The sequence below is a fragment of the Triturus cristatus genome, chromosome 1_1 (genome assembly GCF_964204655.1).
Source record: "Triturus cristatus chromosome 1_1, aTriCri1.1, whole genome shotgun sequence".
Taxonomy (NCBI): domain Eukaryota; kingdom Metazoa; phylum Chordata; class Amphibia; order Caudata; family Salamandridae; genus Triturus; species Triturus cristatus.
The window spans coordinates 34,847,468-34,991,646 of NC_140579.1; the positions used below are offsets into that span (position 1 = coordinate 34,847,468).

A 144,179-nucleotide genomic window follows, 5' to 3' on the forward strand; every position below is an offset into this window, starting at 1 on the left:
GGCGCAGACGGGCTTGCCTTAGGCGCGCCTTCGGCGCACAAACGGCGCGCCCGCTGCGCCCGTCCGCAGCGCGTACGGAAGTGACACATGTTTTAAGTAGGAGTAGGGAGGGGCGTGGCCACCAAGGGGGCGTGGTTCAATCGCACGCCGGCAATGGCGCCGAGTTAGTTTTGCCTGAAATCCGCTGTCAGCGCTGAGGCGGCGCTGAGCCCGCAGAGCGGTGGAGATGGCGGTAAAAGTCCCTATACAGAGGTGAGAGTGCTCGTAAAATCAGCAATTTCAAATAGTGACACAGAATAGTTAAAACAGATTTAAAACAGGCTCCCGGCTTTTCGCCTCAGGAGTATCAAGGGTTCAGGCGGGTTGAGCTATGGTCTCAGCTTAAATACCCAGTTAGAGGGGGTGTGGCCACGAAGGGGGCGTGGTTCAATCGCACGCCGGCAATGGCGCCGAGTTAGTTTTGCCTGAAATCCGCTGTCAGCGCTGAGGCGGCGCTGAGCCCGCAGAGCGGTGGAGATGGCGGTAAAAGTCCCTATACAGAGGTGAGAGTGCTCGTAAAATCAGCAATTTAGCCCCCCCTTCCCCCGCAGCAGGACATCCACTCTATCTACCCTCCTCTGTTTAAAGGAGGACACTTAAAGGACTCTGCAGCAATTTTCAGTGGCCTGTACTTTCGACCAGTGGTCCCTAGCCCCTTTGCCTCTCCCACCTCAGACATCACCACTTAGCCAGTTAGCTGCTCAACAAATATCCAGAACGGAAGCTATCTTCACTTCCGGCTGCGGCCATTTACAGATGTAAAACATCATAGTTAGCACAGGTGCATTGGGGTGGGAATCAGGGAGGAGGGCCAGCCGGGTCAGTGATAAGCACACTGCAGCAGTCAGTAGTATGTCCAGTCCATCTTTGAGACTCATTCAGTACCTGGCTCAGAAGGTATTGCCTTCTGCGTGCACCTGAAGAGCCCTCCCACAGAACACACATGTCCATCAGAAAGGATGTGTCTGAGGTTACCTTCACCTTCCAGCATCCACCTGGCCTTGTATTGGCTACAGAGTCAGAGGTAAAGGTAAAGTGCTTAGGGTGTAAGGGATTTGTGTTCAGGATTTTCGTATAATGTTAGAAGATAGGCAACTGGGGTTAAGGGGACTGAGTTTATCCCTATGATTACATTTATTCAGCATCACAATTATGAATGTGTTTCCTTTAACATGCTGAGCATAATTGTGATTTTTAGCATACCTATGCAAGGAATCAATTCAAATAATTTCTCTTTCGCTGTAGCACTGCAATTAACTCATTTTGATGCAACACACTTCAATTTGTAACTGAAACAATAAAAAGTGGTGAAAAAAATGCTAGAAACCGTTAGTAACATCATAACCAGGTTATGCCTCTCTTTTAATCCTTAAGATGACGCCCTTTTCTATGTCCAAGGGGCCAGACTGGGCAACATGGTCACTTGACTTTAGCAAGACAGCATGACTCTCTGATCTCGGATTGGCCTGAAATGCATTGTCACAACATTCGGGCATGCATTTTTCTACACTTAAAAATGGGCATTCCATTTCCCTTGCTTCCTCTTGTGAAGGGCACCTGAAGTAAGCAGTATGTTACTAACCTTGCAAGCATCTATCCATAGCATGTAGTGCTGCAGATTCACATATTACGCACACCCCCAACATCCAGTGCCTATGGACGCTTAAAGAAACTAATGTTCAGCTGCTTGTAGTGCAAAATGTACTAAAAAATTCAACAAACAATGGCAACAACTCAAAGTTAAAAATAAAATCCAAGCAGGTCTGGCGTACACTGAAGGACTTGTAACCATGCCTCCATGGCAACCGCGGAAATATGGCTGCACCAAGGGGTAACTGGCCAGAGCAGACTGTGCATTTCCAGCATTGAAAACAACTCGAAAGAAGGCCGTGTGACACTTACGTTAAAGTCATCTTCTTTGAAGTTCCAGCATCAGCAATAGCACAATTCCCTGGAATTTCCTGAAACGTGGAAAATGCATCATTTTGTATTTATTTTTCGCCAAATGGCACTGCTTAGCAATATCCTTGTTTTAAAATACATTGGGTCGTACAATGACCCTATGAGACTTTTGAAAATGGACAGTGTAGTAGCGTGGTCCACGCTGTTAAGATGTTGATTAAGTGGGTTTATTGAAGTAGATCATAATGTAGAGTTGATTCAATACAGACCCCCACCAGGAGCAGCCTGCCTGCTGCACGGCCCATCCTCCAACTGTCACCACCCACACCAGTCACCCAAGCATCCCACTCATGGCCCACACACCCACATTCCACACAGAACCCTCACACTGGCTGAGCAGCGAGGAACAAGATAACAGAGAACATTATAACAACAAGAAGATACTACATTATCTCCTTCCTACAAAATAGAAGAAGAATGAAACCAAACTTTTAAAAACTATAGACAACAAAGTACAACAGAGGTAAATAATCCATAACCCAGGGATGAACAGTAGAAACCACATCATGAGAGGGAAAAGGACTACACAAGGAGGAAAGAAAAGAAATACCCATCATCCTCCTTTAATAAAGAAAAGAAAATGCTAAAACGATATGTATGCTCCCCAAGAAAGGAGAGAAGCCATGTAAAAATGGACTGGGAACCAAATTCCTGCCCCTAAATAAGGGACCAAAGGGTCTAAAACCCAATATGCAGGTGATGAGAAACACCCACTACAACGAAACTGAATGTGCAGCACATGGTGGCTTATGCAAACAAGGAACAAAAACCTTACAACAAGTGGAACTAAAAAAATCCATTCTGCGTGAAAAGTGAAACAAAACCCTAAAGTCATCCCCCATGTAGGGGTACCATGGCCCACAGTGTGGAAATGGGACAAAAACCCATTCCTGCCTGAAAGGGAAACAAACGTGAAAGGGAACCAAACCCCTTAAACCAAACCCCATGTAAGGGCATCATGGCTTACAGTGAGGAAATGGGACTAAAGTCCATTCCTGCGTGAAAGGGAAACAAAACCCTTTACCCAACCCTCTAGTAAGGGCACAGTGTCATAGAGTGTGGATATGGGACTAAAATCCATTCCAAGCGTGAAACCAACTATAAAGAAACAGACAACCACCCTCTTGTAAGAGTAAGTGCACCCAACAAAACGAAATAGGCTAACCCAAAACTTTTGCAGTAGAACCCAAAACAGTTGGCAAACAACTAAATCATGTCACTTTTCAAAACAACATACTATGCATAATATTTAAACATGCACCTAAAACATAGGATGATATTAGCTTTATAAATAATTCAATGGAGATAATGTCAATGGTGTGCCTGTCACCGTGATCTTGCGACACAGGCCAAATCTTTAACAGCTTTCACTCTTGACAATGAGAGCAGAACGTCAAACAAAATAAGTACCAATAAACTAGGCAGGACTTTGTTGGCAAAGTAATTGTAAAAACAGAACACAAAAAGAATGGGAACCTTCTCGTCGGGCCTCTTCATCGTTTGCTTACAGTTCCATGAATAATAGTGACAGTAGAGAGAGGTGGACATTCGTAAACAGCTGAGAATGTTGGATGAAATTAGACGGGCGACTCAACACTGCAGTAGATTCCTAGTGGCACTGTGGAAACCATAAGACATATACCTTGCAGGTATGGATGGAGTAAAACTCCGACCACAGTGCTCATGGGAAACATCCTTTACCACGATGGCGTTACAACGAGGAACATTTACTACGCAACACTTACCTCGTAGACGTCTTCACCACGCGTTCTTCTTCCACGATCGTCTTTACCACGCAAGTCTTCTTCCATCCTCATCGTCTTCTACGTTACTACGTCCTGCGTGAGCGTCATTAGTCTAGTCCTTTTTTACTGTCTAAGGTGAGTTTTCAGCTTGTTTCAGTGGTTGGTGGAAGTAAAGGCTGCTGGTGCAAGGAATGTAGGTTTCAGGTTAGTAAACTAAACTTTAATAATTCAAAAGTTAAACTTAAGCTAACTTAAAAATAAATAAATAAATGTATTTATAAATAAATGTAATTTGCTTAAAATTAATGTTTTTTTGCTATGCTATGTACATACTTTCTTAATTTGTAGTAAAACTCTTTACAGAAAATGAATTTCCGACACACCTATGTTTTAGAATTGAACGTTGAAGGTATGTTGATGGTTTTTACTAAATATGGTTAAGGCTATGTTTATTAGGTTGAAGTTATTTATAAGTTGGATGTTTCAATTAAAGAAGTCATCGTTTTTATTTAACAAGCATTAATAATTTTTAAAGAAAATAGTACGCTATCCTTTAGGTGCGTTATCTTTTAGGAGCAAGATGCTTGGGATACAGGGGTTTTTGGTGGGGTAGTGTTTTTAATACCCAGGTATTTTTTCCTTGTGGGGAAAAAAAAATCCCTGAGTATTAAATTTGATTAATGAGTCTCCAATTTTTATTTAGGAGAATAATTTGAAGAATTCTTACCATAAAATTACTACGCTAATTTTTGGAGCGGGATGCCTGGGATATAGGGGTATTGGGTGGGATAGTGTTTTTAATACCCAGGTATTTTTTTATAGCGGGGGGAAAAAATCCCTGAGTATTAAATTTAATTGTGAGTGTCCAATCCTTAATTATGAGAAATAGTTTGAAGAATACTTACCATAAAATAACTATGCTAACTTTTAGGAGCGGGATGCCTGAGAGACAGGGGTATTGGGTGGGGTAGTGTTTTTAGTACCAAAGTATTTTTTTCGAGTGGGGAAAAAAATTCCTGAGTATTAAATTGTACGTGTGAATTCCTTGTTTATGTGAAATACTTCGAAGAATACTTACCATGAAATTATTACGCTAACTTTAAGTGGCGGGATGCTCGGGATACAGGGGTATTGGGTTAGGGTAGTATTTTTAATACCCAGGTATCCCTGAGTATTACATTGTAAGTGTGTCTATTCCTTATTTTGGTTAAAAACTAGAAGAATACTTACCATGAAACTACTACGCTAACTTTTAGGAGGGGGATGCTTGGGATACAGGGGTATTTGGTGGGGTAGTGTTTTTAATACCCAGGTATTTTTTCCTAGTGGAGGAAAAAATCCCTGAGTATTAAACTTAAATGTATGTGTCTATTCCTTTTTTTTAAGTGAAAAAAATTCATTGAATACTTACCATAAAATGACTACGCTAATTTTTAGGAGCGGGATGCTTGGGATACAGGGATATTGGGTGGGGTAGTCTTTTAATACCCAGGTATTTTTTCCTAGTGGAGGAAAAAATCCCTGAGTATTTAACTTAAATGTAAGTGTCTATTCCTTTTTTAAGAGAAAAAAAATCAAGAATACTTACCATAAAATTACTACGCTAATTTTTAGGAGCGGGATGCCTGGGAAACAGGGGTAATGGGTGGGGTAGTGTTTTTAATACCCAGGTATTTTTTCCTAGTGGAGGAAAAAATCCCTGAGTATTAAACTTAAATGTATGTGTCTATTCCTTTTTTTTAAGTGAAAAAAATTCATTGAATACTTACCATAAAATGACTACGCTAATTTTTAGGAGCGGGATGCTTGGGATACAGGGGTATTGGGTGGGGTAGTTTTTTAATACCCAGGTATATTTTTCACAGAAGGGGAAAAAAGAAATCCCAGAGTATTAAATTTAATTCTAAGTGTCTATTCCTTATTTATGTAGAAAACTTTGAAGAATACTCAGCATAAAACTACATCGCTAATTTTCAGGAGCGGGATGTCTGGGATATAGGGGTATTGGGTGGGGTAGTGTTTTAATACCCAAGTATTTTTTTTATTTATAAAAAAAAATTCCTGAGTATTAAGTTGTACGTGTGTATTCTTTATTTAAGAGAAAAACTTCGAAGAATAAACTTCGAAGAATACTTAACATGAAATTACTGCACTGACTTTTTGGTTTTGGAGCAGGATGCTTGGGATACAGGGGTATTGGGTAGGGTAGTGTTTTTAATACCCAGGTATTTTTTTTCACATGGAGTTAAAAAATACAAGTGTTTTAAATTTTTGGGGGAAAAAAGTATAATCAATTAACGTTAAAAAAAAGATGAATGCAATTATTAATAACCTAATAGACAATTTATATCTTTTTACAACATATGTCACTATGAATCAAACAAATAATAAAAAAAGAAAATAAATTAAGCCATTTTTCAGTTAAAAGATTTATTTATTGAGTAAATAATTTTCAAGAAATTTTTTCAAACAAGTTATCAGTTAATTTTAAATGAAGCACAAATAAATTTGTAATCTCAAATTTAATAACATTGAAATTTTGTAGAAATTTTCAAGTCGCACATTGTTTTACATTTTTTTTGCAGTTGGTTGTGCCTCTCAAAATGCAATGGCATGACGACGGGGTGCGGTTAGGATTTGATCTTAATGTGGGAGCTACATTTACTGTAAGGAAAGATGTTTGAGATTAATTCAAATAGTGCGGTGAGTTAGATATTTAATTTCTATTTATTACACTTTGATCCCCATGCAAGTTGCCGTAACATGCACTCTTTTACACAAAACATTTCTGGCTAATAAACTGTTAATAAAAGCAATCTTAGACAAAATCAGACACATTTGTTAAGCTATACCTTGCCTAACTTTGTAAATAGTCAAAAATATGAAAATTTGATAAGTTTTGGGGAAAAAAAAGTATTAAACCACAACTGATGTACAGTCAGTTCTAAAAAAAGATTAGCAAGTTGGCAAGATAGTGAAAATCTTTTTTTTGGGAGGTAATTGGGTAAATTTTGAAAAATGCCAATTAAGGTGTCGATTCGGATCCGTTAAAAATATTTTCCGTACGAATCGTACAAATCCCGTACAAACTGGCAAGTACAATTCGTACGAATCGCATTGGGAAAATTCCCCGTCACGTCCTCGGGTCGGAAAAAGTATCCAACACGTCCCGGACAGTTTACGTACGAATCGGAAAACTGAAGTCCGAGCGCGCAAGTACGATCCGTCCCATCCGTCCGAATGTACAACCGTATGGAAAAAACACCGTACGGAGCGAACTTCAATAGCAACCTTGGAGACGTCCAACCATGTGCCCGCATACGCGCCAAACGCCCCCCGTATGTACGTGCCGTACCCCCAGCCTCCCCGTATGTATGCGCCATACCCCCAGCCCCACCCCCGTATGTACCCGCCGTACCCCCAGCCCCCCCATATGTACGTGCCGTACACCCAGCCCCCCCGTATGTACGGTGCATCCCCCCACCCCCATATGGACGGTGTGTACCCCCACCCCCGTATGGACGGTGCGTACCCCCACCCCCGTATGGACGGTGCGTACCCCCACCCCCTTATGGACGGTGCGTACCCCCACCCCATATGGACGGTGCGTACCCCCACCCCTGTATGGTGCTACACGCTGGGGGTCCGCACCGTCCATACGGGGGTGGGGGTACGCACTGTCCATACGGGGGTGGGGGTACGCACCGTCCATACGGGGATGGAGGGCGGGGGGATGCACCATACATACGGGGGGCTGGGGGTACGGCACGTATATACGGGGGGCTGGGGGTACGGCGCGTATATATGGGGGGGCTGGGGGTACGGCGCGAACATACGGGGGGTCTGGGGGTACGTCGCGGACATGTAGGGATGGGGGTACGGCGCGTACCGGGCCCCTTTTTCCTCACGGATCACGGCGTGCTTAGCTTTTCCGGCACATTTTGGGTCCCGTAAAAATATTGCCGTCCGAAGTGCTGTCGGTACGAATCGTACTTGCTGGTACGTAAAAAGCTGCCTAACTCCGTGCGAATGTCGTGTATGCGCTGTCCCGGATCACATTTGCATGTATTTTGCAGTCGGTCGGTGTTTTTTCCGATTCGTACGGAAATGGTGTTTCCGGACGAATCGTACTTGCATGTTTGTACGGTGTTTTTCCCGGGTACGAGTCGGACGGAGAAAACGCTCCGTCCGACGATTCGTACCCGGTTTTTCCAGGATCGGAATCGGCACCTAAATCTTTTGGAAGTTGAGTAAAACAGGCGATCAATTCACATGGATGAAAAGGTAGCTAGAAATGAAGAATATACGCAATACTTTCAAGGTAGTCAGACGTGCCCATTAAAGGAAATAGTTGCAATTTTGATTGGAGTCTTTCACTCATCTCTTTGCTACGTCTTGTCACTCATGGATTTAGAGTACCTGAAAGTGACTGAGCCATCCTCATTTCTTGGAAACTTTGTTCTTTTTTTAAAATTTCCAAGAAATGAAAAAAGTTTGGATGACTCCTACCAATTGATTTATTAAACGAGTTATGCCATCATTCGATGGAATTGTTTGTCTTTGCACCTTCCTCTAAGCAAGTTAAGTAGCAGTTCCACCACTCAATGGGGAACCTTGGCTTCCTCCGGCAACCTGACCTGCTAAGATTACCAGGTTCCCTCAAAATAATTTAAAATAGGTGCCAATTTCTCTTCATTTGCTATAAAATAATCTGATTGAACAATTGCAGTGTAGAAGTCATCTACAAAATCAGGAGGAATAAAACACAAAGCTTTAAGTTTTTTGAGTTCATATTGTAGTTTGCTGTCTGACACATAATCCTCTGCTAAGGATGTTTTCTGAATTTTTCTCCAATACGCCTGGGAAAAGTGCAAAAAACATCCTTGAGTTTGGGTTTCTGGATATAATTTAATAATAGTATTTATCATTTGTATCTCAAAATCAATAATTACTTTCCTAGGACTTTTGTTGAGAGTTTTGGTTTTTATAACTGATAAAAACTCAGTGTAAGTGGAAGATTGTCTGTCAGGCAGCAATCCAAATACTAAGAGGACAGTTGTGCTGTTAATATTGCCATGAATAGTATACATTTGGTTAAAAGGATGGGGTGTGGACTTAAAAGTGCCATCCATCATCCAAATTTCAGTATTTTCAAAGGTGGCCAAATTACGTGTTGTAGAGAAGATTAGAAGACGTTTTTGTGGATTATTATTATCATGTAAAAGAAAAGTTTCATTAGTAAAAGTCACATTCAGTTCCGGGGGGATGTTAATATCGGAGAAGGTTTGTGGTTTTATTGCGTGTGGATTGATGGCCTGTTTTGTTCTTTGGATCATGCGCCTTAAATTGGGGATTGAGGGCATATTACTGGCAACATGCATGGGGATGTTTTGTGCAACTTCCCGTAAAACTAAGCCACAGGGTTCATTGGAGGTGGCAGCCAAAAATATAATCTGCTGTAGATTTTCCCTTACTTCTATCTCCATTGCAGAGGCAGAGTGATTATGCTCTGTGGACCTCTCCACTATGTCTCACAGAGTAACCACTCTGCCTTTGCAATGTGATGAGAAATATTCTACGCACCTTCAATGACTCCTGGGCTCAGTTAAACGATCCTTACAGTGAATGTAGCCACCAAATTTCAATAATCTGTTACCCCACTTTGATTGTACGTAACTTGCTTGGCGACTTGAATTTTCAGTTGATGATCCTGTAAATAAAGGATGATAAATTAGTATACATTTTTTAAATATACAGGTGCTTTCTTTTACAGAAGATTTGTGGTACCTAAATTTATTTGCAAAAAAAAAGATTATTTCAAATTTTCAAATGGATGCAAGATAAAGTTAAAACAACTGATTTAAAACTGAAAACGGACACTAAAACATAACTGTTTTCACGCATATTCATTAACACACATGCATTTTAACGCGTGCGTTGTTACTACTAATAGTCTTCAACACGTATAAATTTACTAAGAGATACGTATCTTTTTAAAGAAAAAATTAAAAAAGGGGGGGTTGGGGGGGGGTCTCCCCCCACCCCCAAAAAAAAATAGATAAAAAAATAAAAATCTGTTTCAGTTGCGATGTGGAGGTAATTTGAAACGGAAAGACACTTCCACTTTATTACATGTGACGCAGGGAAGGGGTATTACATTAAAAAAAACGAGCTGGAGAGGGCAGGGCGAATGTATTTGGAAAATTGTCTTTGGGGACATAGCTCTGCCCCTGAAGTGTGGTGTTAACTGTTAAACTACTGAAAAAATGTCATATGTGGAAAACGGTTATGCAATGGTGTCTTATCCAAGCCTACATGGGCAGGCATCGGAGATTACCTTTATCAAAAATATGCCTTTATCAAGTATGACTTATCAACAAAAAAGCGATGTAAAGATATGCGAGGTAAAGGCATTTTCATGGTAAAGGTTATGCATGGAAATAGATTTCACGTTGCAACGAATGCGTGGTTAAGGTATAATAAAAAAAGGTGGGTTGGGGGGGTTTCCCCCCCAAAACCAAAAAAAAATCATGACCTTCCAAAAGGGTCATGAAGTTGTGAAGTAAAGGCATGCGTTGTGACGGAATGCATATTACAACACTGGAATGTTTGGAGCTCCATTGTAGACAATGGAGTGCTCCAGGCTTCTAAGGGCCGGTAAAGGCACGCAAAGCAGCATTCCAATTTCTTACAAAAGCATTTGTTTAATTTGTTAGAACATTCTGCCCTCTAGTGGCAGAATGTTCTAATAGCCCTATAGCCGTTCGTAGCAGGGCTATACTGCTATTAAAGTTCCGCTGCTTTTGTTAAAGTCCCTCACCTTCGACGATGCAGCGGGCCTTTAATAGCCGGTACAATATCTGAGATAAACAAGAGTTAATTATAGAATTTTTTTACAGGTTAATTAAAATGTTTAGTATTGTACCTGAGGATTGCATTTCTTTGTTCTTCTGTGGTGAAGTTTGATTCTCAAAGGTATTGATGGAATCGCTGCTTTACTTTGTAATCTCTTTTCAAATCTGATCGGATTTCTAGGTGTATGTTAAAGAGGTAGCTGCAATGACAAGTTAAAAAAAAAAAGGTTAGAATAGTTTATTTAAAATAGTAGGTAAGTACACAGCGGAGTAGCAATAAAAAAATCTGGCCCCCAGACACTGACTAACACCCTACCTGAGGTAAGTAGCCTGTGGAGTAAGACTAGTTAATCTCGCCCCCAGACACTGACAAACACCCTCCGTGAGGTAAGTACGCAGTGGAGTAGCAATAAAAAATCTGGCCCCCAGACACTGACCAACACCCTCCCTGAGATAAGTAGCTGTTGGAGTAACAATAAAAATAATCTGGCCCACAGACATTGTCCAAAACCTACTTTGAGAAAAGTACCCAGTGATGTAACAATAAAAAAAATAACTGGCCCTCAGACACTGACTAACACCTTCCCTGAGGTAAGTAGCCGGCACAGTAAGACTAATCTGGCCCCCAGACACTGACCAACACCCTACCTGAGGTAAGTACCCAGCGGATTAACAATAAAAAAAAAATGGCCCACAGACACTGACCAACACCTTCCATGAGGTGAGTGGCTGGCGTATTAAGAGCAGTTAATCAGGAATAGAAAAATGAGCTCACAGAAAAAAAGTTCGATTTTTCCATTACTAGTAGTTTTAACAAATATTTAAGGCAAATAAAAATGTTGATTCATTTGTACCTGAAGATTCAATGATTTGTTCATTCATGCAAATGAAGCTTTAAGCAGATCTTCCTTCTACCAGTTGATGGATAATGGTAAAGGTTCTCAATGAGATATCTGGTTAGTAAAACAAAAACATAACATATTTTAAATTTTTATTTAGATACATTTCATTTCTTTGATCTAACATATTTAGAAAAGTTAATCTATGTTGACCAACACCTTCCCTGAGGTAGAGTAAGACTATTTTATATGGCCCCCAGACACTGACCAATATCCTACCTGAGGTAAGAACCCGACGGAGTATCAATAAAAAAATAACTGGACCACAGACACTGACCAACAACTTCCCTGACGTAAGTACCCGGTGGAGTAACAATTAAAAAAAACTGGCCCACAGACACTGACCAACAACTTCCCTGATGTAAGTAGCCGGCAGAGTAACAAAAAAAAATTACTGGCCAACAGACACTGACCAACAACTTCCCTGATGTATACTCTTACTCAGCGAAAATATTTCAAGGAAACTGACATTTTAAAACATGCATACTTTTTCTTTCAAATTAATGACCAGATGAACTTGTCACTCTCCACAGATAATTTCTGAAAAGTATCATTAAAAAAATTAATTATTGTAAAACTTTAATGTTAATTTTATATGCTTGGATAGCAATGATTGTTTATTTAAACGTGTACTTACTTTAGACACTAGATGGCAGTGACGGTCAAAATTAGAGTCTGCTTTCTCGAGTCGCACACAACAGTCTGAACTCTCTAGATGGCTGCAGACTAATGAACTTAAAATGGTGGACGGCCCTTTATATATCTTTTTAGAGGGTCAACGATAATTTTAAATAAAATAAGTATTAGAAACCACTTTAAACATCATTTAAGTATATGACTAAAAGTGTAATTTAAAATTATTTTTCAAATTTAATAAGTGACCTTCTTTGAAAAGATTTAGCGCCATCTTGCTTGGGGACCAGTGGAGGGTCATTGAAAGTGACAAAAGACAGACACTTATAAAATAACCACATCATATTTTTTAGCCAATCAATGTCATTGTGATGTTTTGTTCATTTTACGTGCTGAAGCGATTTGCATATTGAATGCGTGGTAGATTACTTCGTAGAGGAAAGCTGCGTGGTGAAGACACCTGTGAAGTAAAATTTGCGTGGTAATGCCATGCTTGAATGCGAGGTAAGAACATATATTCGTGATGACCTGAGACCTGCGAAAGAAAGTAATCTTGAAGTGCATTGCCGCCAAACACAAAATGCCGGCACGCACTAACGACGCAGTACCGGATGGCTGTGGGCGGGTTGCTGCATCAGGCCTGGTTCTAGCGGGTGGGCCAGGTGGGCCAGGCCCACCCAAACAGGAGCTTTGGCCCTCGCAGTGAGGGCTTGAAGGCAGGCGCGCAATGCCATGGCGCTCAAAGGGCTTCAACCCCCTGTCGTGTGTGTGCGCCCGGGCCGAGACAGCTTCCCGGGCGCACACAGAGTTTTTGAGATTATCGCAGACCATTTACATGTTAACGAGGCTTTGTTTATTTTGTCACCCCTTCTTCTCCACATGGCGAAAGGCGACAAATCCTTTCTTTGACAGGGTAACCGTTGCCTACTGTCCTGCTGGGTGGCTATTTCGTTTCCTCTGCAGCGCAGGAGAAAATAAGTTTGTTTATTCCTACTCACCTCTTCTGACCCCTGCAGCAGTTTATCACATCAGGCTGTGACACAAAGTTTGACTAATGGAGTAGGTAAGAGAATGTGTTCCAATTTGTTTTTCTTTTCAAAATCTGCACAGGCCCAGCAGGGCACATACATCGTGTGTGCTTCATTTAAACAGTTTTTATCATTATCATGGCCGATGCAGGACAACAATAAGACAATAAAAGATGCCCAGATAACGCTGGTGATGAATGATCCTGCTGGAGAGCAATCATTTGTCTGTCAGTAGTTTTTAAATGCAGATGAACTGCATTTTATGTGGAAGCTCAGTGGGTTACTGCCTTTGTCACAGAGATCCTTTTGTTACTTGCAGTTCAGAAGTTACAATCCTAACATAGGACAGTGACCAATGAACTGGCACCAAAGAGCTGCAAACAAACATGAATGGTATAGTTAGAACTTGGCTTTTTTTGTTTTGTGATATAGGGGCAGATGTATCATTTTAGCAGTTTGCGAGACTTTAATAGTGATTTTTAGCGAATCGCTGTTAAGGACTCGCAAAATACTATGTAGATAGGAATTCCTTAATTGCAAATCGCAAATTGCGATTCGCAATTAAGGAATACCTTCCCATTCATTCCTATGGGCCTGGAGGCCGTTAGGAATGAATGGGAAGACATTCGCAATTTGCGAGTACACATTAGGTACTCGCAAATTGTGAATGCAATTTCAAGGGTGCAAGGGTCTCAAAAGGACACCCTGTAGCACCCCTGAAATATATATGCGTGCACATATGGTGCACATGCATGCCCTAAGGACATGTATGTGCGCCACATGGCACTTTGAAAAATGCATAAAAGTGCATTTTTCAAAGAAATCACAAATTGCCACCAACTTGAAGTTGGTGGTAATTTGTGATTTCTTACGGGTGCTTCCTGCATTGCGATTCCTTAAAGGCATTCGCAAAATAAGGAATCAGAAATTTTGCAATTCCCTATTTTGTGAGGGCCTTTTGGGATGATACATCCCAAAAGGCTTTTTCCCATTCGCAAACGGGCCGATTCTGAGAATCAGCCCGTTTGCGAACATGAAAAGGGCTTCATACATCTGGCCCATAGTTAGAACTTCCTCAGTCTTTCATTATTATAAGTATGTTTGGGCAGATATACATTTTTATCAGTAAAGCTGACCCCCAACCACTAGAGTACTCTTTAAATCCTGAGTTTGTGCTTCTCCAGACCAAACCACCAGTATGGATGACGTGATTCATACACCCTGTAATCCTCATTGGCTTATGTGACATTCCCCGTAGACTGATTTACACACTTGTATGATTCGTTGTCTCTGTATAATGTGTGCGTGGTGTAAAGTACTGACACACTACACTGATATGAGTAGCGCTATACAACAAATGAAATGCATATGAAAGAGGGGCTACATAAAGATGAGGGGCACTGTTGGAGGGTGGCAGTGAGGGAATCCGAGGAAGAGGTCATGGAGTGGAGGGGGGAGCTAGGGAGAGATGAGGAGCTCTGGTGGAGGGTGGTAGTGAGGGAGTCTGAGGAGGAGGTCATGAGGGGGAGGGGCTCCAGAGAGATGAGAGGCACTGGTGGAGGGTGGCAGTGAGGGAATCCGAGGAGGAGGTCAATAGGCGGGCCATGGAGGGATGAGGGGCACTGGTGGAAGGTGGTAGTAAAGGTATTTACGGAGAAAGAGGTTATTGGTGCGGCGCCAAAAAAGACTTTCGCATCAGCGCTAAAGCCGGCCCTGTCATGGCCTTTCTGTTTTTGTTTATTTAATTAGCAGTCAGGTCATAAGAGCTACTGTGGAACATACTTTAAAGTGCGTGCTAATTATATTTACTGCTATATTCAATGTTTTAAGTTTGAAGGTGATTTTACTAATGTTTTTACCGGGAAAAATGAAAGTGGAGCCCGATATGGGGCTGGAGCCTAAGGTCAGCTGTGAGATAAGGTGCACTGGAGAGGAGTAGTGGGTAATCAAGCCTGTAAGGGAGTGCGCTGCAGAGTCCGGGGTCAGGTGGAGGTAGCAATGAAGAGGGAGTCACTTGCCTGATACTCCCACCTCAGAAACCTCCTCTTCCCATCAAAGGAACATTACATGGAAAAAACACTTTTTGAGAGTGATAACTTTAGAAAGAGATTTGGAAAAGAGTGTGTTTTACTGGGCCTTGTAAGACTAAGAAACGATAAAGGAGGGCCCTGAAGCAGGCCTGCCTAGACATTTGTATTTGTATCGACATTTATAAAGTGCGCTGTAACCCCATGGGCTTCCTGGCGCTAAGATACTAGTAAGATGCTGGTGGGTAAGCAGTGTGGCAGAGCCAGTGATTATGCTCTAGGGAAGAGCCAGGTCTTGGCTTTCTTTCGAAATGACAGTAGGTCCTGCCTTTGCCTCAACTTCAAGGGGAGGCTGTCCCAAAGGCGGGCAGCTGCCACGCCAAACGCTCATCCCCCCATTGTAGATCTCTTTATCCTCGGGATTTGACCAGGTTGGCTGAGGATGATCATAAGCTGCGCGCCGGTGAGTACCACCTGAACATCCTCTGCTGAGGTTTAGGTCCAAGTCTATTTAGGGCTTCAAAGACAATGCACAAAGACTTGAACATTATCCTTTGGGTCACCGGAAGCCAATGCAGCTCCGCTAACGCCCGAGTTGTTGATGACCGGCGTGGTCTTGCCAATGCAAGCTTCGCTGCTGCCGCCTGAATTCTCTGGAGCCTCATAATCAAGTAACTCGGGGACTCCAGTAGCAAGGCGTTACAATAATCGAGGTGGCTCAGGATAACACTCCTCTCCACTGTAGCTCTGGCCTGGGAAGGTAGCAGTGGCAGCACCTTCCGGAGACCTCTGATAGGAGTGTAGCAGCTTCCAACCAGCCTATTGACATGGGATTCCAGATTCAGCTTATCATTGAAGCTAACTCCCAGATTGCGTACCGTACTCATGGGTACCAAGGGGGCATCTTTGGGGATAGGCCAGAAGTCATTCGATAAAACTGGCGGAACTCTGCCCACCCCACAGTGCAGAATCTCCGTTTTGTCGTTGTTAAACTGTAATGAGTTGTTTCTCAACCAACTCACCATTATGGAATGTTTGTTGGGAGTCATATATGCGACAAATCGAGCCCGCAGTGGCCCACCCAAATGCACCCTTGGCCCACCCAAATAAAATTTTCTGGAGCCGGGCCTGTGCTGCATACAGGCATCAAACAGCAGCTATGAGCAGCGAAGAAGGAAAGACGTAATAAAGGATTTCACTGCTCCACCGTGCGTCTCCAACAAAACGGTAAGATGCGCGAGCCAAATTTTAAAACAAAATGGAGCATGCGGGTAAACTGCCAATGTTGCTCCACTTGACCAGTCACAGTAATCATTACAAATATGATAAAATAAGGCATAGTGTTCGTTCGGCCCAAATTACACCAGAAGACTGTACAAATCCAATGAGCAGGCAACACGCTGTATAAAAAGGTATGTCTCAATAGATGAGCCAAATTCCAAAATAAACTTGAGCAAAACAGTTTTACCTGCCTTCGTGCAGGTGAGGCAAATGGGCAGACAGCTCTGTTAGATTAGCCCAGTGTGTAGCGATTTCCGCTCCATTGCAGACAACAAATAAGCTTGTAGACACCGAACCTGTAAATCCTTGAAGAGACACACAGTCAACAAAACTTCCTCTGAATAGCTTCCAGATGCAGGTTCCCAGAAGCATGAAAACTCATAGAACAGGTATCTCCCTTCTTGCTCACACATCCAGATGACAATGCAGGTTGACAGGCTTGCTGAGCTGTTGACATTCTTGCTGTGTATGTACAACAAATGGGTGCAGCATAACACTCAGATCAAATGTCCTTGAACATCTCAAGGTGTGCAGCGTTCGAATTAGAGATGACTTGTAAAATGTCAAAAATTATGATGCTTACTTCCCTTGAAGGTCCAGTTCTTGTAGATGTGTCCAGAAGAAACAGAGTATAGCACGCTTGGGCTGGCGCTGTCCGATGTAATGGACACTGGTGGGGCTGCAAGGCGAGCTGTTCCAGTTTCTTTTGTTTCCTTTGTGGCTCCTTAGTTTTCAAAACACCCTCTTGAATGACAACTTTCGCTGTATGTATGGTAACCCTGGGCGTAGTGGGCGTAGTGGGGCTACGTGGAGCATCGCGTAGTGTGGCCAAATCTATGCACACTCGCACACTCCGCGTAGCCCCACTATGCACCGCCCGCCCTCATTTTAAAATAACTTAAAGTATTTAAAAGTAAGAAAATATCTTATCTGAGGTGCGGCGTCCCGGGGCTCCCTCTTCCTCCTTCAGCGGCAACTTCTTCCTCACAAATGCGCATGCGCGGGCGCCCGCGCATGCGTATTTCTCTCAAGAAATGCACGGGCGTCCGCGCATGCGCATTTGTGAGAAAGAAGTTGCCACTGAAGGAGGAAGAGGGAGCCCCAGGACGCCGCACCTCAGGTAATACATTTTCTTACTTTTAAATACTTTAAGTTATTTTAAAGTGTGGGCGGGCGGGAGGCGGGTGGCGGGCAACTCTGCTCCACCGTGGCGTGTGCGTAGCGCTGCCTGCAGGCAGCACTACGCACACTCCGTGGGCGGAGCGGAGCACTACGCCCACCATTAATGTCTGGCCTCTTGTGACCCATTCTTTTTGCATTTTTTGTGTCTCTTGTCTGCGCATGTAGACTGTGAAGCTTCTTCCCAACATGTTGTAAATGTCATCTTCAGCTTCCTTCAGACCAACTGTAGAGCGTGAGCAAGTCTCCAACTCGTCGCCAAAAATAATGTAATAGCACAGTTCACGCTGGTAAGATGTTGATTAAGTGGGTTTATTGAAGTAGATCCTAATGTACAGTAGATCCAATACAGCAGCCCCACCAGGAGCAGCCTGCCTGCTGCTCAGCCCATCCACCAACTGTCACCACTCACACCATTCACCCAGGCATCCCACTCATGGCCCACACACCAACATTCCACACAGAACACTCACACTGGCTGAGCAGCGTGGAACATGATAACAGAGAACATTATAACAACATGAAGATACTACAGACAGTTTTAAATGTTCCTTCCTATCCACCGCCCCAATCCCAGAGGAAGTGAGGCTGTCATCAAATATCACCATGAAATGTCGCCATATTATTAAGTTAAACTTTGAGGTGAGTGAGCCACTTAAAGCTCGAGCCAGACTTGAGCCTGAAGTGTGGCTCTGGCTCTGCTCCAGGTCCCATTGGAACATCAAGCCCATAACGAGCCGAGCTTTAATGTGGCTTCTGCCTGCACCCTCGCTCTACCTTCATCCACAAAAGTTAGAAACAAAGCATTACCATTTGAGTTAAAAAGGAGAGATTAATCAATACCCATTTAGTAGGTGATCTGTTCAAAGTGGTACCAGAAAACCTGAATTAATCGTGGCTTCCTCGCTTAACCAAAGTGTGTGATCTAAGGCAAATATTTTATTTTACCCATCCCTTTTTTCACTGTCACATATATAAAAGCACCTTTAAATACTTAAGTCCAGAATACCAGCTGTAGAAAAGCCTATTGTGTTTGACTTAATAGGCTATTATCAATGATATTGGTTATACAATTTAGATGGCAAATGTTTTCCATACTCGGCTCTAAAGGCCAAGCCAAGCCCTTTGGCTCGGGCTTAGATTGCCCTGGTAATTTGTTGGCTCGTCCACCTTTACTTCAACTATGAGCTGTGGGCCGTTAATGGGGAGCAGCCATCTTCTATAGGGACCCTTCTTGCTGTACATTATCACCTCACTGCTCTTCCTCATCACAGTCCCTAACCTATGAGGATGAAACATGTCAAAGAAACAGATACCTGTGCCAGCTCTTCACACTGTAGGTGTGTTTTCTGTTTGCCTGGAGCAAAATCAGTATAGATTCTGCACTGAATAAATCTGTTTCTTTCTTTTTTGTTTTTTTTACTTCTTTGCTTTACTTGGAGTCAACTTTGGTAGGGGGATTTGCTTCTGTTCATTCACTTATGAACTTCAATATGATTTCTTTAATATTTGTTATTATTTGTTTATCTTCTGCAACATGCTTCATTTGTTAAGTAATTAGTGCCAGGGCCCAAGATAATACACAGATGGCCACTGCAGATTGTAGTACCCACAGTCCCTTCCAACACTGCCAAATTCCAAACCTAGCCACACCTGTCCTACATATGTGGCAATTTGGTCTACACTGACCCAAAGTTTTAAGACTGGTATTACTATTTCTGTAATGGTATATTGCAATGGTTCTTAACCTTTGCATTCTGTGGTCCCCCACTTCAACATTACTTAACACTGAATCATTATTGGAATCCAAAGATCCCCACTGGGTTATTACTGGATGCTGGGGATCTCAGCCTAAACAATTTAGATGATTTGAACCGCAAAATTATACACAAAAATTGATACAAGCATTCGCCAAACAAATACACAAATGATTAAATATTTTATATAATTCACAAATATATTTTAAAAAGGAACATTTTAATGGGAGGAAAGGGAACTTTTCTAAATTCAATGAGGCCACCCATTATCCATATTATATTCTGTCTGATGACCTGGAGTGCTCCCATGGACCAATGTGAGAATACCAATTTAATTTTAGCCTCGAATTTCAAATTCCATCACGTTCGCAGAACTATTTTAAATTTTAAATTTTGGTTCTTTATTTATAAACAATTTATCAATTTGTAAATTGCATTTAATTTTTCAAGCAGTTGTTAATCCCCTGTGCAGGCGTTGAAGACCTCCAGTGTCCCCTGTGTAGGATTTGCAGACCTCCAGGGTCCCCAGACCACAGGTTAAGAACCACTAGTATATTGAATTATTAAATACTTTGCTCTTATGTGGTGGACTGTCATAAATATGTGCCAATGTTATGAAATAAGTGCCGCTGCCGAGCCGCAGCAAACACTGGCACAAATTAAACAGTGATGCCCTTCAAGAGCCTGATTACAAGTTGGATGCAATAATTGTTCTCATGCTTTTAAAAAAAAATAGACTGACAGTGCCACCATGTGGTGGACTGTCATAACTATGTGCCAATGTTATGAAATAAGTGCTGCTGCTGAGCAGCAGCAAACACTGGCACAAATCAAGCAGTGATGCCCTTCAAGAGCCTGATTACAAGTTGGATGCAATAATTTGCCCGTGCTCTGAGTTTTTAGGGAATAACATGCAGATATTGGTGCTTACCACACTCAAGTCAGCACGGTAAAGTATAAAGTGTGCACTTTTCCTCTTTTAAATTCTAGCAGGATTGACCTATTGAAATCTAATGACTATTCGGGTCTAAATCCAAATCTATTAATTGCAGCAAATATCACACAAATTGGCATTCAGGGGTCCTTTCTTGAGATTATCCCTTTTTCTAGGGGATCATGTGGGGGGTGCAGATGAAGGGCCGCTTTAGGCCAACCCTTTTTTATGGTTTACAAGTCTCCACTTGTTTAATCCTCCTCATAGCCCCTCCTTCCTTTTTTGGTAACATCCCTTTTACAGGGGAAGCGGCGTTTACTTCGCATGCGTTACTACGCATGCCGTTACTACGCGGTCGTTAGTACGACCGCTTTGTTACTTAGCATACCTTTACTTCGCAATTCGGAAGTACGAATTGCAGTAAGGGGGGGAAGGTGTTGGATTTAAAATCCAACACCTTCCCTAGTGTCCGCATAGACTGGAGTTGGAATAGTAAATGATACTATTCCAACATCCAGCACCCCCTTACTGCACTTCGTACTTCCGAATTGCAAAGTAAAGGTATGCTAAGTAAAAACGCGGTCGTACTAACGACCGCGTAGTAACGGCATGCGAAGAAAACGCATGCGAAGTAAAGTTATTTATTCCTTTTACAGGGCTTGGAGGGGAAAGCTTCATTTTGTGTCGCAGAATACACACCCATCCCCGTCCCCGCCCCCCACTACCACCCCACCTTGGGTGTTGGAGTAGGCAGCAATTGTTTATATCATGACTTGATGAAGCTGCATGTTGCCCTCTCCACTTTTTGTTCAATACTCTTTGCAGTGGCCGAGCCAATCTGACACGCCCTGTCCGAGATGTGGTACCAGGAAATTAAATCTCATGGATGTGCAACGCAGCCCCGCAAAGTACCAAGCTGAAAACTTGGCAGCTATGGCAACGGGTTACATGGCTGTGACCCTCAGCACGCGCCATTGGGTCCTATAATGAGAGCTATTTCAGCTGTACTTGTGATAGTTATTCTTCAGCTTGGGTTCATCTTATGTGTCTTTCTTTTACCTTTATTATTTTAAAAGTTGTTCAGTTCTTCTACAACCTGTGAATATGTGCTGTGGCCTTTCAGGACTCTGAGCAAAAATGCTATAGAGCTTTGTTGTAGAGTTGAGTGACTAGAGTAGAGTGAGTGTGTCTGAGGCTACCTTGGCATGATAGTATTTGAGGATTGTCCTCTCATGACCTGAGGCCCTTGTGGCCTCATGGATAAGGTGTTTGATTGTTGATGAGAAGATTCTGGGTTCCAGTACCTTTCATGTCCTGTTTGTTTGTCAACTTCTAGCTCTGTGTATTGGACATGCTAGAATGCTCTGATTAATGTCCAATTTACTGAAAGGGTCATTTCAAGGTCTGTGACATTGCATTAAACCTCCCTGTGATATTTCTTGCTGGGTCACCTTCTTACTACTGTACCAGCTGTGGTACATTTCCCTTGTCATTAGGGGCCAGGAATGGCTTGGTACTCCTGGGGTATGTGCTTTTCTCTATTTACTTTTCCTGTCTCCCCATAATACTCTTTCTTTCGATAAATTGCACATTAGCCTTCAAGGTAGGAGCCAGCTGCTGAAATCTGTGTGGGACCACCCAATCACAGGCTACGTTCCCAGCTAGTTCTCTCTGTAACAAAACACAACTGGTTCAGAGAGGACCTGGCTTGGCTGTTTGGGCTGCACTGTATTCATTGAAACAGAATCAGGATTGACTAGTATATGTCTGGGTCTAATATGAGATGGTACAAAGGGCAACAAAAACGATGGACTGGGATGGTGCCCAAGTAATTACCAGTAGCTGTGATTAATTCAAGCATTCCAGCCATCACTTTTTTAATATTCTTCAATTTAAAGCCCTAAGGGACGCTAATGCCCAGACATGGGTCCCATGCTGACTCTGCACCTGAAGCTAAGCTACACCTTACTGAAGAAGCCAACATAGGCAGACACTTTTCCTGGCTTGCTTGCAATCTAAGAGAACCTGACTTGACACTTCAGGCTGGACTGTTCCTATTGGAGCAAGACCAAGGCTGATTTGCATATGACTGGTTCTATTCTAAGGTGGGATTGTACGCAAAAAAGCAATAGACTTGGATGCAGCCCAAGTAATTACCAGTGGCTGCAGTTAATTCAAACATTCCATCTATCACTTTTCTGTATTTTTCATTGTAATGCAGTGGTGCAGCTGGTAATCCAAGATGTGGGTCCCATGCAGACTTTGCTACTCGAACCAGTTACACCAGAGTGAAGATCCCCAGATAGGCCCTTGCCAATCTTAGGGTGCTCCTGTTCCATTTCAGAGAGGATCTGGTTTAGCAATTCCTGGAGCAGAACCAGGCCAGATGTGTGTATGGCTTGGTGTAATCATAGGTGGCATAGTGAACAAAAACAAAATTGAACTGGGATGCACCCCAAGTAATTACAGGTGGCTAAAATTAATTCAAGCATTCATTTCATCAATGTTTTGCATTCTTTGTAGTTACTCTCTGAGGTGAATAGATATGCCCTGCCATGGGTCCTGTGCTCACGGTGCCAATGGAACTGAGTTACACCCATCTGAAGAGGCCCAAATAGACTGAAACATGCTTTCCCCATCATCCTAAGCAGTTCATCAATTTTCGGCAATGGGTGTTGATCCGCCCAGATGCCAGTATTCATGTCACATAGTTCAACACAAAGTGTTATTCCCAGCCGACCTGATTTGTTGTCCAAAACAACAGGAGCAAGCCACTCTGAAGCCTCGGTAAGCGTTATTATCCCTTTCTCAATCAACGTATTCAATTCCTTCTTCAAGGAATTTCTCTTGAGTAGTAGTCTAGGGCAAACTTTAGGCACACGGCCTCTTGTTCTTCCCTGCCATCCACCACAAATGAATCAGAAAGGTTAGTGTAAAAGACCAGGATGGCTGATGACTGGCAATGTTTTACAGGTGCAGCAGTGCTAACAGACAGAGCTTGGTTCAGCAGAATCAGATTGGTGGTGTCAGGCTGCCGCAGCACAGCAGGCAAAAATAACTCTTATCAAGTGACATAAATAGATAAAACTTGGATAAAGTATGTGGAAAAACAAAACTTTTTGTATTTATTCCACATACAAAACACCACCTTACAGCCACTCAAAATGGGAAACTAACTCTCACAATTGATTTTGCTTAAGGCAAAACCACAACCTTCTGACTGGGAATAGTGCTGGAAGAAACTTTCCAGCGGGACAGGGAGAAGGAAGGTGAGAGACCAGAAGAAGGGAAAGTAAAATATACATGATGTAACATTGCAACAAGACTCTGTTGTAGTTACGTACTAATGTAATATACTGAAATCTTCTTCTAAGAAATGTGGAGGATATTCTGAAAAACTATTTTTTTACTGTGGCATTTGTTTGATTATTTTAAAATGAGAAAACTTAAAGTCTGCTTTGTTGTCTATTGATTGTCTTCTCTTTGATGTCTCAGCAATTTTGAGTTTCTGAAATGAAGCTGTTTTACATGGACTTTGACTGAGGCATTCCCTTTTGGTATCACAGGTCGAGTACTTAGCCATGGCCCTTCTGTGCCTGCTGTTTATTTAAATGTTGTATTCTTAGTTATTTATAGAGTATTGACCTAACCACAAAGGCAATGGATGCTTTACACAGAACCAAACAACAATTCATTCAACGTGTAGCAGATAAGAGACCATAAGAAGTATAAAGACAAACACATATAGGTGTCCAGAAAATGAAGGGCTCGATTCACAAAAGTAATCTGAGACAAAATCCTAACTTTACGACTTTCGGTATCACAGAAGGCATTTAGGAGTAGTAAAGTTAGGATTTTGTCTCAGTTTGTCTTAAGTTTAACTGAAGACCAAAACTTAAGTTTAACTGAGGCAAAATCCTAACTTTAGTACTCCTAAATTATTTCTGTGAATACTGAAAGTCGTAAAGTCAGGATTTTGTCTCAGATTACCTTTGTGAATCGGGCCCGAAGTGTTTTGGTTTTTGTCTTCGGCCATCAAACAATTTCTCACTGATTATCAAAGCCCTTAACCATCAAGACCAGTTGATACAGCCTTGCTGTTGCTTGGCACTTCCTGGTCAAGCTAGAGTTGGTGATGTTTCTCTGTTTGCCATATTAGGTGTATGAATGTCCCCTTTATAAGATGCTGGCCCCATGGTTTTGTAAACGAGCACTGACTATGAGTCCTATTACGAATAGCCTCTTTTGGATGCGATATTTACAACGCCCAATATAAATCTGAACTCGTGTTCGGAATTTATCAGTGTCAATATTTATCACCTATTCTGAATTTTTTGAGGAATAACGTGGATTTTGGTGTTTACTGCAGAGAAATGCACATATTCTGCTACATGCTGCACCTTTTTCCCCTGTAAAGGTCTGGCTGGTTTGAGTGCCAACATGTAGTGAACGGGCCAAGTTTTGCATGCCGTTGGCCAAGGATCACAATTTAATGTACCCCCTGCATTCAAAGTCTAAGAATTAAACTGGAATGCTTTTCATCTCAAAGCAATTAGACCCTACAACAGCACAAAGCTGACACAAGACATGTAGACATAGGGAATTGTGCTGGATGCTGTCTCTAATTCTCTCTGACCTGTTTGCATCTATATGTCTGTGCATGAGCATTCTTGCATTTGTATATGCTGTGGGGTCGGGAGTTTCTATTCGGCCTGAATCTCAGGTATTTGAGCATGTGGGGACCTCATACTTCTGCCATTGGATGTATCTGCTCAACTCTCATTTCAGAAGCTTTCCTTTGAGTCTTTTTTGCTGTTTATTGATCCTTTCTATGCTCAAATGATGCTTTTTTTCCAGTTCCAGCCCCTTCCTGTGGGCTTAGTGCCTAGAATGCTTACTCGCTGAGGGTCAATAAATGTGGAGTATTCTGTGGACGATGTCATGGGCCAGCCATGTGTCCTTCTTTTCCTGTGATTCTGTCACTAATGAGGCTTGGCATAGATGGGCAATTAAATATAGGGGTCATGTGACAGACTGGAGGCAGCGGGATCTGAAGAGGCTGAGAACTCTGGACCGCTGACTCGCTCTACCCTCACTTCCTGTCCATGGGTGTACACTTCCGGGGCATTATGGCTACAGTCGTATTTCATAACATCCTCGACACTCAGCCTTTGCCTGGCTCGATGGTGTGAGTTGTTTGTGAGTCTTTGCATCCATTATCTGAAACTCACGTTTATTATTTTCTTCCCTCTGGATTCACTTCGGTTAGAATTCGCTACTCACCTCTTGACCTCTCTCTGCCCTACATCCGGTTCAGTGAGCTCCAGTTCAGCCAACACTGAAGCAGTTTGTCCTGTCCATCCCTTTGCCTTTGACGAATTTATTTCAAAGAGTGACTTCCTCTGCAGTGTCCCTCTCTCTCACTGCCCTTGCTTGTCTCCCCCGATTCCTGCCACCTGTGGGCACAATATCCTTCTCACCTGAACAGGTGTTCAGGGATGGCATCTGAACATCCGAACGTGGCAGATTCTTGTTTTGACTGATGCATAGTCAAAAGACTGATGACTGATCTCACTCGAATAAGCAATGACAATGTACTCTCGTGGACAGTCTGGTTAATTCTGACTGAACACCCTAGGGCCCGACCACATACCTTTACAACAACGCACCCCCATACAGATTGACACTGTTATGCCCAGTTTGAGATTTTAACTGCAGTACTACAAGTTCTATTTTAATCTGGCAAATGTATTCAGGAAACAATATGTTTCTCCTGTTGTTTCATCCTCAAAGCCTGGGGCAGAGCTTGGCCCACCATGCCCTTTACCTCTGCTTCAACCAATGCATACCAGCTGAAGACAAATAACCAAATTGTTAAAACAATTTGGTAATCTGTACCCACAATCTTTCTACCTTGTGTGGGTGCAAATGGACATATTTTATTAATTCTCAAGGGTTTCAAAGACCACTCCTAAAATCAATGTAGATTCAGGTTGCGAAAGATCAAAGAGGCGTTTGGTGTTCTTACTACAGCCAAAACACAGGATGTGTGTAACCCTTCCTCTCACAAAGCAGCCACGCAAACCTGTGGCTAATCAAGTGACCTCATTAGCAGGTGTACAATCCCCTCTCAGTACCCCTCAGCCAACTCCCACAACACATTTCTGCTCTCCTCTTACAATGGTGAGCCTTCACCGTGCTGAAGGACGCACCAGCGCGATCATGACCTGTGCGCAGTACCCCAAGGGTTCGCACGCGCACTGCCCAGCATGGGGTCCTTCGAAGAAGCTTCTGTTTATGAAGGTCCTATCCTGCCTGCTTCTCTCTGGTGAGTATCATTTATTTATTTAGTTAGTAATTTATTGGTGACTTGTAAGGTGCCGCGTGATGGCTGCAGTCCGTTGCATGGTGAGTGGACTTTACAGCGACATTCTATCCGCCTTCTCTTACAACAAGATACTTTAATGGGGGCTTAAACGAGGTGTGCTTATTTGTGCTAGCAGGAACCATCAATAGTACTTTCCATTTTATTTCAGGAAGTCTGAAACTGAAGAATATCCCTTTTGAGCCCTGTGCTGACTGTAGTGAGTTTATCACTAATGTAACCTGAAGTAAAAATGCAAGGAAGCTGAAAAGTGACAATATGGACTTATCAGAAGTTCTGCTTCACCTGTCTGCTAATTTATACTACTTCAGAAGTGGGGACCCCCTCTCTACAGAAAGATTAGTTAAGGCGAGGGAGAAGAGGGGAGAAGCCAAACAATCAGTAAAAAGGCTCCCTCAAGGCTTATATTTCTTTTATTGTGAGACTTGGGATCAACAACCAGTTCAATCATTTCACTAAACTAACATAATTGATTTTTCATCATTATTTATCTAGTTTCTTTATATATTTCATTGCAGTTCATTTTCTTTCTTATTTCAGCTTAAAAACCTTTTTTTGGATATATATGTCAAAAAAAGTCGACAATGTTTCCACAAAGAATTTAACGGTGCATACAAAATGCTGTTGAATACAGAAACCCCAGAAAACAACTACATATGTTAAATACCAAAACAAAAGACAAAACTCATCCAAACACATACAAACTCATACCACATTCACACAGAACACATTTGAGGAAAGGGGAGACTACAGGGAACAAAGTCTCCACGACCAAGTATGATGCATATGTGCAACAGGAACTGAGCATTAGGTCGAAGCGCGTTTCGGTGGCTTGCGAAGAGTAGTACGACCACCTTCTTCAGGACCTTTCCAGATACCCACAAAATCAAACAACAACCAGGGGACCTAAGAAGCATAAATAACAAGTATTATGAGCCCATATTTACAGGTTTCCTAATCTATTGGACCAAGATTCACAAAAGTATTGAGTTATTTACACAGACCAGAAAGTAATACCTATTAATACCCACACCACAGAAGAGTGTGACTTCCCATACTTACCAGGGGGGTGTTGTAAGTACATGACGTGTTATTTTCAGGTAAAAAGTTATCAGAAAGGGGGAGAACGTAGAACACCCAGAAGGGCAAGAAGTTGTAGTCACCTAAGTTCCAGAGAGTAAAGCCTAAGATATTTTAGCCCAGAGAGAAGAAAAGAACATAGCAAGTGATAGTTTTCTATTTTGCCATACATGTGTGATGTTACTGTTTCAGAAGCGTGCCTGCTCGTACTTACAAGGGGACTAGTCAAAGGACTGCTGGCAGGATTAAGCAACCGCGTCTTATAAAGGTGAAAGATCTGTATGGAGAGGATGTAACAAAACCATTAAAGCTAGAAAGTAATATTAAGGGCTATAGTGTCAGCAAAATGTGTGTGGCTACTTACGCCTCACCTAAAGTATTGTCATAGAGTGTTCGACCGATAAGAGAAATCGGTTTCTTCAAAGACAACGTCCCAAAGTGGACTTTGATTTCTAAACAGAAAGATTTTTTTATTAATGTACGTGCTTTCGTCAGTCTCCCTAAGCGAAATAGATGCTAAGAAGCTGAGGATAGTATACAGATGACAAAGGTGTACGCACCTAATTTAGTAGAATGAAACGCATATAGGAATCCTCTTTTTTCCACAACTATGTAGTTACAAATGGTATAAGGTGCCACTGTTATCCACTGTAAGGTGGTATCCTCCTACCAAAGAATGTATGATATAAATCTATGGAATAAAAAGAACCTATAACTAAAAATTGTAACAAAATAGGTACAAAAAAAATTACAAAAAATAAATAAAATAGGTACACAAATAATATATTGCAGCATGACACAATACATGTCTGAAAAAAGTTTATTAAAATGCGCAGACATGACATGAGTTCGAAAATATCTAATTAGCTTAGGGTCACCAGAATTATGGCCGAAGAATCAAATGGCTGTCAACAATGGATATACTTGGGCAACGGGTCATATATACTTCTCCCTGTACAGATACATTTATGGGAAAGCTGGCTACTAAGGATCGTCTGTATTCGACAGTATTTTGTATGCACTGTTAAAATCTTTGTGGAAACATTGTCGACTTTTATTGACATATATATCCCCCAAAACTTTTAAGCCGAAATAAGAAAGAAAATTAACTGCAATGAAATATATAAAGAAACGAAATAAATAATGATGAAAGATCAATTGTTAGTTTACTGAAATTATTTAACTGATTGTTGAGCCCAAGTTGAACTTAGTCTCATAATAAAAGAAATATAGGCCTTGAGCGAGCATTTTCACTGATTGCTAATTTATCCTACTCCAGAGTTGGCTTTTGGAACCACTTTTGATCTAACGGGGAAGTGCTCAATTTCGCCAATTTTTTGACAAAGTTGTGTCTTTTATACTAAAGGCTCCAACAGCCAGGCTCCACTTATGCAGAAAACTCCCCCATAGCACAGCCCAGTCCACAAGGTGGCCAAGTCCTATCTTACGAATTAAGGGTACATATTGTGGCATCATTAGTGAATGCCGCAGGGTGTAGAAATGGTCTGGAATATTTAGCAGAACTTTGGCACTTGTTGTACTTTGTTAGTCTCTAAACCACTGATCCACCAAGACCTGTAAGCCCTTTAAAGACGCAATCAGCAAGGTACTTGCTATTACAGATGCTTCCGATTTGCCCTGATTTAAAAATGTCCCGATGTGTTTAAGTTATTGTTTTTTGTTTTGTGGCATTTTTGGCACAACTCTCTTCTTATGAACAAAGGTCTAGTGGACCAAATCAAGAGAGTCTTCTAGAATTACATTGACACTAAGGAACTGATTTACCACTTGGTGGACTGGATACTAGGTCACAAATGTGGCGGATATCCCATTTACTGTATTACATATGGGATAAAATACCCACTGCCATACATTATAAGGATATTGCAAGTAAGTGAGAAGCTCCATAACCACATAGAGGAATGAGGCTGAATACCAAGTTCCTTTATGAGGTAATGGAACTCCAAGGTGATTTGCAATATCCTTAACACGTACGCAAGGGGGTACTTTATCCCATATAATACATGGTCACACCACAACTTTCCCACAAACCCAGTAAAACCTTGGTACATAACTCTTTCATAAGAAAGAGCAAGCATATTTGCAAACATGAAGAATTAAAATGAAACCTCTAGTGCAAAATTAAACACATCAGACACCTGTTATATATTTGCTGCAAGCAGATATTAAAAACAGTTCAATACAAGTCAGTTTTAAAAAATAATTCTGAAGTAGCTTGGAATGTGCTGAAAGCAACAAGCAGAAAAGAATCAAGTTTTTCTCTATCTAAGAAGTGCAAACAATAAACATAATCTCTCTGCTTGTCATTGTAAGCTATTAAAATAGAGCAGAAGATGGAAATGCAGTGTTCTGTTTTCTTTGCTTTAAACGGCTGCTTCAATTATGCTCCATGTCCTGACCGGTCTTTCACCTCATGCTGCTGACAGGAGAGCTCTGCCATGGCTGGTTCCAAGCCCAGCTGCGAAAGGATGGCAATGTGGGGCTAGCTACCCCACCATGTAAAATATCCTAACTACCGAAACATTGGCCAAAAGACATCCTGGTCTTGGGGAGAGAGGAATCTCCTTCACGGAGAGCTATGACACCTTGTGGTGAAAGCCAGAGATACCTGGAAGCCACAAAGCCAATCCACCGGCATTCGACCAAGACCATCACCATCGGGACATGGAACGTAAGCACCATGTACGAGCCAGGCAAGACAGCCCAATTGGCTGTGCCCTGCTTGGCCAGACTAGATGACCACAGTCAGGACAGAAAAGACTGGCTCCAGGAGGAATGCTGCTGTATTGTGGAAACCAGGAAGAGAACACCCCACAAACTCAAAGAGTAACACTGATTCTTTAACAAGCAGCCAATAGAGATCTGATTGGATTGGAAGCCCACGGTCCCAGAATAATTAAAGCAACCATCTGCACAAAGAAAAAGAGGATCAACTTGAATGTCCTCCACTGCTATGCGCATACACATACCAGCAAAGAAAAGGATAAAGAACAGTTTTACAACAAACTCCAATCCATCCTGGAGGACAGTGGCGGCGTCTGCCTATCTAAAGTGTTGGAGTGGCCATGGGGGGAGGGCAAGGGGTTGGAGGGGGAAGAAATAATATAAAAGTAAAAAAAGAAAAGACTTACCTGCCGCTGCGCTCCAGCTGACGGCCACCTTGCTGCTCCTCTTGTTGGGCCGGAAGTGGATGGGCCCTCAGGGCACAGGCTCCACACCCAATCCAGACGCTGCTGAGCAGTGCCAGGATTGGTCTGAGTGGCCTCGTTTGCCGCTCAGACCAAATCAGTTGTATAACACAGCTGGGTTGGAGAAATATAAGTACGCATGTGTGTTTGGCCGGCCAAACACACACAGGCACTTATAAGTGTACACCACTCCTTCTCCCTCTCCCTGACAAGCTCGGCCCAGCCTCACCCTATACCTTTTGCGGGGCTCAGACAGACAGCATAAATAAAATGATAATAACATTGTGTTATTATCTTTCTATTTATCATCGCTGGCGCGGGCTGTGCGGCAATGCTCCTCCGCCATTATGGAGGAGCTGCCTATGCTGGAGGGATTCCTTGAGAGAGACATCACCATACTGTTATATTCTATGTAAAGGAACCTTTGAGATATTCTTGTATGTCACCTGCAGTCTCCTAGCAACGCAGCTCCACTGAGGATTCTAGATTGTGGTTTGCTCAGTGAGGCTTGGCTGTGGAGCTGAGGAGATGTACCTGGGGGTTTTATTCCATATGCTTCATTAAATCAACTATTCATTTACTTGGAAGCGTCCTGTGTTCTTTAAAAATGGCGACGAGGATGGGATGGTGCGATCATCCACTATAGAAGACACTGGACATATTTTTGGAGAAACCCCCAGCTCGTGTTTGATGAAACAGAAGAACCAAATGTCCAACTTGATCAATTATTGAAAAGTACCAAGGGATATCTACCTATCGGAAGAGAGAAGGACCACCACTTTTGCGAGTAAGTGTTACTTGTACTTGCATGAGAGAGAGATTGACGATTATCCTGCTCCGTGAAACTTTCCTGACTAGTAACGGCATGAGAGGTATTGCCAACTATCCAGCTCCGTGAAGTCTCCCACAAATGACCTGATCGTTTTGTCTTAATCGTGAAGGAAAAGGAGTTGTCATCGTGAACAGTGGTGTGTCTAACTGAATTGACTGAAAGGCACTCTTCCTCGCATCTCATGGAAACAGATACATAGGAATTTGAATCTGAAGGAGAGTGCGGGTGACGTTATTGCAATTGCACATGTGTATGGAATTATAACTTTGAAGAGATTATCGCAGATACGTACTTCAAATTGGAAATCTTACCGATTGATTTTTGAAACGTGCACAAAACTGCCAAGCAGCACGAGTGTGTGCATCCTTGTAATTGTTTGAACGAGCTCTTCACGAGCGGGCGCATCGCACGGCTGTGTGGATTCTTGTTCCATTGTTTCCGCTTGAAGAGATCTACGTACGACGCGTCCAACGTTAACAAGCAACGAGTTTGCTGATTGGTTCGCGCTGATGCGCGTTAGTTTCAAGGAACGAGTTCATCATTGCAGGAGGCATTATCATCATCACGTTGCTAGGAACCGGAACCTTTCACGAAGGAAGGAGACGATCGTGTTTGTCTTCAAAGACTGCCAAGCACTGGTGCGAACTGTAGCAACATCGGCATGAGACACAAGTATTGAATTTTTGATGATCTTAATGAGCAACTTTTGAAGTGAAGGAGAAAAATATATATTAATTTCATAACTTATTTTATTTAGTATCTAGGCTGTAGGATGTTTGTTAACAATTGAACAGCAGGTGAAATTTAAGTAATACAGTGTCTCACATTTCAAGCAACTGTACATTTATTCATATTTTTATTCACATCAAACAATGGCTACACAAAACATACCTCCACCTCCTACTTTCTTACAAGAACCTGGTCCAACTTGCATGGAGTGGGAAGACTGGAAGGAGGCATTTGTCACCTATCTTGAGGCAATAGGCGGAGATGTGTTTTTACCCAAAAGGAAGTTCGCTATTTTAAAATTGAGCTTAGGCATTGAAGGCAGGAAAGTTTTAAACACTTTGCCTAGTTTCTCTGAACATGTTGAAGATAACAATTCTGATTCTGATAGTGACCAATTTGATATATATGAATGCGCAATGTCAGCATTAACTGATAATTTTGGAAAAAGATTAAGTCTTGTCGTAGAGAGACATAAATTTTTCTCACGTGTCCAGAAACAAGGCGAAAAAATTGAACAGTATGTCGCGGCTTTGCGAAGGTTAGCTATCACTTGCAAATTCAAAGATCTAAGGGATGAAATAATCAGAGACCAATTAATCAATAGAACATGCAACCCCAAAATCCAAGAAAAACTATTAGATTTAAAAGATCCCACATTAGATAAATCTTTAGAAATTGCTAAGCGCATAGAGAATACTTCTCAATACGTCAAGGATTTAGCAGAGTGTAAATCTAAAGCTAGCTCTGATGTTGACAAAATATGCAGTGTACAGAAGTCTAAAAAAAATTTAAACTCTGGAGACTGTGGAAAAAGGGTACCATTTGTAAAGCAAGACAATGTTAGCAAAATGAAGTTATGCTATAGGTGCGGCAGTAATAAACATACTGCGGAAGCTAGTCATTGTCCAGCTTTAAAGACTCGTTGTTACAAATGTAAGAGAATTGGCCATTTTTCCAGGGTCTGTAAAGGGGAGAATTTCCATAATGTAAGGAAATCAGTAAATGTAGTGAATGAGGACACCTCAACTCACTCTGAGGTTGACTACACTAGTGACATTGATTACAAGATAGAAGTGATGGTAGTAAGCAACGATGAAACACTAAACAATAAACCATTAGATAGTAACAAAAATGATAAGTATGTACCTCCCAAGTGCATAATCAGCATAAACAACATGGATGTTGCCATGTGGGCTGATTCTTGTTCTCCGTTCACTCTAATAGATAAACAAAAATGGAAAGAAATGAACATGAAGGAATTGTGGACAACTGATGTAGAACCTCAGGGTTATTGTGGAACTAAATTACCAGTCATAGGTTATTTCAATGCTTCAATGTCTTTCAATGGTAGACAAACGGAAGCAAAAGTTTATGTTGTAGAAACAGGAAGGTGCCTGTTGGGATGGGTGGAACAGAAACATTTGGGAATTATTCTTGATCCTAATCATCCTCTACAAGTATTACTGACGGGATTTGAGGACAACAAGTGGACAAGAAAATTTCCAAATTTATTCAAAGAGAAATTGGGATGTCTCAAGAAATTCGAGCATCAAATAATATTAAAAAAAGAAGCCATACCCAAAGTACACAAGGTTCGAAAGATACCTCTTGCCCTGAGGGACAAGTTGAAACTGGAACTAAAAAGGTTGAGTGATGAAGGAGTAATAGAAGCAATAGAAGCTTCAGAGTGGTTAAGTCCCATTGTAATCGCACACAAACCCAATGGTAATATTCGTATGTGTGTGGACTTAAGAGACCTAAACGAATGCATATGGGTAGACAGACATCCACTACCCCACATCAACGAAATGCTGTCCACAATAGCTGGAGGAAAATGTTTTACCACATTAGATTTATCCAGCGCTTATCACCAAGTGCGTCTAAAGAAGGAATCAAGACATCTTACATCTTTCATAACACCTGAAGGCGCATATCAATTTGTAAGAATGCCCTTCGGATTAGCATCAGCATCAGCTGTTTTCCAGAGAGTAATGCAAACAATACTGAAGGACATTGACAAAGTTTTAGTTTTTCAAGATGACGTGTTGGTATGGGGGAACGACAATAGTCAACATGATGTTACTTTGTTAGAGGTTTTGTCTAAGTTGGAATCTGCTGGTTTAACCATTAGTCTGCAGAAATGTAAATTTGCTCAACCTACTGTTGAATATTTGGGGCATACAGTGTCTAGTGAAGGAATTAAACCGAAGTTGAATTTAGTAAATGATTTAGAAAAAGCTCCATCTCCTCAAAATAAGGAACAATTGAGGTCATTCCTTGGTTTGGCCGAATATTATTCCAAATTTGTGTATCATTTCACCGACCTGGTACACCCATTACGGGCTTTGATGAAAAGGGGTGTATCTTTTACTTGGTCCTCAGAATGCCAATCCGCTTTCATGAACATTAAGAAAGCGGTGGCTAATGCTACCGCACTGTGTTCATTCAATCCACATCATGAAACAATAATAATGACTGATGCCAGTGGATACGGGTTGGGTGCTGTCTTGATGCAAAGAGACAATGGAAAGGAAAGAGTAGTAGCTTTCGCCTCACGCACGCTCAAGGGTGCTGAACCTTCTTATTCCACCATAGAGAAGGAGGCCCTTGCTTGTTGGTGGGGTGTACAACATTTTAAAATTTATGTATGGGGAACGAAGTTCGAACTATACACTGACCACAAACCGTTGATTGATGTTTTCACTACGTCGGGAGCAGGAAGAGCCACTCCACGCATAGCCAAATGGTTGTATCGTCTACAGGAATTTTCATTTGAGATTACGTATATGCCAGGTGTTAGGAACGTCTATGCAGATTGTTTATCTCGGTTGCCTGTGGCGAGTGATGAAATGGATTCTAGTATTGATGAAGAGTGGATGGTAGCTAACATTGAGGAAGTGTGTCAAGCTATCACCAAGCAGGAATGGCTGGATGCTATTGCTTCTGATACAATTATGGTTGAGGTAGTGAAGCGGTTACCTACGTCCTTTGGCTGGAAGTTGGATGAATCAGTGAAGTGTTACAAGGATGTGTGGGAGGAATTGTCAGTCGTCGATGGTATTGTGAGAAGGTGTGATAAACTAGTTGTTCCATCTTCATTGAGAGCAAGACTAATGGATTTATTGCACGAAGGTCATGGGGGCATGTCAGCTGTAAAAAGGAAGGCTAGGATGGATTTTTGGTGGCCAGGCATGGACAGAGACATCGAGAGGTTTGTTAGAGAATGCATCTCATGTACGTGCAGTGACAAATCACATGTTCTGAAGGAAACTCCAATAACTCCTACCAAGTTACCAGAAGGACCATGGGAAAGGTTAGGTATTGATATTTGTGGTCCATTTGATTGTCTTCCTATGTCTGAAAGATTTGCCATCGTTATGATGGATTATTATTCTAAATGGCCAGAAGTGGCATTCGTTAGGGAAGTTAAATCTAGCAATGTAATTGCATTTTGTGACGAAGTGTTCAGGAGAGAGGGTTGTCCTGCGGAGATAATCTCGGACAATGGGACCCAATTTACGTCAGAAGAGTTTGGTAATTATCTTGGTAGGATGGGGATAAGACATTTGAGGACTCCTGTATATCATCCCAGGGGAAATGGATTAGTGGAACGCTTCAACCGAGTGTTGGGGGGTTGTATTCAGTTGTGTATATCAACAAATAAGAATTGGAAAATTGAAGTGAAGAATGTGCTTTGGAATTATAGAATCTGATACAATTATGGTTGAGGTAGTGAAGCGGTTACCTACGTCCTTTGGCTGGAAGTTGGATGAGTCAGTGAAGTGTTACAAGGATGTGTGGGAGGAATTGTCAGTCGTCGATGGTATTGTGAGAAGGTGTGATAAACTAGTTGTTCCATCTTCATTGAGAGCAAGACTAATGGATTTATTGCACGAAGGTCATGGGGGCATGTCAGCTGTAAAAAGGAAGGCTAGGATGGATTTTTGGTGGCCAGGCATGGACAGAGACATCGAGAGGTTTGTTAGAGAATGCATCTCATGTACGTGCAGTGACAAATCACATGTTCTGAAGGAAACTCCAATAACTCCTACCAAGTTACCAGAAGGACCATGGGAAAGGTTAGGTATTGATATTTGTGGTCCATTTGATTGTCTTCCTATGTCTGAAAGATTTGCCATCGTTATGATGGATTATTATTCTAAATGGCCAGAAGTGGCATTCGTTAGGGAAGTTAAATCTAGCAATGTAATTGCATTTTGTGACGAAGTGTTCAGGAGAGAGGGTTGTCCTGCGGAGATAATCTCGGACAATGGGACCCAGTTTACGTCAGAAGAGTTTGGTAATTATCTTGGTAGGATGGGGATAAGACATTTGAGGACTCCTGTATATCATCCCAGGGGAAATGGATTAGTGGAACGCTTCAACCGAGTGTTGGGGGGTTGTATTCAGTTGTGTATATCAACAAATAAGAATTGGAAAATTGAAGTGAAGAATGTGCTTTGGAATTATAGAACCACTCCTCATTCGGTGACAGGGGAAACTCCATTTAGATTGCTCAAGGGAAGAGTTCCTAGCACAGTGTCAGTACCTGCATGGATGAAAAGATGTGGTGAAAAAAATGTAAAGATTTCTGAGATGCGTGCTAAAGTGGAAAAGTATCAGGATGCGTATCAGAAGAGACATAATGACAAGATATGTAGTGCTGCACTGGATATCGGAAAGGGAGATGTTGTAAGATCTTGTTCTGATAACATGGTAAAGAAAGGAGGGTCAAAGTTTTCTGAACCGAAGGAAGTAATAAACGTGAAAGGGAATTTAGTGGAGTTATCCGATGGTAAGTGGTGGAATAAGAGAAGAATTTCAAAGTGCAATGAGGTAGAAAAGAATTTATGGTTGGAGAAGAATTCAAAATGCATCAAAACAGAGAGCGTTCCCAAAAGGGCTTTGAGTGAGCGTGTTAAACGAAAACCCATGAAATTGGATGATTATTTATGTGGGTGAATATTGCTGTGTTCAAACTAGTAAAATTCACTCGTTTGTATATTGTGAGTTTTTCATGTTGTTTAAAAAAAAAAGTAGTTTTTTTAATTGTCAATTGGAAAAAGGGAGATGTGTTATATTCTATGTAAAGGAACCTTTGAGATATTCTTGTATGTCACCTGCAGTCTCCTAGCAACGCAGCTCCACTGAGGATTCTAGATTGTGGTTTGCTCAGTGAGGCTTGGCTGTGGAGCTGAGGAGATGTACCTGGGGGTTTTATTCCATATGCTTCATTAAATCAACTATTCATTTACTTGGAAGCGTCCTGTGTTCTTTAAAACATACTGATGGGAGACCTCAATTCCAACATTGAAAGCGACAACACGGGGTCTGAAGAAGTCATGGGCAACCATAGCCTTGGTGATATGAATGAGAATGGTTAAAGGCTTGCAGATCTCTGTGCCATGAACAGTCTGATGATAGGCAGTGGTGTATTCATACACAAAAGAATACACAAAGCAATGTGGGTGTCACCAGGCCATTCAACAGAGAATGAGATCGACAATGTCCGCATTTCCAAGAAGCTCCAGAGGTCCCTGCAGGATGTGAGAGTGATGAGAGGAGCGGACATGGCGTCAGACCATCACCTTGTAAAGACCAGGATAAAGCTAAAGCATAAGAAAGCATGGATGGAACCAACAAACCAACGCCAGTGATATAACACCACCCTCCTCAAACATGCGTTGAAACGGAGTGAAAGCTTAGTCGCCCTTAGTAACAAGTTTAAACTCCTGCACGAACTGTAGGATGACAGAGACCCAGTAGAATGTCAGTGAGAGAAGATCTCTGAAACAGTGACATCAACCTGCCAGGAGATACAGGGTCCCAAGAAACACCAGCATAAAGAATGGATCACCACTGAGACTCTCTGAAAAATCCAAGAGAAAAAAGGAAAAGAAAGCTGTAGTTAACACCAGCCAAACAAGAGCTGAAAAGTAAAAGCTCAACGCAAATACACCAAAACCAACAAGGAAGCAAAGAAAAGCTTAGGAGCAGAGAAGCGAAGATTCATCGATGATCTTGCCACAGAAGACCAGGAAGCAACAACCCATGGAAACTTGAAAGAACGCTACAACATAACAAGGAAACTCTCCGGCAGACACAGTAAGCCAGAAAGACCTGTTAAAGACAAAGCTATGAAGACCATCACGGGCAGCAAAGGCCAACAACAAAGATGGGAGGAGTGCTTTAAAGAACTGCTGAACCAGCCCGTGCCGCAGTCTCTACCAGACATACAGCCAGCTGCCAAGGACTTGCCAGTAGACTGCAGCAGACCAACCAAGGAAGAAATACAGCAAGCCATCAAACATCTGAGAAATGGGAAGGTAGCAGGACCTGACAACATTCCTGCAGAGGCACAGTAGGCAGACACTGAAACATCAGTAGACATTCTCCACGCCATGATTGAAAGGATCTCGATTGAGAATATGGTGCCATCAGTCTGGATGGAGGGATATCTTGTTAAGTTTCCCAAGAAAGGTGACCTGAGTTACTGCACAAACTACAGAGGGATAACTTTTATATCAACCCCAGGCAATGTTCAACAGAGTCATACTGAACAGAATGAAGGAACAAGTTGACGTTCTGTTGCGAGACCAGCAAGCTAGATTCTGCAAAAAATAGATCCTGCACAGACCAGATTGCAACACAGCGCATCATCATTGAGCAATCGGTAGAATGGAACTCACTCCTCTATGTCAACTTCATTGACTATGAGAAGGCAATTCTAAACACCGTGGAAAGAGAGAGCCTTTCGAAATTTCTCTGCCACTATTGCATGAGAAAACATGTAGCTCAAATAAGACTGCATGGTTTAAAAAACTAAACCAAAATTACACCAGGATGGGCAGAAGCAGGGTTAGAAGGAAAAGAGAAAGCGTCTCTCGGTGCACTGCACTCCTCTCTTCTCCCACTTCTTCATACCACTGTTCTTGTCCTGTAAGTCTTGATTTCTTTGCCTTCCAAATAAAAGAAAGCATAGTTTGTAATAATGTCTATGACATTTCTAATCGAAGTACCTGTACAAATTCAAATGTTTATCAGGAATAAAAAAAAATGAATTTTAGTTTCTTTGTGTTGAATTTCTTGTCTCAAGTTTCCTCGTATCTCTCTTTCTCTCTATATATATTTTTAAACTTTATAAACTTTACTTCTCCAGTGTGCGCCTTGTTTGTGACCGTAAAGTGTTGGTCACTATATATGTGTATATATATATATATATATATGTGTATATCTATATATATATATATATATATATATATATATATATATATATATATATATATATATATATATATATATATATATATATATATATATATATATATATATCCCAGACAAATGAATTCAATGAATTAGAGAATTCAGATATGTATAGAATCATGTATCAGTCATTAATTGTAGAGTAATGCTTAGAAATGAATAATAATTTATAGGCAATATAGGCACATCTGAACCATTCAAAGATGCCCGACACAGAGATTCTGTGGAAAATTACGTTTTTACCTTTGTTTATCTGAATGAAGTGCTTCCTTTCTTTGTGTTTACTAGCAATCATGTTTTAAATATGGAGATTTTTGTTTACCCCACGGACATTGAGGAAGGCGTGAAGCCGAAACGCATCTGTTCGGTGTAGTAGTCGTGTGGCGAATACATTTATAAACTTTACTTCACCAGTGTGCACCTCGTTTGTGACCGTGAAGTGTTGGTCACTGTCACTGTCTGGGAGATATATATATATATATTTTTCTTTTTCTCTGTCACAATAGTCTCTTATTCTATAGTTTTTTTTCTGTGTTTTTCCGTTTTTTTGTCTTTTGTGCTCATTGTTTTTCTCTCTCTCTTTTATCTTCCTCTTTCTCTACTTCTTACCTGGCATTGCAAGACTTACAAATTATGTACTAGAAAGGGGGAAGAGGCCATGCATCATCTAGCCTGTTACAAGTGGATCCCATGGGAGACAGTGCAGTGTCAGAGAATTCATGACAGTCCTCAGCTGAGCACAACCTGGAAGTCTACAGATGACCACATGATGTGGACTGAACCTCATACCTGTCCATTCTGACTGTGGGGTGAGCTATGCCTAAGCAAATCTGCCTGTGCATCTGCCAAAGTGGTCAGACCGCTTTAGGACAGTTTTCTGTGTTCAGCCCAGGCTCCGAGCAGAGGGACTGATTCACAAACGTAAGCTTACAGGTTGTGTAAGTTTATGCTTTTCAGTATTCACAAAACTGCATTTTAATAGTAGGTTTATGAGTGCGGAGGCTCTGCAATCAGGGAGTAGAACTCCGCACATCAAAAGATAGGCCTGTCCTATTTTTTTTTTTTCCAGGATTCTCTGCCCTTACCTCGGAACCTCCGCACCTGTAAACTTACTGAAAAAGCGTGTACCTATACTTTTGTGAATCAGGGTATCTGAGGATCTGCCCGAGGTTCTGCTCCAAGGACAGACAACTGAATGCAGTGGTGCTGGAACAATTTTCAGAGTAAGTGTGCTACTATCAATGTGAAATCACTGAAGTCACAGGGATTGTGAAAAATGCAAGAATCACACAAAGAACAGCATGGCAAAGGAGTTACGCCATTTTAGCATGAGCTTGGTAAGGGCGTAGTTTGTAGCCGGTGAGGCATTTTGGAGCACACTCTTGCAAATATATCATTAAAGCATGGTGTAGTCGTGCACTGTCATCTACAGACAGCAACATTGTTAATTGAAATGGCCACCAAATGTGCAGAGACATGCAGTCTAACTGATACAACTATATAAGGCTCAAAGATAGATGATGTGTGGGGTTTCAGCCTGAATGTATATTTGTGCATCTCAGAGTAAAGTGTTTTGATTTGTATTAATCATGTTAAAACCTTTGTTTCCATCCCTTGCAACAGTACAAAATGTTTTTTCTTTTCTGTTTTCTAAGCAGTGATATATTTTGAAATATTTGCACAGTTTAATTACAAGTATTTTCATTTTGTTTTGAAAAAAGACATCCTGTAGCCTTTCTTTTAACACCTCGTGTATGTCAATCGAGATAGACACATAGGGGCAGATTTACAAGCCCCTTGCGCCACTTTTGCGTCACTTTTAACATGGGAAAAGTGACGCAAAAGTGGCGCAAGGAGCTTGTAAATAAGCCCCATAGTTTATAATTCAGTTGCCAAAATCCTAAAAAGCTTCAAGCAGAGAGAAAGGTAAACATCAATATCCGTGTGAAAAGAATACATAGTAATTTGTCAGAAAACAGAGGGGCTGAGTACAACTTTGGCAGTGCAGGAACAGGATGGCACGCCATCGCCCCACTCCCGCGTCACTGCCCGCCTGCCAGATTAGGAGTTTTCTTCTGGTCTGGTGGGCGATCATTTGACGTTCCCATGGGAATGCTAATGCAAGTTCCTGCACGGCATGGACTGTTTAGTCCATGCCATGCAGGAACTGGGCAAGAATGCACACATGGGGCACACCATTTTTTATTTTTTTTCAGAGTTTTATATAGCGCGAACTTGACCCGAATCGGGTATCAGAACCCTTTACATAGCACCAGTTACGTTACATGAGGACACACATTCATTTTTGTTAGGCACGGGGAGATTAAGTGATTTGCCCAGAATCACAGGATGATCAGCGTCATTGCCACGACTCGAACCCAGTTCCCCAGATTTGTGGTCGACCGCCCTAGCCATTAGGCCAACTCCTCTCCCCATGTGTGCATCCCAGTGTACAGGGGCAACAGGGGGCCCTGTAGGGCCCCCTTTGCTTCCCCACCGCCCTCCTTTTCATGGCGGGCTCCCCGCCATGAAAAGGCTGCCCGTGGGAAAAACCAGAAAATGCTTGTCAGTGCCGATGCGGCACTGCCAAGCATATTGCTGCCCCAGACCATCGCACCACCACCAGGGAATGGAGTTCCCTGACGGTGGTCCCAAAATGGTCTGACTGTCGTACTTGTAATACGGCAGTCTGACCACTGGTGTGGAGGTCCCAGACCACCACTGTACCTCCAAAATGGGCTCGACGACTCGTTATCAGACCCAGAGTCTGACATTTGACCTTTGTCTTTGGACACATAGTCAATGTCAGAGAACATTCACTTTATTTATTAGAGTCCCGCCCCAGTGGGCGTATCAAAAAGGCATGCTGGTCATGATAGTCCAAAATGTAGCCATAGACTCCTGTGTTCTTTTGCCTCACTCGTGGAGACATTGGCGTTGTCCAGCGACAGTGAACCTACAGCCTTCCTACTTACAAGTTTTTTTTTTATAATATTGAGTGGCAGGACGGGGGCCACTTGACTCTAATAAATAAAGTGAATGTTCTCTGCAACCTGTTTTCTGCCTCTCACATGCCAGTGAACAAGAGCTTCAAACAGCTCGAAACGCGTATGGCGATTGGAACGTGTGGTACCTGCTGCTATCACCGCCGCCTGCGACAGTGGTGTGATTCTGAAAGTGTGCGGCTCCCCATTTGGGCAATTCTGCGTTTTTATATATATAGATATATATATATATCTATATAGATATATATATATATATATACACAAATAATGTAAAACAATTATTAAAAATACATATTTTACATATTTCACTTTATATAATTTTATTATAATTCTTTAAATGTCGTACTATAAAAATCAAATTATATATATTCCATTGGGAAGGCCCGCCAGGGGGCTATAAATTGCTTGTAATGAATGGGGACAGGTTTGAATTTCAACGTTCAAGACTTGGGAATGGCCTGTGAACAAGGGGCTTGTGGCTCTGAAATCCGTAAGGCGAAAATAAATGTAATCTGGAGACAAATTGCCAGTTTTGTGTAGATTATGCCTGCAGTCGAGTGCGCTTTCAAGCATAGGAGAAATGCTTTGGGTTTGATATATATATATATATGTATGTATATATATATATATATATTATCTACTGGCGGTCGCCAGTAGATAGTTATAGTTACAACCTAGTTTCCATAGGAAATCTCAAAATTCTATTTTGATTAACTTTGGCGCCGGTTGACGAATCCTCGCGAAATTTTCAAAACAAATGGGGCGCTCCGTTCAGCTCCTACCCTGAAAGTCTCGGGGTGATTCGTCAAGCGGGGCCGAGAAAAAGGGGGGGTCCCAAAACGCATTTTCCCCATGCATTTTTCCATAGGACCTTTAGTCGAAGGTACAGCCCGAACGGCTGAACAGAATTACGTGAAATTTGGCAGAGAGGTAGCCATAAGGTCAAGGAAGTGCCTTTTGAAGGTCTCGTGTAAATCTGTTCAGTATTTCCTGAGAAAATAGCATTTAAAACCATATCAATATCTATACGCGTGCACCGTGCACGCACTGTGCGCGCACCCTGCCGTGCGCAAGCGCAATTCTGATTGGTTGTTAGATGTCAGTAAACATTAGAATCGGTCGAAACCAGGTAGTGTCGGCCGCCATTTTGTCTCTCGCAGTCTGAGGGGGTGAAAAACAAAGGTGGAGAACGTGAAAAGGTGGCAGGGTGGACAGTTCCTGATCCCCTAACCTTGGTCAGGGGGTCACAGAAGGACCCCCAAGGGAGAAAACAACGATTTTTTTTTTTTCGATAAATCGCGGGGTGCGTGCACCGTGCGCGCACGCCACGTACTGCGCACTGTGGGTGCTCGGTGCGCGTAGCGCACCGAGTGCCCACAGCGCGCGCACGGTGCAGCAAAGTGCACCGTGCGCGCACGGTGCGCACACGGTGAAGAAACCTGAAAAAAAATAATTTAATAGATACATAACTTAGCATTTAAAAAACCGTACAAATTCACTGAAAAAACCCTAGGTTTCACACATGTTATAGTTACGAATTAGCATTTAAAAAACCTTGCAAATTCACTTAAAAAACCATAGGTTTCACACATGTTATAGTTAGCTGGACATTTCACTCGTAAAAAACCAATGAAATTCCCCCGTTATAGTTAGTGCAGGCAACTATAACTCACGCGACCGCAATCCTCTGCTGATGACATCAGATATTACATCACTGATGACATATGTGTCTTTCTGAAAAATAAATATTTGTAATATATGTATAGCTAAAGATTAATGGAAGAAGACATGGGTAAATAAGTGTCTAAATCAGCAGAGGATTGCGGTCGCGTGAGTTATAGTTGCCTGCACTAACTATAACGGGGGAATTTCATTGGTTTTTTACGAGTGAAATGTCCAGCTAACTATAACATGTGTGAAACCTATGGTTTTTTAAGTGAATATATATATATATGAAACATAGCAAATATTAACAATTTTTTTCAAAACATTGAATAAACTGCCAAATAAAATTAATTAAAAAAAGGTATTTACAAAAAATATTATAATCATTTAAAAACAAACAAAAATATTAATGAACACTATAAAATTATAAACAAATATTAATAATAAAAGTATCTAACCACTATTAGGAAATGCATTGGAGTCTATGAATAATAGATATACTATTCCCACTCTAGTTTATGCAACAGAAGAGAAAGTATAGGACTACGGAGGGTTAAAATATATTAATCCCACTCAAACAGCGCAACAGTAGGGAACACGTTGGACTTCAGAGGGGTTAAATTTACTATTCCTACTCCAGTCTGCTCAACAGTAGGGTAAGCGTTGGTCTTCTAATTGATCACATTCACTATTCCCACTTCAGTCTGTGCAGCAGGAGGGAAAGTGTTGGACTTTGGAGGGGTTAAATTTACTATTCCCACTGCAGTCTGTGCCACATTAAGGAAAACGTTTGACTTTGAAAGGGTAAGGTTTACTGTTCCCACTCCAGTCTAAGCAACAGTAGGGAATGCGTTGAACTTCGGAGGGGTTTAACAGTTGGTAAACACTTCACTTCAAACACATTACGTATTTGAATAACACTATTAATTTAGAAAAAATATAAAACTCTTAATAGAGACATTATTACTGTACATAAAGTATATTTATATTAAAAAAATATAAACACCTTCAACCAACTTACAAAATTCATAAACAATGTAATGATTACTTTTCAATTAAAAAATAATGATTATTGAATTACTACTAAATTAAAGTAGCACGCTAATACCCCCTACAAACCTAACAACCCATCCACGTGCCGAATCATTACCAGAGCGCGATTCTAGTAATGAATCTTCATTGCCAGAATCAGCTCACCATCTTGGCATTATGGATAAACCCTCTTCATCTCCCCATGACTAAAAAACAAAAATGAATGTAAACTTGTGTAATGTAACTGATGTTCATCATGTAAAGGGCTCCAATACCTTTGTGTCGAGTTTGCAAGATGTAAAACTGCAAAACAAGCCTCTGCTGTTATTTTCTCTACCCAGTTTTAATCTCCTCTACCCCTCTTTCTCAGTTTTTATCTCTGCTATTCCATTACTAGGTTCTTACATCCTTTACTCTTATTGCTCAGTTCTTACCTCCTCTAACCCATTACTCAGTACTTACAAAAAGGAGTAAGAAATGAGTAATGGGGTAGAGGGTCTACCCCGTTACTCATTTCTTACTCCTTTTTGTCCCATTACTCAGTTCTTACTCCCTCTATCCCCGGTATTCAGTTCTTACTTCCTCTACTCCAGTAACCACTACTCCGCAGTAGTAAAGGTACTGCCCGTAAAATTAGTTTGTGAATTGCAAAAATTATAAATTTGCCCCAAAGTATAAGTTTACCTTTTTGAATTAGGCCCTTAGTTCTTACCTATCTAGCCATATTACTTAGATCTTACTTCGCTACATTTTCACTTACTTCTTACATCCTCTATCCCATTACTCAGTTATTGCCCTTTGCCCCATTTATAAGTTCTTACTCCCTATACCCTTATTAAGTTTTTACCCCTCTATCCCATCACTTAGTTCTTACCCCTCATACTCTATTACTCAGTTATTACTCCATTTACCTCCTCTAGGACCACTACTCAGTTCTTATTCCCTCTATCTGACTACTCAGTTCATAATATCTCTACCTACATTATAAAATGAGCCACTCACCCGTGAGGGTCTCAAGGCGCTGGGGGGGTCAGTCGAAGAGCGAGGTCTTGAGTCTCTTCCTGAAAATGTTCAGAGTGAGGGAGCGTCTGATGTTGACTGGAAGCTCGTTCCAGGTCTTTGCTGCAACGAAGGAGAAGGCTCTTCCACCTGCTCTGATTCTGCAGATGCCTGGGGTCCAGGACGAGGTCGGTGGAGCGGAGGTTCCTCTTGGGTACGTGGAAGGAGACTCTTTTGTTGAGGTATTTGGGTCCGATGTTGTGGAGGGATTTCTAGGTGTGGGTGAGTAGCTTCAAGGTTACTCACTTCTCGATGGGGAGCAGAGGGAGTTGAAGCAGGTCTAGGTGATCGTGTTGATCTGGCGGGTCATGGTGAGGGAGGAGTCTAGGATGATGCCGCGGTTCTGGGCGTGGTCCATCTGCGTGGGTGGGTTTCCAAGAGCAGGGGGCCACCAGGAGCTGTTCCATGCCAAGGAGGAGAGTCCAAGGATGAGGACCTCGGTCTTCTACGACTTCAGCTTTAAGCAGCTGTCGCTCATCCAGGTTGTGACGTCTTTCATTTCTTCTTTGAATCTGAGTCTGTTGTCTTCAGGGTTCTTCGTGAGAGAGAGGATGAGCTGGGTGTCGTCGGCGAAAGATACTATGCTGAGCCCATGCTGTCTATGGTGACGAGGGGGGCCAGGTAGCTGTTGAAAAGCGTGGGGCTGAGCGAGGATCCTTGAGGTACTCCACAGTTGATCTCTGTAGGTTCGGAGAGGAAGGGAGGCAGTCTGATCCTTTGGGTTCTGCGGGGGGAGAAAGGAGCAGATCCAGTCGAGGGCAGTTCCTCGTATTCCGGCATCGTGGAGTCTGGCCGCGAGAGTGTGGTGTGCGACGGCGTTGAAGGCTGCGGAGAGGTCTAGTAGGATGAGGGTCCGCAGTGTGGCCCTGGTTGAGTAGCATGAGAATGTCATCGGTGGCAGCAAGGAAGGCGGTCTCTGTGCTGGGAGAAGTCAAGGATGCCGTTCTCTTCGGTGAAGGTGGTCAGCTGGGCGTGGATGAATCTCTCGGTGACTCTGGCTGCTAAGGATTGGGGAGAGAGATGGGCTGGTAATTTTTCAGGTCCGTTGGGTTGACCGAGGGTTTCTTGAGGAGAGGCTTGACTTCTGCCCGCTTCCAGTCGGCGGGAAAGATGCCGGATTCGATGGAAGTGTTGATGGTCCAGCCTAATTCTGTAGCTATGGTGGCAGAGGGTCTGTGGTAGATATGCAGTGGGCAGGGGTCCGTGGGAGCTCCTGAGTGGGTGTTCTTCATGGTCGTGGAGGTGTCTTCAGTGGTAGCAGGTTTCCAGTTGGTGATGATCGGCCGATTGTCGGTGGTGGTGAGGGTGGTGGTGTCAGGAGTCTGTTCGCTGAAGTTGTCGTAGAGGGCCTTGATTTTCATGTGGAAGTAGGAGCTGAGCTCGTTGCAACGGTCCTGGGATGGAGGGACGTCCGTGGCTTCACTGGGGGGTTTGGTGAACTGCTGTATGACGTTGAAGAGTTCTTTTGCGTTACCTGCGTTGGAGTGGATTTTGTTTTTGATGAAGGTCTTCTTGGTGGCTCTTATGCTCTGGTGGTATTCATTCATGACATTCCTATAGTTGTTCTGGTCTTCGGTGGTTTTCTTGTTCCGCCAGAGTTTCTCGAGGCGTCTGCAGGAGCACCTGGCTTCTTGGAGGTCAGTGGTGAACCAGGCTGCTTTCAGGGAGCGTTAATTGACGGGGTGGCATAGGGGTGCGAGCGTGTCAGCACAGCTGGAGATCCAGTTGTGTAATTCTTTCGTTGCGGAGTTGGCGTTGGTTGTGCCGGAGGGGGGTCGTGGAGGAGGGTGGCGTTGAGGAGTTCCTCTGTGATCTTGCTACAGTTCCTTTGGGGCAGGCGCAGGGTGGGTTTGGGTGCGGTGGTGGTGTTGAATGTGAAGTGTACGCAGTGGTGGTCTGTCCAGAGGGGCTGCGTGGTGTGGCTGAAATGGATGTTTGTCCCTCCTGCAAAGATGGGGTCGAGGGTGTGCCCGGCTTTGTGGGTGGGGGTGGTGACGAGCTGCTTCAGTCCGAGGTTGGCGAGGTTGTCGAGGAGGGTGGTGGAGTCGGGGTCCCTCCGGTTGTCGAGGTGGATGTTCAGGTCTCCGATGAGGATGTAGTCCATGGAGGTGATGGCGTCCACTTCCAACCCATCACTCACTTCTTACCACCTCTAGCCCATTACTTAGCTCTTACTCCCTTTAACCTCATTACTCAGTTCTTAGCCCTCTATCTCATTACTCAGTTCTTACTCCCTTTACTCTTACTCGCTTCTTACCTCCTCTACCCCTTTACTCAGTTCTAATCCTCTCTACCACATCACTCAGTTCTTACTCCCTCTGCTCTACTACTCAATCCTTACTTCCTCTAGCCTCATTAAGGTATACTTAGCGCTTAATCTCTCTGCCCCATCACTCAGTTCTTACCCCCTCTACCCATTACTTAGTTCTTTTTTTCAGGTGGATTTTTTTTTTGTTTGACATCTTATTGATAAAGAGATAGTCGCCATCACTAATGGATTACATCAAATAACACTTTTATCTCTACGGACTTACAAGTGTCAGTGAGACCCCATTTGTCATTAAACTTCAATTTGGCCAATGGGGCCCAACCTTGTGTGTGAAACTGTGTGCAGCTATGTAGTTCTGTGTGGGTGGGGTCAATTAGTGGGGCATTTCGCATGTGTTGTGTTAGTGGCCAGATTGTATGGTGCCGTGGCCTACCATGACCCCTCCCATTCTTTTCCCCTCTCTGCGCGCCTGTCTTCCGCATAGTCATTGGACCATGGGGAGTATCAGGGGAGAGGGGAGGGTCAAGGCAGCTTCTCGTCTGACCTCTTTGCTTGTGACCCTATGTATGTGTCCCAAGCATCTATGGGGGGGACCCTTTAGATCCTTTATTTTCTAGGAAATCAATGTTGCGTTCTTTGAAATCACCCACTTGGTGAGATCGCATTTACAGACAGTCACCCGTGGTGTGAAGGGGGATTTCCAGACCATTGGTAATTCTCTCTTGGCCAGGATGTATGCTAGGTCCATAAACTGCACTGCATGCTTATTCTTTTTGGTGCTTGCTGTTCAATACAGCAAGCACATAAACGGTTCAACTGCCAGAGATTTGCCAGTAATTTCCACCATGCTAATCTTATATATGTTCAGTACTTCGCAATCGCTGGGAAAGCCCATGTCATGTGGTAGAAATCGGCCTCAAGGTTCTGGCATTGGAGGTAATCAGGCGATGTCTTAGGAAACATGACGTTGAGCCACTGTAGTGCTAAATAAGTACAATGTACATAGTTAAACTGTGTATACTAAAAGCATGAATTTCTTAACAACTGCTGGACTTGTGACAGGGCTAACTTCCATTGCTGATCAGTTAGTTCCTGTCCTACGCTATGTGTGCATCGGCAACTAAGTGTGGGGTAGTCAATGGTGTGGGTTTCATCGATATTTTGTCCAAATAGCATTACCTCCTTTATCACATCACTCAGTTTACCCTCTCTAGCCCATCACTTAGTTCTAATCCCCTCTACCCATTACCGAGGGCCTGATTGTGTGTATAACATGCAACTGTCCCTTCAAGGGATTCTGTTTAAAACACTCAGTTGAATAATTCACATCTTTTACTTGTTGGTCAAGTCCCAAATGGTGACTGACTATTGAGCAATCTAAGTATCAATACATGTATTTGAAATATAAATAATCTATGATAGACAGTTGCACAACACGGGAATGTATTTTTCAAACTGTAAACAATTTTAATGTGAACAAATCGAGAGGGGGTACATAAGCTTATAACAAAACAATATGATAGAGGGTATTGAATGTTTATACTGAAAAAACCTTCAAATCAAGAGTGTGTACATCTATTCCAAATAATATAACATAGGAAAATGAATCTGAAACCAGCAGAAAACAATTCCTTTACGTAAAAGAGTGCCATGGAATTAGATGAGTTTGTCGACGTTTCGGTCTTTCTTGGCAAATGTATCCGTCAAACCATCTTCAGAACGAAGAGAAGGTTGTTAAAATAGACCCTTATGTCTAGTCAAATGCTCAATTTGTATCAAAAAAGTCACAACTCAAGAGCAATTCCAGGTCAAAGACACCGGCATTCGCCTAACAAATAGGCTGGGCTTGATATCCACATGATGTCACATAATGTGGACGCAATCCTGGTTTGGTATAAGTAGCTCTCTGTACTTCGATCCGGAGTCTGTAATTACTCGAGTGGTTCAGGATTGCGTCCACATTATGTGACATCATGTGGGTATCTATCTCAGCCTATTTGTTAGGTCTTGCCGGTGTCTTTGACGTGGAATTGCTCGAGTTGTGACCTTTTTAATACAAATTGAGCACTTGACTAGACATAAGGGTCTATTTTAGCAACCTACTCTTCGTCCTGAAGATGGTCTGACAGATACATTTGCCAAGAAAGACCGAAACGTCGACAAACTCACATAATTCCATGCCACTCTTTTACATTTAGGATTTTTTTTTCAGCTGGTTTCAAATTCATTTTCCTACTCTTGATTTGAAGGTTTTTTCTGTATAAGCATTCAATACCCACTATCATGGTGTTTTGTTATAACTTTATGTATCCGCTCTTGGTTTGTTCACATTAAAATTGTTTACAGTTTGAAAAATACATTCCTGTGTTGTGCAACTGTCTATCATAGATTATTTCTATTTCAAATACATGTATTGCTACTTAGATTGCTCAATAGTCAGTCACCATTTGGGACTTGACCAACAAGTAAAAGATTAGAATTATTCAACTGAGTTTTTTAAACAGAATCCCTTGAAGGCACAGTTACCTGTTATTTGTTCTGCCCAAGCTTCCACGGGTATATTGCGTTCCCCGCTTTTCTGATACTGATTATGAGTATGGCGGTCCTAGGACTACCATACTATTGTGTGCAGTCTGACCGCCACCTCCTCCGTAACACCGTGGCCATTATGACCTGCCTTTCTGCTGACCGTTTCATGGCGGGGACCCCGCTATGAAAAGGTCAGTGGAAAGGCAGGGAAGGGGCCACAAAAAGAGCTCCAGGTCGATTCAGCCCATTGGGAATTGTAGCTGGGGGCACTTATTGTACCCATGTATGCCTGCATTTTCATGCACGCACTGTGTGCCAGGCACGACATGGTGCATGGCTACAGTGTGCCCGATGGGCAAGTGGTGCTGCACTGCGACAGCATGTGCTTAAGGCTTTCTCTATAAGCTGAAACATGCTGTTGCAACACCGCCAGCTGGTAACACTGTAATGAGGCATTCATCCAATTGCCAGCCCCTGCGGGCTAGCGGTCTGCTCACCCATCTCCTAATTGCGCCCTTAGTTCTTACTTCCTTTACCTTCATTACTTAGGTCTCACCCCCTCTACCCTTATCAATCAGTTCTTCCTCCCTCTACCTTCATAACTTGTTCCTTATCCCCTTTATACCCATTACTCAGTTCTTCCCTCCTCTGCCCCCATTACTCAGTTCTTACCACCTCTACTCCATTACTCAGTTCTTTCCCCCTCTACTCAATTTCTCAATTTGTACCCCCTCCACCATATTCCTCACTTCTTACTCCCTCTACGCCCTCTACTCAATTGCCACCCCTCTACCCTCATTATTAAGTTCTTACCCCCTCTAACCCATTGCTCAGCTCTTGCTCCCTTTAACCTCATTACTCAGTCCTTAGCCCGTTTACCCTCCTTACTCCCCCATTACTCAGCAAACCTCTTGCTACCATCTCATCATGCAAGGAAACTCTTACCACTGTGCGTATTTTCCTTACCACATTTCCCTTGTCTCTGATTCCACTCTCTTCCACTCTACCACTATCCCTGGAAGGTATTCTCTGTAGAAATTATACACCTGTTTCATCTCCTCCTTCAAGCAGGAGCCAGAGCACCAGAGCAGTCGGTTCAGCAGCACCCCCAAACCCTGGAGGTTCAGGAGGGAGGAGCAGCGGTGATGAACTGCACATTCCACTCCAGTGATGGACAAATGTTGGCTGTAGTCGAGTTCTTCAAGTGGCCAGAGCTCTTTGCCGTCGCTGAAGACTCTCCTATCTTTGCAGGCCGGGTCAAAAAGAGGGATGTGGGGCTGGACAAGGCAACCAACAGCAAGATAGTCTCTCTGCACATCTGGGACTTGACCATCTGCGACTCGGGGCGCTACTATTGCAAGGTGCAGTTCTTCGGGGGCCAAACACTCAACGGGACGGGAACCGCCCTGCAGATTAATCGTAAGTAGCAGTCAAGGCAAGACATGTACTCTAATAAATGCCACAGGGTTAAACCAACCTCACCTTCTGCTATCACGGCCAACCCCAAACACAACTATGCAAACAGCAATGCGATAAAGAACTTAGGGGCATATCTAGAAGGCGGCGATAGAAAATTATCGCCGCTTTTGCGGCCGTTTTCGGCCGAAAAGCGGCGATAATTTTATCGCCTAATTAGCAAGGTCACGCTAACACGTGAAACCTTGCTATAGCGCACAAAATCTTAACGCCCAGCTCTGCATCTCTAATGAGATGCAAAGTGGGCGTTCCTGACGTAACATGACAGGAGAAATGTCGCTAAACGACATTTCTCCTATCATCAAGCCCCACGCTATGAAGCATAGCGGCAAGAAAAGTAGCGATAACCCCTGTTATCGCTACTTTCCTTACGCCTGCTTCAGGACTGACTTAGCCATGATATCCTATGGAAGGTGGATATCATGGCTAAGTTTGTGAGGCCCTATCAACAAGCTAACGCCACATTTCGTGAGATTATTGCTGGGTTTCCAGCGATAATCTCACGTTAGGCAGCGCTAGGATTTTTATCGCTTTTGAGATAAGCGTTGCTAATAGCATGCTATCGCAGCGATAAAAATCCACGCTAGCCGGCGATAATTATCCTAGAGCTAAGTGCTCCTGTTGCTAAAGCGGCGATAATGTTATCGCTTGTTCTTGATAATATGGCCCTTAGTGTTTCCTCAACTAAAGACAAGACAGGCAAGCCGCTGTCCTGTGTAGCTGCTAAGTCGCTCAACCATGCAACACAGTCAGGATTGCACTTATTAGCCACAAGCTTTTTGCCTTTTGGGACTTGTAGTTTGACTTTATATCACTGGAAGTATGCACAGTTAGCCAAAGACCAGATCAGTACTGGCAGAAGGTGATAAACATGGGAGCTGCCTTCCCTAAATGTTTCTTTAAGCATCATGGGGCGACGGTGACTGGGAACTGCTGGTAATGCTAGTTTTGTGCCCAAATACAAGAGTGCAGTGAAACGTCTTCTGTGCTTTCCTTATATATGTTGGCATGTCCACCTTTGTAGCCTGTCAAAGCTTCAGCTGGAAGGTTAGCGCTAGGCCAGGCTGAATTGTCCTCGAATGAATCAAGCAAGTTGAGTGGCAATCATCACCATGTGTTGCCGCTGCTGCATTCAAGGAAAGCAGGGTTGGTGCATGTGAAAGTCAACCGCACAAATCTAGGGTCTATTCTACCTGAGATCCATTGGGGTCTCTGACACTCATAGGAGGCTGGGGCCTGGTTGCGGATCACCAGTCACACAGGCCATTCTTACATCAGGGTAGGACTTTGTGTGCAAAGAAATGCTGCCTGCTTTTGATCAGCTGTAGCTTGTCAAATCACAGATCATGCAGTGATGGGGGCAACATTAAAAAATGTGTGAGCCTGACTCACTAAACGTGTAGGAGATAGAGAGCATGGCAGTGTCCCTCCACACTGGAAGTGATGTTTTCCAGCAGCATCCTGACAGTCTGCATCACAGGGACTTCCCTCACATGTATTGATTCTAAATAGAAAGAAAGAGAAAATTAAATAAAAGGAAAGATAAAGGAATCAAACAGGGAAGACATTAGGGGATATGTTAATTGAGCGAGAAGAAAGAAAGGGAGTGGGATGAAGAAAGAAAAGTAAATACGGAATTAGAAGAGAAAAAGAAATGTGGTGAAGGACAGAAGGATCAAACAAAGCGAAAGATGGGAAGAAAGTGAAAGATGGAAAAAAGAGCCAAGGATAGGAAGAAGATGTAATAAAACATTGAGTTGGAAAGAGGGCCAAAGAAATTTTAGGAAGCAGAAGTATGCGTTGTGGAAAATCCAATGGAGTCTTAGCCAGTTTGTTTGAAAATTGTGTTCTAAAATAAATCTACTCAATTTATCAAGAATGTTTTACAGAGAATGATCTGTCAACACCCAGTCAAAGGTCAGTCAGTTTCATTTAATTGGATATTTCATGAATACCTATTCAGAAATGTCTAGAAAGAATTTTCTAAAATTCTTTGAAAATCGTTCCACAAAATTCTCCATTTGACCGTTTTTTTTTGTTTTTTTTCCATAATTTCCGCGGGGAGGGAGGTGTTTGGAGTGGGATGGTAATGACCTAAACCCTCCAAGCGAGTGTCAAGCTCGCTTTGCTTGAATCTTTTTGGGATAGGTTTCTGAGTGGGGACTATTTTCTTTCTCTGGCTCACCCCTGGTGCCCTCCAGGGAAGGTCCCTCTGTGCTAGACTGCTGGTGCTCAATGCACCTGGGCACAATCAATGCCTTGAAGCAAGGACTCCGCGGGGCCTGGCGTCAATCCAGGGGCTAGATTCTCTTACCCTGGTATAAGTCTCAATCTAACCAGGGTTCAATCAGAAGTGAGGATAAATATCTCTGGAGAGTCATCCTCCGAGCCGGTAGGCACTCAGCCAGCCACATTTACGGTTTGGTGGCAGTTTCTCCTAATTGGATCCTTTCTTCATGGCAGGAGCCGCTGTGGTGAAAAAAGGGTGACTGCAGCTCAGTCAAGCAATGGCGGCATTTCAAAATCAGACCAACAGCCACTCTTTGTTTCTACTGAAGACAGACCCTAAAGCAAGGGAAGCAAGCGTTTGTGTTTAGAAAATAAACAAGCATTGCCAAAACCAATAGGTCTGGCATTGGCTGCCAGTCCTTCGGCAATTCTTGTTTTGTTTTGTCATGGTTTTCCTAACACTTCATTTTTGAAGAGGCTGCCAGACCCTAATTAATCTTCTTAAAAAAATGGCTTAAGGCAAAAATTTAGTTTCGGTCTCAAAAAAGCAAACATTACCATAGAACTCCTTGGCATTGAAAGGAACTACTTTGTGGGTGGATGTGCTCCTTGTGAGGCAGCAGCATGCCATAAGTCATAGTAAAGTCAGATAATGGCTGAAGTGGGGTGAGGCAGTGCCCTTTGATGCATCCTGGTTTGGGTTGATGAAAAATGTGAATTATGTAACCACAAACTAATCGATAAAGTCTGGCTGAAAACCCCCAAACTAATTATGTTATACACATAATTTTAATGAAATGGCAAGGTCTTGGCAACACATACCTAAAAAGCCAATTGGTCTGGCATTGGCGGGCAGCCTCTTGCCTTAGAGGAAGAAGGTAAGAAAGAAGTGAGAATGAAAGAAAGAAACCAAGTGAAAAAGGCAAGGATAATGAAGGCTGGAAGGAAGAAAGAAAGAAAGAAACACAACAAGAATGAAGGTAAGAATGAAAACAAGAATGAAGGTAAGAAAGACAGGAAGAAAGAGGAACAAGAAAGAAAGAAAGAAAGAAAGAAAGAAAGAAAGAAAACAGGAATGAAGGATATAAGTCAAGAAGGAATGGAGGAAGAAAGAAAGAAAGAGAAAGAAGAAAAGAAAAAAGAGAAAGAAACAAAGAAACAAAGGAAGAGTTCATATGAGCTGATGTGAAATAGCAGCAGTCAGATACACAGGGCCACTTCAGAAAGACAATGGATCTGATAAAGCTGGAATGTGTCCTGTTCTCTCTTCAAAAGTGTTCGGCTATCAAATCAGGTTCCAAACACAAAGACAGCACTAAAGTAGTTATGAAGTAACAAGCATTTGCAATGCAATAGGTCTCGCATTTACCCGAGTTTAAGCTATTGGCATTGTAAATGATAATGCCTTTTATTTATGTTTTAAAAACGAAAACAAAAATAAAAGACATTTTATTTGCAATGTCAATAGCTGAAACTCGCGTAAATGCGAGACCTATTGCATTGCAAATGCTTGTTAGTTTTTGCTCTTAGGTGACTGTGTTTTCCATTCTGTCGATGAATTTATGTTTGTTTTTCCTGCTCTTTGTGTTGATAATATATGCATAATTAACGGAAAGAAGCTAAGGTTTCAATCAGCTGGTCTAAAACCCAATAAAAGAGGATGGTCTAAAGGTAGGAAATTCAAAAGTGAGGCAGCAGTGCGGCTGTTACTCGCCATCAGTTCATGTTGTCACATTTTATTTTGTATGGTTTGCGCTGTTTCATCGCACAGTTGGAGGTACTGTGGGGTTTGTACATGTTGTTGTTCATTAAAATGAAGGACTGAGGGTGACATGAGGTTCAATTGCCTCTTTACCTTTTGACTTGTCCTAAAAGTTAGACTTCAAGTTTACGTAAAATCTTATTTTCTGCGGATTGCCACATTGCATCATATTTTGAAGAGCTCTTTCACTTCTCCATGCGGGGTGTATGCATCCTTTTGCTTTACTTTATAAATTATACGTTAAGATTCCAGATATAAAATTAATGGAAACAGCAGTGCAAACAGGTTTGTTCCTTGAAAGTTCCAGTTCTGTAGTGTGGCGTCGATACATGTTGGCCAAAGGCCAGGTAAAGTTGTCTTTGCCAGTAAGCACTGCCCTCACCTGGACATCTGTTGATGTCTCTGCAATCCCAGCCTTAGATTTCCATGAAAGGGCAGAGTCAAGTTGAGCCCTGCCAGCTTTGTTGAATTCGACCGGAGTGCCGGTTTTGGTCTGTGGTATGTTGTGTTTTGTACTCCAGCTGAGACATGTCGCTGTTTCAGTGCTTTAGACAGGTCACCACATGGCCCGGGGCAGAGGCACGCCTGGGCCCTGTGACCTCCCCGGAAGAGCACCGGATGCCATTTGTGGATTCTCCCCTCTTTGATGATGAGGTGACATTTGCATCTGAATGGGGCTGGCGCTGCGGGCCGGTGTTTGATGTCCCAGAGAGAGGGGGGGGGGGTCGCAAGGGACCCTGGTGGACCAGCTAGATAGCAAGGTGTCGGCACGCGCGCCTGCGCCCCCAGGAGGGCGGCTCCGGGCTCCTCATTATCAGATGGCCCAAGGGGGGGTCCCTTTATCCGAAGGCCGCTTTGATCTCCCCAGGAGGACTGCTGGGTTTACAAAGTGAACAATTAAGGAGACCTACTATCATCACAGAAGCCTCTGGTTTGTAAAACAAACCTCCTTGCCCCCCGTGAGGTGAAATGTCCGGATGAAGAAAGCACAGGTCGGCCTGGAAGGAAATTGGAGGGGGCGTTGCTTTTATTGTCTTAGCTGCGTACGTCCTGAACATTTACTCAAGGCCCCTACAAACACTGCAGGGAAAGGAAACTTGTCGAAACAAGCATAATAATGTAAGTTATTCCCTGGAGATATCCTGTGCCAGTTAAGGGCCTTCCCTGATAGTCAATCATGCGAGAAGCAGTGTAGGCTTAACTGTGAAGCGGTTCTTGCTGGCAGGTCTCGAGGCGTTGTTTGTCTGCTGGCATCCTTGGAATGCAGGTGGGGGTTTCCAGCAGCGTTCCCTCACGTTCATATAGGGAAGTTTCAGTCCGCTGCCGGTGCACAAATGTAATATATTACAGCTGACTTTCCCAGTGGTGCCACAGAAAATGTGCAGAAAGCAAATACGACACAGGACTCTAAAACTGAAAATGTAGTATAAGTTGCCGGTAGACAGCGCATTTTGCATGGGTAGTGGGCCCAAATTTTCAAAATCATTTTTGCTTTAAAATCTTATCAGATTAAAGCTTTTATATACTATCTGTTTGATTTTTGCTGTAGTTTGTGTTCTGCCTGGAAAGCATTGAAGCGTCTCCACTTGCTGAACTCTCAAGTGCGAAGCGAAACCAACCGCCGCAATTGAGAAGGAGGGTATGGGGGGTTGAGGAAAGCAACATCGAATACAGTCAGTTGCATTTGGTGGTATTGTAATAGGAACATAACCAAAGTAGGAAGCACTATTGAAATGCTTAAACATAAAGAAGTGGGGTGGGGGAGACGGGAGAAAAAACAGATAGGGGTACGAGGGTGAGACAGAAGAAGCAAAAGGTATGGGGCAGATAAGATGTGCGTGTGTGAAAGTAATCGCGATCACATCAAAGCGGCCGTGCGGCCCGCGAAAGTGAAAGCAAACGAGTGCTTTCAGGCCTCCAAATGGTGCGCGCGCCCGGCCGACGCACATGCACTGTATTTGGAGGCCTGAAAAGCCACTGTTTGCACTTCCAAAACTCGCTTACTATAAGTCTCGCCAGGGCAGCGCTAAAGCGCTGTCTCAGGCGAGACCTAAAAACAAAAGCACTGGCACTGAAGAGAACTAGCTTATGTGTGGATGTGCTCCTTGTGAAAGAGCAAATGCAGTCACTCCAAGTAAAGTTAACCAGTGTCTGAAGTAGGTAGACGCATTGCCCCATGCTGTATGGTGTAGTGGGTAGCAGCAAAACATAACAGACCAATGGATGAAGAGAGCTGGCTGGAAGCCCCTTCAAGGAAGTATATTATACGTATGTTAGCAAAATCAAAAGGTCAGACCGAAAAAGTAATGTCAACCACACACTAGTACTTTGCAGTGCAGTGTGGGGTATTTTTACACTTTTCCAACACTTTTCGTGTCCGGGCTATGATATTGTGCATTGCAGACCGGAAATGGAAAAACTCCAGGGAACTCTGCATCAAAAGCCGGGCCCTAAAGAAGAGATGCCTTCAAAGCTGTGTCCCCAGCTGCACTACCGAAAAGGTTATCCATTCCAGATCACAGTTGTGATGGCGAAGCACTATTCCTCTAATCCTACATGAGGCTGCGGTCGGATGCATCTGCTAATTAACACCAACCGGTGACCCGTTACCACTTACGTGTAAATTAGGTGCTTTTTAAATACAATGTGATGTCAGTGACAGCCTGTGAAACATGACTTCAGGCCAGGGAACTCTCACTGGCCACTTCATCCCTCTTATTTTTCCAAGACATCTTTATTGATTTTTAGAAATCAAATAGGCATAGCATGATAAAAACATTGACATTTTGATATATAGATAATTTGCAGCTTATTTGCATTGTATCCTTCCTTCCTCTTGATGGCAGTAGTCTCTCCATTGTTCAGTTTTCCTTCCTCTGGCACACCAGAGATTTCTGTGATCTCCAAGAGGAGCAAACGATGGCCTACGGTGCTGGGACCAGTGACAGCCTAGCTTGGCGACAAGGACACGAACGAGGGTGCATCGACAGACTTCACGGCTCCTTGACATGTTCAGCGAGCTAGGCATGGGCCTGTATTTGTTTATACATCTCCCTGTGGTAGGAAGCTGTAATAACAAGGTGTCATGTGAAACCTGTTGAAGTTATTTTATTCATAAACAGCCAGGGTCAGGAGAGCATGATCTTCCAACCACCTCCCTAGAATCCCCCAGAAGCAATACGTCACATCCACAGAACACGGCGCACATAACATTCCATAAAAGAAATAAAAGACATACAAACTCATAAACAGCCATGGTCAGGGTAGCATGATCCTCCAACCGCCTCTCTAGAATCCCCCAGAAGCAATACGTCACATCCACAGAACACGGCACACATAACATTCCTCGAAGGAAATTAAAGACATACACACTCATAAACAGCCATGGTCAGGGGAGCATGATCCTCCAACCGCCTCGCTAGAATCCCCCAGAAGCAATACGTCACATCCACAGAACCAGCATACATAACATTCCACAAAAGAAATAAAAGACATACACACTCATAAACAGCCAGGGTCAGGGGAGAATGATCCTCCAACCGCCTCGCTAGAATCCCCCAGAAGCAATACGTCACATCCACAGAACACGGAACACATAACATTCCACAAAAGAAATAAAAGACATACACACTCATAAACAGCCAGGGTCAGGGGAGAATGATACTCCAACCGCCTCGCTAGAATCCCCCAGAAGCAATACGTAACATCCACAGAACACGGAACACATAACATTCCACAAAAGAAATAAAAGACATACACACTCATAAACAGCCATGGTCAGGGGAGCATGACCTTTAAACCGCCTCTGTAGAATCCCCCAGAAGTAATACGTCACATTCACAGAACCAGCATACATAACATTCCTCAAAAGAAATAAAAGACATACACACTCATAAACAGCCAGGGTCAGGGGAGAATGATCCTCCTACCGCCTCTCTAGAATCCCCCAGAAGCAATACGTCACATCCACAGAACACGGAACACATAACATTCCACGAAAGAAATAAAAGACATACACACTCATAAACAGCCAGGGTCAGGGGAGCATGATCCTCCAACCGCCTCTCTAGAATCCCCCAGAAGCAATACGTCACATCCACAGAACACAGCGCACATAACATTCCACAAAAGAAATAAAAGACATACACACTCATAAACAGCCAGGGTCAGGGGAGCATGATCCTCCAACCGCCTCTCTAGAATCCCCCAGAAGCAATACGTCACATCCACACAACACGGCGCACATAACATTCCACAAAAGAAATAAAAGACATACACACTCATAAACAGCCATGGTAAGGAGAGCATGATCCTCCAACCGCCTCTCTAGAATCCCCCCGAAGCAATATGTCACATCCACAGAACAAGGCGCACATAACATTCCACGAAAGAAATAAAAGACATACACACTCATAAACAGCCAGGGTCAGGGGAGCATGATCCTCCAACCGCCTCTCTAGAATCCCCCCGAAGCAATACGTCACATCCACAGAACACGGCGCACATAACATTCCACAAAAGAAATAAAAGTCATATTCCAGAGCTAACCATCTACTCCTCAGAAGGCTTTAGTCAGAAGGATGGAGGATGCTTGCGACACCAGGGCATCTGCACTTTAGAACTCCATCTACCTTCATACACTGGTCAAGCATTTACACCTAGAATCAAGTCACAGTGTGCCATTTATCAACAATTCAAACCTCAGAGTGACAGCTTGTGGGAGCCCAGTGACAGGCTATTGATGCAGCCAGTGTCAGGCTAGCCTCACTTTGATGGCCTGAACTGGAGAGAGGATACCTCTTACAGTATACTTAAAGACCTGAGTCCTGTGTAGCAGAACTCAAACTGTCAAAACTGAGGGCTTCAAAAACAAAACTATCTGGAGCTATAGCGTGGGCAGAGGAGATATGTCTTAATGACTTACATACTCTTAACCATGCACACTGGGACTGTTTTCTACACATTGAAGCCCCTGTGAAACACGTGTCTGTAACAAATTGTTGTATTAATTCATTCTTAGTTTATGAGTATACCAATTCATCTACCAAAGCAGCTTTAAATGTATGTATTCATTCACCACACATTGCATGTACAGCCAGTCACCAAGCCCAGAAGTGGACTGGAAACCCAAAGCAGCCCCTGTCATTTTGAAGGTCCAGCCCCCGGCGGGATGTGGGGTGGGGGCAGGGGGAGGTGCAAGTGTGATGCACTGCGGCTTTTGTTACTGGGTGTCGATATTGAAAAAACCACACCCCAGTAACAAACAAACGGCCCCCACCCTTCCAGCCCCGCTGATGCCCACTATGGCCAGTCTGACCCCCTCATCAAACCATCCATCCAGCATTTACCATTCCTTTTAGTTCTCTTTCAGCAGACTGGTCACCAGGAAAGAAGCCTGGACTTGGCTAGCGTGGATCTGCCATCTACATCTCTTCTGGTGTCATTCACATTCTTCTTCCACCCAGTCTACTAACACCACACATCAGAAGACAATGGCCAGCCCACTTCAGCTGTTGGTTAACTTCACTCTGAGTGATGGCATTCTACCCTTTCACAAGGAGCACATCCACACACAAAGTTCCCTTCCAAGAGGGCCTGGGAGCTTCCGCAAAACTAAAGTTTTGCCAAAACAATGGCAAAACAAACAAGCATTGACAAGGCTAAAGGCTTGCAGTCAGCGCTAGACTGCTTGTTTAAACTTTGTCCTCTTTGTGAACTTGTGAGTCAGGGGTCTTTGCAACCTCACATCCCTCTATCTTTGACTCAGTTAAGATATGTAAGAGATAAGGTATTGTTGTTACTGTTCGGCCCATAAGGAGACAGTAAATTCCCAAGCTGGTGACTAGCGCCTACCGTTTCAGGCTGAAATGCATTTATCCACACAAACAGTTATGGTAACCGCCCTTGTTAAATTTCACTTGGATATGAGTGAGTACATGGCATTTTCTTCTGGTCACAGATATGCTGCTGGAATGTTTTTGCATGTTGTGTCATGACATGACCAGATTTTACCACATATTATCTGTTCTTTCTATTGCAGAACTAGTGACATTTTGACAATGTGCGAAGTTGTGATGCTACTGGGGCTGCTCTTGTGATGCCCCAGTGTGTGGGGCATTGTGAAGGATGGGGAGGGCTGGGGAGATGCAGGAGGGTGGGAGATATCTGGCAGGGCAACAACAATCTTCTCTCCCTCTTCCACCATCTCCTGCCTCCTTCTAGATTGCAAGCGACGCAACAACGTACCTACATGCAAATGCACTCCACCTCAGACAGTGGTGACCTATATGTGGGTTCGCTTGTGGTTACTTTTGTGTGTGTTGTATCCTTCCTGAAGTCATCGAATGACGCCCTCTCTCTCAGAAACCGCAATCCACTCTTGAATCGCTGTGACCCACTTGAATCACAGCTGGTCTTTTTTACTAAAACTAATGATGATCATTGGAATAGCTCATAACACAATCTGAATGTTTCTTTGCGCTTCTGCAACCGGGTTAGTATTACCCAACTCAAAGGTTTTCATTTTCTCAAACTCAGATTGATGAAATGCTGAGTCGCCCGTGCTGGGATACAAACCTGTGACCTGCAGAGTACATGTGGATCTCTGCAGTGAGTGCTCAACTCACTGAGCTGTCTTATTGTGAACTGTGGAATTCTTTTACCATGGGAATGTCCAGGGAGGGTCTTTGGGGTGTTACACCCCTCTAATAAATGTATTTTCTGATAAATAGTTGGAAACAGGTGCTTTCAGACTGGTATTGTGAGATGTCAGTCGGAATTCCCCAGGGATTAGTACATACATTCAGGCAAAAATACACACACACTCTCTCCTCTCTGTTTTGAAAGTCCTCAGACTATTGAATGTTTCACAAAATATTGTTTTCTCTCTTAGTATTCCTACCAATCCGCATTCCTCTCCCTTTCCACTGTCCCCTAGGCCCCTCTCATGCACCCTTCTCATCCTATAATTTATTTAAACATTATATGCTAGCCTGATTGTTGGAAAATCTGAAGCTCACACACCCCAATCTTACTGACCAAGCGACACCCCTGGGAATGTCTCCAGCATGATAAGTGCTCACTCTTGCCATGAGTTATCATATTTCTACCAGATTGGCGCTGCTTATGCGACAATACTTCTTGCAGGGGGTGTTTGTGCACCTCAGAGTTGATCAAGCATGTGGTATGTTATTATCAAACCCTGGCACTCATATATGCAATATCACAAGTCAACAACTTATATCGAAGGAACAAGCATAGCAAAATAGAGTAGTTTGATATTTTCTTGTTGAGACTCCAGCCAACACGTGTTTCGTCGCTCGGGACAAGACACCTGCGACTTCCTCAGGGCTTAGTATATCTGGCCCAATTTTTCAAGCCTTCTGACTGGTTATAATTCCGTCCTAGCCTCACTACGGCTGGGAAAAGCAATTAATCCACGAAAGGTTCTATCCTAGCAATATCCACAGTGCACGATTCAAAGTAAACTTCGTGCTTGAATGTTCGGCTGCGTAATTCATCAGCCAGCGATACGCTGTGTATTGCAGCATCCACGCCTGATCCGACCCCGGCGCCTCAGTATGGCATAGTCATTTATGTGGCATAGGTATATGATAGTTCATGCCAGTGGAGTTCACTGTACGACTGCTAGTCATCAGAATCCATAAATTGGAGAGCCCTTGCAAATATGCAGTACAACTTGGAGGTTCTGGCTGGACTGTTCCCAACAGGCACAGGGTCAAGACTGATTTGCATATAGCTGTGTCTGAACTGGGGCGGCGAAGTGAGTTAAAGAACGATGATGGATATAACCCAGATCTGTGACTGGGGGTGAGTGTCTCAAAAGTTTCAGTGCTCCGTTCATCATCTCCTCGTGTTTGTTTTGTTTGCCCTAAGTTGGCAGGGTCTGCCCAGGCGTGGGTCCCTTGCTCACTTTGCCACTGGATTCAAGCTAGCCTGGCTGAAGAGGGCTATTAGCCCGAAACCGGTCCCATGATGCTTGTTTCCGGTCCAGGGAAGACATGGATTGGCAGTTCAGGCTGGACTGTTCCCATGAGGCACCGGGTCAAGACTGATTTGCATATAGCTGTGTCTGAACTGTGGTGGCGAAGTGAGCTAAAGAACGATGATAGATTCAACCCAGATCTGTGACTGGGTGTAAGTGTCTTAACTTGAAACTTGAACTTGAAACCTACTATCTTCAATAGAAACAGATGACTACCAGTTTATTATTTTGTCGTTATTTTAATTTTTTATATTAGTTCATAATTTTGTTTAACCTATATTTTCTTACAGGTAGCCTGTTCATACTGTTGAATCACATTGTATTTGTCTTTAAACATTTGTTGGGGGCAATTAAATTTGATTGGAATAGTTTATATTCTATGCTATTTGCTTGCAGTTATCTGTGATTATGGCTGATCAAAGTTTGTCTGCACCACCTAGCTTTCTTGCTACTCCTGGTGAACCTCCTATTCCATGGAAGGAGTGGAAAAAATAGTTTCTTACTTACGTGTTAGCAACAGGAGCTGACAAGTATGGTACGGTGCATAGACAAGCCATATTACTCCATCACTTAGGTGTTGAAGGGAGGCGTTTATACGAGGATCTTCCGGAAATTTCTTTAGAAATGGGGGATGGTCAGCCAAATAATGTTTACGAATTGACATTGCAAATGCTCGAGATTCGTTTCATCACAAAAATTAACACTGTTTTAGAGAGACATAATTTTGTTTGTCATACTCAAAAGGTAGGTGAAGATATTGCAACTTATGTTGCTGCGCTAAGGGGACATTCGCTAACATGCACATTTGGAGAATTAGCTGATTCTCTTATCCAGGACCAAATTGTAAGGTGTACCAATAACAAAAGAGTTAGAGAGAAACTTTTAATCAAAGATCCCTCACTTGAAGAAGCTATTCAAATTGCTAAAGGGTTGGAGCACACAGATTTGTGGATTAAGGAGATGGACAAATACAATAGTTCAGTGTTGCAAAATGTAAATTATGTAACCACAAACTAATTGTTAAAGTCTGGCTGAAAACCCCCAAACTAATTATGTTATACACATAATGTTAGTGAAATGGCAAGGTCTTGTCAACACAGACCTAAAAAAGCCAATTGGTCTGGCATTGGCTGCCAGCCTCTTGCCTTAGAGGAAGAAGGCAAGAAACAAGTGGGAATGAAAGAAAGAAACCAAGTGAAAAAGGCAAGGATGATGAAAGCAGGAAGAAAGAAAGAAAGAAAGAAAGAAAGAAAGAAAGAAAGAAAGAAAGAAAGAAAGAAAGAAAGAAAGAAAGAAAGAAAGAAAGAAAGAAACAAGGAAACAAAGAAAGACAACAAGATTGAAGGTAAGAATGAAAACAAGAATGAAGGTAAGAAAGACAGGAAGAAAGAGGAACAAGAAAGAAAGAAAAAAGAAAGAAAGAGAGAGAGAGAAAACAAGAATGAAGGAAAAAAAGAAAGAAAGAAAACAAGAATGAAGATAAAAAGAAAGAAAGAAAGGAAATAAGAAAGAAAACAGGAATGAAGGATATAAGTCAAGAAGGAAAGGAGGAACAAAGAAAGAAAAAGAAAAAAGAGAAAGAAAGAAAGCAAGAAAGAAAGGAAGAAACAAAGAAAGGTAGAGTTCATGTGAGCTGATGTGAAATAGCAGCAGTCAGATACACAAGGTCACTTCAGAAAGACAATGGATCTGATAAAGCTGGAATGTGTCCTGTTCTCTCTTCAAAAGTGTTCGGCTATCAAATCAGACTCTAAACCCAAAGACAGCAATAAAGTAGTTATGAAGTAAAAACAAAAGCACTGGCACTGTAGGTAACTTCCCCATGTGCGGATGTGCTCCTTGTGAAAGAGCAAATGCAGTCACTCAAAGTGAAGTTAACCAGTGTCTGAAGTAGGCAAACGCATTGCCCCATGCTGTATGGTGTAGTGGGTGGGAGGAAAACATAACAGCAGACCAATGGATGAAGAGAGGTGGCTTAAAGCCCCTTCAAGGAAGTATATTATCCGTATAATTTTAACAAAATCAAAAGGTTAGACCGAAAAAGTAATGTCAACCACACACTAGTACTTGTAGTGCAGTGTGAGGTATTTTAACACTTTTCCTGTCCGGGCTACGATATTGTGCATTGCAGACCCGAAAAGGAAAAACTCCAGGGAACCCTGCATCAAAAGCCGGGCCCTAAAGAAGAGATGCCTTCAAAGCTGTGTCCCCAGCTGCACTTCCAACAAGCATTTACAATGCAACGGTCTCGGCAATATTATAGGTAGAGTTATTGGTATTGCTCATTATTTTTTATTATTTTTGTATCCCTAAATAAATGGCATTGTCATTTCTATTGGCATTAGCTTTTTTTTTGCATATGTGATACCTATTGCATTAGCAGAGAGAGAGTGAGGTAGTGAGATAGAGAGAGAGAGTGAGGTATTGAAATAGAGAGTGAGGTAGTGAGAGAGAGTGAGGTAGATAGAGAGTGAGGTAGTGAGATAGAGAGTGAGGTAGTGAGATAGAGAGAGTGAGTTAGTGAAAGAGTGAGGTAGTGAGGGAGAGAGATATTGTGAGGTAGTGATATATAAGCATAGAGTGATGTTGTGATGTAGTGAGATAGAGAGAGAGAGGTAGTAAAAGAGAGAGTGAGAGTGAGTTAGTGAGATAGAAAGAGTGAGGTAGAGAGATAGAGAGTGAGTGATGTAGTGAGTTAGAGAGAGAGTGACGTGATCTAGAGAGTGAGGTAGTGAGAGAGTGAGGTAGTGATCTTTTTAGAGAGAGAAGTAGTGAGATAGTGAGGTAGTGATATAGATAGAGGGGAGTAGTGATGTATAGAGAGTTATGTAGTGAGAGAGAGTGAGGTAGATAGTGAGGTAGTGAAAGAGTGAGTTAGTGAGTGAGAGGTATTTTCTGACGTAGTGAGATAGAAACAGTGAGTGATGTTGTGAGGTACTGAGGTTGGAGAGTCCCGATCATCATCTTTGAAGCCAAAAATATCTTCATTTGGGTGGTCTCACGCCTGAAATTGCCTCTCTTTCAATATATGTAAATGGGAAAAATATAGAGTCCTGATTACTTTTAAAATTCTCCCACTTGACTATGAGCCCAGACTTGGGTATGCGAGTAACGGTACTAACATATGGGGCTGGATCCGGGTATTTGAGCCTGGACCAGGAATCAAGTCTACGCCTGGCCCTGCACTGTGGAATCTGGCCTAGGACATCCGTACCTGAGCATATAGGGCTGTATTTGGGTTTGTGAAGGCGTGCCTTGGTATAATAGGCTACATTGGGCTATATGAGACTGAAACCCGTAATTTGAGTCTACCCAGGGACATGTATACGTGAGACACTGACAAATGGCTGCAGAATCACGCTTTATAAGGCTGTACCAGGCAAATGATAGCTGGATCCCTGGCATAAGGAGATTACACAATGGTTGGCACTTAAAACAACATTTATGCAATTCAGTAGTGAGTTTCAGCTATTGATTTGTTTTACGAGTTTCGATATTTTTTCCTTTGAAACAATGCCTTTCCTTGCGATTTCAGCTGTAATGTGGGCAATGTACTGTCATCAGAGGGCATCTGATGTCATGTCCATTATACCAATCAATACAAGACACATAAATATCGCCTGCATAATGTGCATTCAGAGTGGAGGTTTATGTTCAGTGCAAGTTTCCGCAACCGGTTTTTAAAAATGTTATCTTTGAAACAGGTTTTGCTCATTTTCCACTTACTTTCCGCTCTCCTGTCTGCAAATATTACTTAAATATTTTAACTATCTTTCTTCACACCGCCTCGACGAAGTGTGGCACTAGTCGTCAGAAAAAAAGGGGTAGGTTGCACTGTAAATTGTGGGATACATTCATTCCATAAATGTGGAATTTACCAAACTGTTATGTATTTTTTTTGTAATGAGCATTTTCCTACACTAGTAGCTCGTTTGCGAACGCAGTGTGAATCTAAAACATGGCCCCACGTTACCTTCCCACCTGGGAGCATGTATATGAAAAGCTATGCGGTTCCTGCGTCTGCCCTGAGCCCTGGCACGGCGCCCTCGCCCCCAGGAATATCATATGCGCCGACAGGGGCGTAGGAGACACTAAAATTCTGGGGGGGACAGGGACAACCTTGTGCACTTTCCAGTGACCCTATACAAATCACCGCCCGTTAAACAAATACAATCGCATACTTTCGAAGTGAAATATTGAGAAAAGCAGGCATGTAGTCACAGTTTGCATGTATGCTTTATTGTTATTTACATTCATATAGTAATGAGACCAAATGTTTAAAAAAAACATATATATGAATCTTGCATCTTAATGCACAAAGCAAACAAAGGCCGCTGACTTAGGGTGGGGGCGTCGTGTTTGCAAGTGCATTAGGGTTTGAAAAGTACCTGCTGCTGCATTCCTAGTCTCCAGCAATTTTCAGGCAACAATAAAAATGTGAAGATAACTTTGGTGATTAATGTTCTTTTTTTGAGAGAGATCGAAGGTTTGTCTAGTGAAAGTTTTAATTCAATAGGTCAGTGAGTTACTGCTTTTGTCTGAGATATTCTTTTGGTATTTGAAGTTTATAAGTTAAAATCCTAACATTGAACAGTGAGCTATTAACCGTCATCAAAGAGCTGCATAAAAACTTCAATGTATAGATTAGAACGTTATGATTTTTCCCCAGTCTTTCTCTATCCTAATGTTGGAAAATGGGTTCATTAGGACAGAAATCAATTCTGATTATTGAAGAGAACCCCCCCAACCATGGTGTTATGTTTTACATTCTGAGTTTGTGTTTCTCTAGTGTTGCAAAGCTGCCCTGGGCACTCCCCAACTTTTTGCTGACTGGTACTGGTGGTACCTGACTGACTGACCCTGGCCTCTGCCTAAACAGCCAGTGCTATTCTGAAAGAGGCACTTAAAAATACAGTGAAAACACCTACATACACTAGGGTGCACTATGGGTTAGGGTACCCCTATGATTGGCATGACCTCTCCTATAAGGCCCTAGTACATAATAGGGCAGGGGGATTAGAACTACTTTTAAGTCCCTAGAATATAATAAGGCATGGCAGTTTAGAGGCCAGCAGCCCTTTCTGCGCTTGCATGTGTGCACTGCTGAAGCCTGAGGTCAGTTTAAAAGTAGCCCTGTGTTATAGGGCTGCTTTTAAAATGCAAATTGTGCCCAAACTCGGCTTTTGGGTTTGGGGAACTTACAAATTGATCAACTACAATGTTGGGGCAAAATTAAGTGGAAAAATGTTTTCCACTTAACTATGGCTGTATCATATTTGCCACATAATACATCATCTGCTGCATAATCTAACGATTTCCTCCAAAACAATTTTGTAGCTCAAACGGATCCCAAATTACTAAAAGAAATGTGTTGCTGTGAAGTTTAGGGCCCTTTGCAAAGGTTAGTAAAGAAAACAATTCCTAAGAAAACAATTGGTCCCAGACACTCCTAATGACACTCAAATTAATACCTGTAGGAGAGTGTAGTATGCAATCAATTCATACAACCAAAAATGTATAATGTAAAGGCACATTCAACAGGGAAATCTCATAGATAAGAGGCCAACCAAAGTCAATTAAATTGCAAACATCAATTTATTTCCCGCTGATTCATATTCATAAAATGCAAACTTAGGGGCTGACTACGATGGCAGGCGGACTTCAGTACCACCGCCATTGAATCGGGGAATGGGACCGCTGGCCTTCAAGGTGGAGGCCCCACGATAGGCATTACAATGCGACTGCCACTACGGTGTTCACAGTGCCTATCTTTTACATTGCAGCAGGTGCTGCTGGCTGCATCATCCGCCGCAAAGTAAAAAAAAAAGGAACATGTTAAATATATCGGTGCCTGCCACATGGTGCAGTGATATGTTGTGGGGCATCATAGATGCCCCCCAGGACCCATGTCTGAGGGCCAGGGGTAAAGGGGCCTGCTACGGGCCCCCAATGTCCCTTTCGCCAGCATTTCCATGGCAGGTGAACCGCCATTGATAAGCTGGCGGGTAAGGGACATCGTAATCCCTGCTGCGGTGCATGGTAGGCACCACCAGCATTGTAGGAACCACGAGCCCCTCCACCACACCGGCGGGCTCAAGAAGCCCGTCTGGTGCGTGGTGGTTGGTCTTTCTGACCGCCAGGTAACCACCCGCCATTGTAATATGGCGGGCTGTGAAGCAGTTACCAATGGCGATGGGACCGCCACCGACGGGGTGACGTGGCGGTCCCACTGCCATTATAATCACCCCCTAAGTTTGGTGTGCATGCAAATCCTACATTGCCAACCCCTGGCAAGTTGCACTGCTAGTGCTGGAAAAAGGCCAATGGAGGTACCAATGGGTGAGGTGGACTGGCCTCAAGGGTCTTGTGACCTCAGTGACAGATTCACTGTCGATCTAGGATGTGCTTCTTCATATGCCTGCCCGTAAAACTGGAAGTGAACTGCAGTATGGATTGTGGTGGACAGGTCCACCTGCGGGTGCTAAGACACCTGGGCTTCTAAGGTCTATCGGGCCTTCTAAGGTGTAGCATCGGAATAAGCTCTGTCAGGAGTGTGGTATGGTGAACTGGTCATGAAGGTCTGAACATGGTTCTCCAGTTCCAAATTCAGCAGCTCTGGCCAGAGTGCCACATTCTCTCCCACACTGAACACCATACTGCCCCACTGAGAGAAACTCGCACTGCCTTCAGCACAACTCAATTGTGCTGCGACTAAATTCAAATTATGCACTAGACAACAGTAAAATGCTGCCTGAAAAATATGAATAACACCCTGGAAAAAGCAAACACTCATAGGGAATGCAAGAATAAGCAAAGCATGTGAACTGTAATCAGAAAAAAACATGGTTACCTTAACGGTTTTAAACTCATTATTCAGAAATCAGTAAGTGATTTTGCCTGAAAAGTTCAAGACATGGCTACAGGACCAGGAAGGGACCCCTTTCAATGTCCATTGCTTATATCCTTTCAAAATGTATGCAGTTTGGTTTAAAAAAGACCACATCCCCAAACACAGAGCCGCATTTTATAAGCTAAAATAATTAAAAAGTTGAAAACGATCATATTAAACGTTTCCACTCTACCCATCAACCAGGTATTGCAGTCCCTTTAGGAATGGCGCACTTACCCACCCTGGGAAAACAATGTTGTTCAAAGAAAGAAGATAAAAAGAAAGTAGCGCTTTCACTGGCAAACTCTGTAAAGTGGCGCTAATGTGTGTGGGTGTAAATAACAGTCTGGCCTGTCTGCTGTCCACTCTGTATTGCTTTATTTAGGTATTTAACTATTTTTTCTCTCCATTCCGAGGTTTTTCTTTTCAATAGAAAACGGTCAGAAAATGAGGACATTTACAGCCAAAGTGTTCAGCCTTTTTTGGATCCATTTCACAGGGGAACAAATAAAGAAAAGGAGAGGCAAGAGAGAGTACCTTAAGAGCTGCCTCTTGAAATCAGCACGTAAGCAGGAGCGAGACAGAGACAGAAAGAGATGGAGGAATAAAGAGAGGAGGGCAGCCGCCAGAGGCAGGTCAGGAGTAGTGGACACGGTCCTTGCCATGAAGGAGAAGAGACAGCGTTTATTGCGTTCTCCGTTCTCTGCCCTCCCCAGAACGGCTGAGCCTTCCTGCAGCATAACAAAAGGCAGAGGGCGGGTGGCCTCTGACTCCAGGCAGGTCCAGTGCAGGGCCATTAGGTAGCGCTTTCGCGTGCTAATGGCCCTGCGATAACAGAAGGGAGAGGGGAAATTCCTTTGTCCCCTCGTCCCCCCCACCCTTGTCCCCCGTGTCCCCCCCACTCCAAAATCTGGGGGGGATATATCCCCCGCGTCCCCCACACTTCCTACGCCCATGTGCGCCGAGATATTCTTGTACATATCACCCGCTGTGATGTTCCAAGTCCGTTCTTGCACGAGCCTCTCGTGTTACCAGCGACACACGGGGCGCATGCCTGGGCTGACGTGTGTCCCACGTTTTCGTGCACCGCATCAAAGAGGCCGCCCGTGGCTTGTGTAAACATAAGTATAAACGCAGATTAAACGAGTCCTCGGTGAGGTAATTCAATCTAGAGGGGAGACCGGAGGGTGGCGAGAGGACACGAGAAGGGGGGAGGAGGAGGCTGATGCAGGGAGAGGGGAGAGGATGAGAGAGAGGGGGTGCGAATTGATGGAGGGAGGCGGCAAGAAAGCGAGAGTAACCGAGGCCTAGGGTATAGGAAAACAGCGTGAGGACGAGAAGGGGGGGGGGGGGGTGTAATAGAGAGAGAGCGAGAAAGATAAAGAGAGAGATGAGAAAAAAGTGAGGAAAAGAGAGGTAAACAGAAGGGAGACTTTGGAGAGAGGGGATCCGATAAACTCAGAAGGTGAGCTAGTCACTGATGGGGGGAGGGTCCAGACAGGCATGGAGGGACGAAAGAGACGGGTCAAGGGGGTGTAAGATTGAGAGAAAGGCTGAGGCAGAGTAAAAAAAAATTAAAGGCAAACGGAGTGGGAAGGGAGCGGGCCAGTGAGAAAGAGTGAGGTGAAATTCGGAGGCAGTAGAGGGAAAAAAGGGAGTGTTTATGAAGGAAGCAGAACGAGAGAGGGGTGAGAGCGAGCGAGACAGAGAGAGGTGGACGGCGATCGGAGGAGGAGAGGGTGCGGCACAGTGCACGCGGAGAGCTCCTCGGCAGCTTGCACAAACGGTGCTCCAGATGTATGGCTGCTCAAGTCAGCGCAAGGCAACAATTCTGATCAATTCTAATGTGACAAAATGCTGCAGGGGAAAGTGCGCCGCAACGTGTTTACGTCAGCGCTTAATTAAATTGTTGTTCACTTCCAGAGAGCTTTAGAACAAGCACACCACTGCCTTTCTCCGAGGCAAAGCAGAAATGCCTCGGAGAAACGCAGTGGCGTTTTCAGATTCGGGGGCGTGTTTCTTTTTCTCTCCTCTTGCCATTGGCCGGAGGAGAGAAAAACACGCCTGAGAAAGGGCGTGGCTAAAAAGTAGAAAGAACAGCAAGAACACGCCCCCGAATCTGAAAAAGACGGAGCCTATTTGAAGGGACGGCTCTCTCCTCCAATGGCTGGCCTCCATTTAGGAAGCCAGCCAATGGAGGAGAGGCAAAAAGAGAGGCGGGCTAAGGAGCCACTCTCAGAAACATTAAATCTCCGACTTCCGGTTCTGCCTTCGGCAGACCGGATAGTCCTCGACCTAAAAAGGTTATCCATTCCAGATCACAGTTGTGATGGCGAAGCACTATTCCTCTAATCCTACATGAGGCTGCGGTCGGATGCATCTGCTAATTAACACCAATACGTGTAAATTAGGTGCTTTTTAAATACAATGTGATGTCAGTGACAGCCTGTGAAACATGACTTCAGGCCAGGGAACTCTCACTGGCTACTTCATCCCTCTTATTTTTCCAATACATCTTTATTGATTTTTAGAAATGAAATAGGCATAGCATGATAAAAACCTTGACATTTTGATATATAGATCATGTGCAGCTTAATTGCATTGCATCCTTCCTTCCTCTTGATGGCAGTAGTCTCTCCCTTATTCAGTTTTCCTTCGTCTGGCACACCAGAGACTTCTGTGATCTCCAAGAGGAGCAAACGATGGCCTACGGTGCTGGGACCAGTGACAGCCTAGCTTGGCGACAAGGACACGAACGAGGGTGCATCGACAGACTTCACGGCTCCTTGACATGTTCGGCGAGCTAGGCATGGGCCTGTATTTGTTTATACATCTTCCTGTGCTTGGGAGCTGTAATAGCAAGGTGCCATGTGTAACTTGCTGAAATTCCTTTATTCATACACATCCACGGCGCACATAACATTGCACAACAGAAATAAAAGACATACACACTCATAAACAGCCAGAGTCGGGGGAGAATGATCCTCCAACCGCCTCTCTAGAATCCCCCAGAAGCAATACGTCACATCCACAGAACAAGGCGCACATAACATTCCACAAAAGAAATAAAAGTCATATTCCAGAGCTAACCATCTACTCCTCAGAAGGCTTTAGTCAGAAGGATGGAGGATTCTTGCGACACCAGGGCATCTGCACTTTAGAACTCCATCTACCTTCATACACTGGTCAAGCATTTACACCTAGAATCAAGTCACAGTGTGCCATTTATCAACAATTCAAACCTCAGAGTGACAGCTTGTGGGAGCCCAGTGACAGGCTATTGATGCAGCCAGTGTCAGGCTAGCCTCACTTTGATGGCCTGAACTGGAGAGAGGATACCTCTTACAGTATACTTAAAGACCTGAGTCCTGTGTAGCAGAACTCAAACTGTCAAAACTGAGGGCTTCAAAAACAAAACTATCTGGAGCTATAGCGTGGGCAGAGGAGATATGTCTTAATGACTTACATACCCTTAACCATGCACACTGGGACTGTTTTCTACACATTGAATCCCCTGTGAAACACGTGTCTGTAACAAATTGTTGTATTAATTCAATCTTAGTTTATGAGTATACCAATTCATCTACCAAAGCATCTTTAAATGTATGTATTCATTCACCACACATTGCATGTACAGCCAGTCACCAAGCCCAGAAGTGGACTGGAAACCCAAAGCAGCCCCTGTCATTTTGAAGGTCCAGCCCCCGGCGGGATGTGGGGTGGGGGCAGGGGGAGGTGCAAGTGTGATGCACTGCTGCTTTTGTTACTGGGTGTCGATATTGAAACAAACACACCCCAGTAACAAACAAACGGCCCCCACCCTTCCAGCCCCGCTGATGCCCACTATGGCCAGTCTGACCCCCTCATCAATCCATCCATCCAGCATTTACCATTCCTTTTAGTTCTCTTTCAGCAGACTGGTCACCAGGAAAGAAGCCTGGACTTGGCTAGCGTGGATCTGCCATCTACATCTCTTCTGGTGTCATTCACATTCTTCTTCCACCCAGTCTACTAACACCACACATCAGAAGACAATGGCCAGCCCACTTCAGCTGTTGGTTAACTTCACTCTGAGTGATGGCATTCTACCCTTTCACAAGGAGCACATCCACACACAAAGTTCCCTTCCAAGAGGGCCTGGGAGCTTCCGCAAAAGTAAAGTTTTGCCAAAACAATGGCAAAACAAACAAGCATTGACAGAGCTAAAGGCTTGCAGTCAGCGCTAGACTGCTTGTTTAAACTTTCTCCTCTTTGTGAACTTGTGAGTCAGGGGTCTTTGCAACCTCACATCCCTCTATCTTTGACTCAGTTAAGATATGTAAGAGATAAGGTATTGTTGTTACTGTTCGGCCCATAAGGAGACAGTAAATTCCCAAGCTGGTGACTAGCGCCTACCGTTTCAGGCTGAAATGCATTTATCCACACAAACAGTTATGGTAACCGCCCTTGTTAAATTTCACTTGGATATGAGTGAGTACATGGCATTTTCTTCTGGTCACAGATATGCTGCTGGAATGTTTTTGCATGTTGTGTCATGACATGACCAGATTTTACCACATATTATCTGTTCTTTCTATTGCAGAACTAGTGACATTTTGACAATGTGCGAAGTTGTGATGCTACTGGGGCTGCTCTTGTGATGCCCCAGTGTGTGGGGCATTGTGAAGGATGGGGAGGGCTGGGGAGATGCAGGAGGGTGGGAGATATCTGGCAGGGCAACAACAATCTTCTCTTCCTCTTCCACCATCTCCTGCCTCCTTCTAGATTGCAAGCGACGCAACAACGTACCTACATGCAAATGCACTCCACCTCAGACAGTGGTGACCTATATGTGGGTTCGCTTGTGGTTATTTTTGTGTGTGTTGTATCCTTCCTGAAGTCATCGAATGACGCCCTCTCTCTCAGAAACCGCAATCCACTCTTGAATCGCTGTGACCCACTTGAATCACAGCTGGTCTTTTTTACTAAAACTAATGATGATCATTGGAATAGCTCATAACACAATCTGAATGTTTCTTTGCGCTTCTGCAACCGGGTTAGTATTACCCAACTCAATGGTTTTCATTTTCTCAAACTCAGATTGATGAAATGCTGAGTCGCCCGTGCTGGGATACAAACCTGTGACCTGCAGAGTACATGTGGATCTCTGCAGTGAGTGCTCAACTCACTGAGCCGTCTTATTGTGAACTGTGGAATTCTTTTACCATGGGAATGTCCAGGGAGGGTCTTTGGAGTGTTACACCCCTCTAATAAATGTATTTTCTGATAAATAGTTGGAAACAGGTGCTTTCAGACTGGTATTGTGAGATGTCAGTCGGAATTCCCCAGGGATTAGTACATACATTCGGGCAAAAATACACACACACTCTCTCCTCTCTGTTTTGAAAGTCCTCAGACTATTGAATGTTTCACAAAATATTGTTTTCTCTCTTAGTATTCCTACCAATCCGCATTCCTCTCCCATTCCACTGTCCCCTAGGTCCCTCTCATGCACCCTTCTCATCCTATAATTTATTTAAACATTATATGCTAGCCTGATTGTTGGAAAATCTGAAGCTCACACACCCCAATCTTACTGACCAAGCGACACCCCTGGGAATGTCTCCAGCATGATAAGTGCTCACTCTTGCCATGAGTTATCATATTTCTACCAGATTGGCGCTGCTTATGCGACAATACTTCTTGCAGGGGGTGTTTGTGCACCTCAGAGTTGATCAAGCATGTGGTATGTTATTATCAAACCCTGGCACTCATATATGCAATATCACAAGTCAACAACTTATATCGAAGGAACAAGCATAGCAAAACAGAGTAGTTTGATATTTTCTTGTTGAGACTCCAGCCAACACGTGTTTCGTCGCTCGGGACAAGACACCTGCGACTTCCTCAGGGCTTAGTATATCTGGCCCAATTTTTCAAGCCTTCTGACTGGTTATAATTCCGTCCTAGCCTCACTACGGCTGGGAAAAGCAATTAATCCACGAAAGGTTCTATCCTAGCAATATCCACAGTGCACGATTCAAAGTAAACTTCGTGCTTGAATGTTCGGCTGCGTAATTCATCAGCCAGCGATACGCTGTGTATTGCCTGATCCGACCCCGGCGCCTCAGTATGGCATAGTCATTTATGTGGCATAGGTATATGATAGTTCATGCCAGTGGAGTTCACTGTACGACTGCTAGTCATCAGAATCCATAAATTGGAGAGCCCTTGCAAATATGCAGTACAACTTGGAGGTTCTGGCTGGACTGTTCCCAACAGGCACAGGGTCAAGACTGATTTGCATATAGCTGTGTCTGAACTGGGGCGGCGAAGTGAGTTAAAGAACGATGATGGATATAACCCAGATCTGTGACTGGGGGTGAGTGTCTCAAACGTTTCAGTGCTCCGTTCATCATCTCCTCGTGTTTGTTTTGTTTGCCCTAAGTTGGCAGGGTCTGCCCAGGCGTGGGTCCCTTGCTCACTTTGCCACTGGATTCAAGCTAGCCTGGCTGAAGAGGGCTATTAGCCCGAAACCGGTCCCAGGATGCTTGTTTCCGGTCCAGAGAAGACATGGATTGGCAGTTCAGGCTGGACTGTTCCCATGAGGCACCGGGTCAAGACTGATTTGCATATAGCCGTGTCTGAACTGTGGTGGCGAAGTGAGCTAAAGAACGATGATGGATTCAACCCAGATCTGTGACTGGGTGTAAGTGTCTGAAAAGTTTCAGCTCTCCGTCCATCATCTTATGCTTTGTACAACTTGGAGGTGGCAAGTAGCCTGCCAGGCTAACATTGTGTAAAACTAGCATTCCTGAGGCTTTGGGGGTTCTGAGGCTCTAACCCCACATCGCCTCTCTGAGTAAGTCTTGGACTGCTTGCCTCGTTGCCCTGAGAGTCACATGCTAAAAGTGTGCACTTGATGCTGTATCCCCAGTAGGCTGGCACCTGCCACATTAGGCCCAGTATCCATGTGTGCCCCAGAACCCCCAATCGAGCCTAAAAACGCCATCAGATGCCTCTTCATGGCTTGATTCTCCTAGTGCATCATTACTGCTGTCAGCTCCTCAAACAAAAAAGAACTCACCTTAGACATAAGTTTGTAAATGGGACGCCACTCCACAGTACTTATTGCCCCTCTTCAAGAACATGCCTGGTTCTTAAGTTGGCACAACAAAGCGAGGGTTGCAGAGAGCAGCAGAGTCAGCTTTTTACTCGAGAAAGTTGTAACAAGGTCTGTGTAGAGTTGTCTTCATTTTGAAATGGATTAGAGAACCATCTGCATGGGTGGAATGTTATGCTTTGAATGTGAAGGGAAGTTAGAGCTGTGAAGCTGAAGTGCAAGCTGGAGGTGATTTGCTTTATCTCGTACTAAACAAAGATAGTACTTGAACCAAACCTTACTGCATATCATCTTTACATTGGTGACGAGTTGGCGAACCCATACTGCGCAGGGGGCATTTTACCAAACCCTCCACCCCTGGATTTCTACCAATACAACTACTGTAAGCGTTAAGCTTTGCTGGAGTATTTTGGCAACATCTTTACCAGCCCTGAGCAGTGTAAACTAAATGGAACTGCTGCTTGATTTGATTTTGACTACATTTACGCTAGTGCTGAATGTGTGAGGGAGCTCTGTTCTGTAGCTGCGATCTAGCGGTATACAAGACAGGAGAAGCACCGTGAACAAATCCTTCGATTTCGAAGAGACTGTTATCACATTTGCTGCCGGTTTTAAGCGGTGCAAACTGAATTGACTTGCTGCTCTACTATTTTAATGACATTTAAGCTATGCTGGCGGTGTGAGAGTGCGCTGTTTTGCTACTGCGATATTCAAGGCAGAGAAAGCATTGAGGATAAATTCTTCAAATTCCTCAATTTTGAATGGATCGTTAGTCACGTTCACCTTCTCGCAGAGTCCTCGTGCGTTGCTTCTGTCTGCATTCTTCACGAGCTTTTGCTCTCGCGCACTGCCTCATGAATGTCTGACTCCAACTGCCTAATGAAAACATACGTAAACCATGCATTGCGGCAGCCATTTTAACTCCATGGGCTGGAATTTTCTTCACTACGTTACTGTTTTCTCTGGCGGCCATCTTAAAGTGGACCCGACTACATTAACTTCTAAACGCTTTGTATCCACGTCTACAAAGAAATTGTCCACTCCTCACATCAATCTTCTTGAACTTGAAACCTACTATCTTCAATAGAAACAGATGACTACCAGTTTATTATTTTGTCGTTATTTTAATTTTTTATATTAGTTCATAATTTTGTTTAACCTATATTTTCTTACAGGTAGCCTGTTCATACTGTTGAATCACATTGTATTTGTCTTTAAACATTTGTTGGGGGCAATTAAATTTGATTGGAATAGTTTAAATTCTATGCTATTTGCGTGCAGTTATCTGTGATTATGGCTGATCAAAGTTTGTCTGCACCACCTAGCTTTCTTGCTACTCCTGGTGAACCTCCTATTCCATGGAAGGAGTGGAAAAAATAGTTTCTTACTTACGTGTTAGCAACAGGAGCTGACAAGTATGGTACGGTGCATAGACAAGCCATATTACTCCATCACTTAGGTGTTGAAGGGAGGCGTTTATACGAGGATCTTCCGGAAATTTCTTTAGAAATGGGGGATGGTCAGCCAAATAATGTTTACGAATTGACATTGTAAATGCTCGAGATTCGTTTCATCACAAAAATTACCACTGTTTTAGAGAGACATAATTTTGTTTGTCGTACTCAAAAGGTAGGTGAAGATATTGCAACTTATGTTGCTGCGCTAAGGGGACATTCGCTAACATGCAAATTTGGAGAATTAGCTGATTCTCTTATCCCAAATTGTAAGGTGTACCAATAACAAAAGAGTTAGAGAGAAACTTTTAATCAAAGATCCCTCACTTGAAGAAGCTATTCAAATTGCTAAAGGGTTGGAGCACACAGATTTGTGGATTAAGGAGATGGACAAATACAATAGTTCAGTGTTGCAAAATGTGAGTTATGTAACCACAAACTAATTGTTAAAGTCTGGCTGAAATGAAAACCCCCAAACTAATTATGTCATACACATAATGTTAGTGAAATGGCAAGGTCTTGTCAACACAGACCTAAAAAAGCCAATTGGTCTGGCATTGGCTGCCAGCCTCTTGCCTTAGAGGAAGAAGGCAAGAAACAAGTGGGAATGAAAGAAAGAAACCAAGTGAAAAAGGCAAGGATGATGAAAGCAGGATGGAAGAAAGAAAGCAAGAAAGAAAGAAAGAAAGAAAGAAAGAAAGAAAGAAAGAAAGAAAGACAACAAGATTGAAGGTAAGAATGAAAACAAGAATGAAGGTAAGAAAGACAGGAAGAAAGAGGAACAAGAAAGAAAGAAAAAAGAAAGAAAGAAAGAGAGAGAGAGAAAACAAGAATGAAGGAAAAAAAGAAAGAAAGAAAACAAGAATGAAGATAAAAAGAAAGAAAGAAAGAAAGGAAATAAGAAAGAAAACAGGAATGAAGGATATAAGTCAAGAAGGAAAGGAGGAACAAAGAAAGAAAGAAAGAAGAGAAAGAAAGAAAGCAAGAAAGAAAGGAAGAAAGAAAGAAAGGTAGAGTTCATGTGAGCTGATGTGAAATAGCAGCAGTCAGATACACAAGGTCACTTCAGAAAGACAATGGATCTGATAAAGCTGGAATGTGTCCTGTTCTGTCATTAAAAGTGCCCGGCTATCAAATCAGACTCTAAACCCAAAGACAGCAATAAAGTAGTTATGAAGTAAAAACAAAAGCACTGGCACTGTAGGTAACTTCCCCATGTGCGGATGGGCTCCTTGTGAAAGAGCAAATGCAGTCACTCAAAGTGAAGTTAACCAGTGTCTGAAGTAGGCAGATGCATTGCCCCATGCTGTATGGTGTAGTGGGTGGGAGGAAAACATAACAGCAGACCAATGGATGAAGAGAGGTGGCTTAAAGCCCCTTCAAGGAAGTATATTATCCGTATAATTTTAACAAAATCAAAAGGTTAGACCGAAAAAGTAATGTCAACCACACACTAGTACTTGTAGTGCAGTGTGGGGTATTTTAACACTTTTCCTGTCCGGGCTACGATATTGTGCATTGCAGACCCGAAAAGGAAAAACTCCAGGGAACCCTGCATCAAAAGCCGGGCTCTAAATAGGAGATGCCTATAAAACTGTGTCCCCAGCTGCACTACCGAAAAGGTTATCCATTCCAGATCACAGTTGTGATGGCGAAGCACTATTCCTCTAATCCTACATGAGGCTGCGGTCGGATGCATCTGCTAATTAACACCAACCGGTTACACGTTACCACTTACGTGTAAATTAGGTGCTTTTTAAATACAATGTGATGTCAGTGACAGCCTGTGAAACATGACTTCAGGCCAGGGAACTCTCACTGGCTACTTCATCCCTCTTATTTTTCCAATACATCTTTATTGATTTTTAGAAATGAAATAGGCATAGCATGATAAAAACCTTGACATTTTGATATATAGATCATGTGCAGCTTAATTGCATTGCATCCTTCCTTCCTCTTGATGGCAGTAGTCTCTCCCTTATTCAGTTTTCCTTCGTCTGGCACACCAGATACTTCTGTGATCTCCAAGAGGAGCAAACGATGGCCTACGGTGCTGGGACCAGTGACAGCCTAGCTTGGCGACAAGGACACGAACGAGGGTGCATCGACAGACTTCACGGCTCCTTGACATGTTCGGCGAGCTAGGCATGGGCCTGTATTTGTTTATACATCCTCCTGTGCTTGGGAGCTGTAATAGCAAGGTGCCATGTGTAACTTGCTGAAATTCCTTTATTCATACACATCCACGGCGCACATAACATTGCACAACAGAAATAAAAGACATACACACTCATAAACAGCCAGAGTCGGGGGAGAATGATCCTCCAACCGCCTTGCTAGAATCCCCCCGAAGCAATACGTCACATCCACACAACACGGAACACATAACATTCCACAAAAGAAATAAAAGACATACACACTCATAAACAGCCAGGGTCAGGGGAGCATGATCCTCCAACCGCCTCTCTAGAATCCCCCAGACATACACACTCATAAACAGCCAGGGTCGGGGGAGCATGATCCTCCAACCGCCTCTATAGAATCCCCCAAAAGCAATACGTCACATCCACAGAACACGGCGCACATAACATTCCACAAAAGAAATTAAAGACATACACACTCATAAACAGCCAGGGTCGGTGGAGCATGATCCTCCAACCGCCTAGCTAGAATCCCCCCCAAGCAATACGTCACATCCACAGAACACAGCGCACATAACATTCCATGAAAGGAATAAAAGACATACACACTCATAAACAGCCAGGGTCGGGGGAGCATGATCCTCCAACCGCCTCTCTAGAATCCCCCAGAAGCAATACGTCACATCCACAGAACACAGCGCACATAACATTCCATGAAAGGAATAAAAGACATACACACTCATAAACAGCCATGGTAAGGAGAGCATGATCCTCCAACCGCCTCTCTAGAATCCCCCAGAAGCAATACGTCACATCCACAGAATACGGCGCACATAACATTCCACGAAAGAAATAAAAGACATACACACTCATAAACAGCCATGGTCAGGGAGCATGATCCTCCAACCGCCTCGCTAGAATCCCCCAGAAGCAATACGTCACATCCACAGAACACGACGCACATAACATTCCACGAAAGAAATAAAAGACATACACACTCATAAACAGCCATGGTAAGGAGAGCATGATCCTCCAACCGCCTCTCTAGAATCCCCCAGAAGCAATACGTCACATCCACAGAATACGGCGCACATAACATTCCACGAAAGAAATAAAAGACATACACACTCATAAACAGCCATGGTCAGGGAGCAGGATCCTCCAACCGCCTCGCTAGAATCCCCAGAAGCAATACGTCACATCCACGGAACACGACGCACATAACATTCCACGAAAGAAATAAAAGACATACACACTCATAAACAGCCATGTTCAGGGGAGCATGATCCTTCAACCGCCTCGCTAAAATCCCCCAGAAGAATACGTTACATCCTCAGAACACAGCGCACATAACATTTCACGAAAGAAATAAAAGACATACACACTCATAAACAGCCATGGTCAGGGAGCAGGATCCTCCAACCGCCTCGCTAGAATCCCCAGAAGCAATACGTCACATCCACAGAACACGACGCACATAACATTCCACAAAAGAAATAAAAGACATACACACTCATAAACAGCCAGGGTCAGGGGAGCATGATCCTCCAACCGCCTCGCTAGAATCCCACAGAAGCAATACGTCACCTCCACAGAACACGGCGCACATAACATTCCACGAAAGAAATAAAAGACATACACACTCATAAACAGCCATGGTCAGGGGAGCATGATCCTCCAACCACCTCGCTAGAATCCCCCAGAAGCAATACGTCACATCCACAGAACACGGAACACATAACATTCCTTTTTTTTTTTTTTTTAATAACTTTTTATTTTCATCATCACAAATGGCACTTAAATACTATGATACAAAAACATAAGAGAGAAGTTTTATATCATCTTGATAATGAATAAAAGATCCAAAGAAAAGAAAGAAAGTTACAGAAGGAAGGAGAGCGACAATCCTATATTAATCAATATATAAACAATATTTCATATAATGTATGCAGTGATATAAAGTTATATAATCAAAAAGACATAGGTCGCCACAATAATTCAAATTTAACTAAAGAGCGAATTCCCTTTGCTTTTGCTAAGGCAGCCTCCAAACCATAAGTTTCTTTAATTATGACCCAACAATCTTCAACCAACGGAGGTGTGGGAGAAATCCATACCCTGGCTATAGTCAATCTGGCAGAAGCCATCAGAATTGAAAAAAGACGAGCTATCGTTGGATTATTCTCCTTATACCCCAACATAATTTCTAAATCAGTAAGTGGTTGTTCAAACCCAAGTTTAGACTGTAATAATTGTTCCATTTTCTGCCAAAAAACCGTCAATGCTGGGCATGATATGAACATGTGTAGTAAATTAGCTGCATATAGTCCACATTTAGGGCAATATTTTTTATCACCCATCACATTTCCTTGGGCCCATTTAGCTACTTTAGCCGGCGTATAATACAACATACAGACAGTTCGTAATTGCTGAAGTTGCAGATTGACAGAATGGACCGACTCTTTCAAATTCCCTAATGCTTGTTTAATCATGCTAATGACACATAACATTCCACAAAAGAAATAAAAGACATACACACTCATAAACAGCCAGGGTCAGGGGAGCATGATCCTCCAACCACCTCGCTAGAATCCCACAGAAGCAATACCTCACCTCCACAGAACACGGCGCACATAACATTACACGAAAGAAATAAAAGACATACACACTCATAAACAGCCATGGTCAGGGGAGCATGATCCTCCAACCGCCTCTCTAGAATCCCCCAGAAGCAATACGTCACATCCGCAGAACACGGCGCACATAACATTCCACGAAAGAAATTAAAGACATACACACTCATAAACAGCCAGGGTCGTGGGAGCATGATCCTCCAAACGCCTCGCTTGAATCCCCCAGAAGCAATACGTCACATTCGCAGAACACGGCGCACATAACATTCCATGAAAGAAATTAAAGACATACACTCTCATAAACAGCCAGGGTTGTGGGAGCATGATCCTCATAAACGCCGCGCTAGAATCCCCCAGAAGCAATACGTCACATCCACAGAACACGGCGCACATAACATTGCACGACAGAAATAAAAGACATACACACTCATAAACACCCAGGGTCGGGGTAGCATGATCCTCCAACTGCCTCTCTAGAATCCCCCAGAAGCAATACGTCACATCCACAGAACACGGCGCACATAACATTCCACGAAAGAAATAAAAGACATACACACGCATAAACAGCCATGGTCAGAGGATCATGATCCTCCAACCGCCTCTCTAGAATCCTCTAGAAGCGATACATCACATCCACAGAACATGGCGCACATAACATTCCACAAAATAAATAAAAGTGATACACACTCATAAACAACCAGGGTCAGAGGAGCATGATCCTCCGCACGCCTCTCTAGAATCCCCCAGAAGCAATACGTCACCTCCACAGAAAACGGCGCACATAACATTCCACGAAAGAAATTAAAGACATACACACTCACAAACAGCCATGGTCAGGGGAGCATGATCCTCCAACCGCCTCTCTAGAATCCCCCAGAAGCAATACGTCACATCCACAGAACATGGCGCACATAACATTCCACGAAAGAAATTAAAGACATACACACTCACAAACAGCCAGGGTCGTGGGAGCATGATCCTCCAACCGCCACGCTTGAATCCCCCAGAAGCAATACGTCACATTCGCAGAACACGGCGCACAGAACATTCCATGAAAGAAATTAAAGACATACACACTCATAAACAGCCACGGTCGTGGGAGCATGATCCTCCAACCGCCTCGCTAGAATCCCCCAGAAGCAATACGTCACATCCACAGAACATGGCGCACATAACATTGCACGACAGAAATAAAAGACACACTCATAAACAGCCATGGTCATAGGAGCATGATCCTCCAACTGCCTCTCTAGAATCCTCCAGAAGCGATACATCACATCCACAGAACACGGGGCACATAACATTCCACAAAATAAATAAAAGTGATACACACTCATAAACAGCCAGGGTCAGAGGAGCATGATCCTCCGACCGCCTCTCTAGAATCCCCCAGAAGCAATACGTCACATCCACAGAACACGGCGCACATAACATTCCACGAAAGAAATTAAAGACATACACACTCATAAACAGCCATGGTCGTGGGAGCATGATCCTCCAACCGCCTCGCTTGAATCCCCCAGAAGCAATACGTCACATTCACAGAACACGGCGCACATAACATTCTATGAAAGAAATTAAAGACATACACACTCATAAACAGCCAGGGTCGTGGGAGCATGATCCTCCAACCGCCGCGCTAGAATCCCCCAGAAGCAATACGTCACATCCACAGAACACGGTGCACATAACATTGCACGACAGAATGTGTTTCATCGCTCTGGACAAGACACCCGCGACTTCCTCAGGGCTTAGTATATCTCGCTCAATTTTTCAAGCCTTCTGACTGGTTATAATTCCGTCCTAGCCTCACTATGGCTGGGAAAAGCAATGAATCCAAAAAAGGTTCTCTCCTAGCAATATCCACAGTGCACGATTCAAAGTAAGCTTTGTGCTTGAATGTTCAGCTGCGTAATTCATCAGCCAGCGATACGCTGTGTATTGCAGCGTCCACGCCTGATCCGACCCCGGCGCCTCAGTATGGCCATAGTCATTTATGTGGCATAGGTATATGGTAGTTCATGCCAGTGGAGTTCACTGTACGACTTCTAGTCATCAGAATCCATAAATTGGAGAGCCCTTGCAAATATGCTGTACAACTTGGAGGTTAGGCCTGGACTGTTCCCAACAGGCACAGAGTCAAGACTGATTTGCATATAGCTGTGTCTGAACTGGGGCGGCGAAGTGAGTTAAAGAACGATGATGGATATAACCCAGATCTGTGACTGGGGGTGAGTGTCTCAAATGTTTCAGTGCTCCGTCCATCATCTCCTTGTGTTTGCTTTGTTCGCCCTAAGTTGGCAGGGTATGCCCAGACGTGGGTCTCTTGCTCACTTTGCCACTGGATTCAAGCCAGCCTGGCTGATGAGGTCTGTTAGCCCGAAACCGGTCACAGGATGCTTATTTCCGGTCCAGGGAAGACATGGCTTGGCAGTTCAGGCTGGACTGTTCCCATGAGGCACCAGGTCAAGACTGATTTGCATATAGCTGTGTCTGAACTAGAACGATGATGGATTCAACCCAGATCTGTGACTGGGGGTGAGTGTCTGAAAGGTTTCAGCGCTCCATCCATCATCTCCTTGTGTTTGCTATGTTCACCCTAAGTTGACAGGGTATGCCCAGACGTGGATCCCTTGCTCACTTTGCCACTGGATTCAAGCTAGCCAGGCTGATGAGGGCTGTTAGCTTGAAACCGGTCCCATGATGCTTGTTTCAGTTCCAGGGAAGTCATAGCTTGGCAGATCAGGCTGGACTGTTCCCATGAGGCACAGGTTCAAGACTGATTTGCTTATGGCTGTGTCTGAACTGGGGTTGCGAAGTGAGCTAAAGAACGATGAAGGATTCAAATCAGATCTGTGACTGGGGGTGAGTGTCTGAAAAGTTTCAGCGCCCCGTCCATCATCTTATGCTTTGTACAACTTGGAGGTGGCAAGTAGCCTGCCAGGCTAGCATTGTGTAAAACTAGCATTCCTGAGGCTTTGGGGGTTCTGAGGCTCTAACCCCACATCGCCTCTCTGAGTAAGTCTTGGACTGCTTGCCTCGTTGCCCTGGGAGTCACATGCTAAAAGTGTGCACTTGATGCTGTATCCCCAGTAGGCTGGCACCTGGCACATTAGGCCCAGCATCCATGTGTGCCCCAGAACCCCCAATCGAGCCTAATAAATGCCATCAGATGCCTCTTCATGGCTTGATTCTCCTAGTGCATCATTACTGCTGTCAGCTCCTCAACCAAAAAAGAACACACCTTAGACATAAGTCTGGAAATGGGACGCCGCTCCACGGTACTTATTGCCCCTCCTCAAGAACATGCCTGGTTCTTAAGTTGGCACAACAAAGCGAGGGTTGCAGAGAGCAGCTTTTTACTCGAGAAAGTTGTAGCAAAGTCTATGTAAGTTGTCTTCATTTTGAAATGGATTATAGAACCATCTGCATGGGTGGAATGTTATGCTTTGAATGTGAAGGGAAGTTAGAGCTGTGAAGCTGAAGTGCAAGCTGGAGGTGATTTGCTTTATCTGGTACTAAACAAAGATAGTACTTGAACCAAACCTTACTGGATATCATCTTTACATTGGTGACGAGTTGGCGAACCCATACTGCGCAGGGGGCAGTTTACTATCACCTCCACCCCTGGATTTCTACCAATACAACTACTGTAAGGGTTAAACTTTGCTGGATGATTTTGGCAACATCTTTACCAGCCCTGAGCAGTGTAAACTGAATGGAACTGCTGCTTGATATAATTTTGACTACATTTACGCTAGTGCTGAATGTGTGAGGGAGCGCTGTTCTGTAGCTGCGATCTAGCGGTATACAAGACAGAAGAAGCATCGTGAACAAATCCTTCGATTTCGAAGAGACTGTTATCAAATTTGCTGCCGGCGTTGAGCGGTGAGAACTGAATTGACTTGTTGCTCTACTATTTTAATGACATTTAAGCTATGCTGGCAGTGTGAGAGTGCGCTGTTTTGCTACTGCAATATTCAAGGCAGAGAAAGCATTGAGGATAAATTCTTCAAACTCTTCAATTTTGAATGGATCGTTAGTCACGCTCACATTCTCGCGGAGTCCTTGTGCGTTGCTTCTGTCTGCATTCTTCACGAGCTTTTGCTCTCGCGCACTGCCTCGTGAATGTCTGACTCCAATTGACTAATGAAAACATACGTAAACCACGCATTGCGGCGGCCATGTTAACTCCTTGGGCTGGAATTTGCTTTACTACGTTTCTGTTTCCTCTGGCCGCCATCTTAAAGTGGACCCGACTACATTTACTTCTAAACACTTTGTATCCACGTCTACAAAGAAATTGTCCACTCCTCACATCAATCTTCTTGAACTTGAAACATACTATCTTCAATAGAAACAGATGACTACCGGTTTATTATTTTGTCGTTATTTTAATTTTTTTATATTAGTTCATTATTTTGTTTAACCCATATTTTCTTACAGGTAGCCCATTCATACTGTTGAACCACATTGTATTTGTCTTTAAACATTTGTTGAGGGTAATTACATGTGATTGAAATAGTTTAAATTCTATGCTATTTGCGTGCGGTTATCTGTGATTATCGCTGATCAAAGTTTGTCTGCACCACCTAGCTTTCTTGCTACTCCTGGTGAACCTCCTATTCCATGGAAGGAGTGGAAAAAATTGTTTCTTACTTACGTGTTAGCAACAGAAGCTGACAAGTATGGTCCGGTGCATAGACAAGCCATATTACTCCATCACTTAGGTGTTGAAGGGAGGCGTTTATACGAGGATCTTCCGGAAATTTCTTTAGGAATGGGGATGGTCAGCCAAATAATGTTTACGAAATGACATTGCAAATGCTCGAGATTTGTTTCATTACAAAAATTAACACTGTTTTAGAGAGACATACATTTTTTTGTCATACTCAAAAGGTAGATGAAGATATTGCAATTTATGTTGCTGCGCTAAGGGGACTTTCGCTAACATGCAAACTTGGAGAATTTGCTGATTCTCTTATCCAGGACTAAATTGTAATATGTACCAATAACAAAAGAGTTAGAGATAAATTGTAATCAAAGTCCGTTTATAATAAAGCGCGAGCTACTCGCCCTTACGGGTCTCAAGGCGCTGGGGGCCGTCGTGGAAATTAAGGGCCTCATGTAGGTAGCCCAATACCGGTCGGTAACGGCCGATTTTCGGTAAATATACCGTTACCGACCGGTATTTAGGCTTTTGATATGTAGGGGGATAATTTCTGTATTCGGTATTTTACCGTCATTTACCACCAACTGAAAGTTGGTGGTAAATGACGAATGTCTCAGTTAAGGCATTATTTGGCCCTTAGATGTGTGCAATGTGGCAGACACACATGCCCTCAGGGCATGTATGTGTGCCACATGTGCACACATGCAGGTATTAGGGGTGCAACAGGGTGTCAATGTGACACCCTGCCACCCTTGATTGAGCTCCCCCATTACCGAATCGGTAAAGCCACCCTTGATTGAGCTCCCCCATTACCGATTCGGTATTTACCGATTCGGTAATGGTAACTGGCTTCCCATTGATTCCTATGGGCCTCGTGGCCCATGGGAATCAATGAGATACAGGTTACCATTACCGAATCGGTAAATACCGATTCTAAAATACCGACACTTACCGAATCGTTATTTTTTTACCTACATTACATTTACCGATTCATAAATACCGAATCGGTAAAATTCGGTATTTAAGAATCGGTAAATGTAATTTACCTACATATGGCCCTAAGTGAGCTATTGCCCAGAGTCACATGGTGCTGAGCTGCCACCGGTGCCGGGGATCGAACCGTGAACCCTGTGCTCCGATGTCAGCTGCCCTGGCCGCTGCACCACACCTCTCCACTTGAAGAAGCTATTGAAATTGCTAAAGGGTTGGAGCACACAGATTTGTGGATTAAGGAGATGGACAAATGCAATAGTTCAGTGTTGACTAAGGAACATATTCCAAAGGTACCTGAAGTACATGCAGTTGTTGATGAAACCAAGAAAGCAAAATCTGTTACGACCTTCCACTCTTCTAATAAATTTAATGAATCTGGGAAAACTCCTTCTCCAACTCCTATATTTGATACTAGAGTGATTAAATATTACCGTTGCGGCGATCCTGGCCATATTGCTTCCAGTACCATGTGTATGGGCAGGAGTGCTACATGTCGAGCTTGTGGTAGGAAAGGTCACCTTGCTAAGGTTTGTAGAACGAAAACTCAATTCACTCGGGTACAAGCGGTGCATGACACTTGTGAGAGTGTGCGTTAACTAATGTTGAGTGTAGAAGTTTGCGAAAAATCAATGCACTCCGATGTTGATCCACATTTATCAATAGATGATGTTCCCAAGGAAAGCACAACCAAATTAGAGAAACCTCATTGTGTTATAAGCTTGGACAAATGTGGAATTGAAATGTTGGTGGATTCAGGGAGTTTGTATACTTTACTCTCTAGAGAAACGTTTTCCAAAATGTGGAGAGGGGAAATGTTGGTGTGGGACAAGCCCGACATTAAAGCAGCTGGCTATGGTGGAAAAATCATAGAAATTGTGAGGATGAGATGGATAGTAATTTCCTTTAATGGTAAAAAAGTTTTTGGACATGTATATTTGACCAAACAGGGGTCTGACCTTTTAGGGTGGCATCACCAAAAAGATCTCAATTTAATTCTAAATCCCTACGCCACTTTACTAGTTACTACTTTGGTTGTACACAATATTGATACATATGAGGTGACTGTGATGGAGAAGTATCCTAAGGTGTTTTCTGATCATCTCGGAAAACTCAAATTATTTTCTCACAGAATCATTTTGAAAAATAATTCTAAGCCAGTTGTTCACAAAGTGAGGAGTGTGCCTCATCTCATGAGAGAACCTCTTCATGAGGAACTTAAAACACCCTTAGCACAAGGAATAATAGAGCCCATTAAGGACTCTGAATGGTCGGCGCCCATTGAAGTGGCACCTAAGGAAAGACGGAATATTCGCTTATGTGTGGGCTTGCGAGACCTGAATAAAAATATTTGGGTTGATAGGCAGCCGTTACTTAATATTTCAGAAATGTTAACTGCCATGGGTGGGGGAGACGTATTTAGTTTGATCGATATGTCAGCTGCTTATCACTAAATAGAGTTACATGAAGAATCTAGGCATCTCATGTCTTTTGGTACACCTCTGGGGGCATTTCGTTACTGTAGAATGCCGTTTGGATTAGCATCTGCCTCAGCGGTGTTCCAGAGAGAAATGCAACAAATGTTTGAAGGGCTGAGAAATGTTCTTTGCTTTCGAGATGAAGTGTTAATTGTAGGAAAGGATGGTAAGCATCATGATGAGGTGTTTGATGAGGTGTTGAGGAGAATGGAAGAGAATGGGCTGACAATTAAGAAAGAAAAATGTCAATTGAAGAAAAATTGTGTGACTTATTTGGGGCACGAAATATGTAAGGTAGGGATCAAACCAAAAATTAGTATTGTCTCTGCCGTAAAGAATGCTCCTAATCCCCTTACTAAGGATCAGTTGAAATCTTTAATCTTTCCTCGGTTTGGCAGAATATTGTTCCAAGTTTGTGGAAGGTTTCACTGAGAACCCTTGAGACAACTAATGAAGAAGGGTGTTCTATTTGTTTGGAATGAGGCTTGTAGTGAAGCATTTGATCAGGGGAAAAGCTGTGTTGCTCAAGCTCCAACTCTTGGCCATTTTCACGTAAATGCTAAAACGTTTATTACCACTGACACAAGTGCTGTTGGAGTTGGGGCCATGTTGACTCAGATTTATGATGGACAAGTAAGAGTCATTGGATTTGCATCTATGAGACTTCAGGATGCTGAAACATCCTACTCAGTTATTGAAAAGGAGGCTCTAGCGTGTTGTTGGGGCATAAATCATTTCAGATACTTTGTTTGGCGTCTACCTTTCAAGGTTCGTACTGACCACAAACCCCTTATTCATTTGTTTAAGGGGGAATTGGGTTTAGAAGGTAATGTAACTCCCAGGATTTCTAGGTGGATGTTATCAGTACTGGAGTACAATTTTGAAGTGGAATATGTAAAGGGCTTGAAAAATTTAGTTGCTGATTGTTTGTCCAGGATGCCTCTCGATGTGGTGGTGCAGGATGAAGATGTGGTGGATGAGGAGATTAGGAAGAGTGGGCATTCGCCACGTCTGAGGATGATATTTTACAACAGGTTATGAAATATGTATCTGAAGGTTGGGGTAATCATGAGGATGATGTCTGTTTTAAGGGCTATCATCATGTACCTGACGAGTTGTGTGTATCATGGGAGGTTGTTATGGAGGAGTCAATTTGTGCCACCAGTGGGGGTTAGAAGGAGGATTATTGACATCGCTCATGAGGGTCACCTGGGAAGGAATATGACAAAGAGGAGGATCCGACAGTCCTTCTAATGGTCAGGAATGGACAGGGACATTGAGGAAGTAATGAAGGAGTGTTATGCAGGTGCGAACAGTGATAAGACTAAGCTTGTGAGGCAGCCTCCTTCTAGTTGCACTGCTTTTCTCAAACATCCTTGGGAGAGAGTAGCAAGTGATTTCTTGGGTCCGATTTCCAGATTTGGTTTTCACAACAGGTTTGTGATGGTTTTGGTGGACTACCACTCCAAGTGGTTTGTCATTGAAACTACCGATTGCATTGATACAGACAAGGTTCTGGGATTTTTGGAGAGAGTGTTCATGAAAGAGGGAATTCCGAAGACCTTGGTGTCTGACAATGGGGTACAGTTGGTATTGTGAAAGATGGGGAATTTCTTGAGTAAACTTGGAATCAAACATGAAAGGGTTGCTTTGTTCAGGGCCCTTGCTAATGGAATATTAGAAAGAATAAATCATTTGATAATGGATAATATACAACTATAGCTGTCGAATGGATTGTCTTGGTTGGAAGAATTAAAGAAATTGGTGTGGTCGTATAGAGTGATGCCACATTCTGTGACTGGTGTGTCACCGTTCGTCTCTCTCAAAGGGCGTGAGCCAGGTGTGAAGGAAGTACCTGGTTGGCTGAAAGATAAAAGAGTGTGTGTGGGTTGATTGCACCGCTGTTGAGCGTGATGTGTGTCAAAAGCAATTGGCTGCCGATAGTCATTATAATGACAGGAAAGCTGTTAAAATACCAGACACAAAAGAAGGTGATTGGGTTGCAACCAGGAAGAGTGGGATAGTAATCAAGGGTGAGAGCAAATTTTCTAAACCTGTTCAAGTAAGAGCTGTAAAGAAGAATATTCTTATTTTAGCTGATGGTTCTGCTTGGAGCACAGGGAATGTCTGTAAATGTGATGCTCCTCAACTGGTTCTCTGTGATTGATGTATAATTGGAGGTGACCCACTTCCAACTTGTTGAGACAGTTATTTGTTCTGTGTAATTGGACATTGAAATGTGGTTGTAATTGTTTTTTATTGGGTTTTTTTCCTTTGTGTACAAGGGGGAAGATGTGTAGAGTTGTCTTCATTTTGAAATGGAATATAGAACCATCTGCATGGGTGGAATGTTATGCTTTGAATGTGAAGGGAAGTTAGAGCTGTGAAGCTGGAGTACAAGCTGGAGGTGTTTTACTTTATCTCGTACTAAATAAAGATAGTACTTGAACCAAACCTTACTGGATCTCACCTTTGCAGTCTTCTTGCATTCTTCCCACGAGTAGGAGCAGCGCCTGCTCATCAGCGCCCATCAGTAGGTTCTGTAGGTCACGCCTTCCTGCTTCAATATACCTGTATTCGAAAAAAATTGTATAAATGGAGCACCAATACGTTATGTGGTGTATTATGAAGATATGAGGTCTTGCAACACCACAAGAGATGTCTGGAGCCAGACCTAAATAAGCAGCTTACCACTTTCTAAAATAGCCACCTGCCCAAAAAACATAAAATGTGCCCAACACTGTTTTTTCTGGTCAGTTTACCACAAAGAATGAGCCTGGAATGGATTAACGATGAACGGTTAGGGTCCATGCCTCTGTTTTTCTGTTTCCTACTGAGATGCTGTTTAAGACTTGCCTTTACATTGCATGAAAATGTCTGCCAGCGGCTCTATCAAGGAGACCGCTGAACTGTGCGACTGAGATTGCAATCGTGTGTAGTTGAAAAACTCTCAAATAATGCATTCCAGTGCAAATAGTTCTTTAATACATAACTGATGCTATTTAACAGCATATGCCAGATACTAATGTAGATTCCTAGGCCTTTAATAATCATACTACTCAATTCAGCATTGCAATTTATAGCTGCTCACCAGTTTCACACAAAAACTTGAGAACTTTAAATTGCTGCCCATGTTCTATGTTGTAGAGAGACGAAGACAAATATGAATGCCACACTGTCAGACTAATGACTGAAGAAGGCTAGGTAAAAGTCCTTATAATGAAGTATATGAAATGTACACGATTAGTAAAATCAATAGGTCATGGCTAAAGCCAGATCTAATCAAATCAAAGCCTAACATGTAGTTATATTTTAATGAAAATTATTGTATCTGTTTTTAATTTAAAATGGGGTATTACAATATTACTTATTAAATAATAACAATGTATTATTTCTATATTTTTTAAACATTAAATTAGAATTATTTATATGTTTATCTATTTCAAAATATTTAATTTAATTTAACAGTATTTCCTATGGGGGTTAATTTGAGTTCCTTTCCTTTATTATTTCCTATGGGAGAGTGTTGCAGCACCAGTGGTTGGCGATATGTGGTTCTGAACTAAATCACAGTTTTCTTTGTTCGTAGTAATTTACACTCGGATTTTGTCAATATGCCAAAAAGTAATAAATGTACTCAAAAGTGCAAGTTTCTCAAAAGTGTAAGCTACTTTTGTGAATCTCGCCCTGTGTTTCTAAGTTTTACAAACTCGTTAATTTCCAGCACTGGTACTGCTTCATCTGCATGTAAAACTAAATAACCATGGTTACCTGTTATATGACGTGCACTGTTTTAGTCACATGACGCCATTCATTTTGACTTTTGAGTAGTGTATGTACCAAGCTTTACTCGCAGACAAGAGAGGTGCAGAAGGGTTGCAGCAGTGCAACGGTTTCTTACATAAGATTGTACGTCATTCTTTTCCTGAGGGAGACCCAGGAAAGAAATTATGGCGCCTGACGAGGGGTAATTCCTAACATACTGGATGTACCCATGAGAAACCTGTAAATAAGCATTGGCAAAACCAATAAGTTCTCTTTGGTAAGCATGCATTTTTTTGTGAATAAATGCAACAGTATTATATTTTGGTGTTTTCTACTGCATTAAACTTAACATTGTATTTTATTTTGGAATATTTATTTTCGCACAGCTTATGCTCTGCATTCTCCAATGTTCTTTTGTATATTGCTTTATACTTGAATGTACTTTCTTTAGGATTCATTCATATCTTGTGCTTTGTCATGTACAGACCAAAGGATGAAGAGCGTTGACTGAAAGCTTCTGTATGCCTAGTTATGTTATGTCTAGTAATATTATGTTGTACTATGTTATATTATGTTTAACTATGTCTAGGTATGTCATGTTACGTCATGTCTAGATATGTCTAGTCATCTCTACTCATATCGTGTAATGTCTACTTATATTATTTCTAGTTATGTTATGTTTAGTTATGCTATGTCTAGGTATGTTAAGTCTAGTTTAATCAATCGCAACCCAGAAAACCGCCGGTCCCATTAGCATGGCGGTGACGACCGCGGCTGTGAGATTTTCTGCAGTCCGCACGCTTGCATGGCGGGCGGAGCTGGACCACTTAAATGGGGTCGGTGCAGGGCCAGGCTCCGCCGGCATGATTATGATGCCGGCGGTAGCCAGCCTTTCCGCGGCGGTGGAACCGCAATGGAAAGGCATGTGGAGAACGTCTCTGGGGGCCCATTGCGGGCCCCCAATATGTTTGGGGGTGTGGGTGCACTGGGGGGTATCCATGGTACCCCCCCTACATGTCCCTATACCAGGTGGCAGGCACTGTGCAGCGCCTGCCATGCAGTGCAGGGATATGCTGGACATGCTTTTTGGACACCGCGGCGGTGCTGCTGGCAGCAGCAACCGCCGCAATGTTAAATGCCGCGATTGTACCGCCGCATTCAGATTTCGACTGTGGAGCATACTAATTGGACCGACAGTTCTGCTGCGGTCCTAGTGGGCGGTGTTTTCCCGCTACCATTGCGGTCGGAGTGATTTTCCGACCGCCATCCTAATAGTGTCATAGTTATGTCTGTTTATCTTACGTTATGTCTAGACATGTCATGTCATGCCATGTCATACCTAGCCATTTTATGTCATGTCAAGTTATCGTGATTGTCCACTCACTCCCATTGGGGTATTCGTGCGCTAAGGTATTTACTGAACTGGTTTAGAGTAGCGAGGGTGAGAAAAAGGGCACCAGGAAGGATTAAAAGAACCAGGTTTGAAGCTCCTTCTTAAAGTTTGGGAATTTTCTGACAGTCAGATAGAAAGGTGAAGGAGGTTCCAGTTATGGGCTGTCAGATTGGAGAAAAAGTCCAGACCTTGTAAGGCAAATACATGGAACATTAGCCAAATGTAAGGTCGGGCGCAGATCATATGGGAAGGCTCGCAGAAGTCAGAGCTTTGTGGGTATGACAAGAGGGTACTGCGGTGCATGCAGGGAGATTGAGAGCCAATCAGGCTGCTGTGTTTTGAACAATTTGCAATAACTTCATGAGGTAGTTGGGAATACCAACATAGATGACTTTGCCATCGTTAAGAAAGCTGCTGATCGTAGCCTATGTGACAATTTCGCAGATGCTGATGGGAAGCCATTTCATTACATTGTGGAGTCTTTTAGGGATACCAAAGCATGGCGAAGATACAGAATTAACTTAGTGTGCCATAGAGAGATTTTTCTCCAAGACGATGTCAAGATTCCTGGCTGAAAACGTTCTGGTAGAGTTCCCAACTCCTAGGGCGACAAGCTCGTGGAACAACACACCATCGGTTTCCACAAAAGAGAACTACTTCTGTTTCTTTATACGCTGGGGGCAATTTGCCTTCACCCATAGTGCAATTTAGGACACACATGCACAGAAGTTTTCATGTGTTTCACTTGCATTCTCTGCAACTCATCTTACTTGCCGTCCACTTAGGACCACGTCACCGCTAATGGATCAGATTATCCCAGCAGAAGGGGTCCCATAGATGTAGAAAAGAGTTGGACTCAAAGAGAAGCCATGAAGATTCCATATGGTGGCCAGTGAAACAGCTAAAGCTGCTGTAGTCCAGACCTAAAGACCGGACTACAGTCTTTAGGTCTTTAGAATGAGGATCAGGCTGTCTTGGCATACCTTAAAAGTACTAGAATATATCGAGTGCCCTTCAGAGCTTATTGCGTTTTTGCAAATCTTCATCGAAATGGTGCTGTTCCTTTCATCAATAGGGTCTCAGGGTAGAACCCTGTAGCATCTCCTGAAAGAAATATGGTTCTTTGCTGTGCTCATAGGAATGTAGGGTAACTTAATGCCCCACCAGCCACCAGTGGTCAGCAGAAGTATGGGGAGCAGAAAACTCCATGTATGAGCAGAGAGGGCGAGAGCAGAGATTTAGCAATGATATTAAGAGCATTGGCCAATCCTAATATGGCGACAATTATTTAGATTTCACAAGTGGAGAAACTTTTCTGTATTCCTATCCTTCTTAATACTTTCCAACTTATATTCAAAATGTGATGAACCATCTCCCATGCTGTTAGGCCCTATAAGGTCTCCAGCTTCAACTTTCCTCATTCAAGTACAGCCCTGACAGGCATTATACCTCTATTGTTATTAACCTGTGAAACTTGAAGAAATAAAAGTAGTGGCAAGAAATAGAAGGGAATATAAAGGAGAAGGGAGACAAAGAGGAAGTAGGGTGAGAAAGGTGAGAAGTGAAGCAGGCAGGAAGGAGGAAAAGGGTAAATGCAGAGAAAAGGAGGTAGGAATTAAAAAGATCGAGCAATGATAAGAAAATGAAATATGAGCAGAGGCTTACAAAGGGTAAGAAATGTAAGAAGAAAGAGAGGGGAATCAAGGAAATGACGATGGGGAGAGGGGAGAGGGGAAGGGGAAAGTAAGAGGGTAAATAAGATTGAGAAGGAGACAGTGGCAGTAAGAAGGAGAGATACAATAAAGGGGCAGTGAAGAGGAAGTTGTAGAGGTGTAATGGTTAGAGACAGGAGGAGAGTGATTTAGAGGAGCAGTGAGGAACGAAGCAGATAGAAAGGCAGTATATAGAGAGCCCATCACACCCCTGCAGTGATCTGTATGCACACTTACTCCTCACAGTATGGGAGTTTGTGTGACAAAACTTGTCATGGATGCTCTTGAATACCGGTGCGACCTTAGCTGAAGTGGGATTACTGCTGTTACACTACACCATGGTGGCGGTAATTCTGCTACCAGTAGTGCCAAAGGGAGCAGTCTCACGGGTGCCAGTTGTACCTTATCTGCCAGAGTTTACTACTAGAATTTGAGAGGTGTTTACATCACCTGCCAAATATTACTACTCTGGATAACCTGGATCTGGATAGCGCCTGGATACCCTCACGAGTGACTAGCTGCTTTTGATAAATCTGTATTCATTCATTGATTGACTCTTAACTCCACATCTTTGTACCTCAAAGATTTATATATTGTTAGTGTATGTAGATGTGGAGTTAGGTGCAGTGAACCTATACTTATCTATACATGCTTACCTTCATGATATTCTGGTAGTCCATATTTTTGTCCTCAATATTCTGACATTCAACCACTATCGGGAATCAAACATTTCCTGTTTCGTTGATCTGCAATTCCAATGAGTAAATATTTGACCTGTATTACTGGTACTGATGCAATTCCTTAATTACAGGAATCCAAGGACAGCTTGTGTCGGGTGATCTGCACACGGCTCTCCAAATCCTCCGGATCGTTCTGCTGCTGGTCCTGATCTCCCTGGCCGGCTTCCTCATCGCGAAGTTCAAGTGAGCATTGTGGTTGCTGCTCCTGAGGTTCATCACTGGGAGAGATGACAATGCATTCAGACCCACCTACCTATCAGATGTCAGCCTGTCTGAGCAGGATGTCTTCGCAGCAGTGGGGCCATGAATGCTTGTCCTACCTTAGGGTTTGAAACAGAGACCTCCAAGGACTGGAAGAGTTGAGGCGTCGCCCCTCCACCTCTGGGAGGAGCCTGCCAGTGCTTGCACATGCGCATGTGCAGGGTTTGATATTCTCTAGAGCTGGACTTTGTCGCCTCCTCCCCTGCAGGGCCGGCCTGACACACTCAGATTGTCAAATATTGGAATACTGATGTGCTATCCAGTTTTCAGGATATTAAAAAATATTATGTATGAGAACTAAACACATATAAAGTTATTGATTGGAAATTTTATGGAGACTGTGTGAACATTTGTTTATCATTTTGAAAGCACAACTGGTCTTTGGTTTTCTCTTTTTTCAGTCACTTGGAGATCCCAAACTAATTTATACAGCACATAGCAGAACTAATAATGCATTATTATTACAGGGTTGCAGGTAACATATTGACAGCTTTGAATAGATACTCGTGGTGAACACGTACTGTATCACATTCTGTAATCTTATAATGCACAACTCTATAGTTTGTACCCAATGTCACTGGCTAAGCAGAGGGAGCATGTCTGAGGTCCTTTGTAGCTGCAGTTCCTCCTCCTGTCCACCAGAGAGCAGTCCAAAGAACATCTGGTGTTATGTTTGGCTTTGACACATTAGGTGACAGAGCTCTGCACATGTCCTCAACCTAGATGGAGTGCACTCTGTTTTGACTTTGATGCAATGTCACCCTAGATAAGCATCAATAAGAGGGTTAGCACACTGCGGTATGTTACCTTTATGTTATGTCAGTTTATTTTGCTTGTTCATTTAATTTCTTTGCACTGCTTCAATATAACAACCGGAGGTAAATTGCCCCTGCGCAAAATCAATGGAAGATGCTTCTATGGTCCTATGGAATACAGAGAAACTCTCATTGAGACCCGAACAAGGAATGTTGTAGCAACCTTGGCCCCACTAAGGGCATCATTGAATGCAGCGGCCAGATTGGTTACATGCACCAAGTGAAATGCACACATCTCCCCAGTCTTAAAATCCCTAAACTGACTGCCCTATGAAGCAAGAATACAGCTAAAGATTGCCTGCCTGTCGCACAAAGCCCTCCACTTCAAACCCCCCAACTATCCAGCGCAAAAGGTAGAGCTATCCGGAGGGGGTAGACCGTCTAGGAGTGCTAACTCTCTCCTCCTGAAACCTCAGATCTTTCGCAAAAAGAGAACAAGCCAACGAGCTTTCTCCGGCTCTGCACCGAAAATCTGGAACTCTCTTCCACCGGAAATTATTAGAATCTCTTCCAAGGTTGCTTTCAAATTGGAAGTAAAAAGATTCCTCAAGAACAAGTTCTTACCTTAATAGGGTGCGCGATCGTCTACTCTAATGCATTGGACTTACTCCTTTAAGCCCAGACCTGGATGCTAATCATGTATTTTTTTTTCTTTTCTTTTCTCTTCTTCTCTTGTTGAATCATTTGATCCTCCCCCCCCCCCCCATGTCGCTATGTATCAGTTACTAGCTCATTCTATGCTGGCCCCTAGGATTTGTAACTGGCCTGGTTATGTGAGCCCTATTTGATGCTCTGTCTGTTTTATATTCCCATTTGGCTCATGTACTGAACTGTTACCTTCCTTTCCATCAGATTGTAAAGCGCTCTGATATCCCTAGGGATCAAGTTCGCGCTATAGAAAACTTTATAAATAAATAAATAAAATAAGGACTTTAAAGAAACACAATGAATGTGTTAATGCAGGGATGTGCAGCGGCAATACTGCTTTGCAAACAGCAAAGACAAGCATTGGGAAAGCCAATATGTCTCACATTTATAATGTGAGTGCCATGCTGAATAAAAAATGTAAAGAAAAAACATTTCAGGAGGAAAGGCAAATATATGTTATGATAGCTTAAAACTAGACATTGAATTAAACATTTTCAATCTTTGTAAATGTCATGGATTATATATCAAATACTTTTCACTCAGGAACCTCTGCAGGGTGGAGACAAAAAGAAGAAGAGAAAGGCAATAGTAAGCAATGGGCGAGCTGTAAATACCCTGTAAGCTCACAATAGGTCTTTCACAAACAGAAAGCCTGAGCTGTATTGTAGATCTCTGATAAGCGAGAACGAAGAAGCAAAAATCTCCCTAAACCAGACTATGGATCCTCTAGTCTGCTTTTGCTGGTGAAACCCATCAGCTGGCTGGTGTAGAATATTTTGAAGTATACAAACCATGATGGATAGAATGCTTGAATTAATCTTAGCCACTGGTAAATACTCAGGCTGCTTCCCACTCCATTGATATTTTGCACACCATGCCACTTCAGTATAGACCCAGCCATGTGCAAATCAGTTTCGACCCGCCTCCAGTGGGAACATTCCAGCCCCAATTGCCAAGCCAAGACCTCCCTGAACACAAGCATTCAAGGACCGGTTTCACCCAGCACACTGTGTCACTGGAACTAAGCAAAACCTGTATAATATAGTAAGAGGAAGGCTGCAGTAATATAGCGATTAGTGGAGTCCCCAGTCGAGTCAGAAGAAGGCTGCACTAACACAGACAATTAGAGGAGGTCCGTGTAGAGCCAGAAGAAGGCTGTGGTAACACACATTGTTCCTTGAGGTCTCCGTAGAGTCAGACGAAGGCTGCAGTAAAACATATGATAACTAGGGGTTTCTGTAGAGTCAGAAGAAGGCTGCACTAAAACATCATTCATAGCTATCCTTGTAGAGTCAGAAGAAGGATGTAGTAAAACATATAACTAGGGGTCTCTGTAGAGCCAGAAGAAGGCTGCACTAAAACATCATTCATAGCTATCCTTGTAGAGTCAGAAGAAGGATGTAGTAAAACATATAACTAGGGGTCTCTGTAGAGCCAGAAGAAGGCTGCAATAAAACATCATTCTTAGCTATCCTTGTAGAGTCAGAAGAAGGATGTAGTAAAACATGTGATAACTAGGGGTCTCTGTAGAGTCAGAAGAAGTCTGCAGTTAAAAATCATTCATAGCTATCCTTGTAGAGTCAGAAGAAGGATGTAGTAAAACAGGTGATAACTAGGGGTCTCTGTAAAGTCAGAAGAAGGCTGCACTAAAACATCATTCATAGCTATCCTTGCAGAGTCAGAAGAAGGATGTAGTAAAACATATGATAACTAGGCGTCTCTGTAGAGTCAGAAGAAGGATGCACTAAAACATCATTCATAGCTATGCTTGTAGAGTCAGAAGAGTGATTACTAGAGTCACAAGAAGGCTGTATTAACACGGGTGATTAGAAGAGGTCTCTGTCGAGTCCCTGTCGAGTCATAAGAGCGTTGCAGTAACACAGCTGATTAGTAGAAGCCCTGGTTGAGTCAGAAGAAGGCTGCAGTAACACAAGTTTGGGGACTAGACGTCCACATAGAATCAGAAGAAGGCTGGAGTAACACAGGTGTTTACTAGTGAAGGAAGTGACCCGATTAGGGCCACCCGAGCCACTCTCGACCTCCTCTAGCCTTCCAAGAAGAAGAGTTGTTGATGCAGTAGAGAATACAAGCACAACTGGTTTATTCACTGCAGTGGAGTCCAATCAGAATAGCCTCCCATTATGGCTGAAGAGGGACTGACTCTTACAAACATGTAGTTACATTATGTATGTTGCGGGGCCCACAAAGACCCGCCTACCATGGAAAAGCACTAGCAGGTGTTGTAATACAATGAGGGTACAGAAGATGAGTCTCGATTCTGCAGCCTGGTACAAGCTTTCTACCTTTCAAGGTTGTCTGGCATATCCTCCCCTCTAGACAAGTGGGAGAAGGCCTTGATCTAAGAGGAAAGGTACGCGCCAACGAGCTAACATGAGCATTGTAGAAACGAAACTTAGCAAGGACAATTTCTCGTAAATGAACAAAAAAATACAGTTTTGAGTATGCAAGTAACAGTTTTGATTTCATTAGAACATGGCGTTCTTCTAACTAAAATGGCGGCACAGACTAACTCAAATGGCGGCACACATGTCAACTTAACTGGCGTGACATTCCGTATCAACTCATCACATCTTACACACTTGTGAACATAATTTATTAGCTATATAAATGCTAACATAATATGGAGTAAAACACGAGGAAAGAGTAAAACTACGTTTCAATTCTATCACTAGAGGTGTCTTTCGTAACAGTAGAAGGCTGCAGTAACACACCAGAAATTCCAGTAGAGTCCAAAGAAGATTGCAGTAACACAGGTTCTTACTAGAGCCCCAGTAGAGTCAGAAGAAGGCTGCAATGACACAGGTGATTAGTATCAGCCCTGGTTGAGTCAGAAGAAGGCTGGAGTAATATAAAGTGATTACCAGACGTCCACATAGAGTCAGAAGAAGACTGGAGTAACACATGTGATCAGTAGATACCCAGGTAGAGTAAGAGAAGATTGCAGTAAAACAGCCAATTAGAAGATGCCCCTGTCGAGCCAGCAGAAGGTTGCAGTGAACAACTGATTAGTAGAGCTCCTTGTCAAGTCAGACGACAGCTGCAGTACCACAGGTGATGACTAGAGGTCCAAGCAGCGTCCAAGGAAGGCTGGTGAAGCAGCTGATTAGTAGAGACCCCCGATGAGTGAGAAGAAGGCTGCAGGAACACAGATGATTAGAAAGGGTTGCTGTAGAGTCAAATGAAGGCTGCAGTAACACAGGTGATTACTAGAATCTCACATAGAGTTAGAGGAATGCTGCAGTAACAGAGCTGATTAGTAAAGGCTTCCTTCTAGACAGAAGAAGGCTGCAGTAACACAGGTAATTTGCAGACATCCCTGTAGAGTCAGAAGCAGGCTGCAGTAACATGTCATTTCTAGCAGTCCCTGTAGAGTCAAAAGCAGGCTGCGCAACACATTTTAATACTAAAGGCCCCTGTCAAGTCAGAAGAATTCTGCAGTACCACATGTGATGAGTAGAGGCGCAAGAAACATCAGAAAAATGACTGCAGTCAAACAGATGATTAGACCTCTGTCGAGTCTGGTTGAGCCGGCAGTAACACCTGTGATTACTAGAGGTCTCAATAGAGTCAGAGTTCAGAAGAAGACTGCAGGAACACAGATGATTAGGAAAGGTCTTTGTAGCGCCAGAAGAATGATACAGTAACACAGGTGATTAGAAGAGGTCCCTGTAGAGTCAGACAAATGCTGAAGTAACACGTCATTACTAATGGCCCATGTTGAGTAAGAAGAAGGCTGCAGTACCATCAATACTAGCTGTCCATGTCGAGTCAGAAGAATGCTGCAGTAACAAAGCTGATTAGTAAAGGCTCCCGTCAAGTCAGAAGACCGCTGCAATAATACAGGTGATTAGAAGAGGGCCCTGTCTGACTCGATGGGGCCTCTAATAATCACATGGGCAGCCTTCTTCTGACTCTACAGGGTCCTCTGCTAATCGCATGTATTACTGCTGCCTTCTTCTGACTCTACTGGAGCTTCTACTCATCAGCTGTGATTACCAGAAGTCCACATGGAGCCAGAAGAATGCTACAGTAACACGACTGATTAATAGAGGCTTCCATCGAGTCAAGAAAAGGCTGCAGTAATACAGATGATTAGCAGATTTCCCCATTGTGTCAGAAGCCTGCAATTACAATGTTTTTTCAAATATGACCAATTTAAGTCAGCCGCCCTGTGCTCACTCCACATCAACAGGTATTAAGGGGATGATCTCCTGTATCCATCTTACACACACAGACACACATACACACACAGTCATACACACACACTCACACCCAAACCCAAAGACACACTCACACATATACACTGACAGACACGCACACCACATGGTCCTATGACAGAGTATCAATATGGTGACACCAACAATAGTATCAAAATTATCATCTACAAAAATGCTGAGTTAAAAATACTGTGGAATAAAATATCTTCAAAAATGGTAAGTATAGTGAAATATTCATACATATACTATTATATGTAATTTACTTAAAATATTAAAAACAAAATAATTATATAATTAAAGTAAATACTTTTAATTACGACTATAAATTAATATGTATTTTTCTCTGAAAAATATAAAAACCATAATGATTTTTTTAAACTACATAAAAATATTACCAATACCTTAAAAGTAAAAGTTAACAAATTAGCAAACTTATTTATGATAAAACATATATAAAACTTAATTTAAAAAATACAAGATAATAACAGTTAGAACTAATAATATGAACTAAATATTTTGTAGACAAGTATGTATGTATTGCGATTCAAGCAGCTCCTGCCGTTCCTCTGACCATATCCAGCATTTGGGGTTGGTGCAGGCAAGGCGGGCGCAGGACCCGCATATAAATCAAAATAGTCCTTACGTCGCTGCACAAGGAAAAGCTGCACTCGGGGATTCTTTAGAAGAAAATTAGTTTATTGACTTACGCGTTTCAACCTGAACGGTCTTTATCAAAGTTACTTCCTACACCCGGAAGTGCTTCATTTTCAATGCATCCAAACAATAATAAACATAAAAGACATACTTTCAGAAGCATGAGATGCTTTCAGTTCATGAACAACATGGGAAAACATACTATCAATTAGTTCTTTGCCCCGCGCTCATTTATAAAACAATAATAGTCCCCAATATTAGTGTAAATTCAAATGTAATTGTAAATGATAATTGATAAACATTTTCAAAAAGTATTTTCAGAAAATAAAAGTAATGGAGTTATAAATCAAGTGACGGTACACATGTGACATCATCTCACATGTATTTTAAGGCCTGTGCCTTGTCATGACAGTGCATCTTGAAATACCCCTTTCAACTCAAGGGCATGTTATGAACTTTTTGTGTCACCTGCCAAGTGGCAATTTTCTTCAATGATACGCTGTAAGGTCGTGTCCCTGTGATCCCTGCTGATCTCTCATCGTACTCCTCCCACCCGTGGATAAATCATATTAATAATCCCAGACTTAACAAAATAGAAGACAAAGCAAAACAATAATAAAAACCAGGGTGTTTAAATTCGAATTTCACTCTCTATCCCTGCTGCGCCGCGCTTAATATTGACAGAATGAAACGGTTAGTCTCCAAAACATGGGAGGTCACCATCGGTATTCTACCTGCTCACTACCCTAGGTGTACGTGGAGATCCTCATCATGGTTGAGGCCACCAGGAATTTTGCTTTGAAGCCGGATGATGTATTCAGACTCCATGCGCCTCAGGTTACTTATGCAATCTCCCCCTCTTACATGTACCAGGATCCTGTCAACGCCAAAATAAGAGATTTTAGAACATATGTCTATGACCTTCCCATGCGAGTGCGGCTCTTCCTTGTGCAGCGAGGTAAGGACTTTTTTGAAGTATGTATGTATGTATATATGTATATTGGTAATGGCAGCAGAATAAAGCAGTAATTATCGCTCACTTGTGGTCCGGTAATCTCTTGAAGTGGACTTGGGAAGAGAAAGGAGAGCGTTGTATGTATGCGTATATATATTTATATATACACTGAAAAAAACATAGGTTTCACACATGTTATAGTTAGGAATTAGCATTTAAAAAACCTTGCAAATTCACTTAAAAAACCATAGGTTTCACACATGTTATAGTTAGCTGGGCATTTCACTCGTGAAAAACCATTGAAATTCCCCCGTTATAGTTAGTGCAGGCAACTATAACTCACGCGACCGCAATCCTCTGCTGATGCTAATACTGTATTTAGACACTTATTTACCCATGTCTTCTTCCATTAATTTTTAGCTATACATATATTACAAATATTTTTTTTTCAGAAAGACACTTATGTCATCAGTGATGTAATATCTTATGTCATCAGCAGAGGATTGCGGTCGCGTGAGTTATAGTTGCCTGCACTAACTATAACGGGGGAATTTCAATGGTTTTTCACGAGTGAAATGCCCAGCTAACTATAACATGTGTGAAACCTATGGTTTTTTAAGTGAATTTGCAAGGTTTTTTAAATGCTAATTCCTAACTATAACGTGTGTGAAACCTATGTTTTTTTCAGTGAATTTGTACGGTTTTTTAAATGCTAAGTTATGTATTTATTTATTTTTTGGTTTTTCACCGTGCGCGCACCGTGCGCGCGCGGTGGGCGCGCGGTGCGCTTTGCGCACCGCGCGCCCACGTTACGTTGTTCGCAGAATTTTTCCGTTTCTACCGTGCGCGCACGCTACGCGCACTCCGCGATTTTTCATAAAAAATGTAAAATACATTTTTGCCCTTGGGGGTCCTTCTGGGACCCCCTGACCAAGGCTAGGGGGTCAGGAACTGTCCACCCTGCCCCCTTTTCACGTTTTCCACCTTTGTTTTTCACTCCCTCAGACTGCGAGAGACAAAATGGCGGCCGACACTTCCTGGATTCGAATGTTTACTAAGATCTAACAACCAATCAGAATCGCGCGCCTATAGATATATATATTGATTTAAATGCTATTTTCTCAGGAAATACTGAACAGATTTACACCAGACCTGCAAAAGGCACATCCCTGACCTGAGGACTACCTCTCTGCCAAATTTCAAGTAATTCTGTTCAGCCGTTCGGGCTGTAGCTCGGACTAAAGGTCCTATGGAAAAATGCATGGGGAAAACGCGTTTTGGGACCCCCCCTTTTTCTCAGCCCCCGCTTGACGAATCCCCCCGAGACTTTCAGGGAAGGAGCGGAGCGGAGCGCCCCACCTATTTTGAAAATTTCGCGAGGATTCGTCAATCGGCGCCAAAGTTATTCCAAATAGAATGTTGCGGATTTCCTATGGAAACACGATCCTAACTATAACTATCTACTGGCGACCGTCAGTAGATAATATATATATATATAAAACAGGCCGCCTGACTAAGCAGAGTTACAGGTTTTTTTAAAAAATATATGCACCCAAAAGATTATATTTAAAAAATTCATAAAAAAACATTTTTACAGTATTCATTATGGTGAAGGGTATTTTTCATGATATTTTGCACTTGCACTTTAAGGAAATAGGCCAGAAAATATGAATAGATGAAATCTGGGGGAGCCCAAAATGGAATACACTAATGAGAAATAGATATTAGGTAATACCATACAATGTAAACCCAGAATTTATGCAAGGACTTTGACCATCAAAATGAAATTGCTTATCTTATAATTATGTTAGCCCTTTTTTTAGCAAATGTTAAATGAATATTTATTTAAATTAGTGTCATGAGAAGTATTTATTTATCTTTACAGTAATTTATACTGTTTTAATATCTCATGTTTGTGGAAATTTATAGACTTTTATCATGAAGCTATATGTGATGTATCCAACAATGTATATGACAGCCATGACATGCATTTGTTAATTGATGGAGGAATTTTATTATAATGTATGGTACTGTATCTTACGAAATTCACATCAAATAGTATGTTTTCCATGTCTAACATTATCCTCCAATGGCATTGAGCGCTAGTCACTTTAACAAAGGTGAAAAAACCCATAGGCGTTGTCATGTGATCAAGGTCCGGCTGGACCGAAACGCGTAATGGCCGATGCTGAATAAATAATTGAAGCACTTATCTTGTGGTCCGTCCCTGCTTTGATCGACGAAGATAAGATTGGGAAAAGGCAGTCGTTTGGATATATATATATATATATATATATATATATATATATATATATATATATATATATATACTGAAAAAAACAAAGGTTACAGGGACGTTATAGTTAGGTTCATGTTTTTCTCACACAAAACCATAGAAATTCAGTGGTTATAGTTATACTTATAGTTATTATTATGTTAAGGGACTATAACTCATGGCCTAAAGTTACTTAACAAAAGACACACAATTGATGGACGGAATGAAGAACAAATCAAAACATTCACCCCCAGTCAAGAGATCGGGGTTAAATCCTTCATTCTTTTGCTCACAATGCCACCCCAGTTTAGACCTGACCATATACAAATCAGTCTTGACCCTGTGCCTCAAGGGAACAGTCCTACCCGAACTGCCAAGCCAGGTCCTCCCTGGCCCGGAAACAAGCATCCTAGGACCGGTTTCGGATTTCACCCTTCATCAGCCAGGAAAGCTTGATTCCAGGGGCACAGTGAGCCCGGGACCCACGTCTAGGCATACCCGGCACACTTGGGGCGAGAAAGCAAAAGACACACAACGGCATGAGTTCTAGTTTCTTCAGATAAGTATAACTATAACTGCTGAATTTCTATGGTTTTGTGAGGGTAAAATGTGAACCTAACTATAATGTCCCTGTAACCTTTGTTTTTTCATTAATATCTATGCTTTTTTTATTGTAGAGTAATATATAATTGCCGTACGTTAATACAACCACCGCCGCACATGGCCGCTAACCCCCACCCCGAATGCACCCAACCCCATGCTGCGTACAGTCTTTGGCCATGAGTGGCAAGGAGATGGTGTGTGAGTGGGTGAGGTTTTTTCCCATTGGGCTTCAGATCTGTGGATCCCCGTGGGTACCCATGAAATCCGCTAGAACCCGCGAATCTTCGTTTCAAGTAAAAAAAAAAGCAATTTCTTGCCATTGTTTTCTATGGGGTCAAGATACTTGTATTTTGACCCCTTATGTGCTTTGGCACTTTATTTTTCCTTCCCCCTGCCCAAGGAACAAACAAAATGGCAGGTGCAAATATTCTTTCAGGTTGTGGCCAGCCTTGCTTTTCCCCTGGATCCTGTCAGCAAATCACCCATGGGTAGATTTGCAAAGGATCCGCGTCCCTAGATATCGATACATTTCTTTCTTTCATAACTCCCAAACTACTAACAGATTCACACAAAAACACAAAAAGGGCTCTTTGTGGCCCAAGATCTAGCTTTCTTTCAAATTTGGTGTAATTCTGTTTGCCTTTTGGGCTGTAGTCATGTTTAAAAACTGAAAAATCCCCATAGATATTGCATGTGTAAAATTTCCATGCAAAACTAGACAAAGTAGGGCACTTGATTTGGAAATTTTTGTGAAGATTCATCAAACGGCGCCAAAGTTATTAGCAAAATATATGTATATATATATATCGCAAATCGTTGTCACAGGTCACACAGGACTGCGCACTCCGGCTCGTAGTTGATTATATAAATTTATTCCAGCTTCTTCAGAGAGTAAAAACTAACAAATGCGTTTCAGCCACCTGTCCTTCGTAAATGTTAGTTGCCACACATATTTTTTTATTTTATAACAAGAAAACAAATCATTGGTTGATAATTTATCACAAAATAAAGAAAGGACTTATGCAAGGGTGGTCTCTTAAACGTTTCTGTGTCGGGCATTTTAACACATGCTTGCTAAACATAGGTGGTAACGCATCTCTCCTTAGTCAGTGGGGAGGAGACTGATGTTAAGAATATACTTGAGAGTGTCACTGATGTGGCCACTTGGAAATTCATTAATAAAAATCATGCTTCCATACTTCAAGGTCAAACAAACATTAGGCCCGATGACACCGTTGCACTATTTTCAACATTGGTCTAAAACAGTATGCAAAATTACGCTCTGTATGGGCTTTTTTTTTTTTTTATAAACAATGGTTGCCACTTGCATCAGTCAAATAACATTGGGGCATATCAACAACAACCGGCGATAATTATCTCTAAGCGCACTTAGCGCTAGGATAATTATCGCCGGCTCGCGTGAATTTTTATCGCTGACATAGTGTGCTATTAGCAACGCTTATCTCAATAGCGATAAAAATCCTCACGCTAACAGGCTAACGTGAGATTATCGCTGGAAACACAGCGATAATCTCACGTTACCTTGTTGATAGGGACAGGCAAACTTAGCCATGATATCCTCCTTCCATAGGATATCATGGCTAAGTCAGAAAAATACCAGACGTAAAAAAGCAGCGTTAACCGTGGTTAGCGCTGCTTTTTTTGTCTCTAACAGGGTTAGCGACATTCTTGATAATAGGAGAAATGTTGCTTAGCGACATTTCTCCTATTATTTTACTCTGGAACGCCCCCTTTGCATCTCATTAGAGATGCAAGGGGAAGCGTAGAATAAAAGGGTGCTAACATGCAAATTTACATGTTAGCACCCTGTTGTTGATAGGGCGCTAGTTTTATCTCTGCTTTTTTGGCTTTTAAAGCCAAAAAAGCAGAGATGAAGCCCTTGTTGATATGCCCCATTGTGTTTACCGTCCCCATTGTAATAGAGAGACAATTCATGAAATGACACATTTTACGAAAAACATGTGTGAGAGTAAGACCCGCGGACAAATTGCGCCCTCAATGAGCAGAAAGTCTATTACAATTCCATCATTGCATCATTTTATCATCAGATAAATTTGTCCTTACGGTCCCCATTGTAATGACGGGCAACTGATTATGGCCTAACAGGATGACACATTTCCCAAGAACACATATGGTTAAAAGAAAGACCTACGAACAAATTGTGGCCTTGATGGGCAAATGGTCAGCTACATGTTTTCAACCCACAAATGACCAGAGTTCCTCCTCACTGTTAAGCCCCCAGGGGGTACGGGTTGGAAGCTCACTTGTATATCTTGCCTCCAGCTGTCGCAACAGTTTGACCCTATCTCTTCCCCTCTCTTTCACTGGGACCTGATCCAGACAGAAATAACGCAACTTGTCACTTCTGGAGTTATGGGCTTCGGCGAAGTGTCTGGCCACTGGATAAGAATTGTCAAGATTGGTGATTGCTCGTGTGTGCTCCAATATATGTTTGTTTGCTGGATGGATTGTACTCCCAACACACTGGAGACCACACGGACAAAGCAAACAATACACCACAAAATTGGTGTTACAATTGAGAAATTTACTGATGTTGTGTTTGACTTTCTTTCCTGGAGCTGAATAGTCCTTACCTTGATGCTATTTTTGCGTGCCATGCAGGTAGTGCAGGGAGAGAACCCTCTGATAGGTCTCCTCCTGGCTGCTGCCTCTTCGGTGAAATGGCTTTGAACTAAAATATCTTTTAGTGAAGCATTGTTACAGTCTGTTGTAACAACCATGCTCGAACCCATCTGGAAGAATCACCTTGTAATTATGTACAGAAATAGTAATGTTAGTTTGTTGCCCTTTGTACGTTTTGCCAATGCTTGTTGTTAAACTGTGCATCAGTCTTGAATGACAAAAACTCGATGGCAATAATGGTAAAGTCTTTTCATTGGTCTTGTGTGCTAAAACTCCTCACAGGTGCACATTTTGGTAGCAATGAAATCATGAGGCTTTTGTCTTTTGCTCCTGCTGCTGTAAACGTGGGGCACATGGAATAATTCTTATTTGCACAGTTTAGAGGCACACGTTACAGAACATGCTGTATTTCTGACAGTTGTGCTCACGTTCCCTTCAGACAGTTGAGCTCACGTTCCCTACTCACGTTCCCTGCAGGCAAACCAGCATTAAACCAAACACGTGGAACACTGGTTCCTCCGCATGCTAACCCCACCCTCCAGCTACTGTATTTAAAGCCTGAAACCCCTACAAAAGTGCTTACGCTCGTTTTTCTACCAACGCTTACCTGAAGGCAGAAAACTCTCCTCTGTGATCCTGCATCGGCTCCCGAGTCCTGCGAGGCATCCGGTCCGGTTCCAAAGTTCTTCCCTCGTTGCCACGGAGACGCCTCAAGCTTCCCTTCTGCAAATCTGGAGTCACATTAAAAAGATTCCTACGGAGAAAAGGAAACAAAAGAGAAAGCATTCAGCAATCAGTGAGTAACCGGCTGGCTACTACAAAATAACTGTAAGTTTCTCGGACATCGTTTCATTATTCTAGTTTAACTAATACTTGGCCAAGTGTTAGAGTTAGTGATTAAACAAGCACAGAACAATGCAAATATAAAAGACAATACTTATCTAAAGTGGATTTTCACTCTGGCGCAGCGCATTCTCCTAATCCAAGGTGCAAAAAATCAACCCTACAGAACAGAAAAAAGAGACATTTGGATTGATAACTTTTGGCATTTCTTAGACTATTACTTGTGAGTATTTACAAAGCAACTTTGAGCATCATTCAACAGCACCTTGGCATAATCAGGTTAACCATTCAACAATAATCAAGAGTTTTACTTTTATCTTTGCAGATGTATATTCCACATTGTGTTCAGGTGTAGATCAGAATATTGGGCCAACAAGGTACTAAATATATGTAGATATATGTATATCTAATTCTTGCAAATCTTATGTGCTATGTGCTAAAATCATGTTGTTCTTTATTTATTACTAGAACTGTGTTTTCATGAGAAGCCTGACAAGAGAGCACAGAGCACACTGAAAGTCGGAGTGTCTTTTTGTTTATTATTTTGTCCCAATTCCCCCTTCCCTTAGGAACTTAACTTGGTCCAACTGTGTTAAATATTCAGTTGAGTCCAGAGAAAGTTCTTGGGGGAAGTCGAGAGCTATCCACGCATCTCTCAAGTTGAACAGCCTGCCTTTCAGGTGAGTGAAGGTTAACAGAAGCGTAAGCCTTCACAACAACTTAAGTTCTCCTTGAGAGATATGGATTCTGATACAGAGATCATTGATGGACAAGCAATGGCACAAGCACTGGCTGACGATGTTTTGCGAAATCAATCTTTAGCAGAGACTTTACAAAAAATGCAAATTGAAATGGAAAACTTGAGACATGAAAATTCAGAATTAAGACAGGAAGTTCTTCGTTTTAAACCAAGAGATTCTGTATGGGGAAAACCTGTTTTGTCTCCACATTTAGATTCATCCATGTTTGGTAGTAAGTCTAAAGTCTCTAAATCAGTCACGAGTCCTGATTCTGCTTCCTCACCAGTACAAGTAACGGTGGCCGTTCCTAATGTTGTTCCTTTGGCTGCTCCGGAACGCTATTTTGGCGATTCTGGAAAATTTACCATATTTCTCAGTCAATGTCAATTACATTTTACTTGTAAACCACAGTTATTTCCCACAGATGCTACTAAGGTAGCCTTTGTACTTTCCTATTTGGGAGGCACGGCTGCAAACTGGGCTATACCGTTTATCGATCGAGATGATCCCATTTTACATAACTGGTCAATGTTTAAAAACACCATGACTAAATTATTTGCAAAACATACATATGTGCAAGCCAGTGACAATGAGTTACTAAACTTAAAACAAGGTAAACAAGATTTACTAACTTATGTAACTCAATTTAACAGACTTTTGGCCGAAACTCAGTGGCCAGAAGAAAAGCGCACGTCGCTCTTTTATAGAGGGTTGCGTGATGACTTAAAAGATGCCTTGGCACTTATTGTGGACCTTCCTGAAGAGTATTCAGACTTTGTGGAGATGGTGGTCAAATTAGATCATCGAATAGGTGAAAGAAAAGGAGATAAAACCCGATTTGAACCAAGATTTTCAGTATATAAAAATGAGAAGAAGGAAAGTGATTCCAAGGTATCTGAGTCAGAACCTATGCAGATTGGGACAATTAAAGGACCCCTGTCAGTTGAGGAAAAGGATAGACGGAGAAAACTAAACCTTTGTTTATATTGTGCAAAATCCGGACATTTTGCAAAAGAATGTCCAATAAAACCTAAAGGGACAAAGAAAGTTAATTCCTTAGTCACAAACATTACAGGAGGACAGGAAAACTAACAAACTCGGCAAGAAGGGGGGTCTCTTGTACGAGTAAAGAATCGTTGTTGACCTCCAATGTTTCCACTAATGTGGTACCAAAAATACCTCGACATTTCATGATCCATGTAGTTTTGATAATTAGTACCCATGTGCGGCATTCCGTCCCAGTCTTATTAGATTGTGGGGCCACAGGGAATTTCATGGATATTAAAATGGCAGAAAAATTACAGATTCCAACTGAGTGGAAAACGCAACCCGAATCTGTGTGCGCAGTAGACGGGTCGGCTTTGTCTTCTGGGATGATTACCAAGAAAACAACTCCCTTGATTATGGTGTGTCAAAATGGACATACGGAAAGAATAGGCTTTGATTTAATTGATACACCTGCTTTTGGGTTAATTCTAGGAGTACCATGGTTAACTCAGCATAATCCTAAAATTAATTGGGCTTTGAGAACAGTAACTTTGGATTCCACTTTCTGTCGTGAGACTTGTTATCAAGAAGCACTCACTGAATCTATGACTATGTTACATTGTGCGGCTGCGCAAACGCAGGTGGTTCATCTACCAGTTGAATACCAAGAGTTTAAAGATGTTTTTGACCCAATAAAGGCTGGCTCTTTGCCACCACACAGGTCGTATGATTGTCGAATTGACCTAATACCCGGAGCTACCTTGCCTAACTCTAGAGTATATGCCCTCACAGAAGAGGAAACAAAATATTTGAGGACTTATCTTGATGAGTTATTGGCATCATGATTCTCTTTTAGCGGGGCATCCAGGATCACAAAAAACCTTGGAAAATTGCAAAAAACATTTTTGGTGGTCTTCCATGATTGAAGACATTAAAAGATATGTCAATTCCTGCCCCATCTGTGCAATAAATAAATCTGTACACAAAGCACCCATGGGTTTATTACAGCCATTGCCAACTCCTCCGAGTCCCTGGCATACAATCAGTTTGGACTTCATTGTCAATCTTCCTAAGGCAAATATGTATACCACTATTTTGGTGGTAGTAGACTATTTGTCAAAAATGGCACATTTTATCCCTTTGATTAAACTCCCCACTGCAGCACAGTTGACAGATGTTTTTATTAAGGAAGTAGTGAGGTTACATGGATTACCAGCAAAAATCCTTTCGGACAGGGGGACTCAATTTACCTAAAAATTTTGGACCAATTTAGGAAAAAGTCTAAAAATGGATATAGCTCTTTCGACGGCCTTTCACCCAGAAACTGACGGCCAAACAGAAAGAGTTAATCAAACGTTATTGCAGACTCTACGCTGTTTAATGGCGGAATTCCCTACTGATTGGGATAAAATCTTACCTATTGCAGAATTCATTTATAATAACAATGTGCATTCTGCAACACAATGTACACCGTTTTATTTTTTACACGGGTATCATCCGCAAGCATTACCTATTTCTGTGACTCCCTCTTTAACACCAGGGGTCACAGAGCGACTCACCTCGTTACTGGACATACAAGCAAAAGCTATAAAACATCTAAATAAATACAAAGACTCTATGAAGAAGCAAGCGGATAAACATAGAATAGCTCCTCCGCTATATCAGGTAGGAGATAGTGTTTGGCTTTCTACTAAAAACTTGAAGTTGACAGGACCTAGAAAATTGATGCCAAAATATATAGGTCCATTTGTAATTGAAAAAATCATCAACCCAGTAACTGTTAAATTGGACTTACCCCAAGAATATCCTGTATACCCTGCTTTTCATGTATCCCTATTAAAACCCTACAATCCACAAACCAGATCAGAACCTCCACCCCCTCCTATTCAAGTTGACGGACATTTAGAATATGAAGTTCAGAAGATTTTAGATGCAAAAAGAATGCGAGGTAAATTGTATTATTTAATAGCCTGGAAAGGTTTTGATGCTACTGAGAACTCATGGGAACCAGCATCATATGTTCATGCTCCACGACTTTTGAGACAGTTTCACTTACGTTTCCCTCTCAAGCCACGTCCGGTGGGGCGCTCTTTGAGGGGAGCGACTGTTACAGTCTGTTGTAACAACCATGCTCGAACCCATCTGGAAGAATCACCTTGTAATTATGTACAGAAATAGTAATGTTAGTTTGTTGCCCTTTGTACGTTTTGCCAATGCTTGTTGTTAAACTGTGCATCAGTCTTGAATGACAAAAACTCGATGGCAATAATGGTAAAGTCTTTTCATTGGTCTTGTGTGCTAAAACTCCTCACAGGTGCACATTTTGGTAGCAATGAAATCATGAGGCTTTTGTCTTTTGCTCCTGCTGCTGTAAACGTGGGGCACATGGAATAATTCTTATTTGCACAGTTTAGAGGCACACGTTACAGAACATGCTGTATTTCTGACAGTTGTGCTCACGTTCCCTTCAGACAGTTGAGCTCACGTTCCCTACTCACGTTCCCTGCAGGCAAACCAGCATTAAACCAAACACGTGGAACACTGGTTCCTCCGCATGCTAACCCCACCCTCCAGCTACTGTATTTAAAGCCTGAAACCCCTACAAAAGTGCTTACGCTCGTTTTTCTACCAACGCTTACCTGAAGGCAGAAAACTCTCCTCTGTGATCCTGCATCGGCTCCCGAGTCCTGCGAGGCATCCGGTCCGGTTCCAAAGTTCTTCCCTCGTTGCCACGGAGACGCCTCAAGCTTCCCTTCTGCAAATCTGGAGTCACATTAAAAAGATTCCTACGGAGAAAAGGAAACAAAAGAGAAAGCATTCAGCAATCAGTGAGTAACCGGCTGGCTACTACAAAATAACTGTAAGTTTCTCGGACATCGTTTCATTATTCTAGTTTAACTAATACTTGGCCAAGTGTTAGAGTTAGTGATTAAACAAGCACAGAACAATGCAAATATAAAAGACAATACTTATCTAAAGTGGATTTTCACTCTGGCGCAGCGCATTCTCCTAATCCAAGGTGCAAAAAATCAACCCTACAGAACAGAAAAAAGAGACATTTGGATTGATAACTTTTGGCATTTCTTAGACTATTACTTGTGAGTATTTACAAAGCAACTTTGAGCATCATTCAACAGCACCTTGGCATAATCAGGTTAACCATTCAACAATAATCAAGAGTTTTACTTTTATCTTTGCAGATGTATATTCCACATTGTGTTCAGGTGTAGATCAGAATATTGGGCCAACAAGGTACTAAATATATGTAGATATATGTATATCTAATTCTTGCAAATCTTATGTGCTATGTGCTAAAATCATGTTGTTCTTTATTTATTACTAGAACTGTGTTTTCATGAGAAGCCTGACAAGAGAGCACAGAGCACACTGAAAGTCGGAGTGTCTTTTTGTTTATTATTTTGTCCCAATTCCCCCTTCCCTTAGGAACTTAACTTGGTCCAACTGTGTTAAATATTCAGTTGAGTCCAGAGAAAGTTCTTGGGGGAAGTCGAGAGCTATCCACGCATCTCTCAAGTTGAACAGCCTGCCTTTCAGGTGAGTGAAGGTTAACAAGCATTTTCCCTGTAGGTGATATCTGGTCTGCTTGGCAATAGTCGTCCAATCACACTATCTGTCCGCAGAACTTTCCAATTCCACTGAACAAGACCTCTGATCTTGTGTGACTCAGCTGAAAAGCCAAGAATCAACCTAAGAACCAGATGCTGTAGATGGTTTGTAGGTAAGTAGCTCCTGTCTCTCTTTGGATTGCACCTTACTGAGACTCAAAAGAAACTGTTCACTTGCAAATGATTGTTCTAAAGCAGCAATTGGAAGAGAGACAGGAGCTACTTACCTACAAACCACCTACATCATCTGATACTGAAGACCATGCATCAGTTCTGAGGTTGATTCTTGACTTTTCAGCTGAGTCACATTCCAGAGAAGGAAACATGTTCACTATAACAACTGTAGTTCTACTTATCACACACATGTCAATCAATCAATCAGTGAAACTTGTAGAGCGCGCTACATACCCGTAGGGTCTCAAGGCGCTGGGGGGGGTGGGGGGGGGGGTGCCGCTACTGCTCGAACAGCCAGGTCTTCAGCTTCTTCCTGAAGGAGAGGTGGTCTTGGGTCAGGCGCAGGTCGGTCGGGAGGGAGTTCCAGGTCTTGGCGGCCAGGTAGGAGAAGGACCTTCCTCCTGTAGTCGCTCTTCGGATGTGGGGGACGGCGGCGAGGGCGTGGTTGGCTGATCGGAGGTGGCGTTTGGGAGCGTAGAAGTTGACTCGGCTGTTGAGGTAGCTCGGGCCTTGGTCGTGTAGGGCCTTGTGTGCGTGGGTGAGGAGGCGGAAGGTGATTCTTTTGTTGACGGGGAGCCAGTGAAGGTCTCTCAGATGTCCGGAGATGTGGCTGGTTCGTGGGATGTCGAGGATGAGTCTGGCTGAGGCGTTCTGGATCCGCTGGAGTCTCTTCTGGAGCTTGGCGGTGGTACCGGCGTAGAGGGCGTTGCCGTAGTCCAGTCGGCTGGTGACGAGGGCCTGGGTGACGGTCTTTCTGGTCTCGGTGGGGATCCACCAGAAGATCTTCCGTAGCATGCGTAGGATGTTGAAGCACGCCGAGGAGACGTTGTTGACTTGCCTGGTCATGGAGAGGGAGGAGTCCAGGATGAAGCCCAGGTTTCGTGCATGGTCTGTCGGTTTGGGTGCGGTGCCCAGGGCGGGAGGCCACCAGGAGTCGTCCCAGGCGGAGGGTGAGGAGCCCAGGATGAGGACCTCCGTCTTGTCCGAGTTCAGTTTCAGGCGGCTGGTTGTCATCCACTCGGCTACCTCTTTCATCCCTTCGTGCAGGTTGGCTCTGGCGGCAGCGGGGTCGTTGGTCAGGGAGAGGATCAGCTGGGTGTCATCGGCGTAGGAGATTATGCTGAGGTTGTGTTTGCGTACGATGGCCGCGAGGTGGCTCATGTAGACGTTGAAGAGGGTGGGGCTCAGAGATGATCCTTGGGGGACGCCGCAGATGACTTCGGAGGCCTCTGACTTGTACGGTGGAAGGCGGACTCTCTGTGTTCTTCCGTCGAGGAAGGAGATGATCCATTCCAGCGCCTTGTCCTGGATGCCGATGTTGCTGAGGCGCCGTACTAGGGTGCGGTGGCAGACCGTGTCGAATGCCGCGGAGAGGTCTAGGAGGATGAGGGCCGCTGTTTCTCCCTTGTCCATCAGGGCTCGGATGTCATCGGTGGCGGCGATGAGGGCGGTCTCGGTGCTGTGGTTGGCTCGGAAGCCGGACTGTGAGGGGTCGAGGGATCTGTTCGTCTCGAGGAAGGCGGCCATCTGCTTGTTGACGGTCTTCTTGATGACTTTGGCTGGAAACGGGAGGAGCGAGATGGGCGGTAGTTCTTGAGTTCGGTGGGGTCCGATGTGGGTTTCTTGAGTAGAGCGCTGAGTTCGGCGTGCTTCCAGCTCTCAGGGAAGTTGGCGGTGTCGAAGGATGTGTTGATGATGTCTCGCAGGTGGGGTGCGATGACAGCGTCGGCCTTGTTGAAGACGTGGTGAGGGCAGGGGTCGGTCGGTGATCCGGAGTGGATGGAGTTCATCGTGCGGATGGTGTCTTCGGTGCTGATCGGGGTCCAGGCGTGGAGGGTGGTGGTGGGGGGCGGTTGTTCGGTCATGGTGTGCATTGGTTGGTTGTTGAAGCTGCTGTGTATGTCCGCGATCTTGTTGTGGAAGTATGAAGCGAGGGAGTTGCAAGCACAGTCATTATCACATCTTTCACCAGAAATGTGTAAAAATAGTTAAAAATTAAGAAGTCACCAAGGGTCCACCAAACATACGCAATGGAGAGATTGTGCTCAAAATAAGATGGCAAGGTGTTTTAATCTGTTCTCGACATTTTACCAAATTTCAGTTTAGAGTTAATCTTAAAAGAAGGCCACTGAGTCAAATTAAACAAACTCCTCTTTGCAAGAGTCAGCAGGTTCCTGCAGCAGATGTCTCCTCTGTAGGCCTGGGGAACCATCTAACCACAGAGTGAGGCTAATTTGAGGTCAGCATGTTCTGTAGCGCCTAGGGGGGCGGTGCTATGTGCGGTTTCAGCACCTGGCACAAGTAGTGTTGCTTCGGCAGATATTGTGAAACAAGTTCAACATGTTTACACAAGTGTGAAAATGGAGGAGGTTGAGTCAGAATGTGTGGGCTGCAAACCAGGTGCTCTGAGAGGCAGATTCTAAGCAAGAGCTGAAGGTGTGAAGGGTGGAGCGCTCCAGAGTGAGGGATGAAAGAAGGTAAAGATGCCCGCAAGGGAATGACATCTCAATAGGTCTCAAACCCCAGGTGACATCACCGAACAACGCAACGTTGTACAATGCCTATTGGTGACTGTTAGAGATGAAGGACTGGGTGAAGAGAACTGTGTTTTCTTTGCACTGGTTGTCTCCTTTAATTTGTCGAGTGAAAAATGATGGCTTGGAATGCTGCTGTACGATTTGGGAAAAAGGGGGTGGTGATGGACAGAGTTTCTGAATGATGCAGAATACTCTTACCAAGTCAAGAGATCATGGTTTTAATCCATCACCGTTTTTTAGCTCACTGCACCATCCCAGCTCAGAACCTGGCTACATGCAAATTAGTCTGTACCTGTCCCAGTGCATGATGGGAACAGGGCAAACCAAACTACCAAGCCAATTCTTATACTGGGAAGGAAACAAGCTTCCGGGGACCGGTTTCTGGCATCACAGCCTTCGTCGGCCCGGCTTGCCTGAATCCTGATGGTGCAATGAGCGAGGGTCATTCAAGCATTCCATCCATCACCTTGTTGTTTGTTGTAGCTGACTTCCTAAGTGTGACTGGCAAGCCCAGGCGTGGGCCCTAGCCTATTGTACCATAGACCGCAACCTGCACCAGTGGCAGCCGGTAGTTTTACCAGGGAGGGGAGGCACACACAAACGCAAAAAGAGACACACACACCCGACTCACACCCATTAATTCACACACACACACACACACACACACCTGACTCACACCCATTCATTCACACACACACACGCGGCGCACACACACACACAGACCTGACTCATACCCATTCACGCACACACACCCACATGCACACACGCACAGCGCAAAGACACACACACACCCGACTCACACCCATTCATTCACACACACACACACACACACACCTGACTCACACCCATTCATTCACACACACACACACGCGCACACATACACACACCTGACTCACACCCATTCACACACACACACCCACATGCACACACGCACGGCACACAGACACACACACACCTGACTCACACCCATTCATTCACACACACACACACCCATTTAAAACAGGCACCAACAAATACACTTACATTGATACATACACGCACAAAGGCTGACCTCTGTTCAGCCTGATAGACAGTCTTCTTACCTGGAAAAAGGCGGGGTGTGGCCCCTAAGCCCATACCGATGGACGGCTGCTGCCCCGCACCCTACTGACGAGGCCTAAATAAGTCGTAACCAGCCTAGTCTTTGCTGTGCTATATTCTGGACGGCACGTGACTAACAATTCGGGATTCACTGTTTCAAGCAGGGTCAGTCCTGACTTGCATACGGTGAGCATCTGGTTAGAGTGGCAAAGTGGGTGACAAATGATGGACTAGAATATTGCCCGAGCGATTGCCAGTGGCTGAGAATAATTTATGCAGTCCCACCATCACCTTGTTTTTTTCCGCAGTTGACACTTTTTACTAAGTCAACACACCTGCCACGCGGTAGAAGAGGGCAGCATAGGCACATTGAGTGTGCCTGGCTTCAGGGGCAGTAATGCTGCAACCTTACAAACACAGGGGCACTGTATGAAATATTGCAGCGCTGCATCGAGCGATGGACAGAAAATAGCTGAACACCATATTAAGTAAGAGTCACCTGCCAATGGTTTCCGGTCCGGGGAGGACCTAGTCTGGCGGTTGGGGCTGGACTGTTCCCATTGGGCACAGGGTCAAGACTGATTTGCATATGGCTGTGTCCAACTTGGAATGGCCTGGTGAGCATTAAAACGATGCATTTAGGCCCAGATCTCTGTACTGGGGTGAATGTATGACATTGTTCTGCATTCTGTCCATCAATTGTTTTTTTTGCTTTTGTCACCCCGAGTGGGACGGGTATGCCGAGACGTGGGTCCCGTGCTCTTTGTGCCACTGGAGTCAAGCTATCCTGGCTGATGAGGGGTGAAACCCCGAAACCGGTCCTAGGATGCGTGTTTCCAGTCCAGGGAGGACCTGGCCTGGCAGTTCGGGCTGGACTGTTCCCATTGGGTGCAGGGTCAAGACTGATTTGCATTTGGCTGGGTCCAAACTGTAATGGCATGGTGAGCATAAAAACGATGGATTTAGGCCCAGATCTCTGACTGGGGGTGAGTGTTTGACATTGTTTAGCATTCCGTCCATCATTTGTTCTTTTTGCATTTAAATCACTCAGCTGAGGTACATTGTACTTATAAATCGCTCCCAGATTGCCTGCCTTTGGATTAGGACACAAATCTTCAACACTTCCAATGGTCTTAAGGTTGTCAGCATTTCTTGTATATGTAATCACTGATTGGTCTCAAGTGTTAGAAATAAGCACCCTCTGGAAGTTCTTAATAATTGAATGCTAATGTCATACTCCCCTCTTTCCACGTTGCTGGTGGAGACTGCCTCATTTTTACTCCATGGGGTAGGTTAGAGAAGCTGTGCCCCAGTGCTACAAAGTGGTGAATGTCACTTTGCACTCTTTACTGCCCGCATTATACTGACTTGAGCAGACAGAGTTTCCTTCACTGCCAATAATGTAGGTGATTTTGCACCAGATTAAATAGTGAAACAAGCAAAACCAAAGGAGATGATGGACGGAGTGTTGAACATTGCAAGCACTCACCCCCAGTAAACTGATCTGGGTTTAATCTATCATCATTCTTTAGCTCACTCCGCCACCCCAGTTCAGACATGGCCATATGCAAATCAGTCTGACCCTGTGCCTCATGGGAACAGTCCTGCCTGAACAGCCAAGCCATGTCTTCCCTGGACCGGAAACAAGAATCATGGGACTGGTTTCTGGCTAATCAGCTGTCATCAGACATGCTAGCTTGAATCCAGTGGCAAAGTGAGCAAGGGACCCACGTCTGGGAATACCCTGTCAATTTAGGGCGAACAAAGCAAAACCAAAGGGGATGATGGACGGAGTGTTGAACATTGCAAGCACTCACCCCCAGTCAACTGATCTGGGTTTAATCCATCATCATTCTTTAGCTCACTCTGCCACGCCTAGTTCAGACATGGCCATAAGCAAATCAGTCTGACCCAGTGCCTCATGGGAACAGTCCCGACCGAACTGCCAAGCCATGTCTTCCCTGAACCGAAAACAAGCATCCTGGGACCGGTTTCTGGCTAATCAGCCGTCATCAGCCAGCCTAGCTTGAATCCAGTGGCAAAGTGAGCAAGGGACCCATGTCTGGGCATACCCTGCCAACTTAGGGCAAACAAAGTAAAACCAAAGGGGATGATGGATGGAGTGCTGAACATTGCAAGCACTCACCACCAGTCAACTGATCTGTGTTTAAACCATCATCATTCTTTAGCTCACTCTGCCACCCCTGTTCAGACATGGCCATATGCAAATCAGTCTGACCCTGTGCCTCATGGGAACAGTCCTGCCCGAACAGCCAAGCCATGTCTTCCCTGGACCGGAAACAAGAATCATGAGACTGGTTTCTGGCTCATCAGCCATCATCATACAGGCTAGCTTGAATCCAGTGGCAAAGTGAGCAAGGGACCCACGTCTGGGAATACCCTGTCAATTTAGGGCGAACAAAGCAAAACCAAAGGGGATGATGGACAGAGTGTTGAACATTTGCAAGCACTCACCACCAGTCAACTGATCTGGGTTTAATCCATCATCATTCTTTAGCTCACTCTGCCACGCCTAGTTCAGACATGGCCATAAGCACATCAGTCTGACCCAGTGCCTCATGGGAACAGTCCCACCCGAACTGCCAAGCCATGTCTTCCCTGAACCGGAAACAAGCATCCTGGGACCGGTTTCTGGCTAATCAGCCGTCATCAGCCAGCCTAGCTTGAATCCAGTGGCAAAGTGAGCAAGGGACCCATGTCTGGGCATACCCTGCCAACTTAGGGCGAACAAAGTAAAACCAAAGGGGATGATGGATGGAGTGCTGAACATTGCAAGCACTCACCACCAGTCAACTGATCTGTGTTTAAACCATCATCATTCTTTAGCTCACACCGCCACGCCAATTCAGACATGGCCATATGCAAATCAGTCTGACCATGTGCCTCATGGGAACAGTCCAGCCCGAAGCGCCAAGCCATGTTTTCCCTGGACCGGAAACAAGCATCTTAAGACTGGTTTCTGGCTAATCAGCCATCATCAGCCAGGCTAGCTTGAATCCAGTGGCAAAGTGAGCAAGGGACCCACGTCTGGGCATACCCTGCCAACTTAGGGCGAACAAAGCAAAACCAAAGGGGATCCTAGGGTCCTAGTATGCTTGTTTCCGGTCCAGGGAGGACCTGGCTTGGCAGTTTGGGCTGGGCTGTTCCCATGAGGCACAGGGTCAAGACTGATTTGCTTATGGTCAGGTCTTAACTGGTGTGACATGGTGAGCAAAAGAATGATGGATTTAACCCAGATCTTTTGACTGGGGGTGAATGTTTTGATTTGTTCTGCATTCCGTCCATTAATTGTGTGTCTTTTGCTTTCTCGCCCTAAGTGCGCCAGGTATGTCCAGACGTGGGTCCTGAGCTCACTGTGCCACTGGAATCAAGCTATCCTGGCTGATGAGCAGTGAAACCCTGTAGGAAGGTGGATATCTGACTATGGTTACCCCCAAATTTTTGCCTAGTGTCTAGCTGGTTTTTCGACTTAGTTGGCCTGAGATCCTGCTATTCAGGATCTCAGCCTGGCTGTTCTCTCTTTAAAATGGACTCTATGTACCCTAGGTACATACCCAATTGGTTGGATCACCCTGTCAGCCCCTGTACCAGTGTACACTAGGTACCCAGGGCATTGGTGTACCCAAGGCCTGCCAGGGGCTGAAGCACGTATTATGCCACCCCAGGCTTGGCCTAACAATCTGACACAACTGGCTGATCACTCAGCTGGGGTAAGTTGGTGTAATCACCTCTTACTTAGGTGTAGTATACCTATACCTAACCTTAAATGGGACACCTGGTAACCTATAAGTCACTCCTATGGCAGGCCTTAACAATCCTGAAGGCAGAGTGCTTGGTTCCATGTGAGATGGTGCTCTGGCATGAGCTGAGCCTGTCTGCAGTGGTCGGAACAACTTCCTTCTACTGTTTCCAGATATCGTCATACCATATACTCTTAAGTGCATTATGAACCTCGCGGTTAAATGCTATCTTTGGTTTGGCTTTATCAAAACATGTCGAGTAAGGTGTCATACGAATTGGAATACTAACCCCTCGCCAATTCTGGCGACGGGGTTAGCATTCCACCCTTCTAGAGGGACACGACATGTACAGTGCCTGAAACCCGGGTAAAATCAGACATAGCCTCAGCTCCACAAAATGGATGCTGCCACCACAGACACAAGTCTGCCCTCCTGCTGCTGGGAGTCCTTCCAGCTTGGGAGGTGTGGACAAAGGGTTTCCTGCCAGGGGAGGTGCGTGCACCACCCCAGACAGGATTTTGTGTATTGGTCAGGTAGGGCTTGAAAGAAACCCGACATGCCTGTGGCTCACAAGGGGCCTCGGGGCATATGCCAGTTCAAACCGGTCCTGGGGCACACCAGTCCCGGGCCTGGGGCGAGCTGGACAAAGGATTGGGGGTGTAACCACCCCCCTTCCTGGTCCCACCCTTAGGGAGGGACCTAGCAGGTAGTCCGGCCCCTAGAATCCGCTTAAAGGTAGGAGCTGTGTCCTAAGACTTCAGACATCCTGGAATCAACTTAACACTAAGAAGAAGACGGGAACTTCGACGCTCTGCCGCACAGAGGACTGAAGCCAATCTCCCCTGTGGTCAGGGAGTGACCACCTTGCTAACGCAAGCACCATCCAGCGAATCAACGTCTGCTTTGCCGCCGCCTCCCGCCGGAGCCCGAGCCCAGAGACTGACAAGACCTGGACCTCCAGACCTCTCACCGCCCGATCCACAGTCCCTGAAAAGAGGAGACCCGTGGAGGCACCGAGACACGTGGAGCCAGCCATCTTGGAACGACTACGACAAGCTGACAAGTGCAACAACCGAGGCTCCCTCCAAGTTGTGCTTTGGGATCTGAGAAGCCCAACACCCGAGCAGCATCTGCACCAAAGGTGAGCCCCCCAGCATCTCCACGATCTGCGTGGGGCCCTTCTGCATTTTGCCACTCGACGCGCCTAACCGGTTGCTGGCCCGCTGGCTAGTAGCCATCTTGGCGACGAACTTCAAGAAATACACCGCTGGTCTGGTTGCTCCAGACTGGCCCTTGCTCCCCTCCAAAGGAGCAGTCCTTCTGACCTTGCTGGTCAGAACCATCAGCTTATTTCCTTTTCCTACAACAATTGCTTTTGCCAAGGCTTGTTTGCTTCGATCAAGTCGCCGACACCGCCGACAGCGAGAGCCTGCGTGGGACAGCTCGTGACTCGACTCCTGGATGTCGTCGACCTCCAGGGACCACGTGGCTGCAGAGACAAGCTACACCTTTCTTCCTGTTTGCACCCGACATTGCCTGGTACCCACCTGGTGCCACGCTGGTCACTGGCTAGTGACTGTGAACACTGTCCCCTCTGCTTACAGGTCTTCAACATCTCCGATCCACTCTTGGATCCACTGCATCTCTCCCGGACCGACCGCCTGCAGCATCTTTGTCTTCAAGCTCCACGGAACAGATAGAAGAAACCCGACGCACTTCGAGGCCTATGCACCCGCTTCCTGTGGGTGAGGTAAAGCTGGCACACCTGTGCCCAAGTGTAGTATTACATCTCTAGTGCCTGTGTTCCAAATCTTGAGTTCCTAGTCCATCCGGAAGATCCTCTTTGCAGTAACTTTGTACTTTTTACGCACCCATTGAAACCTATGGGAGCACGCGTGTGACTATTTGCTCTGCACACGCCACCCGTGGACCTCCTGGTCACTAACTGACGTTAGCTCCTTGTAGGCCCAGCGATTCTAGAGGCCCTAGGCCTTTTCCCTTTTCTGTTCGTGGTACTTATACCACTATTTTAGTATATGGTTTGAGTGGCCACCAGGGCCTATCCATATAACGTGCAACTTCTGTGTATTCTGTGATAATCTTGTTTGACGATTTGTGCTCCTGTGCTCATAAAGAGACTAGGGGTTACTTTGAGAAATAAATACATATATATTTTGAATATATATCTGTGTGGTGTCCTTTCATTGGTATAAAAGGGGGTTGCATTTGGTAAAACAGCTGGCTTAACACGCTTCACGAGTTTAGCCTCAAAGACTGCTTAGCCTACGCTACCACTAGGGCAGCTAGTCCAAAAAGGTTGACTTACAACCACACCATAAGGGTTGCTTGGCATGGTACAAGGTGGTCACTAGAACGAGTGAACAGCATATACCAGGCCAACTTCTCACAAACCCCGAAACCGGTCCTAGGGTGCTTGTTTCCGGTCCAGGGAGGACCTGGTTTGGCAGTTTGGGCTGGATTGTTCCCATGAGGCACAGGGTCAAGACTGATTTGCATATGGTCATTTCTAAACTGGGTTGACATGGTGAGCAAAAGAATGATGGATTTAACACAGATCTCTTGACTGGGGGTGAATGATTTGATTTGTTCTGCATTCCGTCCATCAATTGTGTGTCTTTTGCTTTCTCGCCCTCAGTGCGCCAGGTATGCCCAGACATGGGTACTGGGCTCACTGTGCCACTGGAATCAAGCTATCCTGGCTGATCAGGGGTGAAACCCCGAAACCGGTCCTAGGATGCTTGTTTCCAGTACAGGGAGGACCCACTGGTCCTAGGATGCTTGTTTCTGGTCCAGGAAGGACCTGGCTTGGCAGTTCGGGCTGGACTGTTCCCATGAGGCAGAGGGTCAAGACTGATTTGCATATGGTCAGGTCTAAATTGGGGTGACCTGGTGAGCAAGAGAATGATGGATTTAACCCAGATCTCTTGACTGGGGGTGAAGGTTTTGATTTGTTCTGCATTCCGTCCATCAATTGAGTGTCTTTTGCTTTCTCGCCCTAAGTGTGACAGGTATGCCAAGACGTGGGTCCAGGGCTCACTGTGCCACTAGAATCAAGCTATCCTGGATGATGAGGGTTGAAACCCCGAAACCGGTCATATGATGCTTGTTTCCAGTACAGGGAGGACCTGGCTTGGCAGTTCGGGCTGGCCTGTTCCCATGAGGCACAGGATCAAGACTGATTTGCATATGATCAGGTCGAAACTGGGGTGACATGGTGAGCAAAAGAATGATGGAATTAACCCAGATCTCTTGACTGGGGGTGAATGTTTTGATTTGTTCTGCATTCCGTCCATCAATTGTGTGTCTTTTGCTTTCTCGCCCTCAGTGCGCCATGTATGCCCAGACGTGGGTACTGGGCTCACTGTGCCACTGGAATCAAGCTATCCTGGCTGATCAGGGGTGAAACCCCGAAACCGGTCCTAGGATGCTTGTTTCCAGTACAGGGAGGACCCACTGGTCCTAGGATGCTTGTTTCTGGTCCAGGGAGGACCTGGCTTGGCAGTTCGAGCTGGACTGTTCCCATGAGGCAGAGGGTCAAGACTGATTTGCATATGGTCAGGTCTAAATTGGGGTGACCTGGTGAGCAAGAGAATGATGGATTTAACCCAGATCTCTTGACTGGGGGTGAAGGTTTTGATTTGTTCTGCATTCCGTCCATCAATTGAGTGTCTTTTGCTTTCTCGCCCTAAGTGTGACAGGTATGCCAAGACGTGGGTCCAGGGCTCACTGTGCCACTAGAATCAAGCTATCCTGGATGATGAGGGTTGAAACCCCGAAACCGGTCATATGATGCTTGTTTCCAGTACAGGGAGGACCTGGCTTTGCAGTTCGGGCTGGCCTGTTCCCATGAGGCACAGGATCAAGACTGATTTGCATATGGTCAGGTCGAAACTGGGGTGACATGGTGAGCAAAAGAATGATGGAATTAACCCAGATCTCTTGACTGGGGGTGAATGTTTTGATTTGTTCTGCATTCCGTCCATCAATTGTGTGTCTTTTGCTTTCTCGCCCTAAGTGTTCCAGGTATTCCCAGAGGTGGGTCCTGGGTTCACTGTGCCACTGGAATCAAGCTATCCTGGCTGATGAGGGGTGAAACCCCGAAACCCGTCCTTGGATGCTTATTTCCAGTCCAGGGAGGACCTGGCTTTTCAGTTCAGGCTGGACTGTTCCCATGAGGCACAGGGTCAAGACTGATTTGCATATGGTCATGTCTAAACTGGGGTGACATGGTGAGCAAAAGAATGATGGATTTAACCCAGATCGCTTGACTGGGGGTAAATGTTTTGATTTGTTCTGCATTCCGTCCATCAATTGTATATCTTTTGGTTTCTCGCCCTAAGTTAGCCAGGTATGCCCAGACGTGGGTCCTGGGCTCACTGTGCCCCTGGAATCAAGCTATCCTGGCTGATGAGGGGTGAAACCCCAAAACTGGTCCTAGGATGCTTGTTTCTGGTCCAGGGAGGAACTGGCTTGGCAGTTCGGGCTGGACTGTGAGGCACAGGGTCAAGACTGATTTGGATATGGTCAGGTCTAAACTGGGGTGACGTGGTGAGCAAAATAATGATGTATTTAAACCAAATCTCTTGACTGGGGGTGAATGTTTTGATTTGTTCTGTGCTAATACACACCCCTGACTTCATTTAAGGCCCCGTTTTCACCCCACCTCACGTGTGCCAGAGTGTCAGTGTGGAGTCTTATTAGAATATTAAGGAGTGGTGCTGACATTTCCATTCTCTCTAAGACTTCCCACAGTTTTACTCTCAGTACTATATCAAAAGCGGCACGCAAATCCACAAAGGCAAGGTAAAGTTTGCCTTTGCGAATAGTGATTTCCCTCCAAAAAATGCACAGGAAACCGAATATTTGATCTAGAGTACTCACTCGTTCCCTAAAACCAGCCTGCCACTCTGAAATAATATCACCCTCACTGATCCACTCTTGAAGATGGATAAGGACCTGTTTACAAAAGATTTTTTGTAATGAATCAATGAGGTTGATGAGCCTATAATTCACCGGTAGAGCTCGATCCCCCTTCTTAAAAATTGTAACGATCTCAGCCAACTTCCAGGAGGAAGGTATTTCCATGCCTGAGAGAATGCTATTAGAGAGTAGGTTTATATATGGTCCCCAAATTTTAAGATCTTTTTTATATAAATCATTGGGTATCCTGTTGGGTCCAGGGGCATGACCAGAAGTGCAAGAAGAAATTGCTACTTCTGTCTCACTAAGTGTGAATCGTAGGTCATTAGACCTGGGGTGGGCCTTACTAACAACTACAGTGTCTCTATCATGGGACAACCTAGGACTGTCTGTGTATAGGTGGCTTAAATGTGCAACCCACTCCTCAGGTTGGATACAAAAATCCAGTATAGTTTTCTTACCCCTAGATGCGATAGTCACATTTTTACAGAAATCACTAGGGACTCTTACAAACTCCTGGGGGCAACTGTGCTCCTCACCTGTTTCGTGCTGCTGTGTTTGGTTCGCCCTCCCACTGCCGTTCATCCACCATACGGCCGCAGTGAGGAGGCAGGGACCACACCACCCAGACTCCCTAGCGGCTCCTCCCACAGCCGCCACCAGCCAATCACGCGCCTGGAGGCGCTAGAAACCGGCAGCCTAACCCCGGTGGAGCGGGGGACTCTTACAAACTCCTGGGGGCAACTGTGCTCCTCACCTGTTTTGTGCCGCTGTGTTTGGTTCGCCCTCCCGCTGCCATTCATCCACCATACGGCCGCAGTGAGGAGGCAGGGACCACACCACCCAGACTCCCTAGCGGCTCCTCCCACAGCCGCCACCAGCCAATCACGCGCCTGGAGGCGCTAGAAACCGGCAGCCTAACACCCGCGTCGCAGGACGCGCGGGTGACGCCGGGAGAAGCCCGGGACAAGGGCGGGACCATCTGCGACCATCAGAGGCCAGAGGAGGCCGGGCTGGGCCACCCCCCTTGTGACTGTCTTAGAGGTACTATATTACTAACTCCACGCTAGTAGCATTCTACTCAGACATCTATCCATTCTTGTACTGATTGCAAACAAAAAGACATTATAAACAGTGGACTATAGATCATTGTGCATAGATCACTGTGCAATCGCGGGAGGGTTTAATTCTTATATATCTTGTTGTAAAGCAGGGAGGATTTATTCACCAGCTAACCAGACAAGGTGGTAGTATAGTGACGGGTTGCTGCAGTGTAAGTTCCTACACCCTCCTCCTTTCCTGTTTCAGTTATGTCCAACAGAACTAAAACGCGCTCTGTTACAAGCAAAGTAAATTCGTCTCGGACCTTGAATCCTTTAGGGTCTGAACCAAATGTTGCGTTACAACCTACTGCGATTGAACTGATGTTGCAAAAAATCAACAGGGAGATTGAGCGCACAGAGAGAAGTCTGTCTATTCCAAATACACCTACACAACCCACTGCTTTAAATACATCAGCAATTTCCTATACCGACTCTCTAAAAAATTTCACTGAAGGTATTCCTTGTGCGCAGGTGGTAAAAGAAGTAGTCATAAACACAAATAGGAAATCAAAACAAGGGGGAAGCAGGAAGGGTCAACCTCGGAAAAACACGCAAAACAGGGTTACATACGGTTCGAAAGATAGAGAGGCAGTAGTCACCGAAGTGCCAGTGACGCGTCATCAAACTCCACCTGGATGGATGGACGAAGTAATAGGAGACCTCCAAAAACACATGGAAACTTTCATTATGAATCAGCTGAAACCAATAATTAGCGGGCTAGGTAAAGTGATTAATGAATTGACAAAGCAGGGAAGATCTAAGGGCCCTATAGACTGTAATTTAACAGCAAACTGTTCCCTAGTAGGCCCCTCGCCAGCTGGTCAGATAGTCGGTAATAATAACTGTGTGAGTAACGAGCAATGCACTATTGTACAAGTCCACAAAATACCCAAACCTACAGCTCAGGTAGAGAGGGGAAATACTCAGAAGGGGGGAACAAAGGACACGGATAAGGCCCAACAGCGAACAAATGCCTTGCTAGCTCAAATAGGAAATCCAACAACCCATGTCCACATTAACACAAATCTGACAAGTCATGAGCCGAATGACAGATTTGCTCATCACGCACTACCACATATTAATCTGCCCCCTGAAGCATGCCCTTTTGTTGTTGCTTTTACAGGGGTTCCCGAACTCAGGGAAGGGGAGAAAGAGTCATACACGGAACTGAAAACCAAAATAATAAAGTGGTTAAACATACACAGGCCCTGCGGGGAGGAGAGTGCGGAGAGATTGTCCATGTGAGAAGGGTAAACTGGATAGACAGCAGGAGGAAAGATATCACAGGGGATTGCATCGTAGTAAACTTTAGGAATGCTGATCTAGTGAAATACATATTAGGCAGCTATAATAAAAACCATACGAGCACCATATGTTCCTTACCATTAGGATACTTCTACCCGAGCAGACGCGCTGCAAACGTCTATGCCTATGCTAGAACAGGAAACACACCAACAAGACACTGGGCTAGAATGGAAGAGCAGAGAGGACAGGGTTACACTCAGTGGGCAAATATAAACAGGTTTAGCCCGCTACAGTCCCTTGACGAAAACGACTGACTATCCCAAATTGGGAAATGTCATGAAAAGATGGCTGAAAGGGTGGACAATAAATTAAGTGCACAGAGGGTCCCAGAAAGCTATCAAGCAAAGAGGGTGGATGTACATCAAACATCTGTAGGTGAGGGTGATCAGGGAGTGACATTGCTTTGGAAGGATGATCTAAGGACACACAACCAGGGAGGAGAGGTTGGAAAAGCACTGAGAGAAGGTCTGATGTTATTGTCCAGGAATATTGCAGGCTTGGCAGGGAAATTTGAAAACTGTGATAGGAAGAAAAACTTCTGGGCTATCATATATTAGCTTTCCAGGAGACATGGGCGGTAGAATCCTCCCCTTATCAAATATAGGGTTACAAGTGTTTCTCTGTACCAGTTATAGAAGGCAGATCAGGCAGAGCTAAGGGAGGGCTGGCTTTGTATGTCGATCTAGATGTAGAAGGCTCATGGTCACAACCTTCCTGGACATCGCAAACTCTCCAGGCAGTTGTATTTCAAGGTCAAGGGCTGAGATTACTGATATTCAATATTTATAATTCAGGGCCAGTGGATGGGAATTACTCAGTAATCCAGGAACTAGATAACAGACTTAATTATGAGACTAACCAGAGGAAAGGGGTAGGAGAACCTATAGTCTTGATTATGGGTGATTTAAATTGCCATCTTTGCCCAAAATTGTTCCCCGTAAGTGTTGACTGGTCATCATGCCCGGTAGAGAGTGGGCCACACTTTGAGCACAGCAAGGAGGGCACAACCTTTATGAAGCTATTAGACACTTATGCTCTAACACATACAATAGACTTGGTGGCCCAGGGTAGGGACGGTACTCTCACTCCAACATTTAAAGGTAGGGGATGCCACTCCATTATAGACTATATTATGATATCTACCTTTGCAAAGGACCGGGTCAAGAAGGTGAAAATAAATTGGAGTCCCTTCAGTGACCATAGCCCATGGACGATGGAATTAATATATAGTGGTCACTCTATTAGAAGTAAACCGGCAGCCATTGAGTTGCGGCCAGTGGACCAGGGGAGGCGACTTAGATGGGTAAAAATCAATGCCCAAGAGTTCTATGGAACTCCAGCAGAAAAAGGTAAAAAACAGATTTATGATTGTCTTGATCCCTTAGTAGAGGGAGGTGTGCTGGTCTCAGTGTTCGAGTCACTAACTAACTTGGTGAGCGATCTACTGAAAGTAAAAGGGACCAAAAAGAACGGAACCCAACCACGCTGGTTTGATTCCGAATGCTCGCGAGCACTGAGAGACTTAAAATCATGCCTTAAAACCCAACCTAGGGACAAGCAGAAAGTAGCTCTCTGTAGAAACATATACAATACAAAGGTAAAACAGAGGAAGACCACGCTTCAAGCAGAAGTCTGGGCTGATTTAAGGGAGGCTGGGGAGAATAGAGATTTTAATGAATTCTGGAAAATCATCAATAGACCCTGCTTTCAAGACTGTAATGCTCCGGTGCTTAGTAATAATATACTCCCCGAACAGTGGGTGGCTCATTTCAAGGGCCTTTACAATCATAGCAGTGATACTGTGTCTGTAGGGGGTTGGGACGGGGTTCAGCTCGGTGAATTAGAATTTCCACTTCAAGAAATCACCCAAGTAATCCAAGGCCTGACACATAACAAAGCTCCGAGGCCTGACGGTACGCCACCAGACTTATATCTGTAACATCGATCTTTGGGCCCCTATTATGACAAGGGTGCTAAACGCAGCTATAAAATCTGGTCTTCCGCGATCTTGGTCTATGGCATTGATTGTCCCTATCTTCAAAAAAGGAGTAGGGACAATCCTCAATGCTATAGACCAATCTCGTTGATAGACGTGTCAGCTAAATTGCTGGGCAGGGCGGTTTTAAATCGGCTCACGGCCTGGACAGAAGAGCACCACGTCATAGCAGATACCCAATATGGCTTTAGATCGGGTAAATCAACAAGCGATCAATGCCTCAACCATTACTTATTAGTAGCAAAATACACAAAGGCTAATAAAGGTACACTTTACATGGGTTTTATGGATCTGGCTGCGGCTTTTGATAATGTAAATAGGAGTAAACTTTGGGCCATGATGAGTAATCTGGGAATTGATCCCGGACTTATTAACATTCTCAAGGAATTACATTGGAACACCACGGCCAAGGTCCGCTTTAGCACGGGGGGGGAGTACCGATCCCTTCCCGTGCACCAGCGGAGTGAGGCAGGGATGTATCCTTGCCCCCTCTTTATTTTCCCTTTACATAAATGAGTTGGAGAGAACACTGGTTGACTTAAATGTGGATTGTCCCAAAGCAGGAACGCGTCATATTCCGGTACTGCTGTACGCGGATGAAGCGGTCCTGCTTGCTCGAACAGCTTTGAGTCTACAACATCTCATTGATGGGTTTGTGGAATTCATGGACAAATTAGACCTGTCCGTGAATATGAACAAATCCTACGTGATGGTGGCGGGCAAGAAACCGTGCAGGAAGTTTGTATTTAAAATAGGGTCCCATACACTAGAAACTGTAAATTCCTTCTCCTACTTGGGCCTTTTGTTTGATGGGGAGATAAAGTTCGACTTTTTAATAGAGGAAAGGTGTAGAAAGCTGGTCTCCGCAAATGGTGCGATACTCAACTTTGCTCGAAGGCTGGGTCGCTGGTCACCAGAGCAAGTAATGAATCTATACGTAGCTGTAAGTACTGCAAAGGCTTTATATGGTGCAGAGGTCTGGGGCTTCAGGGATGCTAAACTTTTACAATTGGAGGAAGATAAATTCCTACGTAGGATCCTGAAGCTACCACAGAGTACCCCAGCAGGAATTGTACACACTGAGCTTGGGATTCCATTTATTAAAGACCAGGTGAAGGTGAGGCCTATTATGACATGGCTCAGAATTTGGGTGAACCCCGAAGCTGAGCTAAGTAGGGTAAAAGTTGGGGATTGCTTACAAAAAGACAATTGCCTCCAAATTCCTTGGCTGAAGTATATCAAGGACACCTTAGGAATCATCGATCAGTCGTTACTATTCACTGATCCGACTTCCATTACCACCGCTTGCAGACATCAAATTAAAAAACAGCTACTAGAAAAACTTGAATTGCGAAGATTAAGCTCCGACTCGGCAAAAAAATCGGTTGTGGCACACTGTCTAGTGAGTAATGGAGAAGGCATGGAGCCCTACTAATTTTTAATGTACAACCAGCAGGATAGATTTTTAATGAGTCGTTTTAGGCTCAATTTGTTACATAATATTTTAGCATATCCATCAGGTTTTACTTTAACAATTGAACAGAAGGGAGTCTGCGGCTGCGACAATAGGTCTCCGCAGGACACCCTTCATTTTGTACTTTTGTGTTCTTTTTATCGAATTCCCCGCTGCAGATTTCTTGTTGATATTTTAAAAGAAGTAAAACTCCGTCAAGCAAAGACTGCCCTAATCTTTTTGCAAAAGGCCAGTGATATGCGTATCCTGTGCTCTATTATGAATTTTCTGAAAATAGTAAGACTAAGAAATACAAGAGACTGAGCAACGATGTATATAATGCCATATGTTTTAAATGTTGTAACCCTCCTTTTAATGATGTCCAGTTCAGAAATGTAATTAATGTATTTTGTATAATGTATTTTTATGATGGTTTTTAATCATCGAAATAAAGATCTACTGAACTGAACTGAACTGAGTTGCAGAGGTCTTGCGAAGGCGTGATGTCGTTGTTGCTGGCGCTGGGGTTGGATAGCTCTTTGACGATGTTAAAGAGTTCCTTGTTGTTGTGGGTGTTGTTGTCTAGTCACAGCCATACCAAATGTTAAATGTTAAATGTTGTATACTTGTAAAGCGCACAGCTGCCCCAGCAAAGGGGCGTCCCGGCGCTGTATACCGCTGGGGAACCCATCCTGGCTTTCCCTGTGAGATGGTCCCTTACTGGGCATCTCCAAGGTGAAGACCAAGCATCCCCAGCGCTGATGGGGCCGTTAGTGGAGATTAAGCAAGCTATTGCCCAGAGTTGCTGAGTGTGATCCATGATTAGAGTAGGCACCGAGGCGAGAATTATCAAGTCCGCTGACCTTGGCCCAAGACCCTGCCGCGTCGGGAATCAAACCCTGGTCCCTGACCGACCTCTGCTTCCTGGTCTGCCGCCTCTAACCAGTGAGCCACACCACACCACACCAAAGCCACGTCCTCTAAATATGCGTCGGTCCCCGCCTCAGAGGCCGTACTGTTATACAGTGCGGTGAAAAAGTTCTTGATAGTTGTAAGGATTGCCTGCCTGTCGTACATCCATTTCCCTTCCATCGTGTTTAAATACGTTATATGCAACAGCGTCCTGGAATCTTTTATTTTATTCCTAGGTGCCTACCAGGTCTACCTCCCTCACCATACGATTTTGCCACACATCGCCTGGAGAGATGGCATACCTCCTGCGCTGCGATATCATTATAGGCCGTGATCTGACCTCGTATTGTACCTAGGACGTGGGACGAGGTGTAATCTGATATAGAGTTTGCAGGGTCTGAATAGTGTGTTCTATTTGTTGCAATCGAGTATTCAAGGCCTGTAGCACTCCTGCTTGTTTACTGATGCAGATACCTCTATTGGAAACCTTGAATGCCTCCCAGAGAAGATCCGCATCCTCTACTGTACCCTCATTGTTCAAGAAAAAGTCAAGGATAGCTGCACGCAGTCTGTCCTTGAACACAGGATCCTAAAGGGATGTGGGTCAAAATCACCAAGTAAATGGAGCAGGAATATGGATAGGTAGCTCCACCACTAGCCTTACTGGCGCATGATCAAACTGCGTTCGAGGCATATGTTGTTCTATTGTCACCAACGTGCTAACCGTCCTCATTGCCAGCCAATAATCTAGTTGGGACCAAGTCCCATGAACCGAGAAGATAAATGTGTCCTCTCTTCCCTCTGGATTTCGCAATAGCCGGAGATCCACCAGCCCCCCATCTTTCATGCCCTCCCATAATACCCGAGTTGATTGCCCATCCTGCCACTCTCCGGTAGTGGTGGGCTGAAGTTTATGCAGCCATTGCTATATGTGTCTGTAGAAATCGTGATCGTCTATATTCAGGCGATAGGCAGCCATCAAAGTGTCCATGATGCCATATAATCTGCCCTGAAACAAGTCAAAGAGACTCAAATCATCTGTTTCACAGTTGGTAGGTATAAAATTAACTCCTTTCTTGATTAGTATCAGTACCCCTTGAAAATATGCAGGATGGGAGGAAGCCACTCTAACACATGCCCATTGGGTCCCTATATTATTTTTCAATCTGCACATGGTGGCTATCAAGATAGGCCATTAGCTGCCTAGTCTCTAGGATTATTCACCCGCCTAGCATTCCAGGTTAACAGTACTAGTTAACAGTACTATTTGCCCTTAGTCGCACGTCATTCTTAGACCAACAGAGTCTGATCAGCCTTCTTGTTCTTGCCATAGGTCCATTACATGATATATACCGGAATGTATCATCTACACTGTGGTGACAAAACACACACCAGTGTGACCATCCCTCGCCCACTTTAGCATCCCAGATCTGTTAAAGGCATCAATGTACCTAAACAAAACAAAATAAACATAGATCAATAGTGACAGTTTTACAAAACAATCCTGTCAACCTCTTACTATGACAAATTACTATTTGGGGTACACCAGCTTGGGGGGCTCTAGATACTCCAATAACTTCCCGATATCCGGAAGTGGCCAGGGTTGAGGTGTCTTGGCAAAGTAAAGCTATGCATAAAGGAAGCAGGAAAATGTTGCAGCTTAGCGTCCGGATCCTATACGGGTCTTTGGCAGTGGACTGGCATGCATCCCCTTGCTGCCCATATGGTATGTCCATCCATAATATTAGCCTGCTGAGTTCAACCTCTGACATCTGCTGCCATTTTGTGATCAGTCACGGTGTACAAGAAGTACTAGATCTTCAAGAAAACATAGTAACAATGTAATCTGAGAGCTTTATTCAACTAGATATGTGTGGATGTTACATGAATCACTCAGCCCAAGCCTGGGAACCCTGGGAATGATAATAGCAAAGCGAGATATAGCTAGAGGCTGAGGGGTAGCAGGTGCTCCACTTCTCACGGATCGGTGTAAAAATATGGATGTAGCCATGGTGGCAGAAAAATCCACGTATGTCCACAGAGGGTGCCCTAAAAATTGAAATGGGAAAGGATGTGGGGTAAATGGAACAACTTCAGGGGGTTATATGCGCCCCTCCGGTAATGGGTCCAGTCTCAGAGGATGAGGATTAACAGAAGAATTGTTGATACACTATGCTTTCTAAATTGTAACCCAAATGGGCGATGTTCTTATGTTCACGACACCATATGACCTAAACCACTCTACTTTGGCTATGTTATGCTATAATTGTATACACTGCAACTCTTCTTACTAATAAAAGTGTTTTAAAAAATAAAATTTAAAAAAAGATATGTGTGGATGCCTTTGAGAGGTTATTCGTCTTGTTCGTCAAGATCTGATGCAGTCTTGTCACTGCAAGGCGGCTTCGGGTAATATCAGTGCCTTTTGCGCCCCCCCATGTGCCACCCGGAGTCTGGCAGGATAAAACATTGAATACTTGATCCCAAGTTGTCGAAGTCTATATTTTGCTGTGGCGAACTCTCTACTCTACTCGCCGCCTGTACTGCCGCGGTGAAATCTAGATAGAATGCCACCATGTTTCTTTGGTATTGTAGTTTTTCCTTCTCTCTCGCCATGCAGAGTACCATTTACCGATCTCGGTATTTGAGAAGCCTGACAATTATAGAGCGAGGTAGCGTGCCTGGGAGAGACCTGTCCATCAGCGATCTGTGGGCATGCTCCACCACTAGCAAGGCAGATAGGTTCTCTGCACCCAAAAATCTTTTAGCATGCCCTCCAAAAAGCATTCCATCTAGCCTTTATGTGCAGATTCAGGTGTTCCTGTGATCCTTAAATTGTTACGGCAGGACCACGCCTCTAAGTCCTCTTTCCCGGCCTGTATCACCACCAGAACTTTTTTCATGTTGGTACATTTTGAGAATATCACCTGCAGTACGTCCTCCGCCCTGTAAATGCGCTGTTCTGCATCTGTTATACAAGTGTTTTTTTTGTCCAGTTTAGCAGCTGTGTGGTCCATGCAGATATTGAGCGAGTCGATTTTCCCGGCTATCGATGGGAGACCCTGCTGCATGTTTAGTAGTGTGTTCTCCAAATTGAATTCTCTTGAGGGCTGCCAGTCACCATTCGAGTTTGGTATGGTATCAGACTGGGATTTAGTGATGTGCCCGGTGTCAAAAGTTAAACGTAGCTGAGCTTTGTCTGCTTTCTCCATTTCGCACGCAGCCTTATAGGACACAGTTAGCAGCCAACAAAATTTGAAAGGTCTTGTCCCCCAGATCTGAGCGTTGTCATGCCTTTAGAGCTACTATCTTGTACTATCTCTTGCTATGCTTCAATGGTAGATCCTGCTACACTACTATTACTGAGGGTCTTCTTGATTGCTCTTTCCTATGTGTCCCCAACGATATCCATAGGGGTGGCGTGGTCATCACATAGGAGGCACACACATATCCCCACGGGGAAGAAAGGGTGCCCTCCTGTGGCGCTGTTTCTCCCCACAACTGCAGGTAACACCCCCAGACCTAACTCCAACTAGGTCCCAGGAGGTCCCGCAGTGTGTACGCATTGTGGATGCAGGATTAGAGGCGATTCAGCCGTGTCTTGGAGAGCCCCGCGATCGTCTCGTTGATCAGCCGCCTCAGTTGGTACACAAGAGCAAGCCGCTGGCCCGACCACAGCCTCCCATGGCCATCTGCTCCTTAAAGGACCCCCATTGCAGCACGCTCCATTTAGCATGATAGCCTACCTCCCAGCGCCGCACCTCATGTCCTCGTTTGTGTCCGCTGAGGTATTGCTAGGACAGGGCACCCAATTTAACTCACAATTTTCATTACCCCGCTCACCTACAGCTCCGGTTTACAGGGCCTGGGTGCACAGCTGGAGCGTCTCGGCCGGCACTCACCCCCCTGCTAGCGGTGGGATCACCCAGCGCAACTGCAGGTTCACACTCAAGGGACTCCACGGCTGCTGATAGTCCTACAGTCGACCTAGTCACCACGGCCTGTCCTCCTTCATCTGACCCGCGGTCTCGGCCTGGCTCAGTTCTCAGACATTCTGCGGTTCCCACTGCACCAGCTTTGGCCTGTGCCGGCAGATCTCGTTCAGCCAATCCCCGCCCACTGCAGAGCGTTGCGCAGTCTGATACCTTGCCATCTGGACACAATCAGAGGCAGCACGTCATCCACAGCACACCTTGCCCCCTGTATCAAGTACAGATGGTCTCCAAAATACAGGATTATGGGTGGATACATGTTCCCGGCCTTCAGAGCTACACTAGAGTGTGACCATCTTCCAGTGGGCTCTCTGGTGCTCCCCCTCCCCCAAATTCAAACTATTTCACTACAATTTCAAACAATTTTTAACTTTGCAAACGGAAATTCTGCAGGGTATTGAAAGCCTACTAAGGAACTTTCAAGCCACCCTTTACTATTCTGTGTGTCTTTAAGTGGGTAAACAAACAATAGATACTTTAAGTTTAAGGCTCTGATGTCCCAACGTAAGAGCTTTTAGTAGTAGTAGCTGTGGTTGTGTGTGCTTGTAAAGCGCAGTCATTTCAGCCTCAGGCTTCTAAGCGCTATCGAGAGTGGTTGGTTGGTCACAATGTCAGCCAAAGAACTGCACGTCTCGCACTAAAGGAATCACCATGTTTTTCTTTCCTTTTCCTAATATTCATAACATTGGCCTCACTTTGTGTAAGCAGTGGCAGAATGTTCCAAACAGACACTGCCACAGCTGGAAATGTTCTTCCTCCCAAGCATCTTCCCAATTTGGGGACCCAAACCAGGCACTGGTTTGAAGATCTAACCACAGGACACATTTGTTAGCGCCCAATAGAAATGAACAGTGGGGAGCGTATGTGGGAATACAGAGCTCAATGGAAAAGGCAAACTGCCTTTAATAAAATTCATTTTCAGTAGCAGCTGGTGACAATTGAAAGTGGTGAGGCGTAAATGTTAGGTATGACTTTTGATTGGTCAGCGAGCACTGCATTTTCATTTACTTTTGCCTTGTTATTATTTTGAGGACTGTGTATCCCCATAATGGTGGTTCCATCTCACCCATTTGGCAGGTTGATACAAGTCTTGGTCGTCAGCAATCTCACACAAAGGCGCTACCCTGCAGAGTGTACGTTCATCCAGCATTAATCACATCACTCATCCATGGAAGGCAAGAAGACAGAAGTCTTGCTTGTGGCATCTCTGACATTTCCTTTGCGGCCAATTTAAGATACAATATTGAACAAGCATTTGCAATGCAATAGGTCTCGCAGTTACGAGAGTTTCAGCTACTGGCATTGTAAATAACAATGCCTTTTATTTATGTTTTTAAAACAAACAAAAAAGGCATTATTATTTGCAATGTCAATAGCTCAAACTCGCGTAAATGCGAGACCTATTGCTTTGCAAATGCTTGTTTCTCTTCTCTCAGTCAGCTCCAGTTAAAGCGATTCCTCAGTGAAGCTCACTACCACAGCCCGTATTAATTCCTCTCGGCAGTTGCAAATACGCACTGGTACCAGCAAGCAAGCATTGGCAAGTTTAAATACTGTTCTCCACAAGAAGCTACAGGTATCACAATAGGGAAATACAAGCATCTCTGTACAAGGAACCACAGACTTCCTTTCTGAGGAACCAGATGCGTCACCGTTACAGAACTCCCCATTCTGAGGCTATATAGGCTGTCCGGCATAACGAACCTGACGAGAAACCAATCACTCCATCCAAAGAACTACGGACACCCCCCTCACTACGAAACACAGACATCGATCCTTG

At 43.7% G+C, this 144,179-nt stretch overlaps 1 protein-coding gene and 1 gene segment (V, D, J or C); one reads left to right on the forward strand and one right to left on the reverse strand.

Annotated features, from left to right (window-relative positions):
• Positions 1-7,564: 7,564 nt before the first annotated feature.
• Positions 7,565-118,550, reverse strand: LOC146869260 (uncharacterized). The gene is made up of 6 exons (XM_085653591.1): positions 118,159-118,550; positions 113,557-113,703; positions 94,697-94,797; positions 11,455-11,553; positions 10,672-10,800; positions 7,565-9,456 (listed from the first exon to the last, which is right to left on the reverse strand). The coding sequence occupies exons 1-4, from the start codon at positions 118,335-118,337 to the stop codon at positions 11,495-11,497; spliced, it is 486 nt and encodes a 161-aa protein (XP_085509717.1). The 5' UTR covers positions 118,338-118,550; the 3' UTR covers positions 7,565-9,456; positions 10,672-10,800; positions 11,455-11,494.
• LOC146869261 (T cell receptor alpha variable 13-1-like) lies at positions 26,579-100,328 on the forward strand. The segment is given in 3 exon segments: positions 26,579-26,666; positions 52,467-52,814; positions 99,908-100,328. Coding segments are annotated over 3 exon segments (495 nt in total).
• Positions 118,551-144,179: the final 25,629 nt, after the last annotated feature.

Coding starts and splice junctions, on each gene's coding strand:
- LOC146869260 (XM_085653591.1), bottom strand. CDS start 118,337: ATGCTTTCTCTTTTGTTTCCTTTTCTCCGTAGGAATCTTTTTAATGTG. Junction 113,704..118,158: donor GGAGAGTTTTCTGCCTTCAG/GTAAGCGTTGGT, acceptor TTTTCTCCGTAG/GAATCTTTTTAATGTGACTC. Junction 11,554..94,696: donor AATGCAAGAAGACTGCAAAG/GTGAGATCCAGT, acceptor TTTACTAACCAG/ATATCTCATTGAGAACCTTT.